General features: G+C 51.6%; 3 protein-coding genes and 1 long non-coding RNA gene across 7 annotated transcripts; 2 read left to right on the top strand and 2 right to left on the bottom strand.

Moving 5' to 3' along the window:
* Nucleotides 1-337: 337 nt before the first annotated feature.
* LOC122471259 (Grid2 interacting protein) lies at nucleotides 338-36,231 on the bottom strand. The gene is made up of 22 exons (XM_043559638.1): nucleotides 35,803-36,231; nucleotides 27,840-27,994; nucleotides 19,653-19,901; nucleotides 19,329-19,414; nucleotides 16,708-16,777; nucleotides 16,124-16,218; nucleotides 15,627-15,810; nucleotides 12,759-12,913; nucleotides 11,567-11,716; nucleotides 11,206-11,303; nucleotides 10,913-11,030; nucleotides 9,813-10,168; nucleotides 9,039-9,455; nucleotides 8,432-8,519; nucleotides 7,531-7,608; nucleotides 6,805-7,001; nucleotides 6,308-6,463; nucleotides 6,083-6,169; nucleotides 5,058-5,187; nucleotides 4,849-4,967; nucleotides 4,073-4,237; nucleotides 338-3,843 (listed from the first exon to the last, which is right to left on the bottom strand). The coding sequence occupies exons 1-22, from the start codon at nucleotides 36,214-36,216 to the stop codon at nucleotides 3,772-3,774; spliced, it is 3,639 nt and encodes a 1,212-aa protein (XP_043415573.1). The 5' UTR covers nucleotides 36,217-36,231; the 3' UTR covers nucleotides 338-3,771.
* A 4,989-nt stretch (nucleotides 36,232-41,220) lies between these two features.
* On the bottom strand, nucleotides 41,221-60,170 carry LOC122471258. The gene is made up of 2 exons (XR_006294159.1): nucleotides 59,217-60,170; nucleotides 41,221-42,303 (listed from the first exon to the last, which is right to left on the bottom strand). It is a non-coding gene; the product is annotated as an uncharacterized LOC122471258 (long non-coding RNA).
* A 49-nt stretch (nucleotides 60,171-60,219) lies between these two features.
* Nucleotides 60,220-74,466, top strand: ZDHHC4 (zinc finger DHHC-type palmitoyltransferase 4). 3 transcript variants are annotated; one of them, XM_043559634.1, is made up of 8 exons: nucleotides 60,220-60,615; nucleotides 60,723-60,908; nucleotides 61,476-61,599; nucleotides 62,396-62,469; nucleotides 62,939-63,117; nucleotides 65,149-65,274; nucleotides 66,849-67,093; nucleotides 74,126-74,466. In XM_043559634.1, the coding sequence occupies exons 3-8, from the start codon at nucleotides 61,483-61,485 to the stop codon at nucleotides 74,414-74,416; spliced, it is 1,032 nt and encodes a 343-aa protein (XP_043415569.1). In that variant the 5' UTR covers nucleotides 60,220-60,615; nucleotides 60,723-60,908; nucleotides 61,476-61,482; the 3' UTR covers nucleotides 74,417-74,466. The 3 variants fall into 3 exon arrangements, with proteins under 3 accessions (XP_043415569.1, XP_043415570.1, XP_043415571.1); XM_043559635.1 differs by having other exon boundaries at nucleotides 60,226-60,615; nucleotides 66,849-67,066; XM_043559636.1 differs by lacking the exons at nucleotides 60,220-60,615; nucleotides 60,723-60,908; nucleotides 61,476-61,599 and adding an exon at nucleotides 61,747-61,980.
* A 1,416-nt stretch (nucleotides 74,467-75,882) lies between these two features.
* On the top strand, nucleotides 75,883-90,144 carry CE3H7orf26 (chromosome E3 C7orf26 homolog). 2 transcript variants are annotated; one of them, XM_043559632.1, is made up of 6 exons: nucleotides 75,883-76,375; nucleotides 76,889-77,110; nucleotides 79,221-79,386; nucleotides 84,005-84,529; nucleotides 85,527-85,566; nucleotides 89,396-90,144. In XM_043559632.1, the coding sequence occupies exons 1-6, from the start codon at nucleotides 76,184-76,186 to the stop codon at nucleotides 89,595-89,597; spliced, it is 1,347 nt and encodes a 448-aa protein (XP_043415567.1). In that variant the 5' UTR covers nucleotides 75,883-76,183; the 3' UTR covers nucleotides 89,598-90,144. The 2 variants fall into 2 exon arrangements, with proteins under 2 accessions (XP_043415567.1, XP_043415568.1); XM_043559633.1 differs by having other exon boundaries at nucleotides 75,901-76,345.
* Nucleotides 90,145-104,721: the final 14,577 nt, after the last annotated feature.

Raw genomic sequence — 104,721 nt, 5'->3', positions numbered from 1 at the left:
AAATAAAGACACTTAAAAATTTTTTTAAATAAGTAAACATTTTATTTTTTATTATTAAAAATGTTTTATGTATTTATTTTTGAGAGAGAGAGAGCACGAGCAGGGGAAGGGCAGAGAGAGAGGGAGACACAGAATCTGAAGCAGAGCCCAATGCAGGACTCGAACTCACAAACCGTGAGATCATGACCTGAGCTGAAGTCGGATGCCTAACTGACTGAGCCACCCATGCGCCCCAATAAATAACATTTAAAAAAAATTGTGTTGAGCAAGACAGAGACGCAGAGGATGGCCTTTCACGTAGACAGAGCTGAGTGTTTGATCCAGCAAGTCACAAACCTGAGTTTCACTTTTTATTTGTAAAAAGGAGATCACAAAACCCACCTAGGAGGGTCATTGTGAACTTAAAATGAGCTGAAATGTGTAAAACGTTGGGCACACTACCTATAAACATTTATTAGGAAAGGTGGCATGTAATTAGGCTATGTTATTTTGTTAGTATTATTGAGAAATAAATAAATTCCTGGGGTATAAATGCTTGCATTCACATCTTGACACTTGGTAAGGAGTTGGCGGGGGGTGTGGGGGGGTGGGGGGTGGGTATGGCGCACATATTGGCTCACATATAGGGCTTTGTACTGACTCGGGTGTAGAATCACCATGAAGTATAACCCCAGAAAACCAAACTCGGAGAGGCTGACCCATAAAGATGTTTGCACTCAGCACGGTGTCTGGCACATAGTAGGCAGTCAAAAAGTATTGGCGAATGCATTTATGAATGAAGAGCTCTTGCTGAGAATGGTAAAAGACTGAACATCTATAGCCATCTGTGGATGGGTGTATTATTCAACCCTCTTAGTGTTGCAAGTGACAGAAATGCATTCAAACCAGCCTAAGCCAAAAACTTAAAATAAATTTTAAAAGTTTACAAATGGAGGGGGAGAATTTGTTGGCCCAGAAACTGACAAGTCCAGAAGTCTGCTTCAGGCATGGTTGGATCCAGGGACAAAAGAGTTGTATTGAGTAGTCTGCTCTCCTCTTCTTCCCTGTATTAGCTCCATACCCAGGCAGGTGTTCTCCATGTGGTGGTCCTGAGAGCCCCCTCCAGGCTTCTACCCTCTATGTATCCAACAATTCGCCCAGAAAAGAGGGAGCTCCCTTTCCAAACAGTGCTAACATGAGCCTTAACTGGACTCTAAGTCAGCCAGCCAGAGTCACGGGATCATCCTTGTTCAGTCAGCACTGCTCAGGGCCTGTGAGTAGGGGAGAGATAATTTCCCAAAGGAAAAACAGGGTGCTGTTCCCAGCAGAAGGGAGACTGGTTGCTAGGCAGGCACAGACCATTGCTGCCCCCTGGACCGAGTGGAGTCAGGTGACTGGGTGAGAGAGAGAAGGACGCATGCCACCTGGAGGACATAAGGAGGTGGCTACCCAGAGCTGTGCTGGGTCCAGGCAGGACCGAGGCCACTGAGGATTTAAGGAGGCTGGGATCTGTACCAAGATGTCAGGCCAAGCGGCCAGGTGGTAGACTGATTCAGAAAATGGCCCTGCTTCTCCACCTGTCCTGAATCCACACCCTCTGCAATGTGACTTAGCATCATCTCTTGTCAAGAGTGGAGCCTATTTTCCCTCCCTAGAATGTGGGCTGGCCTTTGTCACTTGACATCGACTGTGGGGTGGTGGGGTGGCAGTTCTGAGCTTAGGCCTCAAGGGGCCTTCTGTGACTCTGGTTCCCTTGGACCCCTGCCTCCACCACGTGAACGGTCCTGGCTATTTAGCTGGGGGATGAGAGGCCATGCGAAGCCATCCCAGCTGTCCCAGCCACAGCCCCAGACACAGGAGAGAGCCCTGCATGGCTAGTAAAGCTGTCTAGCTGACTCACAGATGACTGTCCACACATGAGTGAGTCCACTGAGCCCAGCTCAGGTCAGAACTGCCCAGGTGACCCGCAGACTCATGAGCAGTAGATGGCTGCTGTTTTAAGCCACTGAGATTTGGGACTGTCTGTTACACGGCATTGTGTGGCAAAGTAGGTTCCTGATACAAGGCATTTAGAGAGAAAACAGAGCTAGTGCTTGGCTTGCCAACCCGTGCCCCCCGGCACGGGGCTGGATTTACTTTGGGGATCACGTCTGCTTACAGCCTGGTGGAGTCTATTGTGTCTGTGGATCTCACACAGGGATTTTAACTGTCTGACATGTTTCTCAGAGACATGGGCCTTGGTAATTCCTGAAATTATCTAGCTTGAGCTGCTGGGCACCAATGTGCACCACTAGCCACATCCGAACCTCTCTCCCTACCCCCGCTGAATTGCACGCTTCGATTTAGCCATTTTTACACGGTGGCTGTGCGTGGAGAACAAGCACAGAACATACATGGCTTCAAAGAGCAGTCTGTGGGAGACTGGGAGGAACGGAATGGGTCCCAAATCCCATCCGAGAGCAACATTAGCCATTTGGTTGTAGGGAGAGAAAAAGAATCCAAGAGACAGGTTTAAAGTGCATTTCGGGCTTCTCTGGAAGAAAGTGAAGGAAAGAGGAATCTGCCTGATGCCGGAAACTGCCCACTGGAGCAAGGAAAGGATGAAAGAAGTTAACACATCTTCCCCACCCACAGCATCCCTGTCCCTAGGATCCAGGTAACTGTCTCCTCTCCCCCCATCCTCACGAGGGCCTCCAGGCACACACGGGAAACAGCCTCTGGGGGCCCCAGCATGTCCCACTGTGTCGTCCACCGCTACACCTGCTCTGCTCATGTGACCTCTTCCAGGGAACGTCACTGCCACCCAGCCAGGCAATCGGCCACCAAATCCTGCTCACCCAGAACCGCAACATCTCTCTGTCCTCCCCGCCCCCACCTTGGCCACGCCGTCCCATTCTCAGACGCCCCACTTCAAACTCGCCACTTCCAAACTGGACTTACATTTGTCTGTAGGATAAAAACCCTCAATTCTACCATCTGACGAGGCGTGCCTTCCTACCCCAGTTCTCCCCCTTATCCCTGCCCAGCATCTCTCCTGCCTGCCCTGCTGGGCTGCAGTCAACTGCAGTTTTTCCAGCTTCCGAGACCCAGGCTCCCAGGTCCCTGCACCTGGGTGTGTCTTTCCTCCCTGCCTTCTTCCAAGCGGTCCCAGGAGGCCGGGGCTGGGTGAGGGACCACAGGCCTATCGTGCCCATTGGCATGGCATGTTCAAGGGCATCTGTCACCTTCTCTGGGGTCCAGGGTGTGTGTTTTGCAAGGGTGTCCCTTCAGCCCACTGGGAGCAGACTTGGAAAGAAGGTTCCGACGTCCTCGCTTGGGGCAGAGTGTGCTCTGGCCGAGCTCTGAGGGGCAGATGGCAGACACTGCCCCAGACTGGGGGCCACCTCACAATCCACTTGCTGGTCACGGCCCCCACCCCCACCCACAAACCCTTCCCCGGGACCAGACCAGAGTCCTGAGGGTGCGTACAGCCAGCGGCTGCTTTGAAGGCCCCTCGGAGCCAGGAGGGGCAAAGCCAGGCCCCCCATTATGAGCACGCCTGCGGGCAGCCATGGTTCACGCTCCTCGGGGAGTTGGCGCCTCCGCTCTGCCCCATGTCCCAGTGCTTGTTTGGAGCGGGGGCCGAGGCCCACAGAGGGAAGCCTGGATGACCCTGAACCTTCCCGGTACCCAGAGCCCGACAGCTGAGGTAGCTGGAGATGCGGGGAGGCCGGGCCCCACCTCCCGCACCCAGGCCACTCGGGGCTGCTCCAGGCCACTGGGCTGGGCCTTGGGCAAGATGAGCTCCGGAGGTCACCAGGCCAGGGGCGAAACCATCCCTGAGCTGCGTGGGCCGTCCCCAGCTTCCAAGTCACTGAGTGCTCGCTGGGGAGGAAGGGGCACATGGGGAGGGGCTGGTCAGTGGTCCAGGGACCCTTGACTCCCCGCCCTGCCTCATCTCCCCACCCAGGGAGCCAGGGAAGGGACCTATTGGCCCCATGGGGGTCCTGTCACATTTGCGGGGGGCCCTTTCCCAATCTAGGCTTCATGGAGGCCTCATTTGACCTCCAGAGGGACTTCTAAGAGGCCTCTTCGGCCTCTCACCACAGCTCACCTCAAACTTGCTCATGAACTCTGCAAAGATGCCGAAGAAGGCCTCAGAGGTGGTGGCTTTGGAATCCTCGCCAAAGAAGGCCAGCGCCCTGCCCAGCTCCTCGGTGGCCTCCCGCTGCAGTGCGTCCAGGGCCCGCAGCACCGGCTGGGCCGTCTCTAGGAAGGACTGATTGCCCCGTTAAGGAAACTGCCAGGCATCCTCAGGTTCTCGGGCAGTGACCCCAGCCTGAGCCTAGCTGCCACGTGCCCTGTGCTCAGCCAGGAGCCATGCTTGTTCGGGGGGCTCCAGTCCCTTTGCACACTGCCCTCTCAGCTGGCCATGAAGCCCACCACAGCCAGTCAGCCTCGTGGCCTTCCGCTTGTCTTCTCTGTAGGGTAGCCCTGTCTCCCCTGTGGGCTCTTCTCAGATGCCGTGACCCCTTCCTCCCCAAACACCCGCTGATAGTATCTCCCTGTCCCTCTCTAGGCTTTGATCTCTCTCTCTCTCTCTTTTTTTTTTCTGTAGCATTTGCCGCTATCTGTACTCTGTGGCAATGTCCCCCTCTCCTGACTGCCTGTGACTTAAATCTGGGCTCTATGGCCCAGAAAGACAGATGGGGCGAGGCAGTGGCTTTTGGACAGTCAAAAGAACTCCTCTTCAGTTATACAGACTTGGTGTAAATCTTGGATTCTAAATCACCAGGATGGACCCTCTGCCAGGACCCCCGGATCCCAGTGGCCACTGGGGCTACAGACAGCTCCCCATCCCGGTGCTGGGACCGGCTGCTCAGAGGATACTGTCATGACCACAGCAAACTTGTCCTCACTGGAGGGGGGCGTGCTCTGGCAAGCAGCCTGTATCTCACTGATGGTGCCATGGAGGTCAGCTAGGTCACTGGTCAGGGCCCGTTGATTCACTGTAGGGAAGGGAACAGAGCCTCACGAGCACCGGCCTCCCAGCCCAGGACAGTGGCGCCTCTGCTTCCCCACGCATGCACTCAGCCTACCTTTGGCAGCCAGGGGCACAGTGGGCAGGTCCTGAGCAAAGCCGAGGAGTTCTGGGAAGTGCTGGCTCAGCGATTTGGCAAGAATGTGCAGGAAGGTAGATTTCCCATCCACAGTCTTCGTGGAGTTCAGCTGCAAGTGATGCCCAGCAGACATACTCTTCAAGGACCCCATCAGACACCTGATCACACAGGGCTGGGTACCCTTGGCCCCACGTCTCCTGGGCTGTGGCAGCAATTCCTGGCCCTTGACACCCAGCTACTCCAAAGTTGCCAGTATTTCTTCCTCTGACGCTCTGCTCGGATGCCCACAGGCCTCCTCAGGAGTTTGGAGGTTCCCTGGCCCAGATCTTTGAGACATCCTTCCAGCCCCCCAGGAACCAGGCCCACAGCCATCGGCTAGAGAAGGCCACCAGGTTTTCTGTCCTTGGCAGTGAGGCCTTGTCAGCAAATATAACCCCAGATTTTCTGACCCCTGGGTGACGGTGGCGGGACACCATTCACATGTCTTCCTTCTTGTGATTTTCTGGAACCATATGTGGCCCTCCTGGGCTTCAGACATCCTAAAACGTTCATATCTACAAATGGAGTTTTTCTTCTTCTCTTTTAAAACAGTCAAAGGTACCATGGGGAAAGGTCCCAGAAACAGTGGGAAGACCAGGTATTCAAGCTGTCCTTTCTCAGATCCTAGATCTTACAGGCGTAGGACGGCCTGACAGTGGTGGTGGTATTGAGGACACAGAAGCTACCAGGTGAGATTCTCTCCTTCCTCTTGGAGTCTTCCCTCCCTGTCCCCCCACCCTCCATTTGTCCAGATCCCGAGGCTTGGCTTGGAAATGGTCCCCCACCCATCCTCTACTGCAATTACATTCTGGCCTGCTGGCAGCCAGCTTTTCCTCCTGGGAGAAGGGCGCTCCTTGGCCATGACATTCTCTCCTCCCCTCTGCCACCACTTGGGTTGGGCCTGGCCTCCCCAGCCTCCATACGGTAGGGCAAGCTCATACATTACTGCCAACTGGTCCCCTCACCTCCGTCAGGAAGTTGATCTTGAAGCCTGTGGTCTTGTTAGTTTTGGGCTGTCCGTCGTTGAGATAGTTGCCCATGGCCAACACAAACTGTGGAAAGAAAGGTGGGCAGGTCCTGCCCAGGTGCTCACCCCGCACCCCAGACCACTATCAGGATGGGCCTCCAGACTGGAAGCCCCAAGGGGCAGACAAGCAGGTGGAGTGATCGGAGAGTGGGTGCGCCCTGACCTCCAGGATCTTGGCGAGCTTCCGGCTGTTCTTGAGCTCAAGGGAGGCTTGGCGCAAGCACTCCAGGCTGCCCCGGATCTCTTCTGTCTTCTCCTGTAGGGTGGCCTGGAAGTGGAGACTGCGCAAGCGGGTTTTGTATTCCGGAACCGACAGCATCTGTCCCGAAGTCAACGCCAGGATTGCACCCATCCCACCAGGGGCCCCACCGCCCCACCGCAGCCTGGGGTGGGGGTCAGCGGGCTGCCCGGCATTCCCCTCAAGAAAAATAAGCACAATCCCAAAATGAGCACACAAAAATAAGCACAATCCCATCTACCTTGAACCCCGGGTGGGAACTGGCCATTAAAGGTGTAAAACTGGGACTCAGAGGCGCGAGCGCCGTGGCGGTAGGGGAGCGGGACCCACGCAGCCCTGGTCACAGCGAGAGCCCCGATGGAGGCGGCCGAGGCCGCCGGGCAGCACCCCCCGACCCCGGGCGGCGGTCACGGCCGCAGCACCTGCAGGACGAACTGATCGGGCTCGCTGAGGCGGCCGGGCGCCTCGCGGAAGGCCTGGTAGCGCTGCTCCTCGTCGGCGTCGGGCGCGAAGAGCAGCAGCTGCGCCAGGTGCGCGGGCTCCAGGCGCCGGGGCTCCATGCTCATGAGCACCTGCCGCAGCTCCGCGGGGCTCAGCTTCAGGTGCGCCAGCAGGATGGCTGCGGGCCGGGCCGCGAGCGTGAGCCGGGGGCGGGGCCGGGCGGAGGGTGGGCGGGGCGCCTAAGTTCCCCGGGGCTACCGGGTGGAGCCTGGGCGGGGCAAGGAACTGGGCGGGGCAGGAGCCGGCCCGGAGAGGCAGAGGGTTCTTCCCAAGGCCGAATAAAGGCGAGGACACGGTTCTCGAAGACTTAGACCTAGATTCGGGTGGGGTCTGTGGGCGTGGTGCCAAAATGAGGGAGGAGACCCCGTGAGGGAGAGTAGAGGATGAGGCTGGAGGCGGGGCCATAACCCGGAAGCCGAGGCCTGTAGAGGTGGGGCCAACGAGGGGGCGGGGCCAATGAGAGTGGAGCCCAGCGCGGCACCTGCGCCGGGGTGGGTTCCTTGACCTAGGAGGGGGCCTTCACCCAGCCGGTGTCGGACCCCCACGGACTAATGTGTCATCCACCCCCGCGGATCCAAAGCTCTGCGGCCCAGAGACGGGGCCGCCTCCTGTCCCCCATAAGCCCTGGGACTCCCCGAACCCCTCACAGGTGTTGTAGGCCTTCTTGTGAGACAGGATCTCCACCACTTCTTTCTTCCTGAAGGGTTCGGGCCCGGGCAACGGCTCTGGAAGGGAAAATGGTTTAACGGGAGGACACTAGGCTGGTGGGACGGCCCAGGAGGGGTGTGGCCACACCCAGTGGCGAGACACCCCTTGACAGGGCCGTGACTGAATCAGCTCCAGGTGTCCACAGTTCCTTCATTCCTCAGTCTCCCACTCAGGTGTAACATACTCAGCATGCGTGGTGGGTGCCCCTCCCCTCCCCACCCCTCCCCGTCCCCCCCCCCCCCCCCCGCCGGGGCCCTTGGGACTGAGCTGTCCGAGTAAGGTGAACCAACCACCTCTTCACCTTGCAGATGCTTCCTGGATGGACAAAGGCCTTTGTCTTCCATCCTGCAACCACCTGTCACACATGATACCCCTGGCTGCCTGGAACCCCACCCAACAATCCTATAGGGAGATACCCAGAGAGGGGAGAGGGGACAGAGAGACTAGAAGGGACATCTAGTCTCCTAGATATGGATGCCTCCTGGTCACCTGATTCTGGCTCTGTGACTTTAAGCATGTTATCTAGCCTCTCTGTGCTTCTTTATCAAGAAGCCAGGGTTGTCACAGTCCCTGTCTCATAGGGTCATCACGGGATTGATTTAGAAACAAGGGTGTCTGGCATTTGGGAAGCATGCAATAAATGCCAGCTATTACGGTCATCTCCACTTTGAGACAGGAGAACTGAGGCTCTGCAAAGTTAAATAACTCAGGGACACAGTAAGCAAATGGCAGTCGGTGCAGGCCTCTGGGACTCTAAGCCCCGGGATGCCACAAAAGGCAGCAGGTGGACTTCCAGAGAGGGCTTGTGGAGGGTTCCCCCAGGGCCCTCGGGCCACTCACTAGCAGGTTTCTGGGTGCCGAAGTGGAGCTCCAGATCGAGGTATTTTACCATATCACTCAGCTTATCATAATCAGAATCTTCCCCGAGCTGCAAGGCAGAGGGCATCACAGTGAGGCCCTACCCTGGCAACCGCACTGCCACCGCCCACCCCACCCACCCTCTAAGGGCTGCCCTGGGAGCTACTGAAGGGAGAGCCCTCGTCAGGCCCTGGGGTACACGTGAGGGCCAGAGGAGACTGCGGGAGACACGAACTCGTCCAGGTTATCAGGCGGTGAGCCGCTGCCTCCTCAAGTCCATTGCATACATACACCTGCAATACTCCCCCTGCAGAAGCCAGCAAGCTGCACTGGGGCAGGTGGATGAAGGGACTGCAAAGGGGCCGCAGCCAACCGAGGGGGCTTAAGGAGGTGGCCAAGAGCTCTGGCCTTGCTTGGGGGTGTTCTTTGCAGGGGGTGCGTTCACCAGAGCTGTCCTGGGTTCACGATGCTAGGGAAACGGAAGCGGGAAATGCCAGGGGCTACAAACTGGACAGGGGCTTGTCTTCAACGCTGCTGCCCAGGCCACCTACCCCTGGTGCAGGGCACCCCCAGGCCCCAGGTCACCTACCTGACCCCAGATGGTGCCTTCTGAGTTCTCCACCTGCTCCCACCGTAGGCGCTTGACGCTCATGTGGCTGGTCTCACTTCGGCGGTGGCCCAGGCCCCGGGACAGCATGGGGGGTGCACAGGGCACCGGTGGGGGGAGGGGTGGCGGGGGCGGTGGAGGGACTGGGTGGCTGAGTTGGGTGAGGGGCTTGACCAGTGTCTGAGCAGGGCCCCGAGGACCATCAGGGGTGCGGGAGCTGGGTTTAGGGTCATGGAAGGGCAGAGGCGGCGGAGGCGGGGGGCTGAGCGGGGGTGGGGGGATGTGGTCGGAGACGGAGGAGTAGGTCAGGGAGCTGCCTTCCTCACTGCTGCTGATGCACTCGCTAGCGCTGCTCCGTTCGTTGGTCACAAAGCTGCCCTGGTCATCGTGGAAGCTCATCTGCCAGGGCGGAGCAAGGTGAGGGAGAGTGGGATAGCCTGGGGCAGGGGGTGGGATAGCCTCGGGACAAGGATAGGACCGTCTGGGAAAAGGAACGGGGTAACCCGAGATAAGGTATATGGGGTGGCCTTGAGTGGGGGGTGTCATAGCTTGAGTCAAAGGGTGGGATAGCTCAAGCCAGGGGGTGGGGTAGCCTGGGACAGATTCTGGGATGGACCGGGGCAGGGAGGGGAGTAGCCTGGGGCAGATCCCCAAGGGCAACAGGCTTCTTGCGGGAGCCCAGGGATACTGTTTCCTCTTCCAGACCCCCATGGCACACCTGGGCCCCTCGCCCTCCACACCTGCTTGCACGCTCACCTCCTCATAGTCATTCTCAGGGCTCAGGAAATCGTCCACGACAGTGACCCGGGGGCCCAGCTGCTCACTGAGCACATCCAGGAAGCGGTCAGTATCCCGGCTTCGCATGGGGCGGGAGAAGGTGAAGAGCTTCCTGCGGCTGGGTGGGCGGGCAGGGTCCGGACTTGGGGGGCTGTCGGAGCGGATGGGCCCGGGGTCTGGCTGTGGGGAGGGCGCCCTGCTGCTGTCCAGGCTGGCGTAGGGGTGAGACTCAGAGCTGCTGGGGGAGGCCAGGCCCCCTGAGCACAGTGGGTAGTAGCAGGGGGAGGGCAGGAGCCGCTCGCTGGGCCACGAGACGCTGGACAGGGTCCTGGGCCCTGGGGTGGGGGATAAGGTGTGAGGTCTCTTCAGTCAGCACCTGGGTCCCAGGTGCAGGCTGGAGGGGAGGGGCCCGGGGCAGGGTGGCTCTGTGTCCCTGGGTACCTTCCTTTCCCTCTCTGGACACAGCACAAGAAGACCCTGGATGCCCCTGCCTCCCCAGGCCCTTCCCTAAGGGAAATCAAAGGTCAGTGTAGGTGAGGGGGAACAGTACTTAGCCCCAGGACAGGCCAGACCCCAGCTCATCTTGGTCCCACCTAGGACTGACCGAACACAATTCAAAGGGGAGATGGGCCTTCTCCGGGCCCGAGACCAAGGATCATGAGGCACCTCCCGCACCCGACAGGCCCTTGGCTGACAGGAACACTGCCCCGGCGTCCTGCCTTCTGAACTGCAGAGAAACTAGCTTCTCACTTGGGCCATTCACAGAGCAATGCATGCACTTAATAGTTAATCCAACAGCCACATGCTAACTCAGGGCTCCTTAGGGGAGAGACCTGGGCTCTTCTAAATCTATAGGAGGGGTAAGGATTGGAGGGGACCTGGGAAGACCTGCGACAACCCTAACCTTGATGGACCTTTGCCACGGAGGCCACTGAGGTTCCCCACAACTCAGTCATGGAGCCATGAAACAAAGGGGAGGCTCGAAGGATGTGCCTCAGATGGGGAAAACACCCAGACAGAAAGCCCAGTGGACAGAAGCGAGTGCTGCCCTCAGGAACCCCAGCCGGCTGAGCCCCTACCTGCTGCACCTGCCGGGCTGGGCACTGGCGGGGAGGCACGGGATCTGGACGTGGTCCCCACCTTCCCTTTGAAACTGCTGCTCAGTCGGGACTCGAGCTCCGCATAGACGGCTGACATCTTTGGGGAGAGGAGGCCAGGGTGAGTCCAACCCACCCTCCCCTCCCATGTGAGGCCCTCACATGGCCTCAGAGGCCAGGCCTGGGTGGTCTGGGAGGCAGGGATCTGCCCCAGCCCCAGGAGCTACCTATTCCCAGCAGCCAAGTGAACCACCAGGAGGGTGGTGAGGTCTCACCATCTTCGGATTGGGGGTCTCAGGGAGGGATGTGCCGTCGCCTGCCTGGCGCTCGCCTGGGATTAGAGGAAGAGGCATCTCGGGACAGTCACCGGGACCTGCTGGGGGAATCGGGGAGGGTGGAGTCCACCGTGGAGACATCCAGTGACCCTTCTGAGCTCTAAGGCTCAGGTTCCAGCCCAGGCCCAGTGGGCAGCCATGGAGAAAGAACTAGCAAGCCCTGCAGACCCCCGAGAGCCATGGCTCAGCCCCCCTCAACCCGTTCTCCGGGATCTCTTGTCTCACCAACCCCATTTTTGCAGGTGGGAAAACGGAGCCCTGTTCCTCACACCCAGTCCCGCCTTCCCGTCCAGAGCCTCACCGCAACTGAGGCTGGCCTCCAGGCCCTGGGACCGGAGACTGCGGCGGCACATGGAGGAGGCCCTCAGGGAGCTGCGTCGCTGGGGCTCCAGCACCGGCTCGGGCTCAGGCTCAGGCTCAGGCTCCAGGTCCAGTTCGGGCTCTGGCTCTGCTGTGGGACATGAATAGGAGACGGGCCCCCTGTCCTCTCAGCCCAGGGGCCTCCCAGGAGGGGTGAAGGCAGCAGCTGTGTGCACCGATCTGTGACCCCAGGCTCTGCTTGGCAAGTGGAGAGAGATTGTACACCTACTGCTCAGCCTATGCTCCGAGCCTCTTGCTAAAACCCTCGAGCCTCTCCCAGCAAATTGTGGGTCCCCAGGACTAGGGATGGTGGGCACGCAAGGGCCAGCACACAGGTCTGCAGGCTGTGACCTAGCAGGTGCAGAGTATGTAGAACATGGGCACAGGGTTTGGCCTAAATGATGGGAACGGCTTTATGGGCACATGGGGGACACTGTAAGAGATGGGCAGCTGTGGGAAGCTGAGGCCACACATCATCCGGCAGGCCCTAGTGTGTGTCCGTGTGCATCGAGGCGCACCAGCCAGGTGTGACCTGACTGTGTGCTCACTATCCAGCCCTGTAAACAGCAACCACACGAATTTCCTGGTCTGTGCCACATTTCTTGAGGTGCAATGCACGGCCACTGAGGTCACTCCCATGTTGTGGGTGAGAAGCCTGGGCTTCCGGGCGGACAGGCAGGGTGTCTAAAGTCTGAGATAAGACTGCAGATGTTACTTAAGGGTGAAGCTGAGGGGCACCTGGGTGGCTCAGTCGGTAAAGCGTCCGACTTTGGCTCAGGTCACGGTCTTGGGATTTGTGAGTTCGAGCCCCACGTCGGGCTCTGTGCTGACGTTCAGAGCCTGGAGCCTGTTTCGGATTCTGTGTCTCCCTCTCTCTCTGTGCCTCCCCTGCTCACGCTTTCTCTCTCTCAAAAGCAAATCAACATAAAAAAAAAAAAGAAATAATAATAAAGAAAAGGTCAAGCTGGCAAGGCGCATCCGCGGGGCCAAGTGTGCGACCAGCCCGGGTGTGTCGGGCACGTGTCTGCATGACACAGGGGTGCATCCGTGTGTGGAAGAGGCCCAGGTAGGCTGCGATCTGAGAACAGGTGTCTGGCTCTTCGGTGGGCGGGGCAGCGGGAGAGGCTGCTTACCTGTCATGGCCGTGTAGCCCAGGAAACACGCGATTTTCTCCCGGCACAGCTCCTGCTCCTCGTAAGTCAGCAGCTGGTGGATGAATTGCCAAAGAACTTGCTTGGCAGGCGTGTCCAGCACAGGGTAGACGTCCACGATGAGGGTGTCAATGTTCCTGGGGGAGGGTGCGGGAGCAAGGGCTTCATTACTCAGGGGCTCGCCATAGGGGGAGGGAGAGATGGACAAGGTGGGGGGCACTTCCAGGCCACAGAACCCTGCGGAGACAGGGAAGGGAGGAAGGCAGGCCTGGCGATCGGCCACCCTGATTCAAATCCTGGCTCTGCCACTTACCAGCCAAGTGACCTTTCTCAAGTTACTTAATTTCTCGGTGCCTCAGTTTCCTTATCTGTAAAATGGGGCTAAAAATAGCACCTATCTCATAGAGTCACTGTGAAGATGAAAACACATAGAGCGTACTGGGGAGGCTGACTCACTACATCAGGGATTGGCAAATGATGGCCCGCAGGCCAAATTCTGGACCCCCTTCTGTGTCTGTAAAGGAAGTTTTATTGGAACACAGCCATGACTCTTTGTTTATATATTGTCTACGGCTGTTTTTTTTTTATTTTTAAAAAATGTTTATTCATTTTTAAGAGACAGAGTGCGAGCAGAGGAGAAGCAGAGAGGGAGACACAGAATCAGAAACAGGCTCCAGGCTCTGAGCTGTCAGCACAGGGGCCGACGCGGGGCTCAAACTCATGAGATCATGACCTGAGCTGAAATCGGGAGTCGGACGCTGAGCCAACGGAGCCACCCAGGCGCCCCTAAAATAGTAATTTAAAAACTCAAAATAAAAAGATGTCACTTTCTGGCTGAAAGACTGCAGGTATGAGTGACAGCGGTGCTCTGGGAAAATATTTGGTATTACTTAGTCAAACTGGGTACACAAGGGGCGCCTGGATGGCTCAGTCAGTTCAGCATCCGACTCTTGATTTCAGCTCAGGTCATGATCCCAGGATTGTGGGATCGAGCCCCACATTGGGCTTTGCACTGGGAGTAGAGCCTGCTTAAGATTCTCTCTCTCTCCCTCTCTCTCTGTCCCTCTCCCACTCTCCCTCTCAAAATAAATAAATAATTTTTTAAAAACTTAGGTAAGCAAATACCTTAAGAGCCAGCAATTCTGCTCTGAGACGTAAATTTCAAACGAACTGTGCACAGCTCCGTGGGGAAATGTGCAGGACGCTGTTCACCAATGCTCCTGTGACGGAACACAGTGGTGGCAAGGCGGGGTCTGTCACTGGCAGGTAAACACCTCAGACACGGCTGGCGGGGGAGGTGATCTACAAGAATCTGGCTGCAGTTATAAACAATGTATTCCAGGGGCGCCTGGGTGGCGCAGTCGGTTAAGCGTCCGACTTCAGCCGGGTCACGGTCTCGCGGTCCGTGAGTTCGAGCCCCGCGTCGGGCTCTGGGCTGATGGCTCGGAGCCTGGAGCCTGTTTCCGATTCTGTGTCTCCCTCTCTCTCTCTGCCCCTCCCCCGTTCATGCTCTGTCTCGCTCTGTCCCAAAAATAAATTAAAAACAAAAAAAACAACTACAAAAAAAACCCAATATATTCCATGTCCGCGGAACAACATGGACAGATCTAAACACAGAGCCCTTGGTGGAAGAAAGTCACACACGGAATGTGCAAAGAATAGCACAATCATGATGCGGAACAAAAAGATACATCATATGTGGGGCGCCTGGCTGGCTCAGTCAGAAGAGCATGTGACTCTTGATCTTGGGGTCATGAGTTCGAGCCCCACGTTGGGTGTAGCGATTACTTAAATAAAACTTAAAAAAAAATACATCATAGGAAACAGCAATGCCTACACTTGAGGAACACATCAGACAAAAGGATGCCCGTTAAATTCATCAGACTGGTGCCTTGGCAGGGGAGGGATGTGGGAGACGGAGTGGAGCTAAAAGGCAATGAAATGTGGAGACAAGCCCAGCATCCAGATAGACAACATGTGGTCTATCCACAAATTGGAATGTTACTTGGCTATGAAGAAGGAAGGAAATAGATACCGTAGCTTGGATGGACTTGGAAAACACGATGCCGGGCGAAAGAAGCCAGACGTGAAAGCCCACATACTGTGGGCTCCTATTCATGTGGGAGTCCGGAACAGGGAAAGCCACAGAGACACTGAAGCAGATTCGTGGTTGTTTAAGGGGTGGGGGGAGGGCAGAGGAGGAGGGGGTGACAGTGAAGAGGTGTGGGGTTTCTTTCTGAGGTGACAAAAACGTTCTCAAACTGAGTGTGGTCACGGATGCACCGATGTGTGCATTAAAAATCAGTGCCTCGTACCCTTAAGTGAGTACATTGTGATGGTGTGTGAGTTATATCTCAACAACGCTGTTTAAAACAAAAAAAAAAAAAAAAAAAAAAAAGAAAAGGGCACGGACAGGTGAGGGGTTTGCACGGGCCGTGACAATGACCCTATGGACTGAAGTTACAAAAAGGAAGACACCGACCTAAGCACCCGCTCCCCCCTGCCCCATGACGGCCGGCCGGCTGGTGGCGAGCGCCCACAGGCCAAAGTCTTGTGAGCGGTCCATGACCAGTGCAGCTGGTGGTTGTTGCTTCACCTTGCAGAGGCTAAGTCACGTGGCTGGGAGGTTTAAGAGTGAGGGTTTGTTGTGGGGCACCTGGACTGCCCACCCCCCTGGGGCCCCTGGTACCAGCTGCTGCTTTCTTTGAGTTCCCCCCCCAGTCTTCCCCCCCCCCCCCCGCCCAGGAGAAGGGGGTGGAGGAGACCCAGGCAGGGAGACCCCGATGGTGAGTCTGGGCAGGATTTGGGGCCCACCCAGGGCTGGTCCCGCCACCTGTCTGGTTCAGCCACCTGTGCTGGAAGAAGCTCTCAAGTGCCCGGCAGACCCCATAGCGCTCGGGAGGCGTGAGTAGGTGCTCCAGCTGCTGGCTGAAAGTCCTCCCCTGAACCCGGATGCTGGAGGGTAGGATCTCTGCCACCCACTGCAGGGAGGTGAGCGCCGAGGACGGGTTGGGGGAATCCAAAGAATCGGAGTCTGTCGGGGACCACGGGCAGGAGAGGCACAGGTGACCCAGCATCCCCAGGTTGGATGACGTGTCCCTGGCAGCTGGGGGGAGTGCCGGGCACTGGGAGCCACACCTGCTGCCAGAAGCTGGGGACAGGGATGCAGGGACAGCCCCTGGCAGGGTCCCTGAGGCTGCCCCACTGGAATCTACGGCACCACGTGGGGAGGGAAGCTGCAGGCTTAGGGGGAAAGGCAGAGTCCTGTGCAGACTCGTAAATCCCACACACGGAGCCCTGGCAGGGTGTCTGTGAGCCGTGAAACCTAGTGGTAGTGGGTGTCTCACCGCTGGCAAACGGGACAAGCCCCTCCTCCACCACCAGCGTGGGCACCGCGCCACTGCCTTGAAGCATGGACACCACCTTGTCATGGGAGCAGTTCCTGCCGAGAAGAGATGGCCCAGGAGGGCCTGACCAGGATGAGCCCTGTCCACGGCCACCCACCAGACCTCCTTGTCCTGCTGGTAGAGGCCACTCAGCATGCCCACAGCTAGGCCAGGACCAGAAGTCGGGTCCTGCTCATTCATATCCTCTGCAGGAGATACTCCAGGCCCAGGACCAGCTGGACACTTCTGGGCGCAGAGGGATTGAGCCCACGTCACCCCTAGGCCGGGCTATCCTCAAGGGCAAGACACTCATGGTCCATTTAACTGTGTCCCTTGCATGGAGCTGGGGTGTTTTCTGGTTGGAAGGATCAATGACATCCTGGCTAGTGTAGGGGGACAGATTCAAGGGTTCCCACAGGAAGAGGGGCAGACTGTGGGGACCAAGTGGTCATAGGAGATTGGGACCACGGCCTGGGTGTCCCAAGAGGCAGGAGTCTTGGAGGATGATGTGTCACCAAGCTCTGATGTCCCCAATAGCCTCTGACCTCATGTCCAGTCCATTGAGGAAGAGGATCCGGTCGCCTGACTTGAGAGAAGCATTGTCAGCCGGGCTCCCTAGAAGCGAGAAGAGAGCACGGGCCGGTCAGCTGGGCAGGGCCTCGCTCTGCGAACCCATTTCACAGGAGCAAAACGGGAAAAGCGGCAAAGGACAGCCAAATTCAGGCTAGCAGATCCCACATTAGACCCAGTACTCCTCTGCTCTCAGCTGCTCTGAGCAGGGAGTGAGCCCCTGGGTGGGCATGGGAGGGTTTGGGGCACGGTGTGGACCACCTGTCAGCCCTGAGCTGTTGAAGCAGTGCAGAAACAAGGAAGGTCTTGGAAGCGGTATTTCTGCAGCATCTGTGCACCTGCTGAGAGCCCCAGTCCATACACCGGTCTCTGCCCCTCACGTAACAGTTCACGTGGCAGATTCCTCTGTGCCTTTGTCATCAGGAGAAAGTGCGTCTGCCTAGAGGGACGCATGCGTCTCCCTCAGGCTGTGAAACATGGTGTATTAATCATGCTTGTTTGTTTCTGTGCTTCCTGATGCTTTGGCATCTTGGGGGCAATGGTGACCTGGGAAGCACTGCCCTCCCAGGGCTAGCCAACTCCTACGTGGTAAATGACTGGCTCGGAAAAGTGTCTCTTGTACACAACGGATCCAGAGCCTACAACCAACCAACCTCCTTGTCTACGGGGCTCTCACACCCCGGGCCACTGTTGCCCTGCCCTAATCACCCAGGGCCAGGCACCTCCCAAAAGGGGACAGCTCCTATGTCCCAGAGCCTGCTGAAAGCATTCAAACTCATCCTACACCTGCTTAGCTTGCTTAACCTGCTTGGCTCCCTTTGCTTCCCTTTCCCATGTGGCCCTGTGTGGTGGTGTGGCCCTGCATGATGTGGCATGTCCCTTCCTCTTGGGAACTGTGAAGGACACGCTCTTTTTTCCAATGGTGATTATCTCCTGATCTGTTGGCCTCGCTGCACCAGGATAATAATAAAACCTGCATTTTAAACCCAAGATAGCAGTGGACTCTCACTCGGCTTTGATGGCCCTGAAGGTTAGACCAAACCCAGTACCTACCACCTGGGGAGGGGCTGGTAACTTTGCTCCTATGGATGCAGGTTTTTTTTCCTTTCTGCCTCTTTTATCAGGTGCTGCTCTAAATTTGATTTGGAAGCAAGTGGGGGAAGGGACAGATGCCTAAAGAAAACGTACTCTCATGAGGCTGTGGGGACTGTCGGGGCAGAGGGGGCAGGGGAGAAGGCTGCTCAGGAAAGACTTGCTAGGGAAGCAGAGTCCTTTCCCTGGGGCTGAAAAGGGGGAGAGGAGAGGGCGATGGTGGTGGTGAATCCAATCTGGCCCGTCTGGAAGCTTGGGCCAGCCTGGGGTAGGAGGGCCAGAGGGGTTGTGGCCGGGGAATTCAAGATCACTGGAACGGGAGTCAGGAGATCTCAGGTTCTGGTCCTTGCTTTGCCAGAGCCTCTAAAGGCCTCAGTTTCCCCTTCTGTAAAAGCTCTTACTGAAGCATTGGTTTCGCTTCCTATGACAAGGAAGACAAGGGGGAAGCCTGGACACTGGGTCGGAGAGAACAGCACATCTAGATTTTAACACGGCCCTAGGCAAAGGATCTCCGGCTGGACCACGTGGGTGGAGCAGGAAGGTGGTGGCTCAGTTGGAAGCGACAAAGAGGAGAGATTACTCTTTTCTAGAGCACCGGCCCTTGGGCCTCTTCCCTACAACACTGTGCCAACAACTTAGTAGTGCACAGATCCGAGAAGAACTGGAACGCGTCAGTCATCTGAGATCCCCGTGGCGGGAGATGCTAAGGCACTAAGGCACTTTCCTGGGCATCAGAAGATGTCCATCCCACAAATCCATGCATTGGAGGTGTGAGATGAGGAAGGGTAGACAGGACTCAGCATCAGCAGGTCCACCAGTGGGGATGTGTCACCAGGAGCAGCGTGCTCAGGTGCTGGGAGGTTATGGATGCAGGTGACCCAGCCCTGGGAGGTGGTTACCAGGAGGGAAAGTTCAGTTTAGTGCCAGGAGACATTTCTGCCCCACAGAGACCTTTCACAATGGAAGACCCCTCCCCCCCACACACACCCCACCTCCAGAGGGGGAAAAGGGAAAATTCCTGCACTAAGGCTCTGCCTTTTTCAAGATGCCACCATTCCAGGAGCACCCCACCACCACCACCAAAAAAAAAGGGAGGCAGGGTGGGGGTGGGAGGAGAGTCCAGATTGGGAGGCCTGATGCCTCTCTGAGTCTGACCCGCCCAGCAAGTGCCAAGTTCACAGTGGGCACCCAGCACAGAACACGCATGGTGTTGGGGTGCGGCCTGGGCAGGCATCAGGTGTGTGTCCTGGCTCCCCCAGTGTCTGGGACCGCGCCCTCAGCCCCCCACGTGGACGCAGGGAAGGTCTGGATGGTCACTTGGCTCAAAGGCGACCCTGAACTTGGAGGGCGTTTGCCCCAACTCAGACGGATGTATCTAGGATACTTAGAGGGCACGGGCTACCTGAGATTTGAACCTGGGGGGGTGGAAGCGAGGGGGCGGGTTACTGAGTATCGGCCTAACAGGGTCCTTCACTCCATCCAGGACAACCCGCCTACCCCTCACCAGGCAGGACAGACTCGATCCAGACAGGCCCATGGCCGCGCAGCGTGAAGCCGAAGCTCTTGTTGCCCTTGTAGACTCGGACTGTCCTGGGGAGAAAGAAGGGGGTGGAGTAGGGGGGCTGGCCGCGTGCCCCGCCCTGGGGAGAGAGAGGCTAGGGGGCATAGGGGATAGAGATGTCCCGTGTCCCGCTGCCCTTAACCTCTCCTGCCTCGCACCCGCACCCCCCAGGTGTCCACGCCCCGACCCCGCGCGCTCTGCCCAGATCTCCACCCCGGCCCTCCGACTAGGAAGCACCCGCAGCCCGTGCGCGCGCGCCCCGGGTACCTGCGCGTGCCCCCCGGGCCCGCGCGACCGCCCAGCAGCGAGGAAGCCTTGCGCGGGGGCGGCTCGTCCGGGCGGCGCGGGGCGGCGCTGGCGCGAGTGGACACCAGGAGGCGCTCCGGCCGCTCCTCGCTGCGGCTCCGGCGCAGCCGCTGCGCTCCCTGCGCCCGGCGGGCGCGGCACAGCTTGCCCAGCAGACCCTGCGACACCACCTCGTCGAAGCGCGCCCGGTGCTTCTTGGGGATGAAGATCCTGCGGGCGAGGGCCGCAGAGTCGGGGCGCGTCCCCAGACAGCGCCCCGGTCGCGGCAAGGCGCGGCCTAAAGGCTCCTTCTCGCGGGCGCCGCCCCGGGCTCTCCCGCCCCTACCCCAGGGGTAACCGGGGAATCAGTAGCCCGCGCCCCACTCTCCCCCTCGCTGCCGGGACTTGCGCCCCAACCGGCCTGCGCCACACAAGAGCCACGGCGCCCGGCTCTCGCCTGGCTCGCTCCACCGCCGGAAAGTCACATTCGGACTGTCCCCGCTACTCTGGCCTTGAGGGACCTGAGCGCCCCCAGAGCGCGTCCACGGTCCTGTTCCCTTTCCTGCCTGTGTCTTCCCGTTTCTGACCTCTTCCCTAACTCCCTCGTTTCATGCCCTTGCACCTGCCAGGCCAACCCCCAGCCCGGGATCCCCCCCCCACCACTCATCTTCTTCTTACCTGATTCCAGGCAACTCCGCAGGAGAAAACTGAAGCCACAATCTGCCCCGGGGTCAGACTCTCCCCAGACCCTCCTTACACTCCCCGTCCTCCTGCTCGCTTCTCAGGCCAGTCCTTTCTACAGCTGCCTCCTCAGAACTTGCCAGGACTCCCACATCCAGTCCTACCTTTTACACTTTTGCCCAGGCTGTTGCCCCTGCCTGGTACCCTCTGTTTCCTAGCTACAATGGGCTCGACCCTCAGCACCCAACGCCGGCCTTCCTTCAGTTTAATCCAACATGTGACATACAGTAAGACCCTGCTACCTGTGCCGGCCAGGCACTCAGGTTCAGAGCTGACGGCACCGTGGTCCTTGCCCCCAGAGAAGCCACCTGAAAGTGGTGAGAGGCAGTGGGGAGGCTTGGATGGCCTCCCCGTGTGGGATCCACACCCTGGGCTGATTTCCTTGGTAGCTGTGGATGTCTTCTGCAAAGCTGGAAGCTCTCTGAGGGCTAGGTCTGTGGCTTGGCTGAGGGCCACAGTGACCAGTCAGGGTTTGGCACAGGGGAGGGACCCAGTGACTCAGTAAACGGGGGTCCACCAGCAGCCCAACCACACCTGCGAGTAATGGCAGCAGTTAGCACCCTGGTGGACTCCCCTGTCCATAGCACAGGATCTGGAGGCTCAGAGAAGATCTGTAACTTTCCAGGCTTACACAGCTGGCCCCCGGCACAGCTTGGACCCAAGGCTGGCCTCTGAGCCTCAGCTCTGTGGCAGGACTCTGCCGAGGGACTCCGAAGTTCTGGTTGCTAGTGAGGCCTCCCTGGCTGCATCCCAAGGCTCCCTTCCATGTTCTCTGTACCAGGAGCCAGTGCCAAGGGCATGGTGGGGAGGAGGGAGGAAGAAGGGAACAGTGGCTTTGCAGCCAGCTGGAATATAATCCCTCTGAGGTTGTCCAGTGGCCCCCACCCTGTTTCCCCCAACCTCTATGGGTAGGATTAAGAAGACCAGGCAAGCAGAATAAGCTGGCCGATAGGAAGGAAGGGATGTGGATCCTCCAGGAGGAGGGGGCATCAGGGCTGCCCGCCCCCCCCCCCCCACCTCTGAATGTTTCAGGCGACCAGGAGGCCAAGATGAAAGGCCTACTCAACTCTTCCAGGAGCATCCTGGTCTGATGCTGTCCTTGCTCATCCACAGCGATTCCCGAAAATATAGAGCCTCGGCCTCATTCCCCAGATGGTCACTCAAGGTCTCCGGAGCCTGACACTTCCATCTGCCTGGCCTGCACATTCCCCTCACCCTCCCAGACCCACCACATGTCTCAAGCTCAAGCAGAGGGATGACAAGTGGGAAGTTGCCCACCTCCCACTTGGGGCTCCAGCCCCAGGCTCCAGAAGGCATCGGCCCCGCTCCCCCAGCCCCTAGGTCGAACCTGGGCATGGGCCAGATGACCACCCAGCTCCACCCTCCAGCAGCAATTAACAAAAAGGCCTTGCGCCCCCCGGGGTGGTAACCACAGTGAGTCACCAACTGCACAGGTGGGAAAAGATTGGTGGTCTCTTCCCTGCTTGGTGTCCTCAGGGCTAAGCCAGAGGCCAAGGCTGCCTTGTGAACCAGATGCCCTTCCTGGCTGTGTCGGCCTCCATGAGGCTCAGTCTGGCCAGGTACCCCAGCCCTGGGTCTGTTCTGAATCCACTAACCCAGGACAGCCAGGCTCATTGGGGCCTCCTGGACCGCTGCCCCTCTGACTCTGCGGGTATGGCTGCCCCAGCACTCTCAAATCCCTGCTATGCCAACGGGCTTCTCTGAGACCACAGGACTCTTCCCTGGCCACACAACTTCAGTCAGTCAGTTCTGTTCTCTCTGCCTGGGGGGTCAGGTGTAAATCCATCTCCAGGTTCCTCCTAGGGGTTGCCCTAGGGTCCTCTCTCTCCACCACATTCCCTGACATGGCTCTCTGGCCAGTTCTCTCCATCTGCCCAATCGTAGGAAGGAGAGAGGGCTTTTCAGTCTCAGCCCTTGGTTTCCCCCCACCCCCATCCCGACCCCTAGAGGCGCAGGCAGGTTCCAGGCACCCAACGCGGGGAACTCGCCCCCGTGTGCCGGGTGGGTGTCCACCTCAGTGCCCCAGCCCCACCCCTTCTCAGGCCGCCCGAGGGGGGTGCGCCGCGCCCAGGGCGCACAGTTCCGGGGGGCGCGGGGCGCGGGGGGGAAACTACCGAAAGTGCCGAGAGAAGCCCTGGTCTTTCCCCATCTGGAGCCGGCGGCGGCGGCGGCAGCGGCGGCGGCGCGGCAGGTGCCGACAGGTAGGGGTGGCCGAGCCCGCGAGCGGAACGAGGGCGCCGCGACTCCACGAGCCTCTGCCGGGCGAGCGCACTCGGCCCCTCCCGAGCCGCCCGGGCCCGCGGCCCCGCTCCCGCCCCTTCTCGGGTGGCCCCGCCCCGCCCCGCCCCCACGGGGGACCCTTCCGCTAGCTCCCGGGGATCTGGGGGGCGGTTCGGGGCTGTCAACGCTGCTTCCTCTCGGCCGGCTTCTTCAGTCCCTCCCCAGGTGCCTCGCCTCCAGCCCCTCGGGCCCTGGCGCCCAGGCCCCCTGCACCTGGCTGCGGCGAGACTGAACCCCACAGTTCGGGAGAAGCTCCGACTTTCTTTTGTAGAGCACGGGAAGTCTTTCCGGAGAGGGTGGTCTTAGCGTTAGGCTTCAAGGAGTGGGTCAGCGCGGGGAAGCCCTTCTCACCTACCCCGGAGAGAAGCGCTAATCAAGAGGCTAGAGAGGGAGGCCTTGAACGCCATTGTCAGCGTCTGAGACTGAACACTGAGAACCTCGAGGAGCCAGGGGAGGGTCTGTCTCAGGATTTAAGGAGAGGCGGAGGGACCCCAGAGGTTTTGGTGCACCAGGGGAGTGGGTGAGGCTGGGAGAGGAACAGGGAAGGGTGTGGGGTGGGGTAAGTGGCTAGGTTCTAAAAACACAGAGGAAGGAGAGTACGTGAGATCTGGTGAGTGAGGGGAAGTGAGGAGGGGCGGCCAGGCTGGGGCAACTCCCAAGTGAGGCTCAGGAGGCCAGCCGGCCTCCTGTTGGGAGAGAATCGGAGGAACAGCTAAGGGGAGAAGTGGGAGTTAACAAGAAAGGCGGTCTGGACCCTTCTCTGGCTCTGGGCCTGCTACTCCCTGGGAGTCAGAGCAGGAACTGACCCCAGAGAATCCACTGCATGGTCATTTCTGGCTCATCAAGTCCTGCTCGCCCTCAGGAAACATAGACACAGGACATCTTGAGGGCTCCTTAGGGGACATCAACAGAAAGCCGTCTCCTCACCACGAGGTGGCCACTACCCAGAGAGACTGGCACTGCAGAGGCAGAAACCCCCTGGCCTATAGGTCTGTGTCAGTCACTGGGAGGAAGGAACAGCTTATGTGGTCCTGCCTAGGGGCTCCTGCAGCCGGTCACAGGGAGGCCCCTGCAGGACTGCATGGTCAGACTTGGTACTCGGTTCAGACCATGCTGCCCAGTCCACCCGCAGCCCCACGTTCCTGGCCCCAGTGAGGCCGCTGCCCTCCTGTTATCAACCAGGCCTACTTTTCTCCCCGCAGCAGCAGCACCAGCAGCAGCAGCAGCGGGAAGCCGGAGCCAGCACTCATGCGGCATCCTCCCAGGCCTTGTCCTCAGCCCTGCCAGGGACAGAAAAGCCTGAAAACCTCCAGAGTCAATACAGCTCCCTGACATCTGCAGGGCCACCGCTGTCCCATCATGAGCTGTTTCTGTTTGGCTCCAGGTGCAATGGCCCAGCATCCAGAACCAGGCCCGCCCGAAGGCCATGAAGACGGTCGGTCCACCTTGCTGTGGGCAGAGGAGGTGTGAACACAGAGCAAATGCCAGACACAGGCGCAAGTGCACACACCGCCTTGGAGCCAGGCGTCACTGTCGTCCCCTGTCCCCGTCCCTGTCTGTCCACAGCACATGCCGCCCCTCTGCCCCAGCAGCCCAGCGCACAGTGAAGGCATCAGAAGGGGATAATATCTGCACCTGGCCAGATAGCCCAAGACGACATGGTGGGGGGGGTGAGGGCAGGGGTCAACCGACAGCTGGCCTTTGCTGCGGAGCCTGCCCCACGAGAGGATGCTACTAAAGGCACATCACTCTAGGACAGCAGTTGTCAACTGGGGAGTGATTTTGCCCCCCAGGGGACATTTGGCACTGTCTGGAGACAATCTGGGCTGTCACAAAGTGACAATTGGGAGGAAAGTGTGCTACTGGCATCTAGTGGGTGGAGGCCAGAGATGCTGTAAGCATCTGACAACATACAGCACCCCCACCCCCCGCAACAGAGAATTATTGGGCCCCAAATGCCAACAGTGCCAGGAAGAAAGAGATCTTCCCCAGGGGAAGCCCACACTAACTGAGCACATACTACGTCCCTTGTACTTCTGCTCAGTTTCATAAGAATTCTCCCAATCGCTTGGCATTATGGTGCCTCGGACATTTGTCATTAAAGCAGAAGAGGATGAAGTGGGGTGCAGGTGTCCCCTCACCCCAGATTCTCAACCGATCTCTTCCTTGCTTGTAGCTGGCACACTTCATTTATGTGATTTCCTACCAAGAGCCCTGCTGGGAACACGTAAGGGTTGGCAGCCCCATTCTTCAGACAAACTGTAGAGGCCAGTCAGCCTGCCCAAGGCTGCATGGCCAGTGAGTGGACCCGGGGGTTCAAGCTAGGTCTGTTGGAGTTCCAGATCCCAGCTTCCTCCATCACGGCTTTTGCTTCCCTCTCCTCTCACCCAGCTGCCCCTCCGGCTCCTTCTAGATTCCCTGGAACACAGCAGACTACAAAGCCACCTTCGCTCCCCTGCTCCCTCCTGACTACACTTCCCAAACTGCCTGGCCCGTCCTAATTAGAAAGTCATTTGATCACTTCATCAAACTGGGATCCCTTTGGGGATAGATCCACATTAGGCTCTGAGCTGCAGAACGAACCCCTTGGCCTACGTTACCACCGCTGACCCAGATCTTACCCTCATGGCAGCACCGACCAGGAGAACTTTCTGCGGCGATGGACACGTTCTAAATGTGCACTGTCCCGCACGGGAGCCACTAGTCATACGTGGCTACTGGGCACTCGAAATGTGCCCAGCGAGCCGGAGAGGCTGAATTTTAAATTTTATTTAATAATCATTAAATTTAATTTTTAAAAAGGTACACGTGGCTGCTGTGCTCCATGATCTCACCGCTCCCTCTGCTTTCTCCCCAAGCCTTCTGATCTGGCCCCTGGGACCACCCCTCAGAGGTCACACGGTGATTGGGGTGGGTTCCAGCCTCTGCCAAGCTCTCTCTCTCTCTCTCTCTCTCTCTCTCTCTCTCTCTCTCTCACACACACACACACACACACACACACACAGGTTCACCTACCGCTTGCTGCTCAATCTCTCATTCAAACCTTGTCTCTCCCCAGTGGGACATCCCAAGGCTGCAGCGGTGGCTCTTTGTGGCCACCCACCCCAGCAAGGTGGTTCACGGCCGGGTACTGTTGGGTGCCCAGTGTTGGGTACTGAGTGGCACCACCCGCGCCTTGGCAGGGTCCACTTCTGTGGCTACATGCCTGGCCCTGATGAAATCTTCTAGGGGGCTGTCTTCCCACCCCCATAGGACGTACTGCCAGACTCGGAGGGTCACTGAGCCACAGCAGGGGCACCTGCTGCCTCCTCCAGGGAGCCTGTCCTGATTGCGCCCTGCTGAGTTAGCCCTGGGCTGCTGGCACTCAGCCCTCAGAATCACAGGTAACTGTATCTGTGGCTCCTCCATACCCCCTGTGAGCTCTCCCATAGAAGGTGCTGCACGGGGATCACTGCCGCAACCCTGGAACCCAGCGTGTGGGCCAACAGAGCCTGGGAGTGGGGGTGGGGAGGTGGACGGTAAGGAGATGGGGGTGGGGGCGGCTGAGGCCACACGCTGCCAAGGTACCCCTCTCCCTGCAGAGCCCAGCTGGGCGCCGCCCCCTCTGCCAGCATCCTCCCCAATTTTCCTGTCGAACTTGACAATCGCTGACAACAGAGCTGCCGTTTCATCCTCCCCAGCAGCGCTCCGGGGATGCTGCGGGGACCGGGCATCCCCGGCTGTCCAGGGTTCCCACTTCCCCGGGCTCTAAACCAAGCACGCCCAAGGGGGCGCCTCCCCCACCCCGGCTCTTCCTGACCCACTGCCGGTCGCCTGGGGACTAACGAACGGGAAAGCAGGCTCAGGGAGGCAGACAGGCTGTCCCGGGAGACAGAGGCGACAGAGACGGAAGCCGGGGCAGCTCCGAAGGGAGACGAGGGGGACCGAGAGGGCCACCTGAGTCCAGCTGCTAGCAGCCTCGACACAAGTGTGCCAACTTCCCAGGGGACGGCGAGCCGCCCTCGACCCTAACCCAGCCCTGGTGGAGATGGGCGGGGTGGGGGGCTGCCCATCCATCACCTCCCCAGGGAGCCCTCAGCGCCAGCGCATCATCCGCTGAAAATTAGGCTGTAGAAATAACTTTTTTTTTTCCTCTCTTTGGATTTTCCTAGCAAGGGGCAGGCCCCTAACTCACCCCAGGCAGCTCATGGTGGCCTCTTTCGGTGGCCTTCTGTGCTCCGCTGCAGAGCCGAGACGCTGCGCCCGGGCTTGGTGGGGGGGTGGCCAGCCCTGTCCCTGACATTGGCCAGGCCCAGAGGGAGGGGCAGGCTGTGGGGTGAATGGCAGCAAGGGGAGGGGGCGGGCTGAGCCCAGGAAGGGGGAGGGGGGAGCCATCGCAGGCCCTGGAGGCAGGGTGAGGAGAGAAAGACCCCGCGGGATCCCGGCAGGGAAGGCATCAGGCATCACTCGGAGGGGGCCTGATCAAAGCTGTGCTGTGCAGGGCTGTGATGCCCTGGTGGGAAAGGGGGTGGGTGTGGGGGGCTCAGAAGACTCAGGGGCCACGCCAGGTGTAAACCCACCAGGAAATTTTTTTCCTAAAGGATAAATTGACAGGGTCCAAAGCTGAGCAGAACACAAAGTGCACAGCTGATGGGTTCATGGTCCTGTGACAGCACTCATTTGCTGTGTGACTTTTGGGCCAGCCTCTTAACCTCTCTGAGCCTCAGTCTGCCTCCGAGAAATGGGCATAATAATGGTGCTGGGGTGATTCAGCCAGAGAGTGTTTCTCTAGGGCCCTGATGAGGTCCCTGGCGCACAGCTGGCATCATCAGAGGGCACAGAGCACACACTGTTTGTAGCACGGGGCGTCCTTCCTGCAGGAGATGGGTCCTCTCTGCAGCCTGTCCCAGCCCAGCATCCAGCAGCCATCCCGACTCGTACACAGTGATGCCCTGGCACCCAGCAGAGCCAACAGCCGCCCTTCCCAGGGTCGGCCTTCAGGCCACCGGCCCACCTTGCGAGTGGGTCAGTGTTGGGGTTCAGTTCCGTGGCAGGACGCACAGCATAGCGCCTGGGGCAGCGGCAGAACAGCGGACATCTCTAAGCAAGACACACTCTGCCTGCCCAGTCCTCCCCCAATGAAGGTACCTGAGGTTGTCCATGAGTGGTGCACGGGCCTCTCTGGGCAGCACCAGGGTGAGCGCCCACACCAGGTCATCAACTCGCTGCTGTGCCGCAAACTGCTTCAGGGCAGCGAACACCCGTTCCTTGGCGGTTGGCTGGTCCCCCAGGATCTCATCCACCTGCAAGGAAGGGTCTGGTGAACGACCACAGGGACCCAGAACAGAATACTGCTCGCCTCCGGCGCCTCCCTCAATTTCCCTCCGCAGGACAGTTGGAGCACTGCCTGAGCTCCGTCGTGAGCTCTTTACCCAAGTCACGTCATTTCCAGCCTCACGGCAGCCATACAAGGTGGCAGGGCTGATATCCTCATTGACATCTAAGCAAACGGAAGCTGGTAGAGGTGGGGTTGATTTGCCCAAGGCCACGGGGTCAGGGCTCGAACCCAGAGACCGCCCTTCCACTGAGTATTGTAAGGATCAAAGGAATCAATACAAGAGCTTTAAAATGTGCCAGGCACTCAATAATTGCTAGTTACTATTATTATAACACTATACTCCCTGCCACCACACGGTTCGCTGAGAGATCCCACAGGGAACATTCTGGCACCACAAAAAAGCCCCGGGGTGTGTGCCTAGCCCTGAATTTGGACTCCTCCAGTGCTTTCTCTGGACTTCTGTTTTCTTCTGCTTTGTGTCCAAACCAGCTGATACCAATCAAGGTACATCTACTCAGAGGAGTCCATGCAGCCGTTGGAAAGGGGCATGCAAACGGGCACCATGTTTCTGGAGGGAAGCTTGGTAAGTGTGTTCAGAGCCTAAAAATGCACCAGGACTTTACCCAATGATCTAGAAACGTATCCTAGATCTGTCCTGAAAGACAAGACTATGCACAAAGATTTATGAGTGAAGAGGTTCACTCTGCATTGCTCATGGAGACATTGGAAGCAATACAGAAATCCTGATAATACTGGATAAATAACTGTAGCACATCCATTTGGGGGGGGTAGTTGTAGTCCTGGCTATTCAGCCAAGAAAGGGGGAAACCCCAAACCATGTGGGAGGCAAGACTCTGGCAGTTACGGGGCAGCCAAGGGTAGCTTTGGGCAGTTGGAGGCTCTTGTCCAGGGTTTTGCCTCTTGAAAAGATGATGGAGAGACAGGGGGACAGCAAAGCTTGCTCAGGGTGGTGACAAAGCCCCGCAGTGCACCCTGAGCGGACTTGTCCTAACTGGGTGGTTTAGGACAGCTGGACCTCAGGTTGCTGGTCCTGTCCCGGTTCTAAGGCTGGATCTCCAGTGCCGACTCTGTGAACCGTTCCTCCCCCCACCCCGATCCCTTTCTCCTGCCCAAGTTAGCACAGTCAACTTCTGTTGTTGGAGAGCCAAGTTCACCTGAAACCCTGTGGTACTGGACATCGTTGATTCTGGGGGCGAGCGTCTCTGAAATCAGGATGTATCTTATGGCTAATTGCCATAAGATATGGATGTGGTCATAGATGTTCACCGTGTTACTTGAACTGACTTACATGCATTGCCGGTACTAAATATGTTCCAAATGAGTCTAGAAATTCTCTTTCAATGGCTACTAAACTAAATGATGAGTAAGTAATAAGGAAATATGGGTCATGGGTTAACTGGCACAGGTTTTTCTCTGTTGATGGTCAATAAAACGGGCATCTTGCATGTGATGTAAGGTGGGACTATTTGGTCAGAAAAAATGGTGCTGAAGATCTTTAAAACAATGAAATGGAGGGGCACCTCGGGGACTCAGTCAGTTGAGCGTCCGACTTCGGCTCAGGTCATGATCTCACAGCTTGTGAGTTTGAGCCCCATGTCAGGCTCTGTGCTGACAGCTTAGGGACTGGAGCCTACTTCAGATTCTGTGTCTCCCTCTCTCTCTGCCCCTAACCCACTCTCATTCTGTCTCTGTCTCTCTCAAAAGTAAATAAACATTTAAAAAAAAAACATGGAGAGTGATGGCTAAGTCTGTGGAGGTTCTTTTGGTGGGGTAACTAGAGTGTCCTAAAATTGATCGTGGTGGTGCCTGGGTGGCTTAGTCGGTTAAGCATCCAACTTCAGCTCAGGTCACGATCTCACGGTTCCTGGGTTCGAGCCCTGTGCTGACAGCTGGAAGCCTGGACCCTGTTTTGGATTCTGTGTCTCCCTCTCTCTCTGCCCCTTCCCTGCTTACATTTTGTCTCTTTCTCTCAAAACTAAACAAACATAAACAAATAAAATTGATCCTGGTGATGGTTGCATAAATCTGTGACTATATCCAAAACCACTGAATTGTACACTTTAAATGAGTAGATTGTATGACATGTGGATATATCTCAATGAAGCTGTTATAAAATATACAGGAAAATGTGATAAACAGGCAAGTGAAAAAAAACAGGTTACAAATGGGATATGCAGTGTTACATTTTTATACATATACAATTACGCATATATCTATGAATTTATCTATGAATTGGAAATATGCACTAAGTTTTAGTGCATATTTTTTAAATAAGTCAGTGGTTTCCATTTTCTCTACAGTTTATATGGTTTATACAGTCAGGAAAAAGAGTGCATGTTATCATTTCTCCCTTTATTTTTTACTGTAGTAAAAATGCACGTAACATACAATTTACCATTGTAACCATTTTAATGTGTACGATTCAGTGGCATTAAGTACATTCACAACATGGTTTAACCATCACCACCATCCAATTCCAGAACATTTCATATCCCCCCAAATGGAAACTCTGTGCCCACGAAGTACTCACTCCCTCGGCCGCTTTCCCCCAGCCAGGTGGCAGCCACTAATCTGTTTTCTGTGTCCACGGATTTGTTTACACTGGATACTTCTTGTGAATGGAATCACAAGAGTGAGGTGGCTTTTTTTTTAATTTTTAAAAATGTTTATTTGTTCTTGAGAGAGAGAGACAAACAGAGTGTGAGTGGGGCAGGGGCAGAGAGAGAGGGAGACACAGAATCTGAAGCAGACTCCAGGCTCTGAGCCATCAGCACAGAGCCTGTCGCAGGGCTCGAACCCAAGAACCATGAGATCATGAGCTGAGCCAAAGTCAGACGCTTAACTGGGTCACCCAGGTGCCCCCAAACACTTCTTTTTTAATGTAGCAGTTAGCCATAGTCTGTCCATACTCCACGAGAACCCTCCCTTCATGGTCAGGGGTCTGAGGTGTGTCTGGACACTGACAACCCGAGCTGACCCCGAAGCAGAGGTGGGAGGCTGGGCGGCAGAGCGAGCCTGTGAGTTTGCCACGCATCTCTGTTAGGGGAGTGCGGGCGCAGCCTCCGCCAGAGCTGGGGCTGTCCGCTACCGCCTTTTCCACCTTCCATCCACCTCCAGACATCCACAGACAGCATCCTTCCCCACAACCCTCTGCCGCCCGAGAACCAAGAGCTCCCCATTTCCTGGTCAAGGTCAACCCTCCAGTCCACAGACACCCCTCTGCCCCACCTGTCCCCACCTTCTCTTCCTGCCATCTACTTGTCACGTGGCTCTCCGCTCAAAAGTCACCTCCTTGAGGACGCTTCTTGACCACCCTGGCCAAATGGCCCCCATCTCTCTCTCATCTCCCTGTTTATTTCTTCACCTCCTTGATCGTTATGCCCAGATAGCTTGTTTATAGATTTGTCCACTTCCTCTCTGGCTCTTCCCCACAGGAACATGAGCTGCAGGGGAGCAGTTTCCCTGCCTGCCCTCATCACGGCTGTCTCCCCAGCCCTGGCGCATCACGCCCGTAATCAATGATGGCGAAACACAGGGATGTCAGCGTCTCTACTGCCTCCTTCCCTTGAGTTTTTATAAATGTTCAAGTCCCTCCCCACCTGTAAATACAAGTCCTTCTTGTCCTGCAACCCCATCATGCTCTTAACTTTTCTGGCCCAGAGCTGTCTACACTTGCTATTTCTATCCAACTGCCCTGACCCACTACGGTGCGCCCCCTTCTTGCAGCATCCTGTGGCAATTCTCTGGGCAAGGACCCCAAATGGTGACTCCTGGACCTTGATCTTCAGCCCAGAGCCTGCTCCTGAACTTCAGAACTGCATGTCTAACTCCCTCCTAGATAGACGCCCAAGGCGATTCAGGAAGGCTTTCCGGAGGTGATGATGCCATAGAAACAGCGGTTCAAGGGCGTCAGGCCTGAGTCCTAGCACACGCACCCCACACGTCTGTCTCCTCCGCCTGGTATGACCTGATGCGACGGCCTGAGACCCAGACCTGAGCACAGGGCCTGGCACATAGCAGGCACTCACTGGATGTTTCTGGAACTGAACTGAAGAGCCACAGTGGTGGCTGGCTGTCCTCTCAACGGCGTTTCCTGCAGCTCCCCTTGCTGACCTCAGTTTCCCTGGTGGTGAGCAGGGTGGGCTGCAGCACCAGCACCCCCTTCTCTTCCACCCACTGTGCCGAGGAAGGTTAGTGGTTTTGAAATCAAAGTCAGATGCAGCCTCGATTCAAAGGAGAACATGGCTAGCTGGAAAGACGTTTTATGTAAGAAAGAGGAAAAAATAGTTCCTCCCCCCTGGGGCCTGTGCCACAGTGCGGTTTTGGTGTCAGCTATTACCCAGATGCTCCCAACCTATATCTAAGCGTGAGGCACCATCACGGGACACTAATGGATTTCTATTAAATATCAGAATCTTCAAGGAGGAAAAACTGGGGCAGGGAGAGCGCTGGAAGCTAATTGTCAGAAAGCCCTTGATTGTCCTGAGGCAGTCTTTCCTGGGGATTTGCTCTCAGTTTTTGGAGATGCTTGGTGAGCTCTAACCAGAACCCAGCACTCCCCCTTGCCAGAAAACACATCATGGCTGGCCTGGGCAGCCGGTCACATTCCTCCCCGCGCTGGTCACCACCCTGGCCCTGCTTTGTGGCCAGGTCTTCATATCCACCTTGACCTTCTGGGGGTTCTGACCATGCCCCCTTCCAACTCGCCTGAGGCTGGACGGAGCCTGGGGCAGGCCTTCCAGGTTATCTGGAATTCTAGCAGGCATTACTAGTTGCTGTGGTCTGAATGGTGGTGCACCCCCCGCCCCATCCCCCGCTCATATGTTAATAACCTAATGTCCAGTGTGATGGTATTACAAGGTGGGGCCTTTGGGAGGTGATTAGGTCATGAGAGTGGGGTGCTTGTGGGTGGGATTAGTGCCCTTATGAAAGATGCCCCAGAGAGCTCCCAGCTCCTGCCCCCTTGTGAGGACAAGAGAAGTCTGCAACCTGGAAGAGAGCCCTCACTCCATCATGCTGGCTGGCACGCTCATCTTGGACTTCTGGCCTCAAGAACTGTGAGAAATAAATTCTCGTTGTTTCTAAGCCACCCAGTCTGTGGCATTCTGTTACAGCAGCCAGGACGGATTGGGGCACAAGTGCTCACCAATATTTCCAAGCTCCCTCCCTGGACGCACAGAAGACTACATTTCCCAGCACCCTTTGGGAGCAGCAGTGTGACTAGTTCTGGCCAATGAACATTGACTGCAGGTGCAGTAGTTTGCTTTTTGAAGTCCCTAAAAGCTGATGCACAATTTTCCATGCTCTCTTCTAGAGAAAACCCTGAAGCCTCGCATTGAGATGGGGGCGTCTTGGGATGTTGAGGGCCTCATGTAGAGGTCAGCCACCCCAGAGTGTCGCCTGGACTTTTAGAGGACTTTGTATGGATGAAAAATAAACCCGTGGGGTGTGCAAAGACATCAAGATGTTTGATGTTGTTTGCTACGACAGCAGAGCCTATTCTGGGGATAGAAAGGAAGTCATATCTTTTGAGGAGCTGGACACTGGTGACCTAGGGAGGCCAGAGCTAAGTGTTGTGTGTATGAGAGAGTGACTGCATATACTTGGCTACAGAGGCTGGCCTGCTCAGGGGCATGGGCTGAAAGGCTCAAGTTGGGGTCCTGCCCAGACAAAGGGTCACACCAGGGTACATGGTGGAGCTGAGGTTCCTGGCAGGGGGCGGGGGGGCGGGGTAGGTTTAGAAGAAGGGAGGACTGGACCAAGCTTGGGCACTGGAGAAGGCTAGGTGAATGGAGGTCTGACACTGGGCAGTGGGCTGGGAGCCATTTCTGCAACAGCCAAATGCAAACAGGGCTTCCCAGCCCTCTGCTCCCCCAAATCTCATGGTCAAGCTCTGCCAAGAGGAGGAATGAGTAGTGACCTTTCCATGGAGGACAAGGAAGGGTGTCCCAATCATCAAACTGAGTTCCCAAGGTGTTGGGCTCGGCATCCACATCTGAAGGCCCTGGAGGACAGCTATATGAGGGGGGATGGACTGAGATGGTTGCTGCATGGAGACCTTGCCCATGGTCCCAAACAGACATGACCATACTGGTCAGCCTCTTCCTCCATGACTGTGTCACACCCCAGTTTCTTGGGTTTGCCTGGATTTGTCCAGAAAAGGGTCAGGTTTCTGCAAATCAGGGATTGCTTGGGATTCTGGCCCGAGGCCAACACCATCCTCAGACCTTCCTTTCCAGCCCTGGGTCTCCACCTCTCCTGGTGGCCACCCCTTGCTTCCTGTAGGTGACTCAGACCTTGGGCTCTTCTTGTGGTCATTCCAGGCTGTCACTCTCAGTCCTCAGGGAAGCCCTAACTTCCCACCTGCCACCGCTCAGGGCCCATTCACGCCAAAGTCTGAGAGGAAATGCTTTTGGAAGGTTGGGGGACATGAACCGTGGCCTCCTATGGCCAGCTAGCCAGCCACACTGCTATGTAAGGCAGGGCCAGATCCCAGTTTTGTGGGGGCCTGAAACAACTGTGACTCTTTAAAAAAAGGAACACTATGTGCTATTCTCTGAATGTTTGTGTTCCTCCTAAATTCATATATTAAAATCCTAAGCCCCAAAGATGATGGTATTAGGAGGTGGGGCCTCTGAGAGGGCTCTGGGTAGAGCCCTTCCGAATGGGATTAGCGCCTTTAGACAAGAAGCCCCAGCAAGTCCCCCCGCCCCTGTCACCACAGGGAGAAGGCACCAGCTATGAACCCGCAAGTGGCTCTCACCAGACACCAAATCTGCTGGTGTGCTGAGAACCTCTACTTCCAGCCTCCAGAATGGTGAGAAATTAATTTCTTTTGTTTCTGAGCCCCCTGGTCCCTGGTGTTTTGTTACAGCAGCCGCAATGGACTAAGACACTATGTTAGTAATACGGGCAATGGAAGGGAACATCCACTACCACAGGATGTGGGTGAGAGTCATGGGCATAACAAGAAGCTCAGCGCCAAAGAGAATGTGCTGTACGTCCATTAACATCAAGTACATCCATTAACACCAACGTCACAAACAGGCAAAAGTCATCTCTAATGATGGAGTTCGAAATATCAGCTACCTCTTGATGGGGTGAATAGGACAGAAAAAAGGGCACGTGGGAAGTTTCCGGGGAGAAGGAATCGTTCTGTTTTCTACATTTGTCATTATCTATACTCTGTTGCTCTACATTTTGAGGAGGGTGGTTGATTACAAGGGTGTGTGGGTATGTTAAATGTGTTGATCTGTACACTTGATGTACTTTATACACCTGTGTATGTCAATAAAAAAGAAAAGCAACTTCTACAAAATAACCGAACAAGAGTTAACAAAATTACGGGGCGCCTGGGTGGCTCAGTGGCTTAAGCGTCCGACTCTTGGTTTCGGCTCAGGTCATGATCTCGTGCGTGGCTCATGAGTTAGATGCCTGCATCAGGCTCTGTGCTGACAGTGTGGAGCCTGCTTGGGATTCTCTCTCTAGCTCTCTCTGTCCCTCCCCCGCTGGCTCCTTCTGTCTCTCTCAAAAATAAGTAAATAAACTTAAAAAAAAAATGATTAAGAATTACAAAATTAGGTACAGGGCTTTGAAGCTTGAATGTCATTATATTTCTGGTAAATATGTCTCCAGAAGATTCCTCAGCTCCAGGTTATGGGAGCCTCAAGCTCCAGGCCCACAACAGGCCCGTGCCCAGGGTCCCCTGCCCACCACCCCAACTCCTCACCCCTCACCCCTCGCGTCTCCTACCTTGCGGCTGAACTCCTGGGCCTTGCGTCTGCGCTCCCGGTACACGGCCTCGGGGCGCTTGCGGCCCGTCAGACGCAGCAGCTCGCGGCCCAGGGAGAGGCCTCTGCTGGGGCGCAGCGGCCGCAGGGCTGCGGTCGGGGACGCGAGTCCGGATCCCGCGGCTGGACCCCCGTCGGGGCCCGGGAGCACACCGAGGCTGGGCGGCACGCGCGGGCAGCGCCGGGCCAGGCGCACGAGGTGCTCGCGACTCAGGCCGCCCACGGCCAGCCCCTCCACCTCCAGGATCTGGTCTCCGGGCCGCAGACCCCCGGCGTGAGCACTGCTCCCTTCTGTCACCTCCAGGACGAAGCAGGGGCCCGAGCCACCTAGCCGGAAGCCAAAGTCTTCGGGCCAGCCCTGGTTGGTGGCCGGCATGGCAGCGCTGGCGGTGCGGCTGGAGAGGGAGAGACACTGCCCAGGGGATTCCTTGTGGCCCTGCAGACCGCTTAGATGCCCAGGAGATGCGCCAGTCTGAGCCTCTAATTCTCTCTGCCTCCACCTGGAGAATTAGTTCTTAAAACAGTGTCTGAACTCCTGGATCCAGCTGTGCCTGAAATTCACCAATTTCCATGTGACAAAGGGACTTCCCAGTGACATGAATTCACAAATTCCTACTGACTTTGGTGGGGATTTGCCCTTTGAATTGTAGGACTCTCCTTTTTGACTTCCTTGGGGAAGGAAGCATGGTATGGCTGACCTGGAGGTCTCTAGGCTCCCGGCTGTAGGAGAGCCTGGCCGGGGGCGGGAGCTGGTGGGGGGGGGGGGGGGTGTGTGCCTCTGTTTTCCAAAAGAGGCCAGATGTGGGCATCGGTGAGGTGGGCTGGGGCCACAAACCTTAATGGGAAAATTAATAATGGGAAACCTCACTAAAAGGGAGCCAGGAGGCCAGAAGGGGGAGCCGTAACAGTCTACCTCAACCGTAGGAAGAATGATCTATTACCAACCCCCACAGAGGAATCATCAAACAGAAGAGAATCATCCAGTTCAGGTCCAACAGGGAAAGATGTGCATAGCCTCTCCTCCAAGAAAGGGAGCGCCCTGCAACTCAGCTGAGCCAATGAGGAGCTGTCTTTGCCCCCATCCCTCACTTTTCCCAGTGGACTTTCCTTCAAAACAACCCTTCCTGACTTCCTCCTCCTTCTCTGTGAGAGAAAGTTCCCCTTCTTGGTTTCGCGGACTAGCCTATGATTTTTGCCATAGGCTTGTCCTGAATTGCCATTCTCTACCATTCTTGCGTTAACCCATTTTTGCCGGAAAAATAATTTTTATTTTTAAGGTTAACGCACACAACCTGGAGAGGAGGCGGGGGGGACTGTCCTGGATGGAACAACCTGTGTTTCCCTGTGTCTATTTAGAACAGCAGCCCAGGGACAGCCTCTGAAGTTGTAGGCAGTATGTGGTGTGAAGGCTTAGTTTTCCGGGGAAGAGTCCTTAGTTCTGAGGACTTCCTGACCCTGGCTTCGAAGAACCGTGGACGGCTGGTTTTGAAGGCCCTCCACAGATGCCTGGATCCCCTGCACGGAGTCAGCCTCCCGTGGCTCCCACTCCCAGGCACCTGAAAATGTCTTTAGGTTGGGGCGGGGAGGAGACCCAGGGTTCCGACAGCATCGTGGGCCAGGAAGAAACGGTTTTAAGCGACAACCGGGTGAGAATCTGTCTCACCTGGCCACCAGAGGACACAGTGTGAGCACCCTGGGTGTGGTGGAGGCTGTCACACCCCAAGACCGGCTGGCTTACTCCTGAACCCATCCCAGGGGACCTGGTCCTCCTCTGCCAGTGGCCATCCTGCCATGGCGTCTCAGGGACGCGTTTTCTGTCGCTTGGAGGCAGTGCTGGACTCTTGGGTCCACCGGGCCCAGATGGGGTGGGCGCATCACCGTGTCTTAAAGGAGCCTGAGGTCAGTTCTTGTACCGCGAGGGAGGCGGCCAGCTCCCCCACAGTCAAAGAGGGGCTGGCTGGAAACTCTGAAGCTGGGGCTGGGAGCCGTGCTTCCCCTCCACGTGCACACCTGTCTGGCCAGCACACCAATGGCAAGCTGCCTACCAGAGGCCAGAGCAGGCAATACCTCACACCTCTACACACAACCTGGGGAGCCCACAGAGTCACGGGGACTGAAAGCCACTCAGACTCTACTGGGCTTTTGCACCATGTCAAGCCCTCCTATTTGTCCCCAGCCCTGCAGAGCGACCCAAGCCCTCCCCCGCCCACCCCGAGCTCTTGGTCCGGACCACTCTCTGCTCTCTCACCTTCCCCTAGAAACAGGAATCCAGGCTCCTGGCAGGGCTGATGGGCTATCTTGGGGCATCAGAGGGAGGTGTCCCAGGGCCACCCATCCCAGAATGTTGGCTGATGACCCCCCGTGCCCCCAGATCACTCACCTTCCTCACTGGTGCTTTCAGTGGTTGCGGGGACAGAGCACGGGGCTTGTGGGATGCCTGGGGACACTTGCTTGTGGCCAGCCCTCCACCGCTCAGGGCCTTGGCATCGGTTACTGATGCGCCCGAGGTGACAGCTGGAGTTTCTAAGGCAAAGTGATCCTCCGAGTAACCTGAGAAGGCCCCAGTTACAAGGCAGGCCAGCAGGATGGCTGGACAGCTTGGCCAGGGCCCAGAGTGGTCGGCCCCTGCTGCGTGGTCCTGGAGGGCAAGCAGTGATGTTCAGACCGGAGTGAAGGCTGGCTGGAGCTGGGCCATGGCTGGGTCCCCCCATGAGGTCACGGAGCTTGGTGGGTGGGCCAAGAGGGTTTCTTCAGGCTGGTTTGAGGTAGGAGGTATCACTCAGTCCAGTGATGGCAGAGGAGAATGATGAGACTCAGTAAGGCAGGAGGATCCAGTATCCACAGGGAATATCAACCCAACGGCCAGATTTACCATCATCAGAAGAGGAGGTCCAGGCCATGAAATAAGGTTTGGATGGGAAAGGATGCTCACCTAAGTAATTTTGGAAATGAGTGGAGTCCATAAAACTAAGCACACAGTGCTATACTGTAGCTGGTGAAGTCGGTCCCCACTGGGGTACAGGTTAACAACTGTGAAATCACCACACATGCATGCTGGACTTGAACAATTAAGTAAGTGGACTGGGGGGGCCAGGTTACTCTCTGGCAGAGTGGGAGGTCACAGATAAGCAAAAGGGAGAGCTAGAATGATCCACGTGGCACTGGGTTAGAGTTGGGGACATCAGCGTGAGCTCAAGTTTGGCTTACTATAGCTGCAGATGGGCATGTACATAAATATTTACTGGGGCTCCTGGGGGGCTTAGTCGGTTAAGCGTCTGACTTTGGCTCAGGTCACAATCTCATGGTCCGTGGGTTCGAGCCCCACGTTGGGCTCTGTGCTGATAGCTCAGAGCCTGGAGCCTGCTTTGGATTCTGTGTCTCCCTTTCTCCCTGCTCCTCCCCGGCTCATGCTCTGTCTCTGTCTCTCTCTCAAAAATAAATAAACATTAAAAAATTTTTTTAGGGGCGCCTGGGTGGCGCAGTCGGTTAAGCGTCCGACTTCAGCCAGGTCACGATCTCGCGGTCCGTGAGTTTGAGCCCCGCGTCGGGCTCTGGGCTGATGGCTCAGAGCCTGGAGCCTGTTTCTGATTCTGTGTCTTCCTCTCTCTCTGCCCCTCCCCCGTTCATGCTCTGTCTCTCTCTGTCCCAAAAATAAATAAACGTTGAAAAAAATTAAAAAAAAAATTTTTTTTTAAAAAGAAATCATTACAGATATGTGCATATACATAGATTAGTATAGGAACATATGTCTGCCTGCTCTGTCAGCAAGAGGGCTGAGAAGCCAGGCATCCTGGCAGCATTGAGCACATCTAGCGCCAGATCTTGGTTTCGAATATCATTCTCCAATAAAAGGAGGCAGGATCTTTGGAGAAATGACTGATTCTAGGCCTGGAAAGTCGGAGAAACTGTCAAAAACTGGAGGGGTCGGGGCGCCTGGGTGGCTCAGTCGATTAAGCATCCGATTTCGGCTCGGGTCACGATCTCATGGTTTGTGGGTTCGACCCCCGCATTGGGCTCTGTCCTGGCAGCCCAGAGCTTGGAACCTGCTTTGGATTCTGTCTCTCTCTCTCTCTCCCCCCCTCCCCCACTCACACTCTGTCTCTCTCTCTCTCTCTCTCTCTCTCTCTCAAAAATAAATAAACATTAACATTTTTTTTAAAAAACTGGAGGGGTCTAAGGAGAGCTGATGACTGGATGTAATGCGGGATCCTGGGACAGAGAAAGGACTTTAGGAAAAACTAAGGAATCGAACTAACTAATGACAATGGATCAGTATTAGTACAGTAGTTGTGACAAAGGTACCATAGTAACGTAAGATGCCAGCAATAGGAGACATTGGGTGTGGGGCAGCAGGGAGCTTTGTATTACCTTCAAGCTCTTCTGCACATCTAACAGTATTCTAAAATTAAATTCTTATAATCAAAACCTTTTCTCAGGATGTGGGGGATGGGGATCAGACAGAGCGGACGATACTCTTAATGGGTCATCAGGATGGAGCTGGGTGTTTTCCCGAGTTGGTTTACCCAAAGGTGTTCCACGTTACCGTGTGTGTGCATGTGAGCATGCGTGTGTGTTGGTGGGGGCGGGGCGGGGGGGGGGGAGAGATAGATGTGTCCGTATGTGTCGTCTGGTCTCATTTACATTACAAACTGTGCCGAGGAGATTGCAGTATATCCTCACTGGAAAAACCAAAAAACAAAAGCTCTGGGTGAAGCACTGTCCCCAGAGCAGGGTAGAAGAATGACTGATGATGTAACAGAATACATCTTTGAGCACAGCTCCGAATGCTTAACAGGCGGCCTAATTGTTGGGTTGCACGGTAATTACACACAAACCGTGACAGTCACATGGGCGACTTTCCTCGGCATGCTCTTTTGTCTTCTTGATCAACCAAGTGATGTTTCTCTAGATGGTAAAAAAACAAAACAAACGGAGTCTGATGGAAATGTAAAAGGGTACAACCATTATGGAACACGGCTTGATGGCTTCTTGCTTTTTTCTTTTTTTAAAAAAATATTTATTTATTTTTGAGAGAAAGAGAGAGAGAGAGAGAGAGCGTGCTAGAGAGAACAGGGGAGGGGCAGAGAGAGAGTGGGAGAGAGAATCTTTTGCACTGTCCGCACAGAGCCTGACCCAGGGCTCAATCTCACAAACTGTGAGATCATGACCTGAGCTGAAATCAAGACTTGGGGGCTTAACCGACTGAGCCACCCAGGCGCCCTGATGGTTTCTTAAAAGCTAAACATACACTTAATCTTACAACCCCTCCATCCCACTCCTGGGTATATTATGTGCAAGAGAAATGACAGCATACGTCCATATAAAGACGTGGATGTGACTGTTTATAGCAGCATTATGCACAATAACTCAGAATTGGAGACAATTTACGCATCTATCTATTGGAAAATGGATAAACAGACTGTGGTCCATCCATGCAATGGAATGCGACTCGGTAATAATATGAAACGAATGGCTGATGCATATACCATGGGTGAAACTCGAAAACATCATGCTAAGTGAAAGAAGCTGGTAACAAAAGGCTCTATGATTCCGTTGTTGTTAAATTCTGTAAGGTGCAAACTGATCTCTTACATCGGAAAGCAGATCAGGGATTTCTGGGGCCGAGGTACAGGCAAGGATCAATTGCAAAGGACCTCGAGAAAACTTGTCCACTTCATATGTACACAGTGTGCTGTATGCCCCTCAACAAAGTTGACTTCTAAAACTTGAATTACTTGAGGGGTATACTCCTAAATCCTGTCATTTAAAGGGGATGGGGAAAGTGACACATATACCGAGCCAGACCCAATCACAGGCCAGCAATTTTCGTATATTTTTTAAAAATCTCGTTTGCTTGTCACGGCTCCCCAACAAAGTCAGAATGGCTGCCTCCAGTGTAGAGAGGAGAGAATGGAGCTTCAGAGAGACGAAGGGACTTGTCCCAGGTCACACCAGCTTCCAGCGGCTGGGGGAGGGTCTGACCCTCCGCAGCCTCCACTCCCTGCCAGCCCTGGGGAAGACTTGGAGGTCCAGGACTCTGGAATCAACCACGGAAGGAAGATGCGGTCCAAGCCTGGCTCCGTGCTCCACGTTCCACCTTCTTTAAGGCTTTGCCCAGGATGAACCAAAAGGCTCAGGGTGTGCTCCGGCATTTCCCACTCCAGTCTCAGGAGGTTAAGCCAAGTTGTGGGTTTCCCGGCGGTGGGAGGGGTGTCCGCGGGTTTGGAGAAAGGGACTCCAGGAGACACTTGGGCGGGTGCAGCTGAGGAGGACTGGCGTCCTTGATTCCTCTATTTTACGTGCCAAACTCAAACACCAGCACAGGCTATGGACTCTAAGTCCTACTTTCAGATCAGAACCAGAACCCGCCCGCTGTCTCCACTTCACTGCCACCATCCCGGTCCAAGCTGCCGTCATCCCTCTCCCAGACTGGTTCCTCAGCCTCCTCCTCATTGGAGGCCCCCTGCAGTCAACATAGAAGCCAGAACGATCTGTTAAAGCCAAAGTCAGATCCTGCCACCCCTCTGCTCCAGACCCAGCCCATCGCTTACGTCTTCTCCATGGCCAGCAGGACCCTGCCCAGCCAGGCCCCCTGCACCTCTCTGACTTCTTGCCCAGACCAGGCATGTTCCCACCCCTGGGCCTTCACACTAGCTCTTCCCTCCGCCTAGACTGTTTCTTCCACGTGCCGGCACGTACCCACCCCCAAATCTCTTCATTTGTGTCTTGTTCCATGAGCCCTTCCCTTCTCTCCCGTTCCCTGCTTTCTGCTTCTCCAGAGCACTTCTCACCATCCGCTGTGCCATGGACCTCGCTGATTTATCTGTTTTTTTTCTTTTTATTAAAAAAATTTTTAATGTTTATTATTGAGAGACAGAGAGACAGCACATGACCAGGGAAGGGGCAGAGAGAGAGGAAGACACGGAATCTGAAGCAGGCTCCAGGCTCCAAGCTGCTCAGCACAGAGCCTGATGTGGGGTTAGAGTCCACCATTCTGGGATCACGACCTGAGCTGAAATCAAGAGTTGGACTCTCAACCGAGTGAGCCATCTAGGCACCCCCTGGTTTGTGTTGTTTAATGTCTGTCCCCACCCATTATAATGCAAGCCCCAGGAAAGCAGAGATTTCCGTTTTGATCATTGCTGTACCTGTGGCACCTAGAACAGTGCTTGGCACATAGTGGGTGCTCAGTATTTGTAAAAGGAGTGAGGGGGCGCCTGGGTGGCGCAGTCGGTTAAGCGTCCAACTTCAGCCAGGTCACGATCTCGCGGTCCGTGAGTTCGAGCCCCGCGTCGGGCTCTGGGCTGATGGCTCAGAGCTTGGAGCCTGTTTCCGATTCTGTGTCTCCCTCTCTCTCTGCCCCTCCCCCGTTCATGCTCTGTCTCTCTCTGTCCCAAAAATAAATAAAAAAAAATAAATAAAAAGTTTAATTATTTATTTTGAGAGGGACATAGAGAGTGCGAGCGGGGGAGGGGCACAGAGGGGGGAGAACCTCAAGCAGTTTCTGCTCATCGATATCACGGGCTTTGAACTGATGAAACTGTGAGATGATGAGCCGAAATCAGGAGTCGGACACTCAACTGACTGAGCCACCCAGGAGCTTCAAAGGAAACTTTTCTTTTAGAGTAGTTGTAGGTGCACAGAAAGATTTCAAAGACGGTACAGAGTTTTCATATACTCTACATCCAGTGTCCCTGATTGCTGACATCTTACATTACTATGGCACCTCCTTACCATTAATGAACTAATACTGATCCATTATTATTACTTAACTCAGAGTTTCCTAGTTTTTACCTAATGTCCTTTCTCTGTCCACTCTTATTCTTCCCTCTCTCCTCCCCTCCTCTCTCTCTTTTTTTCTTTTTTTTTATGCTTATTTATTTATTTTTGAGAGAAAGAGTGCAGGGGAGGGGCAGAGAAAGAGGGGGAGAGAGAGAATCCCGAGCAGACTCTGTGCTGTCGGCACAGAGCGCAACGTGGGGCTCGAACTCATGAACCACGGGATTATGACCTGAGCTGAAGTCGGATGCTTAACCGACTGAGACACCCAAGCGTCCCACCCTTCTCATATTTTCAATTGACAGGTTTTTTTTTTTAAGTTTATTTATTTATTTTTGAGAGAGAGACAGTGCGAGCAGAGGAGGGGCAGAGAGAGAGGGAAAGAGAGAATCCCAGGCAGGCTCCACACTATCAGCACGGAGCCAGATGTGGGGCCCGAACCCACGAAACCGTGAGACCATGACCTGAGCCAAAACCAAGAGTCGGACGCTTAACTGACTGAGCCACCCAGGCGCCCCTCAATTGAGGAGTATTGGTTAGCATTTCATAGAATGTTCTCCATTGGGCGTGCCTGATATTTTTCTTAGTTAGACTGGTTATAGTTTGGGGGAGGAAGACCACAGAGGCAAAGTGACATTCTTGTCACACCATATGAGTGGTACATGCTATCACCCTGGTTTACATGCTTTCAAACTTCATCACCTGCCTGAAGCCCTGTCAGTTTCCCCACTGTAAAGTACTCTGCCCCCCACCCCCTCATACTGTCCTCATTGGAAGGAAGTCACTGTGTGAAGTCCACACTTAAGGAGGGAGAGTTATGCTCTACATATGTTATTTGGGATCCTTCTGCATGGGAGATATGTCTCTTCTCTGCTATTTATTCAGTCATTTATATCAGTACAGACTCATGGATGGTTTACACTTTGGGTTATAATCTAGTACTATGGTTTGTTTGTTTGTTTTTTAATTTTTTAGAAGTTTATTTATTGGGGCGCCTGGGTGGCTCAGTCGATTAAGCGTCAACTTCGGCTCAGGTCATGATCTCACAGTTTGTGAGTCTGAGCTCTGGGTCAGGCCCTGTACTGACAGCTCAGAGCCTGAAGCCAGCTTTGGAATTCTGTGTCTCCCTCTCTCTCTGCTCCTCCCCCACTCACGCTCTGTCTCTCTCTCTCTCTCTCTCTCTCAAAAATAAATAAACATAAAACAAAGTTTATGTATTTATTTTGAGAGAAGGAGCATGAGCAGGGTAGGGGCAGAGAGAGACAGAGACAGAGAAAATCACAAGCGGGCTCCGTACTGTTAGTACAGAGCTCGACACGGGGCTTGAATCCACGAATCGTGAGATCATGACCTGAGCCGAAGTCGGATGCTTAACGAACTGAGCCACCCAGGCTCCCCTCCTAAGACATTTTAAAAATCGCATACATGGAGGGTCCATCTTTGTGCTATAACTACTCATGGATTTTGACAAGTGCCTGGTGGCATGTGTCCATCGTTACAGTATCACTGCCCTAGAATATCTCCTGTGCCTCATCTACTGAACCTCTCTGCTTCCCCAGTCCCCCAGTTACTATCTCTATAGTTTTGCCTTTTCCAGATTGTCACATAAATGGAATTATAACAAATTTAGACTTGCAGACTGGCTTTTTTTCACTTAGCAATATTCATCCATGTTTTTGTGTCTTGATGGCCCATTCCTTTTTGTGTGTGTGTGTCATCCCATTGTATGGATATACCACAATTTCTTTATCTATTTACCTATGAAAGGACATCTTAGGGGCACCTGGGTGGCTCAGTCGGTTGGGCGTCCGACTTCGGCTCAGGTCGTGATCTCACGGTTTGTGAGTTCGAGCCCAGCATTGGGCTCTGTGCTGACGGCTCGGAGCCTGGAGCCTGCTTCGGATTCTATGTCCCCTTCTCTCTCTGCCCCTCCCCAACTTGTGCTCTGTCCCTCTATGTCTCTCAAAAAATAAGTAAATGTAAAAAAATGAAAATAAAAAATAAAGGACGTCTTGGGGGGAAGGAAAAAGAATAGTTAGACAAACTGAGAGGGAGTCAAACCACAAGAGATTCTTAAATACAGAGAACAAACTGAGGGTTGATTGGGGTTGGGGAGAAGGGTAAATGGGCGATGGGCATTGAGGAGGGCGCTTGTTGGGATGAGCACTGGGTGTTGTATGGAAGCGATGAATCATGGAAATCTACTCCCGAAGCCAAGAGCACACCGTATACTCTGTATGGTAGCCAGCTTGACAACAAATTATATTTTTAAAAAACGGACATCTTGTTTTTGGTAATTATGAATAAATCTCGGATTTGAAAGAGATAAAACATATGTTTTAGGGCAGACATAACTACCTTCCAATCAGTTGGGTGAATGCATGCTACGAGTGTTGCATCATTACCCTAAGACAAAAGTTAGAATTCTCAAACTGTCTCCAAAGTGGTTGCACCATTTGCATCCTGCCAGCAAAGAATGAGACTTCTGTTGCTTCACATCCTTGCAGGCAATTGGTGTTGTAAAGATTATTTTGGGTTTTAGTCCTAATGGGTATGTAGTGGTATCTCACTGATGTTTTGGTTTTTTCCCTAATGTTAAACGATGTTGAGCATCTTTTCATATGCTTATTTGCCATTTGTTGATCTTCTTTGGTGAGGTATCTTTTCAGATATCTCGTCCATTAAAATTTTTTTTCATAATTGTTGTGTTTTTATTTTTGCTTATTTATTTATTTTGAGAGAGAGAGAGAGAGAGAGAGAGAGAGAGAGAGAGACAGCGCACAAACAGGAGGAAGGGGAGAGAGAGAGGAGAGAGAAAATCCCAAGCAGGCTCTGTGCTGTCAGTGCAGAGCCTGATGGCGGGCTCCGAACCCATGAACCATGAGAGCATGACCTGAACCAAAATCAAGAGTCAGAGGCTTAACTGACTGAGCCACACAGTAATTATTGAGTTTTAAGAATTAAAAAAAAATTTTAATGTTTGTTTTTGAGAAAGAGAGACAGAGCGTGAGTGAGGGAGGGGCAGAGAGAGAGGGGGACACAGAATCCAAAGCAGGCTCCAGGCTTTGAGCTGTCAGCACAGAGCCTGATGTGGGGCTCGAACTCACAGACTGTGAGATCATGACCTGAGCCGAAGCTGACGCTTAACCGACTGAGCCACCTAGGTGCCCCAAGAGTTTTTTTTTTTATGTATGTGTTTTGGGTCCAAGCCCTTTACCTGATGTGTGATTGACAAATATTTTCTCCCAGTAGGTAACCTGTATCTTCATTCTCTTAGCAGTGCTATTCACAGAGCAAAGTTTTTAAATTTTATAAAGTCCAGTTTATTAAATTTGAGTGGGGGATTATGCTTTTGGTGTTGTATCTAGAAACTCATCACCAAACCCAAGGCGGTATGTATTTTCTCCTGATTTTTTTTCTTCTAGAAAATTCTAGAAAACATGCAGCCCAACCCTGGTGCCCTGTTAAGTCTATGTTGTAGCTGATCTGACTCCTCCATGAGAACAGGCTTCCCCCCCCCCTTAAATAATCCACAGAAATAATCCACAGAAATATGGATACTGATCGGTATGGGCTGAATTTGTCCCCTCAAGTCCATATGTTGAATTCCTAACTTCCAGAACCTCAAAGTGTGGCTGTTTCTGCAGATAAGGCCTTTCAAGAGGTGATCGAGTTAAGATAAGAGTGGTAGAGTGGGGCTTAATCCAACATGACTGCTCTCCCTATGGGAAGAGGGAATGTGGCCACAGAGACACCAGGGATGTGCACTGACTCAGGAAAGACTACGTGAGAAGGTGGCCATCTACCAGCTTCAGGAGAAACCAACTCGGCCGACACCTTGATCTCAGACTTCTAGCCTCCAGAACTGAGAGACAATAAATCTCTATCGTTTAAGCCTCCCAGTCCGTGGTATTTTACTATGGCAGTGCTAGCAAATGAATGCACTATCACAATGAAGTTTTATCAGAGTATGGCGCAAAGACTCTCTATGGGTCGAGAGCTGGGTATGTGGCCTTGGCCAAGGAGAGCAAGGGTGGGCAGAAAGGGATTGATTGAGAAAACCCAGACCTACGATTAAAATTGGCTGGTGTCCTTTCTCCGTGCCAAGTCTACCTGACACGTCCAGCGACTCTGGACAGAGCAGACCGAGTCCAAACTGGAAATTGATATCTTACGGTCTTGTCATGTACTGCTACCCAAAGCCTCTGAGTATATCTTCACGGTGTCCTTGAGACCTCAGGTGACAAAGGCAGGGGAGTAGGTGACTGCCTGCTGGGGGGGATCAAGGGGTTGGTCCACATGATTGTCCATACCCATGACATGAGGGCTGAAGTTGACCAATGGCATAATGGAATTTTGAGGACATTTTGATGGTTGCCATGGGGCCATGCTATGGCTTTCATCGGCAACTTGGATAGTGTACTGGTCAAGATGAGTAATTATAGCTGCTGTAACAAACAATCTCCAATCTCCGTGGCTTAACATAATGAAATTTCATGTATCACCTACATCACAGTCCAGCATGGGTTGGATGGCTCTCCTGGGTTAGGGGCAGAATGTCCTCTGGGTTCTTGAGCCTTCCATCTTGTACAGACATATAAATGTGTGGTTGCTTCTCCAGAGGTCACTGCAGAAGGGGAAGAGATAGCCAGAGGATTGCACGAGAATGTTTTAGAGGCCCAGTCTAGAAGCGACCTACATTTCTTCTGTCCACTTTTTCAATACCCAGAACAAACTTCCAAGGAGCCTGAAAGATGTAGTCTTCCCCTGTGCCCGGGGAGAGGAAGCAGTGTGGCAAACACTTGGTGTTGTCTCTACCACGGCTAAAGACACAGATTTTCCTACCCAGCCTGCAACTGTTGGGATGCTGGAGAAGATGGTGGGTGGGGACTCAGTCTCCACAGTCAGCGATGATGGTTGTGACAGCCATTTCCGTCTAGCAAGACAGGAGGAGAGTTGGCTTAGCGATAAACAGGCCAAAAGTTGGGGGCTTTCTTGACCACGGGTCTGGTGTGAGTTAAGGAGGGAGCTTGTCGGGAGTGCTCCTGGAAGAAGAAGGTGTTGTGATGAGCAGCGTTTCGGATAGTAAATCCCACTGGCGTTCTGTTGGAAGTGTTAGCGAGACAATAGTGATGAACAAAGTAGCTGCTGTGTCTGGGGCCAGGCAGGCCTGACTCTGTGCAGCCCTCGTCACAGGTCATAGGCCTGAAGTTGCATGTGGAACTGGTCTGTGAGCCAAGGGCCAGCGGGAGCCTCTGCCAGCACCTGCTTCCACAACAGAAATGAGATCAGCCCGCAGGAGCACCTCATCTGTCTTATGCCCATTTCCCTTTTGTCTTGTCTCCCCTCTGCTCACATTAAAGTTATCGCAGCTTGTTTTGTGTGTCTATGTAAACCATCTGAGTTAACCATTCCAGTCCTGCCCGGAATGAAACAGGGAGATATACACAAATGTGGCAGAGAAGAGAGTCTGGGGCACTGAGAAGTTGCCTTCTCATTCCTTGTGTCCATAGCTCTTCCCCCAGTCATCAGGGTATTTGGTGGGGGAAGGGGCTTATGAAAGGGCAGGCGGGGGTGGGCAGAGGGAGACTGAACCCTGAAAGAGCCACCTTTCTGTTTTTCAACCCCCTAAGTAGACTGCAGACAGATGTCTTTTGAAAAGACAGATGTCTCAAAGTCAAACTAATTTTTTTGGTGTCAGGTTGGGGATTACGGAAAGGAAAAAAGATTATTGCAAAACTTACGGTTTACCCTATAAACCACAGAGTGGGGCTGCTTTCAGGGGGAACTAAGAGCCTCTTTCACACCCAAAAGAAATAAGAGCTTGAGAGGAGGGCAAGGAAGGGAGACTCAAGAGGGAGGCTCGGAGGAGCAGACTTGCTGCTCCGTTGGAACCTGGGTCATGGGAGCCAAGCTAGGTCCAGCTATGGGAAAACAAAGAAGGTGGCGTTCAGGACGGTTGACTTTGCAGCTGTGTGAACTCCTATCAGCTGCACAAGCTCCCCTCTTGGGGCCCCACCCCACTCTTGGGAGCACCATCGGAGTGAGATAACCAGGGTGATGAGTACCAGCTGCTGTAACAAACCACCTATCGGTATGTGTGACAACGAACGATGTGTCCCGGACGCCTCTCCCTCTGGTTCTCTTGCTTCGGACTAGTGTTCCGAACCGCTCTGACACTGCAGGCTCAGGGTGTCCCTCTGCCCCAGGCTGCAGGCTTTGTAAGCCTCCTATCAGTGAGGCACCAGCTGTATCAGGCTCTGAAGAGGAGTTGCCCCGGTGGCTCGCTGGCCCAGGGGGGCCATCGGAACCTGGTGGGCTAGTTCACGGTCAGTGCTGAAGGCAGGATAAGGGGTTCTCCAGGGACATTTCACGGAGCCTGTGGGATGCTCATTCCAGGCCTCTCGATGCGCCTCCCCTGTTCCGGCCTCCCTGGAGAGATTAGCCAGCACTTCCTGATTTGCCTTCCATGACGGCCCTCTCTCCTCATCCTCAAGTTAGGTTGCCCATCCTCTCTTGGCCTTCTTTGCCAGCTCCTCCTTTCCTTCCGGCCGTGACGTTGGAGAGCCTCTGCCCCGTCTCCCTTTACACCTTTGTGCTCGTCCTGAGGAGCTGCATCCGTTCCAGGTGACCTTGCAGCACTGGGGACTGCGGCTTTGTGGCTAAAATTTCCTCCCCCTTCCTTTGAATATACATTTCCTTGAGTCTACACCAGGAGACAGCTGCCAGGAAGGAATTTTATTAATAGATTTGCCTTTGCGTCTGGGAAATGAAGGACATCTACCACACGCTCCTGCCGTGTCCCGAGCAGCCCGTGTTTTCATGGTTGCACATTTCATTCATCTTGGGCTTCACCTAACTTGGGGGGACGCTTCTGACATATTTCTATCATTCCACAAAGAACTTACTAGATACCCACTTACTGAGTGCCTACCCAGCATCCATGTCCCTTTCTAGTATTACCAGCTCTCCATCTGGAATCTTCCTCTCGCCTTTGGGAGAAATTGATCCCCCCTGAAGTTTCGGCAGGGGCCCTCATTTAACTCACCAAGTGATGCGTTCCATTCTCCAGGCCCTGTCACTGGTTCAGGGGTGAGCCCACGACTCAAGTCAGAGTGAATTTCAGCACCCCTACTTGGAATCCCAGGGCAAACCTCCCCATTGGCCTCTCTTTGGAAGTGAATGCGGAAGCATGAAGCTCCACTGGGTGGCTGGCAGCCATCCCACCACCGGGAGAAAAGCTGGTTGGGGAAGGAAGCTGTTACTCGGGTGACAGAGCGAGGGACAAAAACAACCTCTGTCCTTGATGATGCCATTGAGCTGCTGATTCAAACTCTGAAGCGTGCCCCATCTCTGAACATTTACGGTGGCAGAGGCCATGAAGTGTCCTTTGTTATTTAATCCAGTTTGAGTTGGGCTATTACTCGAAACAGAAAGAACCCTGGTAACACCTCCCACTTTTGTTCTTCTGTATTGGTCGTGTTTGGTAACCATGAGACTAGTGGCCCAAATTCATTGGATGTGTTTTGCATGCCTGCATTATCTCATTTAACCTCCCAACAACCCTCTGAGGTAGATTCTCTTATCCTTACTTTATAGAGGAGGAAATTGAGACTCAGAGAGATTAAGTAACCAGCCTAAAACCACACAACCACGAGAGATGGATCCTGGACCGGAACTCAGGAAGCCTGATTCCTGAGGTCACACTCTTAACCCCTACATGACTTCCCACCCCACACTCATTCTGAATTTCTTCCTGGGATGACATTCATGTCTGTGCTTCACAGAGTCCAGCGTCAGCCCCGATGTGCTTGGGTGTCCAGAATGTTAATAAGGAAATCATGACTCAGGAACTAACTGATATAGGCAGGTTAGGTCCGAGCATCCAGAAGGGGTTCCGCGGGGCCAGCCAAGATGGTCCTTGGCTTTGTGCAGGGCAGAAATCAAACGCGAGCCAGGAGGAAGTGAGAGCAGTGTTTATTGAAGATGTAGAGAGAGCACATACAGACAGGGCGTCTGGGACACTCGGAAAGGAAAAGGGGCATGAGTCTCATCTTTATTTGGGGACTGGGGTTTTTAGGGAGGATGTGGTCTGGCATACGTGTCCTCCCAGGCATCCAGGAACCTGTCAAAACAAAGACGAGTGCTCAGGTGTCCTCCATAAGTCACTTACACCCTGGAGCCAGGGGTCTTTGTATCAAGGGATCTGGACTTACCGGTCTTGGAAAACATACATGATGCCACCTCGCCCCGTCACTCCTTAGGTGTTTTCTACTGTGCTGGGAGACTCCAAAGAGACCATTATCTCCTTGACCTTTATAAGGAGGACATACATTGTCGGTGTTACAAGCCATGTGGAGGGCGGGGGTGCAGGTCCTAGCAAGGACAGAGCAGGAAAAGGAGCAAAGAAGCAGGGTTTTTTCACGGGATGCCTTCAGGGTGTCTGTCTCACGGCCACGAAGTGCCATTCATTTCTTCCTCCCAGCTCTGAGAGAGCATTCACAAGACTGTCCCTTGTCCTTCTCTACCCTCTTTCTGTGTGACACACACATCAAACAGGCAGAGCACAACCTGTATAGTTTATATGGAGGCACTGTCCTCCACCAGCCCGCCTGTAATTTCTTGCTCCTCTTTTCTCCAGGTTGTCAGACAGCTTCTCTTTTCTGAAAATGTCCCAGTGGTTGTCCTGAGACGACTCAGCCCCAACTCAATGTCCAGGGCTGGACGCTCCTTTTGCTCCGCACTACTAGCCAAGGGGTAACCAGATTCCAACTGTGAGACTACCTCTTGGTCCCAACCAAGGTAGAAAACTAGAAGTTCTATGGAGAGGCATCCCGATGGCGGCTGGAGATAGGATCTCCAAGATTTAGCCAACAAATATAGAAGATGCCCAGTTAAATTTGAATTTCAGATAAACAAGAGATAATCCAAGTGTGCTTACGCTCTCGTTCTCCAAGGGCTACCACAGCTGATGTGTGAACTGCAGTGTTGGTGACCAGAGTAACAGAACATTTGGGTAAGGAGAGCTGAGCAGTGTACCAGGTCAAGACCGATTCAGAAGCGATCAGGAAATGGAGGTTCTGCCCTGACAGTCCCGTTGGACGTCGTAGCCAAACACAGCTGCTCTAAGGGGCATAATCAAGGTAGCAAAGGCCAAGTGGAAATTCGAAAGTATAAGCTACATTGCGTTCCAAGCTGGCTAATGTACAAGACATGGCCCCAGGGACCGGCCGGAGGACTCTGTGGTTCAGTGATATCCAGGATATCGATTTCCTTTGGGTGGATGTCATCTTTTTTCTTGCATTCATGCAATGTATTTTTATTGAACATCTGTTATGAGCTAGGCATTAAAATCGCTGCCCCTGATACAGTAAGAAGCAGATACAGACCCATCCTTGCCTTCCAACAAAAATATTTGTGCGATGTCCCTTTTAAAATTTTTCCTGTTTTCCTCCATTGTAAAATTCCTCCTGACCAATAAATCACTGACTGTAAACGAGCCTCGTGCGCTGTATTTGTCTGTTGCGAGGGTAGCTATGAAGTCCTGTATCCCGTTTCCAAAGTATTGCCTCAGTCATTCCCTGGGGGACAAGAGATCATGGTATAAACGGTGGTTGATCCTGTCAACCGATCTTGCAGCAGGTAAAAAACTGATACCACAGGTCTAGTTTCAGGGGCTGACAGGAGGGATTAGGAATGCTCCCAGGAGAAATTCTTTGCTGTATGTTTCACAGGTGCTACAGTCCTTCCTATCACATTTGAATTCGGTTTTTGATTTTAGGCTTAAATAGTGTTTTCTCCTGTGCTATTTATAGAACACAAGCATCAAGGTTCATGCTTGGAGGTTTTGAAGAACAGAGGGAAAAAGTAAAATGTGGGAAACGCATGAGTTTCAGGAACCGACAAACCACTGAGAGATTTATCCCGGGAAAGTAATTCAACTGAAAAAAATAAAATAAAAGTTCTGAATAGGTTACTTGCAAAACTATAAAATTAAAAAGTGGGAAATAATACAAATATCTAATAATAAGATGATATTGAGGTCATTATGTTGCATTCCTGATTAATAATTAAAACTGTCTAGATAGAGGAATAACACCTATGATAAACTAAAAGAAGCAAAATTCGAAAATTGTCTGCATGCTATGATTGTATCTATGTAAACCATTTAAATGAATATATAAAATTCATGTTTTATATGTCTATAGAAATACACAAGAAATACACAAGCAGTTAAGACAGTAAAATACAGCCTTTTTCTATGTTGCTATGTATGTATTTCTATAAAGTGTAAAATGAATTTAAAAAGAAAAATACGAGGTGGGGAAAAAAGAGCTCAGTGACTACGTGTTTCTCTCAAGATTTGGAGGTTTTAAGTTGCAAGTTACAGAAGAGGTAATTTCACATGGTTTTAAAAAATAAAGGGGACTTTTGGCTCATCTAACAGGGAAGTCCAGAGGTGGTGTAAGCTTCAGGCACGGTTTGCTCAGGGCTCAGACTTCATTTCTCTGTGCCTCTCTCAGGTCTGCCCTCCCCGGTGTGTAGACTTCTTTCTTGGACTAACTTTCTTCATAGTCCCAAGGTAAAGGAAGTGAAGCTACAGGCTTCTTCTTTAATATCTTTATTCAATCTTGGGGAGAAGAGGCACCATGGCACGGGGACCCTAGCTTCATTCTGATTGGGTCTCTGGTATTCCAGAGGCTGGCTTTTGTTTTGAAAAATTACTGTGATAAGGAGTATAGGATTGCCTTGACTGACTGATACCAATGAAGTCCCCCACCCCCTGAGCTGAGGTAGTTCAATCCGACCCAAAGAGCACATAGGGAGGTGTGTGGCTTACCTGGGGAGTAGGGAATCTCAGTGTCCATTGTATAATGTCTGTGCAGAAGAGTGTCATGAAAAGCACAGATGTGAATTGGAAGGCAGCTGAGAATTTGACAAATACCTAGTTCCTTGGCTACACACTTTAAGTGTCTTCCTTCCCTTCTGAAATTATCTCAGCCATCACAGGAAGAAATTCCAGATGAATTACAGATCAAAGTATGAATCAACTAGAAGAAAATACTGGAGAATATATTTGTGTGTGTATTTGTGTGTGTGTGTGTGTGTGTGTGTGTGCGTGTGTGTGTAATTTTGGAGTAAAGAATACCTTAAAAATTGTTTTTAATGTTTATTTACTTTTGAGAGAGACAGACAGACAGACAGATCACAAGAGGGGGAGGGGCAGAGAGAGAGAGAGGGAGACACAGAATCTGAAGCAGGCTCCAGACTCCAAGCTGTCAGCAGAGTCTGGCACGGGGCTCAAGCCTACAAACCTCGAGATTATGACCTGAGCTGAAGCTGGATGCTTAACCAACTGAGCCACCCAGGTGCCCCAAAAATACCTTTTAAATAAGATTTAAAATTTCTTTTAGGTTTTATTTATTTTTGACAGAGAGAGAGAGAGAGAGAGAGAGAGAGAGAGAGAGAGAGAGAGACAGCGTGAGCAGGGGAGGGGCAGAGAGAGAGGGAGACACAGAATCCTAAGCTGGCTCTAGGCTCTGAGCTAGCTGTCAGCACAGAGCCTAATGTGGGGCTCAAACCCACAAACTGTGAGATCATGACCTGAGCTGAAGTCGGATGCTTAACCGACTGAGTCACCCAGGAGCCCCTAAATAAGATTTTTTTTTTTTAAGTCACAAAGGAAAGGCTGATAAACGTATTCTGGAATTTAAAAGCTCTGTGTGACGAAAACACTATTAACCAAGTTAATACCAAGTGAACACATATGTGATATATAGAAGAAAATATTTGGAGTTTATGTCAGAGATAAAGGGTTAATATTCAGAATGCGATAGAGAGTATCTACTTCTTCCTTTTAGTAATAACCTATCAAGTGCTAGCTGAACACCTGGCAGCACAGCCAGAGATACATTTCCCAGCTCCCCTTTGGCCATGTGACTAACTTCTGGCCAATGGGATCTCAGCAGGAAGAGCTAAGTGCAGTTTACAAGTTCCATTCTTCTTTGTTTGCTTTTAATTTTTTTTAAGTTTGTTTATTTACTTTTGAGAGAGAAGGGGGGAGGAGCAGGACAGAGGGAGAGAGAGAATCCCAAGCAGAGCCCAACACGGGGATTGAACTCACGAACTATGACATTGTGACACTCAACCAACCAAGTCACCCAGGCGCCCCCTACGAGTTCCATCCTTAAGGGTAAACGGCCTTTCCTTTCCTTCTTTTCCCTTTCTCAGGGGCTCGAAGGTGGTGACCTGGGGGTAAGGACACCACCCTAGTGCTGTGTCTCCAAACTGTGCACAAAGTGCCGTGGGGTGCCAGAACAAGCTTCTAGGGGTGCTGTGGGGCATCTTAACATTTTGAGGAAACAAAGCTATTTCTGTGTCGTGCATGACATGACAGCTTGAACTAGTTCACATTTTCAACATTAGGTCACCAAGTTCCTGATATTGCATCTTTGAGAAGATGGATTTAGGAAGCAGTTGCTATTGGAATATCCACATGGAGCAAATAATGAGAACAGTGGTTCCCAATCTGATTTTAAAGTTTGATAAACTGTGCAACGGACACTAAGTTGTTAGGACATAAATATTTATGAAGTTGTTTGGAGCTCATCATTTAAGAGTGGAGATTGTTAGATATTTCTTTGGGCTTAGGAGCTCTGTGAAAGAATCTCTAAGGCACTTAAGGGTGCCCTGCACAGAGAAAGTTTGGGAATTTTTGCCTGGTGGTGGAGAACAAGATAGGAAGAATCTGGGTCTTTGTGTGATCTTGTGGATCTCCTGGGACAGAACTGCCAACTGCTGTGGACTGCCACCTTCCTCAGGACAATAGTGTGTGAAAGAAATAGACTTCTTTCCTATTGCAGCCATTGTGTTTGGGGATCTCTCGGTCCTAACAGCAAAGCAGACATTGTAGGTGTCCTGCCTATATCCCCGCAGCCCACTGGAGAGGTCACCTGCAATGGTTCCTGTACATGCTGATGGAGTCTCTCCTTCAGGGGGTTCTCTCCTTGGGGCTGGGCTGGGCTCTGTGTGGGAAGGCCAGAAGGACTAGGGAGGTACCACCTCAGCAATGGCTGGGTGAATACCGCTGCTGCGCTGTCCCTCAGTGGAACGATTCGGAGGCATATTCTTTGGAGCCTCTCAGAGGGTCCCCGGTGGGACTGAGGTCCGCATGCCCACCTGTACTCATCAACATCTGCTTTCTTGGCTTTCCAGTCTTCTCTCACTTTCCCAATCCCTCGCCATGTTTCCTGGGATTATCTCCAAAAACAAGCTACTTGGGGGCACCTGGGGGGCGTGGTCGGCTAATCGTCTGACTCTTGATCTCAGGTCATGATCTCACAGGTGCACGAGTTCGAGCCCCGCACTGGGCTGTGTGCTGATGGTGCAGAGCCTGCTTGGGATTCTCTCTCCTTCTTTCTGCCCCTCCCTTGCTTGTGCTCTCTCTCTCAAAATAAATAAATAAACTTAAAAAAAAAACAAACAAGCTGCCTTTACCAAATCCTTGTTTTGGGGTTTGCTTTTTGAGGGCAGAGGGGGCTAAACCAAGAGAAGCAGCTAGTCTGTACCTTAACAAATACATAATATATGTAAATAAGTACTGCAAAGCAACAGGAAAATGGTAAACAACTCAAATAAAAATGGATAACTGTAAACAACTCACAACAGAGGAAACGTAATTGGCCAATAAGCACATAAGACATTCATCACTAGAAACTGACTAGTGGTGATCAAGATAGCACAGCGCAGTAATTGAGAATACTGACTCTTGAGTCCAAAGGTCTGAGTTTGAATCTCTAATGCTTTCTACCTCTATGTCCCTAGGAAATTTAACTTCTCTGTGCCTGTTTCTTCATCTATAGGTTAATAATAATAATAATTATTATTATTATTATTATCTCATTGAGTTCCTATAAACATTAAATGATATTTAAAATTTTTTTAAGTGCTTACAACAGTAACTGGAACCCAGGAATCACTTTATAAATGTTTGTTGAGCAAATAAATAAAATGTCATTTTATCCATTAGAATGATAAATATTAAAGGAACTGATCTATTAAATGCTGGCAAGGGTTTGGAGAGACAGATTCAGACATTTGTGGTGGAAAAGCAATTTAACAGCATCTATTAAAATTAAAATGCTTATATATTCTTTGGCCCAGAAATTCTACTTCACATAGCTGCCCTAGAAAAACACACCTAGTTGCGTGCAATGAAGCTCACACAGGTATTTCCACTGTAGCGTTGTTTGTAATAGCAAAAACTGACATGAATCTCCATGTTTAGTAATAGAACAGTATATTGCAAACTGGTGGCCCTTGGGCGAAATTTGTCCTGCAGGTATGTTCTGCTTAGCCTGAATGGTGTTTTAAAAGCCTAGGTTAGTTGCCAACACTAAAAAAATTAGATTTATGGGGGCACCTGAGTGGCTCAGTTGATTAGGTGTCTGACTTCAGCTCAGGTCACGATTTCAGTCTGAGAGTTCAAGCCCCGCATGGGGCTCTGTGCTGACAGTTCAGAGCCTGGAGCCTGCTTCGGATTCGGTGTTTCCCTTTCTCTCTCTCTCTCTCTCTATCCCTACCCTGCTTGTGCATGCATGCTCTCTCTCTCTCAAAAATAAATTATTAATTTATTTAAAAAATCAGATTTATGTTCTAAAAACCCAGATTTTCAAGTACTCTTGAAACACTGTAATTCAAGTTATCAATCCTTTTGGTCTGCATAAACAGCTATTTCTGCTTAGAAAAAAATAAACTTGCTCTACTTTGTCACTCTACTTATTATTTGCATAGTCCCTGTAGGCACTGGAATTTGGGACCCTGGAAAACGAGTTATAGCTCAGCTATGTAATGAAATGCATATAATGAGGTAAATCAATATAATAGATACTTATGTGGAAATATCACCAAGACTGAAAAAAAAAAAAAAAACAACCAAAAAGGAAGATAGAGTACCATTATGTATGATGCCATTTCTGTAAACAACAAATTATATATTTGTGTATATACACTAGGATGTAAACTATAAAATACAGGAACATTTCTGTTTTATTGCTATATTCCCAGTGCCTAGAAAAGTGCCTGGCATATATTGGGTGCTCAATATATATTTGTTGAATACTTATGAATAAATGTATAAGATTATTATTTTTTAAGTAGGCTTCATGCCCAGCATGGAGCCCAATATGGGGCTTGAACTCACAACCCTGAGATCAAGACCTGAGCTACCAAGAGTCGTTTAATTGACTGAGCCAGGTCAATTGGCTGTACCCAGGTACCCCTATGAATAAATGTACAAAAGAATTTCGGGAGGATATACTAAATAAGTGGTTAATTTTTTCAAGGGATTGGGATTTCGGGGTGATGTTCAAGGAAGGGTTTTGTTTTCGTTTTGTATAGTTTCTTTTACAAGAACACAGTATTAATTGTGAATTTTTTTTTTTAAATTAAAGACAACGCAAAATACATAGGTGATCAAACCAAGATTAAAAGTTAAGTGTCCTCTGGAGAAAAATGAATGGGGATAAAAGTAAACTTGCATTTGTGAGCAAAAAAAAAAAAAAAAAGAAAAAGAAAAATTAACTCAAAATACTTAACCACAAGCTCAGAATTAAGCAGCAAGGTGAGTCAGCTGGAGACACTGATGCAATCCAGCCCACTCTGGATAAGTGATGACGTTCCATCCATAACTTACAGTCCCCCCGCCCCCGAGGCGGGGGGCGGGGGGGGGGGAGGCATCACATCTTCTGATTTGGGGAATTTGTTTTTCAATACTGTGTCCACAAGTTCATGATGGCCTTGCACATCATGTACCAGAAGGTGCCCAGCTTGTAAGTTTTTTAAAAAGGAAGAAGAAAAGGAATCAAGAAGCTGGGGTAGGTAGCAAAGACAGAAAAAGAGAAGAGCTTTAAAGCCAGCGTTTGGAGATCAGACATTTCCCTTCAAAGGGAAGACAGGCCTGACTGATTTTTCAGAGGCATCAAGAATAGACTGGTCCCAGCGGATTCAGAGGCGTTCGGAGCAAAGGAACGCTCCACGGGAGACTTCTCCGTGCTATGTTTGGAAGCAGCTCTTCTCACCCCAGGTTCAACTGTCATTAAACAGCCTTAGTTCTTATCCTCCAGGTTTGGAGTCAAGCAATTGTCATTGTTCCCAGGGGCAGCATGTTCAGAGCTGTTCTGAGACAGCAGGCGCAAAGACACTGGAACGGTTCGGACAGAGCCCAACGGCGTGGCTGGCAAAAAGCAAAAAAGCAAATCCTGCCCTTCACGAAGACTCAGTACAGGAGCCCCTAAGGGTGCCTGCCACGGGCCAGCCGGAGCCCCTGCTTGGCTTGGTTCTACCGAAGCCGCCAGGCGGCTCGGGCCGCTTCACAGCACCGGCGTTCTCGCCCGCGCTAGCTTAGGACCGTCGTTTAGGAAGATTTCTGGCAACAGCGTCCCAAAGTTCGACCTTCCGGCCCCAAGACACGACCACCTTCTGGAGGAGCCCAGGTGCGCAGCTAGGGACACCCGGGACAGCTCTTTCGCGAGCGGCAGGCCCCGCCTCCAGCTGCCGTCCGCACGGACTTCCGCCGGAAGTCGGCCTGGCGGCGAGCGTCGCGTGCTAACGTCACAGGTCCGACGGAAGTCTAGAGAGGCGCCTTGACGGCGCCGGCTTAGTACGGCTGGCGGTTGGCCGATCCAGGCGCTAAGGCCGCCTCTCAGGGGTTTTTTGACACCCAGGCTGACCCGCCTTTCCGCCCCGCCGGGTGCTTAGGTACCCACCGTATGCCCGCCGAGCCTTCTGCACCCCGCCCCCCACCCAGGGTTCCGGCCCCCGGGAAAGCTCTGGCCTCGTCCGCCCGCTGGGACCGTAGCCTGGGAAAGCCTTTCTGTTCGGTGGGCAGCGTGGGCACCTCAGGGATTAGGGATAGGAACGGGGATCCAAGGCTCCTGCCTTATTCTTCCCAATTAAGCTTTTCCTCCTGAAGTCGTACAACCCCTTTCACCCTGCGGTAGGTAACACAATATCCCCCGACTTTCAAATTATTTTCCACAATTTCTGCCGCTCCTGACTCCCACCCTGTTTTATTATGTGAGTGTTTTATCGATGTCTCTGCAGCCAGATCCAGCCTTCTAGAACCATGCCCCCGGCAGCTCTGGGTGCCACCTGTTGCACCGGGCGCACGCCGCTGCACAGGACGGGATGCCGTTTGGATTCTCCGTGAATGTTGGGAGGAGGAATGCCCGAGCTGCCGATTGAAAATGATCCAAACCAGAAATATGTAGGCTGGGGACCCTGAATCACGTGAGAATTGCTGCTCTTTGTTTCCTCTGTCTTACCTGGTGAATAGTTTGTAGTTTGCTGATCTCAGTTGGAAGTCCAGCTCCAAATCATACTTGCTAAGACCCAAAGTAACCATTTCCAGTTAATACAGACCTGTGTGTTGACTCTGGCCCCTGTGGGTGATCCCTGATTGCTGTGGGAGTGGGTCCCTGACTGCCTCTGGGGTTTGCTTGTTCCAGTAACGTTGTCAGCAGATTATTTTGGGTACGTTCTGTATCAATGTCTATGTGAGTGTTTAAGGAAGTACAAAGATGATTTGTTGCTGGTGGGAGGGAAGGTGTATGCATTTGGCATATCTCCCCCTGGTTTTATTTTGGAATTTGCAGGCGGGAGGTGCCCTAAAGACATCACAGTGGTTTGATTAGAAAACTCCCTAAGCAGAAGAACTCAGGACCATCTGGGAGGCCCTAGTGCGAGGCAGTGTGTGCTCAAGGGCTGATGAATTCTGTTTAGGGAGTTGGTGTCTGAGAATGTGCACCATAGGTTTTATCTCTCAGTTGTAGTCACACTTTTTCTGTTTCTTTGTAGCCCCAGGATGGACTTCCTGGTTCTCTTCTTGTTCTACCTGGCTCTGGTGCTGATTGGTGTTGTTACGATATGCATCTGCTCAAAAACCCATTACCCGAGAGGCCTGGTCAGAGGAGGAGCCCAGGTAACCACGATGCTTGGAGACCACTGGATTGTGACTACCACATCTAAAATAGGCTCACCGGTTCCCTGATGGAACAAAACACAGATGTCATTTTTATTCATTTGTTCACTTCTTTCATTTATGGCAGTTACGGTGTATCCGAAAGTCTCTGGGTTTTTTTTTGTGTGTGGGTTTTGTTTTTTGTTACTTTGGAAGTAACCTTGTGATGTTGCTTTGAGAGAAGATCACATTCTCGAGGTTGGCTATTTTTCTCTGGATTTGATGCCTGTGATGGGGCATGGATGTGAGCAATGTCTGCCTGGAGGGGTCTGATGAGTGGAACTGGGGGCTGTATGAGGAGAGAGCTGAGCATCAGCTGCCCACACTCCTTCAGGAATCCAAGTGAGCAAAGTTGGGGTCAGTGGCCTTTGGCAAGGGGGTTCACTTGGGAGGGACCTGGGCTAATGCCCAGTGACTGCAGGTGTGGACTCTGGAATCTGAGATTGAACCCAAGGCAGGGAAAGGAGTGGAATTCACATTGGCATTACCTAGTCTAGTCCCTCTGCTCACCTCCCTTTGCCTGAAGACCCCGACATGGTGCTTTCTTTGGTGCTGGGGTGAAAAAGGAGTTGCTGGCATCAAAGGCAGACCAGCTGAGTGAAGCCCTCCTTTCTATTCTCTCTTAAATCTCTTCTCTGCCCGTGTGCAGAAACACAAGATCACCAGTATTGACGGCTGACCGGGAAGCATCTAATTTGTTTGGGAGTTGGGGGGGGGGGGGTGAGAAATGAAACTGAATCCTTTTCTTTTATTTTAGGTAATTTCCTGTATAATTCCAGAATGCCTTCAGAGAGCTATGCGAAAAGTGCTTCATTACCTCTTCCACACACGGTATTTATATTTCACAGATTACATACTATCTTCTCTTCTGTTTTGATTGCTAACTGTTGCTGTCCTGTAGCTTCAGGAAGTTTCTTGTTGGTTTCCAGCTGTGGTATGGGGAAGGAGGCTGGAAGGATCAAGAGTCCTGGTTCAGGACCTCTGCTCATAAATAGCCTGCCTTTTATTTCTGGAGTTTTGACAGAAATATTTAAAGAGTGGGGATATGTTGACATGCATTTCTGTAAAAAGAAACCTATCCTGATACCTCACTTCCCAGCAAAGATGAGAATCGTAATGGATAACAAATATTGAATGCTTGCTATTGCTAGGCACTGTGAGGACTGTGTCGCATTGTTATGTAATTCTTGCTGTTATCCCAAGCCCAAAGGAAGTGGTTGGCCCCAGGTTAACTTTAGTATTACATGGTTTCTTCATGGACAAGGCCCTGTAAAACAGCCACGTGTCTACTTCCTTTCAGAAACCACACCTTCATTATGCTGCACCTCCTCTTGCAAGGGATGGTTTACGCTGAATACACCTGGGAGGTATTTGGCTACTGTCAGGAGCTGGGGTTCTCCCTGCACTACCTTCTCCTGCCCTACCTGCTGCTGGTTATGAACCTGGTGTTTTTCACGCTCAGCTGCGTAAGCAACCCTGGTAAGTTGAGGCTCTCACTACAGAGACCAGCAGCCGTCGGTCTTACCATGCTACAGACCAGTGATCCCTCTGAGGACTTTGCAAAAGAGTTGATACATAGTGGTCTCATGATCTTTCGGTTGTGATTGTTTTGTAAGTTATTTCTTCTTTGACCTGTGGGTTATTTAGAACTGCTTAAAATTTTCCATATACTCTTAGTTTATTTTTTGATCTCTTCACTAATAATGGTGTTATATAGAGAGTTTGTGATCCCTATGACACAGTTTCTTTTAAACATTTTATTGATAATTTGCATTATGGCGGTCACGTGTTGTTTTTGTAAATGATCTGTGTGTGCTTGGAAGAGTATGTTTTCTTGTTCTTAGGCACAGACAGCATATAAGTCCTTTAGATCAAGTTTTTAAATTATGTTCAAGTCTTTTATATTCATACTAATATTTTTGTGTGATCAATTATCAAGAGAGGCATGTTATCTCATTCTGATGGTAGCTTTGAGATTTCTCCTTGCAATTTTTGCTTTACTTATTTACTTATAGTGTGTGTGTATACGTATATCATGGTTATGTGTACATTTGTATTGTATGCATTCAAGTTAAGAATTGGTATTCTCGTTCCATTGAATCTTTTTTCAAAATATAATTAGCCTCTTTGTCACTAGTAACGCTCTTTGCTTTCAGTTCTCTTTCGTGTGATGTTAATATTATTACACTTTTTTGGATTGATATTTGCTTGGTATCTTTTTTCCATGTCTTTACTTTTTTTTTTTTTTTAATGTTTATTTATTTTTGAGAGAGACAGAGAGAGACAGAGCATGAGCGGGGGAGGGGCAGAGAGAGAGGGAGACACAGAGTCCGAAGCAGGCTCCAGCCTCTGAGCTGTCAGCACAGAGCCCAAGGCGGGGCTCGAACTCATGGACTGGGAGATCATGACCTGAGCTGAAATTGGATGTTTAACTGACTGAGCCTCCCAGGCGCCCCTCCATGCCTTTCCATTTAAGCCTTTCTATCCTTGAAGCACCAAGGGTCCGACAGCTGATGAACAGGTAAACTGCGGTGTGCCTATTCGATGGGACAGTATTCAGCAACAGGAAGGAATGAGGGAGTGACGTGTTAGAACATAGATGAACCTTGAAAAACTGTGCTAAATGAAAGAAGCCAGAGGGGCACCAGGGTGGCTCAGTCGGTTAAGTGTCTGACTCTTGATTTCAGCTCAGGTCATGATCTCACAGTTCGTGAGTTCGAGCCCCGCGTGGCACTCTGCGCTGACAGTGTGGAGCCTGCCTAGGATTCTCTCTCTCCCTCTCTCTCTCTCTGTCTCTGCCCCTCCCCTGCATATGTGTGCACACGCACTCTCTGTTGCAAGATAAATAAAATAAAACTTAAAAAAAAAAAAAAGAAGCCAGATACAAAAGACCACAAATTGTATGATTCCATTCATATGAAATATCCAAAAAAGGCAAATGCATAGAGACAGAAAGTAGATTAGTGATTGCCAGGGGCTGGGATTAGAGACAAATGTGGAGTGGCTGCTAACGGGTTTCTTTTTGAAGTGATAAAAACATTCTAAAATTGGTTGTGGTGATGGTTGCATAACTCTGTGAATGTACTAAAATATGTTGAATTGTGCACTTTAAATTGGCGAATTGGGCTTGTGAGTTGTATCTCAATAAAGCCATTTATTTAAAAAAAATTTTAAGTTTATTTATCGTGGGAGAGAGCGAGCAGAGGAGGGGCAGAGAGAGAGAGAGGGAGAAAGAGAATCCCAAGCAGGCTCCACCCTGTCAATGCAGAGCTCCACAGTGGGATCCACGATCCCACTGTCCACAATCCACGAACTGTGAGATCATGACCTGAGCTGAAATTAAAAGTCGGGTGCTTAACCGACTGAGCCACTCAGGTGCCCCAAAACTTTATTTAAAGTGAGTTATTTAGAATATTAAATATATAAGTTTTAGTTGCACTTTGTCAGGACAGATTTTGTGAATGTCCAGTCTACCGTATTGCTCAAAACTGACATTTGTCCTTTTTTCAGGCACTATAACAAAAGCAAACGAGTTCTCATTACTTCAAGTTTATGAATTCGATGAAGTGATGTTCCCAAAGAATATGAAGTGCTTCACCTGCAATGTGAGGAAACCAGCGCGATCCAAGCACTGCCGTAAGTTTGGCTTCGGTTGCTCCCTCTCTACTTTGTACAACAGACGTGGGCTTTGTCAGTAAGGGAAGGTTCCAGAAATCTAAAGCAAGGCCATTTGTCTCCCAGGCATGGGCAGCCTCTGCTTGTAGAGGCCAGATAGCGGCTCCTTCAGATGACTGAAGGTGAGGTCTCGATATTCTTACATAGTGGGCAACTCAGCCCCAGGCATAACAGCTCATCCTTTGCCGCGTGGCGGGGCGTGTTGCCCAACAGGACTTCTGTGGGATGCTGTGTTTGCAGATTTCAGTGCTGGCAGAGCCTACTCTTCTGGGGAGTAGCCAAGATTCTAGACTAGTGCTGCCCAAAAAATATAATGTGAGCTACATGTGTGATTTAAATTTCCTAGTAGCCACATTACAAACGTAAGATGAGGCAACGTTAAATTTAATTATGTATTTATTTAACGTAACCTATTTAAAATATCATGGTTTATGTAAGAGCTTTTTTTTTTAAGTTTATTTATTTTGAGTGAGAGAGTGAACAGGGGAGGAGCAGAGAGGGAGAGAGAGAATCCCAAGCAGGCTTCATTCACATTGGCAGCACAGAGCCCACTGTGGAGCTTGAGCTCACGAACTGTGAGATCATGACCTGAGATGAAATCAGGAGTCAGACGCTCAACTCACTGAGCCACCCAGGTGCCCCTAAAACACCATTTTAACATGTAGTCAGTTGTAAAAATCATGCATGGGTTAGTTTATATTCTCCTTTTCATACTAAGTCTTTGAAATTTGGTATATATTTTCCATTTACAGCACATCTCAATTGAGACAATAAATTTTCATAGGAAATTCTTGACCTTTATTTAGATTTCATAAAATTTGCAGTTGGAAGAGCAGATTCACGTACCCAAGTTACTCTAGAAATTCTTACAAGTTTTTTCCATAACATAATCATTTTCCTTTAATAGTTACGTAATGATTCATCTCTATAAGAAGAATTAATTTGACTTCAAGGCATTGGTTTGGGGCACCTGGATGGCTCAGTCGGTTAAGTGTCTGACTTCGGCTCAGGTCATGATCTTACAGTTCGTGAGTTCGGGCCCCGCGTCAGGCTCTGTGCTGACAGCTCAGAGCCTGGAGCCTGCTTCAGATTCTGTGTCTCCCTCTCTCTCTGCCCCTCCTCCACTCACATTCTGTCTCTCTCTGTCTCAAAAATAAACATAAAAAAAAAAAAGCATCAGTTTCAAAGTTAAGTCTGTGCAAGTTAAGTAAATTCACTAACCCTTATGTCATCTCAGCATTGCTGACATTGAACTTAAAGGAGCGTTGCATAAATGGAAAAACAACTCTAAATTTAGCAAAATAAACAGTATTCTTTCAGGTTTTCCTCATGGCCACATTTTAAGTGCTCAGTACCCCTCTGTGGCGCGCGGCTACCGTACTAGACCCTGCACTTCTAATAGCCTGGTGATGGCAGTTGCCATTTCCTCCAACGTCTACTGCCAGGAGTCAGTTTGTAAAAATTTCAGAGGTGTGCATGGTCTCCTGTTTCTTCAAGGACTAACTCAGGGCTGTGACTTTCCCTTTTCCGTGCAGGTGTGTGTAACAGGTGTGTGCACCGTTTTGACCATCACTGTGTTTGGGTGAACAACTGTATCGGGGCCTGGAACGCCAGGTACTTCCTCATCTACCTCTTGACGTTGACGGCCTCAGCTGCCACCATGGCCGTTGTGAGCACCGTGTTTCTGGTCCAGTTGGTGGTGGTGTCAGACTTGTATCTGGAGACTTACGTTGATGACCTTGGACACTTGCAGGTTATTGACATTGTCTTTCTTATTCAGGTAATTAATATTCACGGAGTTAGGTTGTGGGATGTACGTTTCTGACTTTAGGATTCAACATTGGAAAAAGGATATTTATTTTCCCAGTCAAGAGGTGAAGCCATTCCGTTTTAAAAAATGAACATGGGGTGCCCAGGTGGCTCAGTTGGTTAAGCGTCTGACTCTTGGTTTCCACTCAGGTCATAATCTCACAATTTGTGAGTTCAAGTCCAGCATCAGGCTCTGCACTGTCGTGGAGCCTGCTTGGAATTCTCCCTCTCCCCTACTCTCTCTCTTCCTCCCCTGCTCGGTCTCTTTCTCAAAATAATAAACTTAAAAATTAAAAAAAAAAAGAATATATAATTTTTTTAGTTGATAACAGTACATATACTGTAAAATTTATCCTTTTTGTTTTAAGGGTTTTTGTTTGTTTGTTTGTTTGTTTAAGTAATCTCTATGCTCAGTGTGGGGCTTGAACTCACAACCCTGATATCAAGAGTTGCTTGCTCTTCCAATGGAGCCAGCCAGGTGCCTCTAAAATTCATTATTTTGTTTTATTTTATTTTATTTTATTTTATTTTATTTTTTTATTTTAATTTTATCTTATTTTTCATGTTTATTTATTTTAAGAGAGAGAGAGAGAGCACAAGCAGTGGAGGGGCAAAGAGAGAGGGAGAGAGAGAATCCCAAGCAGGCTCAATGCTGTCAGCACAGAGCCCAACATGGGGCTTGATCTCATGAACAGTGAGATCGTGACCTGAGCTGAAATCAAGAGCCAGACGCACCATCAGGTGAGCCACCAGGTGCCCCAAAATTCGTCCTTTTAAACTATATAGTGCAGTGGTTCAGAGTTGTGTAACGACCACCACCATCTAATTTCAGAATGTTGCATCACCCCAAAAAAGAAACTCTTACGTATTAGCAGTCATTCCTTTTTGTCCTCTTCCCTGGCCCCTGGCAACCACTAATCTGCCTTCTGTCTTTATGGAATTGTCTTTTCTGGACATTTCACATAACACACAGTCTGTCTTTTGGGCTGGCTTCTTTGTTTAGCATGGTGTGTCCATGGTTCATCCATGTTGTTGCATGAACCAGTATTTCACTCCTTTTTATGGCTGAATAATACTCCATTGTGTGGACATACCACATTTTATTCATGTATCAGTTATGGACATTTGAGTGTTTTCACTTTTTGGTTATTTTTGAATAATGCTGCTTTGAACATCTGTGTACAAGTTTTTGTGTTTTCATGTCTCTTGAGTTCCACCCAGGAGTAGAATTGCTGGATCATATAGTAGCTCTGTTTGTAATCATTTGAGGAACTGCCAGCCTGTTTTCAAAGTATCTTGACCATTTTACATTTCCACCAGCAACGTGTGAGGGTTCCACCTTCATACATCCTCGCCTACACTTGTTATTACTTGTCTTTTTGATCATAGCCCTCATCACAGGCATGAAGCGATACCTTACTGCAGTTTGATTTGCATTTCCCTGATGACTTCACAATGTTGAGCAACTTTGTGTGTGCTTATTGGCCATTTGTATATCTTCTTTGGACAAGGAGATTTGGAGGAGAGGCTCATCTTTTTTTAATTTTCTTTTTCATATTAGAGAGAGAGAGAGACAGAGAGACAGAGCTTGAGTTGGGGAGGGGCAGAGAGATGGAGACAGAATCCAAAGCAGGCTCCAGGCTCCAAGCTGCAAGCCGTCAGCACCGAACCCGATGTGGGGCCCAAACTCACAAGCAGTGGGACCATGACCTGAGCTGAAGTCTGATGCCCAATTAACTGAGCCACCCAGGCGCCCTGAGAGGCTCATCTTTAAATTGAGTTGTCTTTCATTCTTGTGTTGTAAGAATCCTTTTTACATTCTGTACACTTGACCCTTATCAGATATACGATTTGCAATGATTTCTCCGATTCTGTGGGTTGTCTTTTCGTGTTTTTGATAGTTTTCTCTGAAATACAAAAGTTTTACATTTTGATTTTAAGTTGATTTTTTTCTTTTATTGCTTGTGCTTTTTGGCGTCATATGTAGGAATCCATTGCCTAATCCAAGGTCGTGAAGATTTATTTACACTTACATATTCTTCTAAGTGTTTTTGTAGTTTTAGCTCTTACAGGTTAGGCCTCTGGTCATTTTGAGTTAAATTTCGCACATGCCGTAGGGTAGGGTTCCAACTTCATACTTTTAGTATGCGGGTATCCAGTTGTCCCAGCATCTTTTTTTTGAGAAGACTGTTTTTTGCTCATTGAATTGTTTTGGCACTTTGTCAAAATTAATTTACAATAATGTAGGGTTCTTATAAAGACTCATTTGATGGCTAAAAGATTTCTACTGCATTTATGGGAAGTAGCTTGTGAGCAGTCACTGTTTTAGGTAAGTGGTTAATTCTTCTTGGTTTTTTTTCCCTTTTGTTCAAAGAAAATGAACACGTGGAATGTATTCCATAAATGCAAGGTTGGTTCAATGTTAGGAAATTGATTAGTATTTTATTAGGCATTATTAAATATAAAGAACAATAGCATGGTCATTTCCCTGTCTCTCTCTCTTTTTTTTAAATGTTTATTTATAGTTGAGAGGGAGAGACATACAGCGTGAGTTGGGGAGGGGCAGAGAGAGAGGGAGACATAGAATCCGAAGCAGGCTCCAGGCTCCGAGCTGTCAGCACAGAGCCTGATGTAGGGCTCAAACTCATGAACCATGAGATAATGACCTGAGCTGAAGTCAGACACTTAACCAGCTGAGCCACCTAGATGCCCCACATGGTTATTTCTCTTGATACTGAAAAGTGTTTCACAGAATTCAACACCCATTCTAATAAAAGCACTCAGAAAATAGAAATGGAAGGAGACTGTCTTAATATGATAAAATGCACAGTAAAAGCTAGTATTTTTTTAAATTTATTTTGAAATAACTGTGATTTACAGGAGGTTACAAAGAAACCTACAGGAAGCCTATGCACTCCTAAGCCTGCCCCCACTGCCAGCCCCTCCCCCCATGCCAGCATCCCTAGGCAACCACAGCCCAATGCCAAAACCAATTGGCACATTGGCACAATCCGCACATTGGCACAATCTGCAGAGCTGATTCAGATTTCACCAGTTACATATGTGTTCATTGGTGGTGTGTGTGTGTGTGTGTGTGTCTGTGTGGATCTGTGTAATCTGTCGCATGTGTGTGCCTGCATAACCACCACTATAGTCAGCATGTTGTGTCCATCACCACAGACTCCCTCGTGTTACTCCTTATAGCCACAGCCTCATCCTGCATACCTGCTACTGCTACTCTGTTCTCCATCTCTATTAGTATGTTATTTCATGATTGCTATATAAATGGAATCACATCCTATCTTTTAGAGATTGGTTTTTTCACTCAGTGCAGTTTCCTTGAGATCCATGCAAATGGTTGCATGTATTTAGGGTTCCTTCCTTTTTGCTGCTGTATAGTATTCCACAGTATAGGTGGACCACGCTTTGCTTAACCATTTAGCCTTTGAAGGACATCTCTGTAGTTTCTGGGTTTTAGCTATTAACTAAAAAGGTTGCGTTGAACATTCCCATTTACTAGTTCCTGCATGATACCTCTTCACTGTGATTGTCGGGTTGATAAGTCCATTTTAGGTTTTGAAAAGGACCACCATACTCTTTTCCAGAGTAATGTACCAGAGTAAAATATACCGTTTTACATTCTCACCAGTGATGGAGGAATGACTGGTTTCTCTGCATTCTTTCCAGCATTTCATGTTATCACTGTGTTTCATTTTAGCCATTCTGATAGGTGTGTAGTGATTTGTTGTTTTATCCTTGCGTAGTTTTTGGTTCATTTTTTTTCATTTATGTAAGTGTCCAAACATACTGAAAAGTTACCTGTATACTTTCCACCTAGATTTAAAAATTAACATTTTAATCTGTTCTTTGTGTATTTTTCTTTCTTTTTTTTTTAACAATTTTTAATGTTTATTTATTTATTTTGAGAGAGACAGAGAGGACAGAGTGTGAGGGGGGGATAGGCAGAGAGAGAGGGAGGCAGAGAGAGAGGGAGACAGAGAACCCAAAGCAGGCTCCAGGCTCTGAGCTGTCAGCACAGAGCCCGATGCAGGGCTCGAACCCACGAACTGCGAGATCATGACCAGGGTCAAAGTCAGCGCCCAACCAACTGAGCCACCTGGGTGCCCCTTGTATTTTTCTGTAATATTAGACACAAACTGGAGACATTATGTTGCTTCACCCCTAAGTACTTGAACATGCATTTAAAAAAAAATTTTATTCTTTTTAATTTTTCTTTTTTTTTTTTTAATTTTAGAGAGCAGGAGCAGGGGAGAGGAGCAGAGGGAGAGAGAGACAGACAGACAGACAGAGAGAAAGAATTCTAAGCAGGCTCCACACTCAGTGCAGAGCTTGATCCCACGACCCTGGGATCGTGACCTATGCTGAAATCAAGAGACACTCAACTGACTGAGCCACCTAGACGCCCCTGGAACATGCATTTTTATAGAATGTCAACCTCCAACATAACTACAATTCTGTTATCTCACCAAGGAAAAGTAGTAATAAATATAGAATATATAGTAAATATGTAATATATAATCTAGTCCATGTTTAAATTTCCCCATTGTTTCAAATATGTCTTTTATAAAGCTCTTTTGCCTCCTTGAAGCAGAATCCACCTTGTAGTTAACACATTGCATTTGAATGTCATATCTTTTTAGTTTCATAGTCTAAAATAATGCCCTTCCTTTTTTTATGAAGTTGACATTTAGTAGTTTAGTAGTCTTTTAGAATGTCCCTTGGTCTAAATTTGTCTTTTTCCTACTTGTGTCAACTAATTTTTCTCTGTTCCTTAATATTAATGTGAACTGGAAGTTAGTTCTAGAGACCTGATCAGATTCAGGTTAAATATTTTTGGCAAAAATGCTTTCTAGGCAGGAATGTGTATTTCATGTTGCATCCCATCAGGTGGAACACAGGGTCAGTGACACTTAGCTTGATCTGTTGCTTAAGGTGGTGCCCACCAGCTCTCTCCATTGGTGAAGTGCATTTTCCCCTTTACGGTAGGTAATCAGTGTATATGGTTTTGTTTTTGTATTTAGGACTTTCTGTAGGATAGCTTCCAAAAAGTATATGTACTGAGTCAAAGATTATTATTATTTTTTTTAACATTTACTTATTTTTGAAAGAGAGAGACAGAGCATGAGCGGGGGAGGAGGGGAGAGAGAAAGAGAGGGAGACACAGAATCTGAAACAGGCTCCAGGTTCTGAGCTGTCAGCACAGAGCCCAATGCGAGGCTCAAACCCACGAACCGCGAGGTCATGACCTCAGCCAAAGTCCGACACTTAACTGAGTCACCCAGGTACCCCTGAGTCAAAGATTATTAACATTTATAAATAAATCTTTTGATTTTAATATATATCGTCAAATTGTGTTTTAGAACATTGTGGTTAGGTGGGGCTTCTAGCACAGAGCCTGCCTGGGATTCTCTCTCTCCCTGTCTCTCTCTGCCCCTCTTCCACCTGCTCTCTCTCTCTCTCTCTCTCTCTCTCTCTCTCTCTCTCGCTGTCTCTCTCTGTCAAAATAAATGACATTAATAAAATAAAACCTTGTGCTTAGAGTGATTGGCAAGTATTCACTTTGTTGTGTCAGGGTGGACATTGAGGATGCCTGGTGGTGGCAGGTGCTTCTATGTTAGTAGGAATACATGTTGTACCCTTTTAAAGAATTATATTTCTTTATTACTTTTGATTACTTTCCTTGTTTGGCAGTCATTTGTATATCTTTTTTTTGCGAATTATGTCCTTTATTATACTAGAATTACTTTAGATTTGAGATCATATAATAATCATAGTTCATTCCTGTATTTGTTTTCTGTTTGTGTATCCTCTTTTGTATAAAAAAAATCCTATAAAAAAATTTAGACATCCTTTCTCATCGAATCTGTCTCTTTTCTTTGTGACTTCAGTTAGAAGGTCCCTCCTGTGAAGAGTTTTGATGCGCCTGCCTCTCTTACTCTTGCCTTTCAAAGATACTGAACACTGTCAAAATTCATTTTCTTTATTCTAAAAAATAACTTCTAAAAATTCAAGCAGTCCAGAAGTGCTTAAAATGAAAAGGGGGAGAAGAGGGGGAAAGGGCTCAAAGGCACAAACTTGTAGTTGAAACAACTAACCTTGTTGTGATCATTTGCTATACGTCACGTGCACCTTAAGCTTTCTTTCACAATGTCATGTCAATTCTGTCTCAATAAAGCTGGGGGAAAACACATGAAATTTAAAGCATCTTTAAAAAAAAATGAAAACTGGGGGTTGTACCCTGCCCTTCCCAACAGCTCACTGCCTAGAGGCCACCTCTTTTGTAGTTTGGTGTGTACATTCAGGCTTTTTTCCTGTGGTTGTCGATATTACCCACCTTCATGGAGTGTGTTTTTGTTTCTTACAAGAATATGATCCCGTGTGGATCCTTGCCTCTTGTCTTTCTTATCTGGCAATATTTTGCCAATGTCTCTTCCGAATCAGTATGTAAAAATTGGCCTCGTTTGTACCGGCTCCTTATTATACCATAGTATCATTACCCCAAGATTTTACTCTTTCTCACGACTGGACTTCCTCTTTTCGGAAGAGGGGCTGTGAAAATCACTACAGTGAATACTCTCGTACGTGTGTTTCTTTGGCCATATTGTGTTGAGAGAGAGATTGGTCTCCTGTGTCCGTCTGGATTTATATTGTGATGCATGAAAGAAGATCTGTATTTATCTCTCTGTTTTACAAGTAGCTGACTGGCATAGTCACATCTCCTAGTATCCTTTTCCTTTTCCTTCGGTGTGCACATTTCATTTATCCCACAGTAAACTCCTGCATGCTAGGACTGCTTCCGGGGCTGTTTGTCAGCGCCATTTATGGTTCTGTTTTGTGTTCAGTGGGTCAGGTGTGTGTACAGGTGGGTGAGCTGGGGCGGCAGCTGTCACGTGTCTGCAGACGAGGCCAGAGCTGGTGGGTGCTGGCCCTTACTTGTGTCACAGCGTGGCTGCCTAACGTGCTGTTCCTTCTCTGCCCCCAGTACCTGTTCCTGACCTTGCCAAGGATCGTCTTCATGCTGGGTTTTGTTGTGATGCTGAGCTTCCTCCTGGGGGGCTACCTGTGCTTCACTTTGTACCTGGCTGCCACCAACCAGACCACTAATGAGTGGTACAGAGGTGACCGGGCCTGGTGCCACCATTGTCCCCACGTGGCCCGGCCCCCATCAGCAGAGCCCCAGGTCTACCGGAACATTCACTCCCATGGGCTTTGGAGCAACCTTGGAGAGATCTTCCTACCTGCTGCTGCACATTGTGCCGAGAAGATGAACTAAGAATGAGAAGTGTTACTGCTGTTTATAAATATAGTATACATTTATTTGTACGTCTTTATTTGTACTTTTAAGCATCGGTGTGGTGTTTCTTCGTTTTGGGGTGTTTTGGTTTTTTTGTTTTTTTCTCTTTTGGCTTCTGCTGCATGTTTATAAATTGGCTTCAAGTAGTTAAGGAAGGGACGAGAAAACTCGTGTTTATTGGGTGCCTAATCCTTACAGGTGCTGTGCTGGACCCTGTGGTAGAAACCCCCTTGCCCATCCTCTGTTCACTCAGCCTGTTGGAACAGAGTATATCTGAAGTCCTGGTGTCAAGGGGACCAGAGATGCCTTCTCAGAGGACCCAGCTAACCTTGGTCTCCCGCTCTAGACTCCAGACCTCAGACTTCTGACAGGAGGGGCCTTGGCTGTGTCCCCACATGTGCGGGAGAGTTCCAGTGACCTGGGGTTGTGCCAGGCTGCACCCTTCCCATCCCTCCTAGGGAAAGGCCTTGGCTTCTTATCTCCTTAACCATATCCAGCACCCCTCACCCAGGCCCTCCCTTGGGTCAGCATGGGCCTTTTACACAAGGCCCATTCCTGTGCTGGTGGTCCCCTGCCCTTCACTGGCCTCTTGTGGCCACGTTCAAGTCTTTTCTGACCTATTAAAACAAAATTTTTTTAATGTTTATTTTTGAGAAAGAGACAGAAGGAGAGCGCGTGCAAGTGGGGGAGGGGCAGAGAGCGAGGGAGACACAATTCTAAGCAGGCTCCAGGCCCTGATCTGTCAACACAGAGCCAGAGGCGGGGCATGAAGCCACCAGCGGTGAGATCATGACCTGAGCCGAAGTTCCACGCTTAACCGACTGAGCCACCTCTGCCCTATTTTTAAAATTCCAAACTATCACCCCCCACCCGTCCACTGTCCCGTTAATTCAGTGCAAAGAGATGAATGTGTAAGAGTTTCATAGAAAGTGCTGAGGGGGTTTTGGAGGGGAGGGTTTTCAGGAGCAGAATACCTAAGATTCCCATGGCCAGGCTGCTCAGGATTGGGGATTGGGAAGAGGGGACTGGGGAAGAGGACTCGGGACTAGAAGCTGGAGGCCAGGGGTAAGGGGGTATCATTTGTCACTGCAGCGCCAAGAGTTCCGGAGTAGACGTAATCTTGACAATGAACTGCCAAAGCCTGAGCTACGGCTCAGCACACCAGCCTACCTTACAGGTGGGAAAGCGCGGTCAAATCCAATCCAATAGGCTTTGAGCGCCGCGCAGAGGAAGCAAGGGGAACTTCTCGTCTTGCGCGCGGGCGAGTGGAGCGCAAAGTCCAATGAGCGTTCAGTGGCGGGTGCGGCGGCCCAGCGAGCCCCCGCAGGACCCACAGGCGGTCGCGGGGCCCGGGGGCGGGGCCTGAGGGGCGGGGCGTACCTCCGCGCGGGCCGGCCGAGCCGCCAGGTGGCGCCCTCCCGAGAGTCCGGGCCTCGCCGCGGCCCGCGCTTGGCCCCTGCGGGCCGCCGTCGTCGCGCTCGGCATTCCGCCGCCGTTCGGCCCCGCGGCGTCGGGCTCCCGCTGCCCTCGGTGGCGCCGCAGTCGCACAGCCGGGCGCCCGCTGGCCGGCGGCGGCGATGGCCCCCTGAGCAGGACGGAGCGGGAGCGGCGGACGGGCGGGCGCCGGGGTCGGCGGGCAGAGGTCGTGTCGCGGCCTCTTTGTCTCGGCGGCGGCGGGCTCGCCCGCGGGGCCCGGGGCGGAAGTGCGGACGCGCTCTGGACGCCCCGGGCCGCAGCGGCCGCACCATGAGCGACATCCGCCACTCGCTGCTGCGCCGCGACGCGCTGAGCGCCGCCAAGGAGGTGCTGTACCACCTGGACATCTACTTCAGCAGCCAGCTGCAGAGCGCGCCGCTGCCCATCGTGGACAAGGGCCCCGTGGAGCTGCTCGAGGAGTTCGTGTTCCAGGTGCCCAAGGAGCGCGGCGCGCAGCCCAAGGTGCGGCGGACGGCCGGGATGCCCGCGTCCGCGACAAGGAAACTCCCGCTCCTTTTCCGCCTCTCGAGGTGGCAAGCATTTGCCAAACCACAGACCCGCTTGCTATCTCAGGCTCCGTTCTCGCCCTTGGCCGTGCTCCTGCACAGCAGCCCAGATCCACCTTCTCTGGCGTCCTGAGCATTGCTCAGCCGTGTGCCTGTTTTGCGGGGCGTGCGACAGCCGGGTGTCAGTACTGCTACAGGAAGAGACGTTAAAGGCCCGTAACCGAGAGTCTTAAACCGCTGTAGGTCATCCTGAGTCCACCCAGGATGATGTACGATTCTGTATAGTGACGTTTCCCGAGATTAACAGAGTTCTGCCCCCTGGGACCCGGCCTTTAGAGGGGTGAACAGTTCCCTGGGCGGGGGGTGGGGTGGGGGTGGGGAATAGTATTTCCTGTTTTCTTACTCTACGAATTAACGCATCTGTTGAAGCTAAATTTTTTTATCGTTTTTTCTTGGATTTGTTTTACAGAGGTTGAATTCACTTCAGGAGCTCCAACTTCTTGAAATCATGTGCAATTATTTTCAGGAGCAAACCAAGGACTCTGTCCGGCAGATTATTTTCTCATCCCTTTTCAGCCCCCAAGGGAACAAGGCTGATGACAGCCGGATGAGCTTGTTGGGAAAACTGGTGTCCATGGCGGTGGCTGTTTGTCGGATCCCAGTGTTGGAGTGTGCAGCCTCCTGGCTTCAGGTACTTCTCTAGAAAGACCCTTCTGAGAGCCTCTGAAGAGGAGTTTAGTGTCAGGAATTTTCCCTTGTTTGGATTTCAGGAGAGGCCTTTTCTGTATGTTATCTCCTCTGTGTTGCTACCCTGCACGCTGATAGCCTCCTCCTATGTTTATAGACAGGTAGTATCCCTTCTTGAGAAAATAATAGTTTGGAGTGGTAAATGGACTTGAGAGGAAAAAAAAGTTCCATCTTCAGAACAAGTGAAAAATCATTTTCCTTAGTTGAATACGGTAAGTTAGTATTCTGAAAACAGCTACACATGTAGCCTCCAAGATAGGATTGTTTGTTTGTTTGTTTGTTTAAAGATCATTATAAGTTAAATTATACAGTTGGGTCAGTAAGCACGTAACTTATTTTGCATTGTTCCAGGGTGACATTGCAAACATGATGGCTCTCCCAATGGATATGGACAGAAGAGCCGTTTTTAAATATCAAAGGAAAAGATGTATATTTACAATAGATTTTGTGTTAGCTGGTATTTTGAAAGATTCATTTTGTTTTGCCTTTTGTTACTCAAGAGTCTTTCAGAAACTGATAATCTACTTAGAGTAATTATTTAAAAAAACTTTTAACATTTATTTGTTTCTGAGAGGCAGAGACAGAGCACAAGCTGGGCAGGGGCAGGGAGAGAGGGAGACACAGAATCCAAACCTGGCTCCAAGGCTCTGAGCCGTCAGCACAGAGCCTGATGTGGGGCTTGAACCCATGAACCGTGAGATCATGACCTGAGCTAAAGCTGGACACTTAACTGACTAAGCCACCCAGGTGCCCCTAGAGTAATTGTTAATCAGAACTTTGCTTAACACGATTTGCTATTAAGCTAACAGAATTTACCACGTTCAGTTTCACAGACCTGCTTAATTCTCAAGTATTTGAAATCATTTGGGGTTGTTTCCCCCTCCCCAGTTTATGTAGATGTTTTGCTTGAAATCTGTTTATCCTCAGAATTTGGTTAGAAACATATATATTGGTCTCTGTAGCACACAGGTAAGCTTCAGTGGAATCTATACGTTCATTCTCACCAGTCTGACTTCTGGGGAATCTGAACTGATGGTGTGTGCTGTATTTAATCTCACAATTACCTCTATCCCCTGGTAACTTAGTGAAGTCAGGCTTAGCCCCCTGTAATTCATTACATAATTTCCCATTTATCTCTCCTGATGCTATTGTGCTGGCTTTTTGGCAAAATAAAAGCGGATGTCAATGGCAGGGTCTTGGTGGCTTGAGTCAGGGATTGTCACCGCCACCAGCCCTCCACCCCCAGGGGTGAGTGGCTACCCCTCCCTGCTAGGGAAGGTAGGGTTGGCTGGTTTGAGGTTGTGGGGGCAAATCTCAGCCTGAGGGAACAATCTGGCATGCTCTCTCCTTGCAGTTTTCCCTGTAGGCCACAGTTGGCCCTTGGAACTAGAACATCCTGAGCAGCTGTTGAATGTGGCCCTAGCTACACATCGGCCTCTGAGTGGGAAGGAAAAAGGCAGGAGAGGCTGGTGATACAGGATTTGAAAGAATCACGGGAACCCATAAGGATAGGATTGTAAGAGCAAGGGAGAAAGCACTGCTCTAAATCACGTGATAGCTCTCAAACTCTCCTCAAGCTCTTCAAAGTGGTAGCCACCGTTCATTTCTGCCTTTGGAGTCTTACCTGTCAGGTCCCAAAAGTTGTCATTTCCTCCTCTGAAGTCCGAGGTGATCTTTACTAACTGCACTTCAAAGCAAGGGGTCAGCAGGCCTTTTGTGTAAAGGGCAAGACAGGAAATAGTTGAGGCTCTGCGGATCATGCAGAGTGTTTCGCAACCACTCAACTCTGTCCTGGTAGCATAGGAGCTGCCTTACACAACAGGCCAGCAGATGAGCAGATACTCGTCTCTGACTTACAAAAACCGGGATGGATTTGGTCCGTGGGCTTTTGCTTGCCAAGCCCTGCTTCGGAGTTAGCTGTGAACGTCTTTATCTTCTCTGGGAAGTGGATGTGCCCGTTCTGGGGGGGGGGGGGGGGTCTTCCCCGTGTGTAGGTGGTTGTAGCCTCCCAGCTCACGACACCTGTAGTCACGTGGACTGTGGCTTCTTTCCAGCGGACGCCGGTGGTCTACTGCGTGAGGTTAGCCAGGGCCCTGGTGGACGACTACTGCTGTCTGGTGCCCGGATCCGTGCAGACTCTGAAGCAGATTTTCAGTGCCAGCCCTCGCTTCTGCTGCCAGTTCATCACGTCCGTCACTGCGCTCTATGACCTGTCGTCAGGTGAGCCTTAAACAGCTTGTTGCTGTCAACAAGTTCAGTTCTTGGCCACTTTCGTGTCCCCTCAAACGCCCAGGTAAAATGTCTAGTGAATGCTTTGGCGTTTCTGTTTTTGTTTGTTTTCTTCTGAAATGTGTGTTTTATTTTTGGCTGAAAGCGAAGGAAGTGGGCCACCCTGACTTCTGGAACTTGCTAGCAGGGAGCTTTCCTTAGTCATTCCCTCTTGCCTGGTTCGGAGTGGTCCGAGGGGCAGACGGCCTAAAACACGCTAGGGTCAGATGTCTGGGGAAGTCATGGCTTTCTCCCCAGGCAGGATTTGCTTCGTTATCCCTCACTGTTATTTTGAAACATACAAAACTTCGGGAAAGTTACAAGATTATTGTAAGTTGTAAGACTCCCGCCTGGGTTCACCACCTGTTAACATTCGCCATGTTTCTCTCCTCCTTTCTTTCTCTCTTTCTTTGTCCCTCTCTCACATTCACTCACAAGTACTGGTTTTTCCTGAACTTTTGAGGGTTTATTACTAACGTCTTGTACTAAGTCCTTAAATATGTATCTTTCTCCCAGGAACAAGAACATTCCTTTACTTAACCAAGATACCGTTATCACGCCTAAGAAACTAAATATTGAGGGAACAGAATTTTCTCTTATATAGCCTATATTCAGATTTCCCTGATCATCTCAATAATAACCTCTCCCCTGTCCCCCCCCAGAGGTCCGGAGAATTCACGATTCCACCAGGGATCATACATTATACATGGCTGTTACGTCATTTTGGCCCTTTCAAATCTTGAACAGATGAAGCATTTAAAAAAGTCTCTTTGACGTTGACTTTTTTTTTTTTTAACATTTATTCATTTTTGAGAGACCAAGTACAAGCAGGGGAGGGGCAGAGAGAGAGGGAGGCACAGAATCCGAAGCAGGCTCCAGGCTCTGAGCTGTCAGCACGCAGCCCGACGTGGGGCTCGAACTTACAAACTGGGAGATCATGACCTGAGCCAAAGTCGGACGCTTAACCGACCGAACCACCCAGGTGCCCCCTGACACCGATGTTTTGGAAGAGCTCAGACCTGTTGTTCTGCAGAATGTCCCTCAATTTAGATTTATCTGGTCGTTTCCTTGTGCAAGATTCGAGTTCAACATTTTTGGCAACAATCACACCGAGGTTGTGACCTGTTCTCAGCCTGTGCATGAGGAGGCTCGCGTGCGGCTTCTGTTGTGAGGTTTCTGAGGCTTCCTCAGGGAGATGCCGGGTGAAGTTCTCTGGACAGCCAGTAGATGGCATTTGACTTCAACTGGGAGGAGCCCGTGTGCCCCGTCCCCGCCCAGCGTCAGGGCCCTCTGGTCCAGTCATTTTCTGCAGACTCCAAATCGAGAAAACCAGTATCAACCTCTCCGGTTGAGCTGGAGTGGGAGTCTCAGACCCACACTCACTGGGCTCTGCTGCCTTCTTTCCTCCCCAGGGATGACTTCCGAGGAACATGGGTTGACAAACAGGGCTTTGTGAGGCAAACAGGGCTCTGTCCTTGTGTGACCCCCATGGCTCATGTGAGCCCCTGGACGGGCTGCGGCCCTGGGTTTCCACATGGGAAAGTTTTGGACCTCATCCTGGTGAGCAGTTTTTCTGCAGAAAAGCCTGCTTTTCTGCTTCAGGTTCCTCCTCCTTTGCCCTCCGCTCTTGCTGCTCAGAGGGCCGACCAACAGTCTCCTATTCTGGTCTGAAGCCTAAACCAGCAGCTGGAGAGCCTTCAATGACATTTCTGCTTCTGTACAGCCCAGCAGCACCCTGAGTATATACTTGGACCTTTATTTCCGCCCCCCTTGCTGTTCAGCTTTTCCGTTCTCTTGAGAAAGCTCGCGTGGACGTAATGTGGACGTTGACATGCGTATCATGGTCACATGCGCTTTCTGCCTTTTCTGTCACAGCAGCGTGCCCCTGGGACTAGGGCAGGTCTTGTGAGCGGTGCCCTGCGGCTGGAGTGGGATTCTCCCTGGCGCTCTCCTGCAGAGGCTTCCTCAGAGCGTTGGATAGCTGGGAACAGTAGTCGGGCCCTTAGTTTTCCCATAGGAAAGATTTAATTCAACCCTTTGTGTAGCTTCCCTGTTGATCAGTGATTCCACGCCATCAAGGGCGGAAATTGACCTTAACACTGGGAACAGATTAGCGTGGAAAAGGAGGCAATGTTCAGAGAATACCGCCAGTGTTCTAGCATGGACGTGAGACATGGTGTTTTTCTCTTAAGCCAGTTTGCCAGTCTGATATGTCAGTGATTTTTGTTTTTTTTTTTTACAACTGCCTTATGGAGGTATGATTGACGTACAAAACGCTGTACATTTCTAATGTATACAGCCTGGTGAGTCTGGAGATAGGGAGGTCCCCGGGCACACAGCAGTGGTGCGGTGGCCCTGGCGGATGGACCTGGAGTCCACGGTCAGAATGGTGACCGCTGTTGCTCTTGGGAGCCTTCCTGGGGAGTCTGTGCCTTCCAGACCACAGGATGGAAGAAACTCCCCTAAGGAGACAGAACCTTGTTTTGCCCGGATGGTGCAGACAAGCTGGGTCTCTGAGTAGGATGGTTCGCTCGAGTCCACACACACACTGCACACGCTGGGCACACACACCTCCCTCAGGCTCTCGGAGGTGCCTCAGCAGGTGTGTGTGTGTGTGTGTGTGTGTCGGCCAGGAGGGGTGGCGTGCCCGGCAAGAAGGTGTGAAATTGGCGTTCCCTCTCGGGTGATAAAGGGGCCACACACAGGGTCCCCCCCATCCCCCCCGCCCCACACATTTTGCCAAGTAAAGGCTGCGGACGACATTTCATGACAGAAGAGCAGGGCACAGTTTAACTGCAGAGCAGAAGGCATGATCTCAGGGAAGAAGGCCCCGGTCCCTTGAGAAAGAGCAGCTGGAGCCTCCATGCACACGTGTCTCGCTCGCCCCACGCTCTCCTGTCTCATGCTCGGCTCCGGCCTCAGCATCCTGGATGGGCTTCTGTCATCTTTAGCGCTCCTCCAGCTGAGGGCTCGACAGCCCCAGAGACAGGAGACCGGACACCCGCTCCCGTGCTCGCAGACGACCCAAGGGCTTTGTGCACCAGCCCCAGGATGGCAGTGCGGCCAGCTGGTTAAGAGCCAGGCCACCTGAAGCCAGATCTGGGCTGGCCTCATACTTAAAAACTTTTTTAAAAATATTTATTTATTTTTGAGAGAGAGAGAAAGACAGAGTGTGCGAGTGGGGGAGGGGCAGAGAGAGAGGGAGACACAGAATCTGAAGCAGACTCCAGGCTCTGAGCTGTCAGCACAGAGCCTGATGCGGGGCTCGAACTCACAAACTGAGATCATGACCTGAGCTGAAGTCAGACGCTTAACTGAGCCACCCAGGCTCTCCAAAGCTTTTTTTTTTTTAATGGACCTCAGGTACACAGAATTTGATTATTCATCATCCTTGGTCTGTGATACTTAATTTTTTTTAAATGTTTATTTATTTTTGGGAGAGACAGAGACAGAATGCAAGTGGGTTAGGGGCAGAGAGAGAGGGAGACACGGAATCCGAAGTAGGCTCCAGGCTCTGAGCTGTCAGCACAGAGCCCGACATGGGGCTCGAACTCACGAACCGTGAGAGCATGACCTGAACCAAAGTCGGATGCTCAACCGACTGAGCCACCCAGGCACCCCATACTCATTTTTTTTTTTTAACTTTTTAAGGTATATTTATTTTTGAGAGAAAGAGACAGTGTGTGAGATGGGCAGAGAGAAAGGGAGACACAGAATCCGAAGCAGGGTCTAGGCTTCGAGCTGTCAGCGCAGAGCCTGACATGGTGCTCCAACTCATGAACTACAAGATCATGTCCTGAGCCAGAGTTGGACACTTAAACCAACTGAGCCACCCAGGCGCCCCTGACCTCATACTTTTAGTGAGTCCTGGGGAAGTGACTTAACATCGTCGTGCCTCAATTTCCTCATCCTTTCTATAATAGGTGGCTTGTTTGAGGAGTGAGTTAATCTGTGTAAAGGATTTAGAACAGTGCCTGGCCCATCGCAAAACCAGAAGGAATGTCAACATTTATTTTTATTGCTCTTCTCTGTCTAGGCTATGGAACGTGCAGGGTCTCCAGGGTCATGGCAGGTCAGGCTTTGCGTAGACAAAGATTCCAGATTTGGGGCTGGGATGGCTCTTGGTAGCTGACTGACCACAGACCGCACTCTGAACTGTTCTGTGAAGGCCACTGTAGCCATCACAGGAGACAAAAGCTACTCTCCGGGAAGGGATGGGGGGTTGGCGGTAGTTTGGGACATAAAGAGTGTGCAGATGTATTTACATTGACCCATGGGATGAACTTCAGGGCATTGGAGGAGTTCTAGGGAAGTGTCGATTTAACATATTTTTTTGAACCCCACTGTGGCCAGACAGTCCTGGTTCCGGGGCTAAACATTGGCCAGGACAAGGGTCTCAGCCCTCACGGAGGGGACGTTCTAGGAAAGGAGACAGAAAATGGGTAGGCAGAGCATGTAGTGTGAACATCAGGTGCTGCTGAGCTGTGTGCACTTCGGGGTCCATCTCCCGCCATCCGCTTACGTCACTGGGGCCACACACCCACCTGACTTACGGCATCTTTGTTGGCAGATGACCTCATCCCACCGTTGGACTTGCTCGAGATGATTGTCAGCTGGATTTTTGAGGACCCGAGGTTGATTCTCATCACTTTTTTAAATACCCCGATTGCCGCCAATCTCCCAATAGGATTTTTAGAGCTCACGCCGCTCACTGGATTGATCCGCTGGTGTGTGAAGGCCCCTCTGGCTTATAAACGGAAGAAGAAGCCCTCCTTGTCCAACGGGCACGTCACCACCAAAGTTACAAAGGACTCGGGAGGGATGGACAGAGACCCCCACCTCCTGTACTCGAAACTCCACCTCAACGTCCTCCAGGTCCTCATGATGCTGCAGGTGCACTTAACCGAGAAGAATCTTTATGGGCGCCTGGGGCTCGTCCTGTTTGACCACATGGTCCCACTGGTAGAGGAGATCAACAGGTTGGCGGATGAACTGAACCCCCTAAACGCCTCCCAGGAGATCGAGCTCTCTCTGGACCGGCTGGCGCAGGCCCTGCAGGTGGCCATGGCGTCCGGAGCCCTGCTGTGCACGAGAGGTGAGGACTCCCTCGCCCGGGCCCTCCTGGAAGGAAAATAGGGACTCCTGGACCAGTGCTGCTCTCTGCCCCTTCACAGCTTCTCTCCTCGTAGCGTGAAGGACGAGGGCAAAGTTGCACAGCTTCCCCAGGTAGAATGCTGACTGTGATGTCTGAGTGTCTCCTGGCCGCTTTGCCCAGGAGCAGGGACCCTTTGGGAGTGAGGATGATCCCTCACTGTCTCTCCTCACAGAGAACCCTTTCTTTTCCTGCGTCCTTTTTTTATTGAGGCATACGTTACCTACCACGGTGCACAGGTTCAAGTGCGCAAAACATTCCCTTCACCTGCATCCAGGTCCCTGATTCTCCACTGCGGTGCTGGCCTCTCCCAGTGTCTCGTAGAACTTGTGCTTGTTTAGTGACTGTGGGCTTACAGGAGTGGCCTGTGGCCCCAGCTGGCGCTCACGTGATAACGTTTCCCACTCGGCACTCTTGGGACACCTGGGCCATCTGCTCTGCTCAGTGAGAGCCTTGCCACTGGAGCCTTTCCTAGCCACCTGCCAGATTGCCAGTAGACCTGCCCCTTCTCCTGAGGCATGTACTCTTTTGGGGGCCTCATTGTTAAAACAAGAATTGAAGGAAGAGAGAACGCAGGGTTTTTTTGTTTTGTTTTGTTTTTTTAAGTTTGTTTTGAGAGAGACAGAGACCACATGAGTTGGGGAGGGGCAGAGAGTGGAGAGAGAGAGAATCCCAAGTAGGTTCTGTGCTGCCAGCGCAGAGCCTGATGCAGGGCTCAAACCCACGAGGCCGGGAGATTGACCTGAGCTGAAACCATGAGTTGGCCACTTAATCAACTGAGCCGCTCAGGCGCCCCGAGAGACTGCAGTTTCTGAGTGGTGATGGGAAAAGGCAGTACAGGCACTATTGCTATCTTACTGGTGTCCTTGAAAAGAACTCAGTGAACATTTCACCTTGTTGTCTCTGGTCTATTCCTGACCATGCGTCTCCTTGATTTCAGATGACCTGAGAACCCTGTGCTCCAGGCTGCCCCATAATAAGTAAGTGCCCTCTCGAATAATTCTACCTGGGCGGGGGCGGGCTGGACTTCTCGTCCTGGCTTCCTGGACAGGACAGCCAGCTTCCTGGCTTCCATGTGTAAGGAGCTGCCGAAGGACCCGATGATAAGTGGGGGGTGAGATAGCATGACCCACGTGAGAGAGCAACTCGAGGAGATGCGGTCACCTTGCCTGGGAGTCCAGAAAAGAAACCTGAGCAAGCTCGGAGCCATTTACCGCTCACTTAAATTAGCACACGTGTTTTGTGGTGACTCCCGGCGTCCATGCGCGTGTTGTTGGTGGTATTGTGGGTTGCGCAGCCCTCTGGGAAACACTTCAGAGCCCTGGCCTAGGGCACAGCGTGGCAGTTAGGCCTTGTCGATGGATGGCACTGACTGGGTTCTGAACATGGGTCTAACTGGTTTTCTGTGCTGCTCGGGCAATCCCTTCACCTGTTTCTGAGCCTCTGTTTCCTCCTCTGTAAAGTTGGCCGGGGGAGGGGGCGGGTAATTCGCCTGTGCCCGGGTTGGAGGAAGGATCAAATGTGTTGGTGCTTGTAAACTTCCAGGCCGAGTCCCTGGCTCGTGGGAATCTGCCCGTAAATGGTGGCTATTGTCACGATTTGGGGGTAGTGGTGATGACAGAGGTGAGGAGCGGGAGCTGTGTGGTCACAGCTTCTGGGGGAGAGTCCAGGCCGCTGCTTGCCGTCTGAATGACCTTCGGCAAGTTCCTTATCTCCCACTGCCTTGTTTTGATGTAAAATCAAAAAAATAACAGTACCTGCCTCTTGTCTGCTCCCCTCACCTCTCCTGCCCCGCCCCTGAGGTAGGATTTTTGCGAAGATTAGAGTAAAAACTCAGTGCTTGGACCAGGCCTTGGTGTGTACCAAGTATCTAAGAAGTATTAGCTGCTGTTGCTCTTACCGTTAGACTCAAAACTTAGGCATGTCGCTTGATGTGATTAGTTTCATTGACTCTAAGAAGCAGAAGCCAAGGGTGCAAAAATGTTTCATGAAAATACAGCATCACTAGTAGCAAAAAGTTGGAAGCAATCTAACAGTCCCAAAGCATGGGAATCCCTAGTAAATTAGTAGTGATACATCAGAAGGGCAGAAATTATGTATCCACTGAAAAGAGTAATTGTGGCGTCCTGATGAGGAAATGTTACAGTTGAAGGCAGAACTCCGGCCACCAGGGTAGTGTGTGCACAGGGACAGAAAACAGTCAGTGAAGCCGGTAGGATTACTAACACTCTTCTTTCTTTAGACCGTCAGGGGCCGGGGCTCCAGGGCCGGCGTTGGCAGGCAGTGTGGATGGAGGGTGCGCGAGCCCGCCGCGTGTGCTCACGGCTGCCCAGGGCCTGGCCCGCCATCGCCGCCAGGGCCGGTGCGCCTGGGCACATGTGGCAGACCAGTAACCGGGATCGGCCAAAGGCCAGCTCGTGGGCTGATGGCGAGAGTGGTTGCAGCCTGAGGTCTGCGTCCCCGTGTGTGGTTGGGGACTCCGTGTCAGACCCCGCAGCGAGGGGCGGCTTCCGTCAGGTGTCTGGGTAGATCCAAAAACCGAGTATAACTGAGTGTCGTATTGGTGGAGTGCGATGGCTCCTGGTGAGGTAGAACGGTCCTGCTTGAGATACTCTGTCAACAGCATAGACAGCTGTCCAGAGGGCCACCTTTCCCTCAAGAGCCCATACTGTTCCTTTCTTGCCCCCACCCCCACCCCTGGGTGTAGGAAATTCCCTGGCACCTGAAGACGTTGTTTGTATAAATAGGTAGCTTTCTGCCCCTCTTCCAGTAATCCCGTTGTAGTATTTCTCTTCTTTGTGCACAGCTCTTATTGCATATCTAATGTTTTTAGGGCATTAAAATGATGACAGGGTTTAAATCCTTTGTCACCTCAGCATTATCGCTAGAGGTCCCCATTGGAACCCCGGTGGAACTTAGCAGCCGGCGCTAGGCCCTGCCCTCCTGGCACATACCGGACGGGCAGCCTGGCACCGATGCACGCAGAGGACTTGTAGTCACTTGGAAACTTTCTTTGACTTGTGATAGTCTTTTTTCTGTTGTCTTTCTGAATAGACTGGAAACTTCTTGAAACCCATTTTATCTCTGGCACAGTATGCAGGTTCAAACGAACGTATGACCTAAATTTTGCCTCTGTGACACCCTCCTTAGATTTATTTGTTTGCTTATTTTGATTGAATTCCTCACCCCGAGTTATAAAAAAATAGTAACATAAATGAAAAGGGGCTCAGAAGAGCTTCAGGCCAGGCACCAGCCTTTTTCCTGACCTCGGCTTACTTTCTGAGCTCCTCCCGTGGGCTCTGGGCACCAGACTTTATACCGGGGGGGGGGGGGTGGTGGTGGTGGTGTGGACAGGGGGAGCAGCAGTGACGGTCAGTCTGCAGACGACTTAGCCCCCACCTGTCAGAGCTCCAGGTAGCTGGCTGACAGTAGCCAGGGCAGGGTGGCCTGGGGTTGCTCCTGGACCCAGCAGGGCAGTGTGAGGGAGAGACAAGGAAGTCCTGAGTGCGAATGGTTGATGATGTGGAGAGGCCGGTGTAGACACTGCAGACACAGAACCCAGTTGAGGCGTGGCCTTGGGGTGTAGCTAGGAAAGCGAGAGCAGAGCCAGTCTGTCCCACGCAGAGGCCAGGGGAGAGAGGGGAGAGGCCAGGCTGGGGAAGGAGGCCTCCATCCTGAAGAGGAGAGGGCCAGAGAAGCTTCTCTGATTCCGGCGTTAACTGGGTGGGTGATTGGGTATTTGGTGCTAACTGCAGGGGGTGGGCGGGCTAAGGCCTGGAAGCTCCTGATGTGGGAAAGTTAGCAATCTTTGCTGGTCTCTCTGGGAGGGAATGTGGGGCTGGCGAAGATAGGACTGATCAGAGGGAACTCTTCAGAGAGATCCAGAAGGGACCAACACTGGAAACTGAAGGGGATTCCAGGAGGGAGACCCAGGCCATGGATGTCCCGAACCACAGAGAGGAGAGCACAGGGCGGAGAAGGTGCGGGGCACCTGGGGCTTGGGGCGGTGGTGGGCGGGAGGGTGTTGGGGAAGGAGTGATGGGGTATGAAGAGTAGGGCTGGAGTGTGGCTGTCACCCTGGAGTGAAGGAGCAAATGAGCAGGAGGGTTGGAGCCTCCTGGTGGGGGTGGGGGAGGTGGCCCCTGAAGGTGGGAAAGGGCTGGGTCCCGGCCTGGGCCATCCCAGGGGCGGGGCCATCGTGGGGGCGGGGCCTACCCTATTTAGGGCGGAGTCTATGAAAGACCTGCTTTCTAGTGGCTGTGCTTGGAATTCAGATGAGACTCAGTCACTACGCATGACTCTGGGGCCCGCTGTCCTTCGTGCCATCGGGCCTTGGTCACGATCCTCCTAAGTGTACACTTGGGGCTGAGCCGCATGTGGGAGTCCCCAGGCCACAGACACTGAGGCTGTGCCCAGAGCTCCTGGGGACTGTAAGCCTCGTGCAGACCCTTCCTCCGCAGCCTTCTCGCCGCCCTGCCTCCAGCGCCGCCTTGTGGTTTCTCCGATGCGATGCCGCAGGATCCTCTCTGCTGGGGGGGGGGGGGGGGGGTCTCCGTCTCAATCCTGCCACCTCCAGGTCACTTCTCCTGCCGCTGTTCCCCAGCCACAAGCCGCCCCCATGCAACGCGTGTTCACAGATCTCCATGCCTGGAAACGGGCAGGCTCTGGACCTGCAGCTGGTGCCCCTCCTGGCGCTCGCGCGAGGCCACCGCCGATCCAGGCCTTCTGTCCTTCCCGGCCGCAGCACATCCACGAGTGGACAGGCCCGCCCAGCCGCCGCACACCTAACCCTTGTCCTTGTATTTGCAGCCTGCTCCAGCTGGTGATCTCGGGCCCGGTGCAGCAGGCGCCCCACGCGGCGCTCCCCCCAGGCTTCTACCCTCACATCCACACGCCCCCGCTGGGCTACGGGGCCGTGCCGGCCCACCCCGCCGCCCACCCCGCGCTGCCCACGCACCCGGGCCACACCTTCATCTCGGGCATGACGTTCCCGTTCAGGCCCATCCGCTAGTCCGGCCCCGCGTGCCGCCAAGTGGCAGTGTGCCTTCCGCCGGGGCCGGAGGAAGCCTTCCAGAGAAAGGGGGAGCCACCCCATAGAAGAGGACCTTTGGGGGGCAGCCGGCGGCCCCCGTCCCCGCCCCTCAGCGGCAGGACTGTCTTGGCGCGGAAGCTGTGCGGCGTGGGGAAGTCCGGGTGCCTCCCGCCGGGGTGACTGTCACAGGAGTCCAGACCGGATGGATGGAAGGAAGAAGGCGCGCCGAATGGGATGGGCGTCCCCGGTGCCGATTCCGCCAGCCCGAGGGCCTGTGTGGCGTTTCAGATGTGCCGGGAGCCCGAGCGGCCGGGCACGGGTGTCATGAGCAGCCTTTGCAGGTCCGTTTGGCTTCTCTGCTTGTGAATGCGGCGGGTCCCTGTCCCCAGGGTCTCCAGTAGCTCCGAGAGCTCCACGCTGGGTGGGGGACCCGGCCAGGGCCGCCCTCACCGCCGAGGAGCTTCTCTGTTTTATTGGGGTCTAAATTTTCCTTTCATATGTTCAAATAAATTTTTTCTAAACTGTTTTATAGAGTTTATGGAATGTATTCTTAAAACTTAGTAAACGTGAGGGGCGCCTGGGTGGCTCAGTTGATCAAGCGTCCGACTTCAGCTCAGGTCATGATCTCAGGGTTCACGGGCTCTGTGCTGACAACCTGGAGCCTGGAGCCTGCCTCGGATTCTGTGTCTCCCTCTCCCTGCACCTCCCCTGCTTATACTCTGTCTCTCTCTCTCTTTCTCTCTAAAGTAAATAAACATATAAAAAACTAAAAAAAGAAAAAAAAAGCGAACTTAGTAAACGTGAGTGGCAGCCATGCCCTGTCCGCAGTCATCAGGGAGAGAAGACGGGGTACAATTTTAGGCACTTCTTCTGACAGAAACCCAGCGGATAGTGTCCCCTCCACCGTGCAGGGGCGCCCCAGGGCTGTCTGCTTCCCTTGGTTTTTTCCTAGCATGCGATGGAAGGTATCAGCTTTGATTTCTCATTTACTAGTTTTGGGAAGGAAAGGTCCCGGTAACTATGAGGTTGCACTGCCCTGGGCTAAAAGTGAGGAATGACAGAGGGTCACAGCGAACAGTGAGCAGTAAAGGGCCGAGATTAACCTGTGGGATGACATGTAACCCTGCGGTGTGTCTGCCCTTGTGTTCCTGGCCAGAGGCCGTGACAGGAGAGCAGACCAAACCAGATTGCCTAATAAATTCCTGTGTGTGTCTTTTCAAGTCTGGAGTTCGGGGCATCCCTCAAGATAAGGAGCAATGAGCCAGAGGCAGCTGCGTGTTAAGGGCCATCCTTGGTTGGAAAGGACCCCAACCGCAAGTGCTTTCTCAGCCACAGGAGCCTGTGGCTTTCGGGGGTTCCCCGCCATGCTCAGCCAGTGGGTAAGAATCGGCCTGCAAGTGAAGCCTCTGCAGGAATCTGTTTTTCTTTCTTTGTTTTTTGCTTTTTTGTTTTTTTTTATAATTAAAAAAAATGTTTGTATTTTATTTTTGAGGCAGAGAGAGAGCATGAGCGAGAGAGGGGCAGAGAGAGGGAGACACAGAATCCGAAGCAGGCTCCAGGCTCCGAGCTGTCAGCACAGAGCCCGACGCGGGGCTCGAACTTCCAAAATTCCTTAGAGGCTTACTCTGTCCCTGACCCCCTCCCAACCTGAGGGTATATAATGAGTTACCTGCCACAATCCCAGTGCAGCTCTTCCTGCCCACGAGTCCTGTCCCCTTGCTTTAATAAAATCACCTTTTTGTGCAAAAGATGTCTTCAAGAATTCTTTCTTGGCCATTGGCTCCGGACCACCCCGCCATCAACCCAAAAACTTCATCACTGGTCCCAGGAATTCAGCTGCCATTTTCAAGGCTACTTCAGAGCCTGGTCCCAGGGCAGAGTAAGGTCAGATGTCACAAAGTTTACTGCTCTTACCAAGATCAGCCATTTTTTTAAGCAGGTACTTCTTGGGATGCCGCAAGCTTTTAGCTCATTGCTGGTGATCCAAAAAGGTTGATCTTGTATTGCTGTTATGAAGGGGCTGGCTTTCGGAATCCCTTACTCCACGATTTTCATTGACTTCAATTCCTTAGCATTCCATTTTGAATTTATATGTTGATGTTTTAGCTATATCTCAGGATTTTAGTTTAGTTTAGTTTTTTTTTTGGGGGGGGGGGTTCTCTAGGGATTGTAATTACGGGTGCCTAACTAGACTGTGGTCTACTAAGAGTTAGTATTTTAACACTTAGAGCAAAGTGTACAAACCTTACAACTTTACCGCAACATTATACGTATTTTAAAGAACTTAAGAGGAGAAAATTCATCTATTACATTTATTTGTATATTTATCATTTTGTTGCTCTTTCTTCGTTCCTTAAGTTCTAAGCTTCCCTCTGGTATCATTTCTCTTCTGCCTGAACACCTCCCTTTAGCATTTCTTTGAGAGCAGGTCTGCTAGTGATTAATTCTCTTAATCTTCTTTGATCTGAGAATGTCTTTCTTCACCTTCCTCCCTGAAAGGTATTTTTGCCCCACGTAGAATCCTGGCTTGATTATTTCTTCTATTTAAGCACTTTAAAAATGTTGTTCCACTGATGGGGCACCTGGCTCAGTCAGTGAGCATGTGACTCTTGATCTCAGAATTGTGGGTTCCAGGGGCACCTGGGTGGCTCAGTTGGTTGGACATCCAACTTCGGCTCAGGTCATGATCTCATGGTTTGTGGATTCGGGCCCTGCGTCGGGCTCTGTGCTGACGGCTCAAGGGCTGGAGCCTACTTCAGATTCTGTGTCTCCCTCCCTCTACTCCCCGCCCTGCTCACATTCTGTCTCTCTCAAAAATAAATAAACATTAAAAAAAATTTTTTTTTTTTTTTTTAAATTTTTTTTTTCAACGTTTTATTTATTTTTGGGACAGAGAGAGACAGAGCATGAACGGGGGAGGGGCAGAGAGAGAGGGAGACACAGAATCGGAAACAGGCTCCAGGCTCCGAGCCATCAGCCCAGAGCCTGACGTGGGGCTCAAACTCACGGACTGCGAGATCGTGACCTGGCTGAAGTCGGACGCTTAACCGACTGCGCCACCCAGGCGCCCCTAAAAAAAAATTTTTTAAGTAAAAAAAAAAAAAAGAATTGTGGGTTCCAGCCCATGTTGGGTGTAGAGACTACTTAAACATAAAATTTTGTGGGGAGGTGCCTGGGTGGCTCAGTCGGTTAAGCGTCTGACTTTGGCTCAGGTCATGATCTCACAGCTTGTGGGTCCGAGCCCCACGTCGGGCTCTGTGCTGACAGCTCAGAGCCTGGAGCCTGCTTCAGATTCTGGGTCTCCCTCTCTCCCTCTCTGCCCCTCCCCTGCTCTCTCTCTCTCTCTCTCTCTCTCAAAAAATAAATAAACATTAAAAAAAATTTTTTTTAATAAAAAAGTAAAAAAAATCTTGGGACGCTTGGGTGGCTCAGTTGGTTAAGTGTCTGATTTCAGCTCAGATCATGATCTTATGGTTCGTGAGTTTGAGCCCCACATCAGGCTTGCTGCTGTCAGTGTAGAACCCACTTCAGATCCTCTGTCCCCCTCTCTCTGACCCTCCCCTGCTCATTCTCTTCCCCTCCTCCTCAAAAATAAATAAACATTAAAAAAATAAATAAAATCTTAAGAAAATATTCCACTGTTTTCTGGCCTCCATAATTTCTTTTTTTTTTTTTTTTAATGTTTTATTTTATTTTTTGAGAGACAAAGCGCAAGCAGGGAAGGGGCAGAGAGGAGGAGACAGAATCCAAAGCAGGTTCCAGGCTCTGAGCTGTCAGCACAGAGCCCGACACGGGGCTCGAACCCACGAACCGCAAGACCATGACCCGAGCTGAAGTCGGACACTCAACTAACAGAGCCACCCAGGCCCCTCTTGAATCCGGAAGTGTAAGTCTTTAACCAAATTTAGGATGTCTCCAGTCATTATCTCTTCAGGTATTTTCTCTGCATCATCTGTTTCTCCTCTCCATCAGGGTCTCATGACACGAATGTCCAACCTTCTGATTCTGATACTGCTCCGTACGTCACTGATGCTCTTTATTTTCTCAGTCCTTTTCACCCTGTAATTTATATTTACCTGTCCTCAATCTTACTGACTCTTTTCATTTGTCATCTATTCTGTTACTGAACCCCTTCAGTGATGTGGTTTTTATATTTCAGATACTCGGTTTTTTTATCATGAAGTTCTAAAGTCTTCTTTTTTATACAGTTTATGTTCATCTGCTGAAAACATGTTCCATTCATTTCAAGCATATTTACCTTTCCCTCGTGGAGGATAGTTACAATATAGCTGCCTTAGGGTCTTTGATAATTTCAACATCCGGGTCATCTCAGGGCTGGTAAATGGAGATTGTCTCTTCCCTTGTGAATCGGTCCCATTTTCCTGGTTCTTGGTGTGTTGAGTAATTTTGGATCATAGGCTGTACATTGGCAATAGTGCTTTTTGTTTATTTTTGTTTTTGAGACACTGGGTCCTGTTACTTTCTCTGGAGAACATCGGAATGGTGCTTTTTTGTTTGCTGAAAGCAGGTGGTCAGCTTGGTTGAATCACACGTTCCTTCCTCCTGTGTTCAGCGGTTCCAGTGACAGTTCAGTTTTCAAAGACTTTGCTACATATCTGAGTGCGGCCCATGGAGGCACCGTTGGGACATGTATTCGTTGATGCGCAGAATTAGGGGAACCCATTCCCAAGCTCCCTCCTCTCCAGAGTTTCCTCCACACTCCCCAGGTCCCCTTTTCCAGATTCTTCCGCAAGATGAGATTCTCTAAGAATGTCTGTCCCGCCCCCAAACCCACTGCAGGCACATTTCTTTATGGCTGGGCCTCCTCTGGAGTGAAGAGAGAAAAGACAGAGGGAAACAAATCATTCTTCACACAGCAGGGACCCTTTGTCCACGTTCCTCCATCCAGAAAGTGGGTCTTCTCTCAGGATGTTAGGTGTCCACGCCCCCTCCCCCACCATGGCAATGAGGTTCCTCGATGGCTCTGGCCTCAGGGTAGGACTAGGGAGAAAAGGAAGAAAAATGTGGTGATTCTTCTCCCACACTCCTGCTCATAGGGGCCACTGTCCTGGTCTTCTGGCCATAAACACTAGTTTTTCTTGAAGGTTTTACTGTCTCCACCTGTTACCCAAGGCCCCGCTTCGGCTGGCCCTCAGCCCAAGGCCAGTAGATAAAGGAGATTAAAAAAACAAACAGGAAACCACCTCTGCCATACTGGTTTCTCTTCATGTTTTGACTTTCCTTCCCAACCTGCCTGCTAGTACTTACTTTTCACAGCCTTCAGGTCATTGCTTTTTGGGGTTTTCCAGTTTTCAGTTGTAATCAGCCGATGAGGGAGATGAGTCCCCTTTTATCTCCTTAGAAACCCTTCCCACAGATGCCGTTTGCTCTTTCCTTAGGCCTGGGGATTACTATTCAAGAGGGAGAGAACTAATTCCAGACCCTTATGCACCAGGCTTGGGGGCTTTCTGGTAACACAATCTTAGAAAACCTAGGTTGATTGCCAATTAATTTCATTTCTGGGGACATAATTATACATTGGCCATGGCCAGTGGTTTCCGAAGGTTGCGCCACTCTTTTTTTTTTTTTTTTAATGTTTATTTCTGAGAGACAGAGCATGAGTGGGGGAGGGGCAGAGAGAGAGAGAGAGAGAGAGAGAGAGAGAGACAGAATCTGAAGCAGGCTCCAGGCTCTGAGCTGTCAGCACAGAGCCTGACGTGTGGCTCGAACCCATGAACCGCGAGATCATGACCTGAGCTGAAGTCGGATGCTTAACCGACTGAGCTACCCAGGCGTCCCCGGCCCGGCCACTCTTGAGCCCCCAACAGCACTTTGACCGCATGTTGCATTGATGACCCAGCTTGGTGTGGATTAACTGCTGAGTCCTGAGTCCTCCCTCTAGTGGCCTTGACCCAGGGCCTGGATAGGGAACCCCAGGTGGGGGTAGGACTGCAGAAGCCCGTAGTGGATGCCAAGATCCACAATCCAGATCCTCCTCCCGCCTTAGGGTTGAAGGATGTACCCTCCTGGGCTGCCGAGACAGCGCCTACCTGCTGGCCATTCTCAGACTTGCATCCGCTGAAGAGCAACACCTCCCTTGGGGGTCACGGCCCTTCCCCCATATGTAATGATTGGTGCCAGTTTACGAAGTCCGGGCCCTCTTGCCCCAGCTAGTGACCTGTCTGAAGGCCCTCTTGGCTTCAGAGGTCCCCATCGGGTTGCCTGGGGGCTTCACTGAGACCACGCCACACTCCAAAGCCTCCCTCGGCCTGGTCCTGCCTTTCCCCTTCTCCATTCCAGTTCCCTGCCGTCTGTAGTGAGGCAGGTTCGTCTCCATCCCAGAGTCAGCGTCCTAGGAAACCAAACCTGTCACGGAGCCCCCTCTGCCGCCAGGCCTAGGCCGTGTCCTCTGTGCTACAGGCAAGGTTCAGGTACAGGCACTGGGTGGCAGGCCATAGCGGCCAGCATGGAGCCGTGGCTCAGCCTGCTGTTCTACAGACCCAGAGAGGTCAGCTTACATGCATCACGTGTCTTCTTTCTGGGCTGCCCACTGGTTTCCTTAGCTGTAGCCACTGATTGGAGTATCCACCCACCGCTTGAAAACTGATTTCCGCGCCACCCATTCGATACCTAAATTGCAGAGCTTCCCCGCTTTGCTTCTTGGAGGCTTACTGCTGCCTTCTGGCTTCAGCCAGGAGACTGTCCTTCTATCCCTGCTGAAGACTAGGAGGCTCACTTCAGTGGCCTGGTGGCACCGCCGGGCTGATAAAGAGCTTTCTAACGATCCTGGTGTCTCTTCACTCACCCATCTCTCAAATCAAGGGTGAAGTCCTCTGAGCCCCTTTGGGAGAGACAGTAGAAGGGGGAACGGAACCTGGGGCAGGGGCAGAATGCCCCTGTTCGGTGCAGCCCAGGGCTCCAGCCCCAACGTCTCTGTATTCCTTCCTCAATCCAGGCCAAGGGCAGTGCCCCCAGGCACAGAGCTATGTTTGGTTCGGGTTGGCATTGGCTCTCCTGGAAACTGCTACACCACACCCTGTGGGCAAGCTGGCACAAAAACACAGACTCCCATCCGCACTGAAGCCTCCCGTTCAGCCTGACCCAAGAAGCCACACTGTGCTCCCTGTGCATAACTTTTCTCACGGTCTCTTTCACCCCTACTCCCTGCCCCCTCCCCATTCATATCACTGAAGTTCCAGCCCCTCACGACCTTATCTGGAAATGGGGTAATTGCAGATGTCGTTGGTTAAAATGAAGTCATCAGACTGGGCCCTTGTCCAATGTAACAGGTGTCCTTATAAAAAGGGGAAATTTGGACACAGACACACAGGGGGAACACCATGTGAAGATAAAGGGGGTGATGCTTCTACAAGCCAAGGAACGCCACAGATCGACAACACCGGAAGCCGGAAGAGGGGCATGGAACAGACCCACCCTCACAGCCTCAGAAGGAATCGCCCTTCCCAACACCTTGATCACAGACTTCTGGCCTCCAGAGCTGTCCCACATTCATCTCTGTGGCCTCTGCCCGTTGTGTAGTATTTCGTCATGGCAACCTCAGGAAACTCAAAGAAGAGTCCAAGTGGAGCTCCCTTCCGGTGACCCAGGAATCAACCTGAGACCCAGGTGTTGGCCTGTGGCTACCAGTGCTCTGACATGCTCTGAGAGCAGCCCCACGAAGGCCCCGGTTCCACCTGGGCCTCAGCAAAGGAATGCTGAGGTCTTCCTGGACGGGAATGAATGTCATCAGATGGAACCATCCTATAGTGTGGTCCTGGCATCCCTGTCCCCTTCCAGTGATCCTCGAGCACCTCAACATCAGAGGACTCACGGTCTCAGGTGGCCCTAGCTGGTACCGGGATTAGTTGTTTCAACAGAACACCTCCCGCCCCCGTCCTGGAACACGTGTGGGAATCTCTGCGCTTTGTCCTCATCTTGGCCCAATAGCCAGTTTCGAATCCCACATTTTCCTGGGGCGTCTGGGCCTCAGTGCCACTCCTAGTCCCAATTTCTGCATTTGTGAGGGTTCTCTGTTTGCAGAAACCAACCCTGAGTGAGTTAGGCAAGGAAAAGGGGTTCCATGGAAGCACACAAGTGCTCGTCACAGCCAGGGTGGGACCCTGCAGCTCCTGCACTGGTGCGTTCAACCCAGCCACCTTTGGTTCCCGTGTGCCTCCGCTCCACCTCCCCGGCAGAGGCAGAGGATTATCTGCCCGTGTTGGGTCACATGCCCCCCACTGAAGTTTGGATTATTATACCGAATGGTTTTCGCTCTGCTAGCAAGTGTTTGGTTATTTTATTGATTCATTTGACAAATACGTGTTGCGTGTCAACTGAAGGAAGTATTGGGAAGACAAGGGTGACCAACCCAGACGAACTCTTTGCCCTTGCAGCTGGCAAGACCCCAATCAGATTGTAAAAGCAGAATCAGGCGAACGCCATGGGTTCCTGGTGCTCTGAGAGGGAACACTGCGGGGAGGAGGGAGGGGATTGGCCTGAGGAAGCCATGCCCGACATTTGCTCCCTGGGCCACCACGATGAGTGCTTTAGATGCATTCCAGGCCATCAGCGCTGCTCCCCAGCCTTCCCAGGATCATATTCTTCCCAGGATCATATTCCAAACCTCCTCCACCCTCCCCAGTGGGAGAGAAAACTTCCTGAAGCCCCAAGCCGTCAGCTGGGTGCAAGTCTGTCACATTCTGCCCCCTACTGAGGGACCCGCTCCTGGCCCATGGTCTTGTCTTCTCTGTCTCTTCTTCTCTCTGTCCCTTTTGCTGTCTCTGCTGTGTCTCTCTCAGTAAGGAAAAAAATAAATCAAAAGCTTAAGATTTTAGAAACTGGAACTCAGATGGACCTGAAAGGACCTGACTTAGCAGAAGACTAAGCTATCAGAGGGGGAAGCCAAAAAGAACAACCTGATCCCCGCCCCCCTCCCCACTGCCCAGAAAGCCTTCAGAACCTGAGGTTCCCAGTAGGGCTGGAAACGGAAAGATTGCTGCCAGGCGGGTCTCCAGACCTCCCCTCCCCCTTCGCATCTGCTCTGGCAAAAGCCTGGTACCAAATAGGCTCTGACTCTGGGGACACTGGGCAGAGCCAAAGGCAGGAAGAGTTCTTGAAACCATGGGGATTTAGCAAAATCTGCTTTCTGAAATCTGAGTCTTCTCTTTCCCCATTTGGCTCCTAGAACGCTCATGGCCAAGTTACTTGCCCAGGCAGGTGATCAAACGAGTCCTTTCTAGACAAACTGAGCGGCCCGAGAGAAAACACTAAGAGATGCTGGAGGACACCCCTCCCCATGGCGGGCTCCCCGACTGTCCACACCCCCCTCTCTTGCATGCCGATCGATTCACTCCACACCACAGCCCAGCATCACCTGGCAGCTTAGGAAATCCTTCAACAGGAGAAATGAAACAAACACTTTGTTGTTGTTGTTGTTGTTGTTGTTGTTGTTGAAATGAATTGGAGCTAACAAGGACGATGAAGGAAGCAGGAACAAAGTTAGCTGTCTTCAGAGAGGTGGGAGCCAACATTGCAATTGTGAAGCAAGAACACGCGTAAGGAAAAAACCCAGTCCGAGAGTAAGAAAGCTCTGAAATTAAAGAGAGGGTTGCGGAAATAAATGCAGAAAGGGTGGAGGATAGTGATGAGAAAATCTTCTAGGAAGTGTAACCAAGAGGTGAAATGATGAAAAAAATGGGAGAGAAATGACAACATGAGATGATCAGGGACCAGAATGGCACAGGACATCCTCAACAGCAACACTGGACAAGGAAATAGTGTCTTTAGAGTCTGGGGAGAAGGAGGGGTGCCTGGGTGGTTCAGTTGGTTGAGTGTCCGACTCTTGATCTCCACTCAGGTCTTGGTCTCAGGTCTCTGATCTCAGGTCTTGATCTCAAGGTCATGAGTTCAAGCCCCGTGTTGGGTTCCATGCTGGGTATGGAGCCTACTTGAAAATAATAATAATAATAATAATAATAATAATATAATAATAATAATAATAATAGGGGAGCCTGGGTGGCTCAGTCGGTTGAGCGTCTGACTTTGGCTCAGGTCATGATCTCATGGTTCATGGGTTGGAGCCCTTGCATCAGGCTCAGTGCCGACAGCTGGGAGCCTGAAGCCTGCTTTGGATTCTGTGTGTGTGTCTCTCTCTCTGCTTCTCCCCCATTCATGCTCTGTCTCTCTCTATCTCTCAAAAATAAATGAAAAAAATTTTTAAAAAATAATAAAACAAAATCTGTGGAGAAGCCATTGCCCTTCTATAGTCCATACCCAGTTACACGAAAGAGAAGAAGCTTTTTAGACATGAGGGCTCCCCAAATTTTACTTGCCATATACTTATTCTCAGGAAGACCACTCAAGAATGTGCTCCCCCAGAATGAAGGTCAGGATAATCCATTCAAGCTGCAACATTCCAATCACTCCCTTAGCTCATAAATGTGTGCCCTTCCAGCATGGGTTGGCAGGGGGCCCTGCTTTACAGAGTCACCAAATGTGCCAGCTCTTTGCCTGTTGCCTCTGGACCCAGTCTCCATCCCGCCATATGCTCCATTGCGGGAGGCCCAGAGACGGAAAACTCCATTTCCCAGGCTCCCTTGCCAGCTGGCCTCTGGCTAGATTCTGCTAATGGGAAGCACCAAGGAGGGATCCGAAGTCAGGATGGAAGAGAAGACATTTCCTGTTTCTGGTGGAGCCTTCACTGGCTGGTGAGTCTGGGCTGGTCGTTTCTTGCTTACACACCCCAGTGTCCGAGAGTGGGCTACCATAGCCTCCCCGATACAGCAGTTGTGTCTGTCTATACTATCATTTTCCCCTCTTGCTCCTCTAGCCCTGGAGGTACTACTAATCTCTGGGTCGTCCCATTGTCCCCTGCATAATACTCCTTTTTAACATGTTTGTGACCATTTTCCTGCATTAAATGTTCTGCTTAATTACTTAAGAGTTCTGAGGTTTTCCTGACTGGACTGACAGCTCAGGCCGACTAAGGCTCTACCATCGTGTGCTTGCACCACGGGGAACACATCTCTTCCAAGGCCACACGGCAGGGGAGGCGTGAGATGGAGGTGTCACGCCAGCTCTTAAGTGCTTTGGCTTAGACATAGCACGGGCCACTTCGTTTCACAGTCCCCTGGCCAGAGTAATTATTTAACCCCGGTTGAACTGCATGTAAGACTTGGAAATGTAGGGGAGCACTTGGGATATTTGGTGAGCGCTAAGGGTCTCTATTATGATCTAATCAAGAAGAAGAAAGAGGTCACAGAGATTGATGTAGGGGGGAGAGAGAGAGAGAGAGAGAGAGAGAGAGAGAGAGAGAGAGAGAGAGAAAGAGAGACAAAGTCCCAGATGATGACACTAGACTCCGGGCTGACACCAGCACTCTGCAGGGCAAACCGCCCAATTTGGATCCAATGGAAGGAGGCTCCAGAGGGATGTCTGGAAACAGACAAATGAAATGAAACAAACAGATTTTCTGACTAGTTTGACCAGGTGTAAAGTTGGGTTCACAGGCATTTACTGAGCCATAAGAGCATGTGAAAAGTCTTTTCAGGAGATTCTAAAAGTGAATCAAAGCAAAATTTAAAAAGAAAAAAAAAAGATGAGAGATTAAGTCCAGGAAGAACTAAGGGTTGTACAAGAAGGAAATAGTATCACTGGGCTCAGCAGTGAAAGATATTTACACAGATGTACTTAGGGAAACAGTCAATGTGGATTTACCCCCAAACTGTCATAAAACCATATGGACAGGTGCAGTCTTGCCCTGCAGTTCCACAGCTGACCACCAGGGTCCCTCCAGACTCCACAAGTTAAGAGCATCACTCCCAGCAGGACTGCCCCCACTGTAGAGGTCAGCTGCAAGTTCAGGGGTCCCCAGCCCCCAGTACTTCTGACCAACTGGCTACAAATTCAGGGATTCCTTTGACCTACTCAGGTTGGACAATAATTAACTAGATCAACTCAAAGAATTCCAGTAAATGCTATACTTATACTTGCAGTTTTACTACAAAGGATAGAAAGACGGACCAGCACTGGTTCCTGAAGAGATCCAAAGTCTGGGAGAGTCCTGAAGGTGGAGCTTCTGTGTCCTCTTTCTGGAAACAGAGCACCCGTCACCAACCAGGAGGCTCACCTGAGTCTTGGTGTCCGTAGTTTTTATTGGCGTTTCATTACATTCATACGTTGATCGAATCATTGGCCATGTGACTGACCTCAATCTCTAGCCCCAGAGGTTGGGTTGACATCACCAGCTCAGAGCCCCAACCCTGTAATCATATGGTTGGTCTTTTTGGTATGACCAGACCCCAACCTGAAGCTAATCCAGCCCCCAACCCCCGAATAACAAAGACATTCCTGTCACTGGAGAAACTCCAAGAGTGTGGAAGTTCTCTCCCAGAAAACTGGATAAAGACCAGACAACTTATTGTGGGCAGGACATGGACATATGTATGTGTGGCTTAAAGAGTTAAATCTGCATCCTCCAAAGTAGGCTGTCCATAGATACTACCTAAAATGGAAAAACCAAGTAATAGCACTATGAGCATGGTATTTAGAAATATGGCAAAGGACGCCGGGGTGGCTCGGTTGGTTAAGCATCTGACTTCAGCTCAGGTCATGATCTCGCAGTTCGTGAGTTCGAGCCCCGTGTCAGGCTCTGTGCCGACAGCTCAGAGCCTGGAGCCTGCTTCCAATTCTGTGTCTCCTTCTCTCTCTGCCCCTCTGTCGCTCGCTCTCCCTCTCAAAAATAAATAATTTTTGAGAGAAAAAGAGACAGAATGTGAGTGAGTTAGGGGCAGAGAAAGAGGGAGACACAGAATCCAAAGCAGGCTCCAGGCTCTGAGCTGTCAGCACAGAGCCGGATGTGGGGCTTGAACTCATAAGCCATGAGATCATGACCTGAGCTGAAGTTGGACGCTCAACCAACTGAGCCACCCAGGTTCCCCTATAAATAAACGTTTTTAAACTTAAAAAAAAATGGCAAAAAATATCAGAAGAAAGTGGACTTGGAAATGAAAAGATTTTTGTTGTTGCTAAACCCTCCTAGAACAATTTGACTGACTCAATTCGCTTTGTGTATTACCTGGATCAAAGTTAAAGGGACAAAGAGGAAGAAAAAAGGTGGCCACTGTTTGTGAGGTGCTCAGTCATGGACAGGAGACAGACTCTTCCGGATGGAGCTGTTGATGTGGGAAGACAACTTATGCAGGTTTTGATTATATAAAGGAAGCAGAGTCTGTGGAGGAATCAGAGAGGAGGCAGACCCAGAGGAAGTGGGAACCAAGGGTGGTCCCTCTCAGCAGCCACCGGAGAAGTGTCCAAAGCCTCCCAGAGGCGGGATAGCATGAGAGATTTAGTGACAGGGAGGTCACTTCACTGGTGACATGAGAGGGAGCTGTCCAGGTGGAGTGATGGGGCCCAGGCCAAGCTGGAGAGGGGGAAGGAGGGATAGGTAGACGGAGATATGGACAGATTGCAATGGGGCATCTTTCCAGGAAGTTCCACCATGGGGGCAGGAGAGAGAAGGGGCTGCCTGGTTTTTAAGACGGGAGAGCCGTAAGGATGAACAAACGCTCTTGGCAAGAAGCCAGCGGAGAGAGAGAGGTTCAAGATTTAAGGAGTGAGTGGATCATCTGGATGGTCTGGGTGTGAGGTCTCCCGGGAGGAAGGAGGAGGCAGAGACAGCTCAGCCCTCGCAGGGGAGGTGAAGGTGCACACCTGCCGGGCCAGAGGGGGGATGCTCACTTACCCTTCAACTCCTGACATGCAGCGTGCGGTCCCTGTTCCACACATGCTAGGTAATAATTTGCGTCGTTACCCAACTGGAAGAGGCCATGGTGAATCCAGAATTTTCTGCCTCCAAAGATGGGTTCCTGCTGCACTTGTTCCCCCGAAGAGGCAGAGGTGGCCCTCTGTCCTCTGGAGCACCCAGTCTGGGGGCAAGCTCCCAGAGAGAGGAGCTTTTCAGAGGCCTGGAGGAGAAGCCCCAAACTCCACTGCCTGTGGGGCCAGAATGTATCCCAAATGGAACAAGGGGGGGCCAGGTGAGCATGGAGACAGTAGGGAGGGAAGACATCTGTGTCCCTCTCCAGTGAGGCTATTCCCAGACTCTACCCCAGGAACAGCTCTCCAAGGCCAGGTCTTTGGGTTTTTCAAGAGGATTGGAGTATCCCGATTCTCATGTGAACTCTCCAGGTTAGGACAGTGCGGCAAAGCTGATAGGATATGGAGATGGTCAGGTAAGGCCTCCCCAAGCAGGGGTCAGCTTGGCGCGTCCAGGGAGGCCTCTGCACCGCGCTACTGGGGTGGGGGCCTGGGGAGGACAGAGGTTGGGGGCGGCGGAGGGGGGCTTGATCACTTGCCTTGTGCACAGAGGGAGCGAGCCGGGCTTACCCTTCAGTTAACAAGGTCTGGTCCTTTGGGGTCCCGACCCACTGTCCAAGCGGGCACAAACACCACGCCCCCCGCAGGCCTGCCTTCGCCATCCGGGGCTCCAGGAGGAGGGGTTCAAGGTGCGGAGGGGGAGGCCTCTTTGGGGTCCGCTGGGGGCGGAATGGGGCCTCCCCATCAGGTGAGTGTCATCTAATTGAGCGCTAATGAACCACAACTAGCAGCCCGGCCAGGGGCGCCCTGAGACCGCACGCGTCTCCACGGTGGCGCGGGGGTGGGGGTGGGTGAGCAGAAGCCTGGAGCCTGGAGCCGCCCCGCCCCCCTCGGGGCAGCGACAGTCTCGCCACCCTCGCGGGTGCGCGGCCGGGCCCGGAAGGGTTAAGCCCACCGAGCTCGCCGCGGCCTAGAGCGGCGGCGGCGGCGGCGCGGGGGCCGGGGCGCGGGGCGCGCGGGTGGCGGGCGGGGGACAGGATGCGGATGCCGGGGGGACTTCCTGTGCCGGCCCCGCCGCCCCCGCCCCCGGTCCGGCCCGCCGCCCGCCGCCCGCTGCCGGCCGGACGCACGCTCGGGGGGGTGGCGGGCGAGCGAACCGGACCCCCGCGCGGGCCACCCCCCTGCCCCCCCGCCCCCCGGCGCCGGGCACCTGTGGCCGCCGGCGGAACCCGGCCGGACCCGGGCTGCCCCCGGCCCACCCGAGGCCGGTGTCGCCCGGCCCCCGCCG

This window comes from Prionailurus bengalensis, chromosome E3 (assembly GCF_016509475.1).
Source record: "Prionailurus bengalensis isolate Pbe53 chromosome E3, Fcat_Pben_1.1_paternal_pri, whole genome shotgun sequence".
In the NCBI taxonomy this organism is placed as follows: Eukaryota; Metazoa; Chordata; class Mammalia; order Carnivora; family Felidae; genus Prionailurus; species Prionailurus bengalensis.
Note: the sequence above shows the minus strand (reverse complement) of the source record. Positions and strands in the feature narration are given on the sequence as shown.

What these genes read in the sequence shown, in the direction of transcription:
- LOC122471259 (XM_043559638.1), bottom strand. Translation starts at nt 36,216, where the DNA reads ATGCCGGCCACCAACCAGGGCTGGCCCGAAGACTTTGGCTTCCGGCTA. An exon ending in GAGAGCTTCTTCCAGCACAG is followed by an intron (nt 12,914 to 15,626) that starts GTGGCTGAACCA and finishes ACCCTCCCCCAG; the next exon opens with GAACATTGACACCCTCATCG. An exon ending in AGTTCATGAGCAAGTTTGAG is followed by an intron (nt 3,844 to 4,072) that starts GTGAGCTGTGGT and finishes CTTCCTCCCCAG; the next exon opens with CGAGCACTCAGTGACTTGGA.
- ZDHHC4 (XM_043559634.1), top strand. Translation starts at nt 61,483, where the DNA reads ATGGACTTCCTGGTTCTCTTCTTGTTCTACCTGGCTCTGGTGCTGATT. An exon ending in TGGTCAGAGGAGGAGCCCAG is followed by an intron (nt 61,600 to 62,395) that starts GTAACCACGATG and finishes CTTTTATTTTAG; the next exon opens with GTAATTTCCTGTATAATTCC. An exon ending in CATTACCTCTTCCACACACG is followed by an intron (nt 62,470 to 62,938) that starts GTATTTATATTT and finishes ACTTCCTTTCAG; the next exon opens with AAACCACACCTTCATTATGC.
- CE3H7orf26 (XM_043559632.1), top strand. Translation starts at nt 76,184, where the DNA reads ATGAGCGACATCCGCCACTCGCTGCTGCGCCGCGACGCGCTGAGCGCC. An exon ending in AGCGCGGCGCGCAGCCCAAG is followed by an intron (nt 76,376 to 76,888) that starts GTGCGGCGGACG and finishes TTTGTTTTACAG; the next exon opens with AGGTTGAATTCACTTCAGGA. An exon ending in TCCAGGCTGCCCCATAATAA is followed by an intron (nt 85,567 to 89,395) that starts GTAAGTGCCCTC and finishes TTGTATTTGCAG; the next exon opens with CCTGCTCCAGCTGGTGATCT.